The following is a 144179-nucleotide window of genomic DNA, read 5'->3' on the forward strand; positions in this document are numbered from 1 at the left end:
CGAGGCTGAAAAGAAGCAAGAAGGAGGTCAGTATAGCTATTGGTATCATAACGGGACACATAGGACTACGAGCTCAAATCGGTGCGGAAAGTGATAGCATGTGTAGGGCATGCGGGGAAGATGATGAAACGTTGTAGCATTTCCTTCGTCATTGCGAAATTAGTATACCCCCATCCTATGGTGGAAGGTATAAAAACAGTAAACGTGTTTGCTTGACACCTAAGATATACGCATGGACAATACGCTAGTTTAGAAGCGTCACAAAAGCTGTGAATTTCTAGGTTGTCATTGGGAGAATATTGTATACATCGTGGTATTTCATCGTGGGATTATAAATTATTCCAAGTATGAAGAGAATCAGAGGATATTTGGTCATCCCAGCCCGAATTCTCTAGCCAAAACTGCTGCATAAGCATTTTTGCTCTAACAATTATTGAGGTGATCCAACCAGCTGGATAGAACAACTTCAAAATGCAAGACAGCTCTTGGCCTTTCGTTATTTGCTCATTAATTTGAACAGGGGAATAGGCAAATTTATCAGTTAAGACATTCCATTTGATGCCTAAAGTTTTCGTGAACGAGATTCGCAGAGCTTAAGGCCTTCGAGTACTTTGGGATCGTTCGCTATGATTTTCTTTAGTGGAAATCCAGTGGATTTTAGAACTGAAATCAATTTTTCTCTTGAGTCAACAACTTCTTCGAAAAACCACCGAAAAGAATGTCGTCAACATAGGTCTCATTGCTTAAAATGTTAGCTACTTGAGGGAACTCCTTTTCGGAGTCTGTGGCGAGTTGCAACTAGGTGCGAATTGCCAAAAACAGGGCACAATTTTTTGTATATCTCCACTATAAAGGAATCTGTATCTTCTCCAAATGAGCACGGTTCAGAGTAAATCTCTTCAGAAGAAGTTTCTTCCATATGATTCATAGGGACATACTCGTTAAGAACATTATTATACTGTTCTTGTAACTCAGGATTTTTAGACAGACTCCGATCCATTCTAGTGCATTGCCCAAGAGCAATGAATCTTGAGAAGCCAAGGCTTATGTCTTGCGGAAATTTTTCCTTAAAGGGGAGCCTTACAACATATCGCCCATCTGAATCGCGAGTCGTTGTTTCTGAGTAAAATTCCTCACAATATCTGGCTGATGGTGGTACACGGAAACCAGAAGGGACTTCCTCCATTTCCCAAAACATTTTAAGGATCTTACTAAGATCATCTTGTTCGCAAAGGACCACTTAGGACCCATCCGAAAATAGTGCTATACGCAGAAGCTATCCCACAAATATTTTTCTTGATTTCATCTAAATTGATGAAACGCTCACAGTCATTACTAAGAATGAGATCAATATTTGAGGATTTATTAAAGTTCGGATCCGCCAATTCAAGTTTTTGAAGTTCTGGGGTGAGAGGGAACTCAAATGACACAGATGGTGGTTTCTTTTTGGCTTTGGGCAAAATAATAGCGGTTACAATATATTGTACCTTATATTGTTACTTCTCGAGTAAATAACTATTTCAAACTCCTTATCAGCTTTCTGAGTCGTGGCACAAATACCGCCAATTTCGAAGAGAGATCTACGATATGGAATTCTTAACAGGTTTCTTCTCTTTTCGAAAAGGAAAGTTCTTTGTGAACCTGGTTATAAAGCCGCATTTATAAGGCCCAATTATATTTTTGAATTTTTATCTTAAACTTCCACACAGTTGGCTCGAGAGTATCTTGGATACGATAGGACTTAATCTTCTGTAGTTGACACATACTGTCTTGTCTCCGTTATTTTGTAATAGATATAGTATGTTGTGATTGTAATCATCGGGTAAGCTTCCTTCTAGCCATACTTCCTTTTTGTCTCTACAGGAGAATGTTTCTGTTCCAAAGCCATCAGTTTGATGTTAAGTTCTTGGGTAGAATAATTGTATATCATTATAACCTCTGTATACCTCGATTCGCCTGGCTATTGACTGCGGGGTTGCCCTGTATTCTGGGTTTCAGTGGCATTTAGGCTCTCCTGGTCATATATGGTTCCTTGGGAAATCTTTTGGTCATTGCCATATCATCGGAATAATGAGTTGTCGTTGTTGTTGTTGTAGCTACATTTATATAAGGGATAAGTAGTGCTTTCATTGAGCATTAAGATCAGTTGAGTGGAGTTTGTTGTTACGTTTGCAGATTTTCGACGTGCACACTCGTAGAGTGTTCGATCGTATTTTTATACCCTCCACCATAGGATGGGGTATACTAATTTCGTCATTCTGTTTCTAACACTTTGAAATATGCGTCTGAGACCCCATAAAGTATATATAAGTCGATCTAGCCATGTCCGTCCGTTTGTTTGTCGAAAGCTCGCTAAATTTCGAAGGAGTAAAGGTTGGACGCTTGAAATTTTGCACAAATACTTTTTATTAGTGTAGATCGGTTGGGATTGTAAATGGGCCAAATCGGTCCATGTTTTGATATAGCTACCACATAAACCGATCTTGGGTCTTGACTTCTTGAGCCTCTAAAGGGCGCAATTGGTGTCCGATTGGACTGAAATTTTGCACGTGGTGTTTTGGTATGACTTTCAACAACTGTGCTAAGTATGCCGTAAATCGGTACATAACCTGATATAGCTGCCATGTAAACCGATATGGGATCTTGACATCTTTAGCTTTCTGGTATTACTTCCAACAACAGTGCTAAGTTTGATTCAAATCGGTTCATAATCTGGTATAGCTGCCATATAAACCGATCTTGAACCGAATCAGAATTTATGGTCCGAATCGGACTATAACCTGATATAGCTCCAATAGCATAACAGTTCACATTTAATATTCTTTGTTTGCCTAAAAAGACATATCGCGCAAAGAACTCGACAAATGCGATCCATGGTGGAGGGTATATAAGATTCGCCCCGGCCGAACTTAGCACGCTTTTAATTGTTCTCGCTACGCTTAGGTGGGCGCCGACGGAATCAGTATCGCTCCTCGGATCGTTCGTATGTCCAACACTCTGGACAAATACCTTCCATCTATGCCCACGGGATCAATTTTGTTTTTCAGTTAGTGATCTTGGGAAAATCAAGCTGAGTGGTAAATATCACGAGGTTGAAATCAAGTGCAGCAAACTACCGATTTTAGTCTATAGACTCAAACCATTTTTGGACGATGTTTCGCGGAGTCTCAATTTTAAAACCGTGAACCAAAGATATACTCCCTTCCTATATTGGCCTTTAAGTTTCCTAGCACGATATGTGCGGGCCAACATCCAAATCTCAGTTAAAAAATAATTTAATTTTTAATTAAATATTTATTAAAGCTATCAATTGTGTAAGACAGAGCAACTATATTTAGAAATTAGACAATAAAATAAAAAATAAATGGAAAATGCAACTCTACAAATTTACGTGCAAATACACATTCAGCGTCATAATGCAAGTCAATCACAAAACAAGTAAAGTAAGGAGAATGTCGGACAAAGTAGACCTTACAATACCATACACCACTGAAAGTACCAACTACAACTGTAACAAGACAGACAAGACAAAAATGGGCGAAGTCTGTTATGCAATAACCTACACCGCCCATTCTTCCAGCTACTGTTAAGAAAATACTTTAACATATAAAATAGACTTTAGGTATTAGAGCTACATATACATCTAACATAATTTTGAATTTAGACACTTTCTAAGATATCGAACGGAACATTTCGTAAGACGTTTGTAATATCACGGTAGTGATTCTGGTCATAGCTCCTTCTTTTTGGTATTGAAAAACCCGAACAAAGTTGTAATACCTTGGACCACAGTGCTGGTGTAGGGTTAATAAATGGATAATTTAAACGAATCCTATTGGCTTGACTTTGAAACGCTCAGATAATATTTCACAAGTTTTTAATTGATTTGGCAAGTACTCTATGCCGCCAGCTTCATCAACTGCCTTCATATTGATTGTTTCTTTATCACCGGCGACAAGCACGGGCTTTGCAGGGTCAGTCTGTTAAGATAAGAAGTATGAATGGTCACGAAAATGATTAAACGGACAAACATTACTGATTACTTACCGGTGTGCAACCACGTAGGCGGGCATTGAAATCGCACATTCTCTCTTCAAAATCTGGAGCAAAACAGTTGGGGTCAACCGCAATGAATACCTGTCCTAGGTCAGCAGCTGTGTTAGCTCCAGCATGAGTCCATTTTCGAACTTTCGTTGAATAATTCGCCCCAGACATTACTCCAGATAAGATATCGACTAAGCCGCCAAGACCTAAAAGAAATATGTGTGTTGATATACATGAAATTTTACGAGGTTCAATGCAGAGCATACCATAGCCTTTATAACCAGAATTTATTTCCAGACCACCTAGTGGCATTAAGCATCCCGTTTTGAATGCCAATTCTGCGTCATTGGTCACTTTACCATCTGGGTCTTGGGCCCAACCATCGGGTAGTGGAGCACCCTTACGACGTTGTATCTCAATTTTGCCTACAGCAACAGCAGTGGTTGCCATATCCAACAAAAATTTGTCATTCTTAGCGGGCACTCCTAAGCACAAGGGATTTGTGCCCAATGCTGCTTCTTTTGAGCGGGTGGGAGCCATCAAAGGCGATGTATTTGTCATTGACATGCCAACTAAACCCTCTTTCATGGCTCTCATTGGATACCAGGCAGCAATGCCATAATGGTTTGAGCCTCTGGCACAAACCCAACCCACACCTACCTGCTTGGCCTTCTTTATGGCTAAGTCCATGCAAAAGTTTCCCACAACGGCTCCTAGTCCGTTGCAACCATCTACCCATGCTGTTGAGGGAGTTTCCTTTAAAATTTTGGGAACTGCAGCGCCATCGGTGGAATTAATCGTCAAATCATTTAAATACATTTCTAATCGGTTCATGCCATGACTAAAATGACCACGATAATCCGCCGCAACTAATAAGTCAGCCATTTGCTTAGCATGATCTTGAGGAACATTCACAGCCGTAAAACAGTCGACCATAAATCGTCTGGATTCCTGGACAGCAACCAGTAGTTTTTTATTGATACTAGATGACATTTTACGCGATACAATACTCAAGTTTTCTGAAAACAAAAAAAAAAATAGAAAGAAAGACACAAGGTTACAATAGCATGACACATATGTATTGTTAAGCAAATTGCGCACTACTACCGTACAAGTACCACCACTTTCAAAACGCCCAGCAGACTGATGGCAGCCTGCTTACGCTAGCGTTGCCTATGCCTATTCACTCGTATTCACCGCCCAATTAAGAGTTGCGATTATAAATTCTTGTTTGATTAGAGAATAAGCACAAATATTAAAGACTTTAAAACGACGAGAGTACACCATTCTCTCAATAACTCCAAACGGTCGTTGGCTCTGGTAATAAAAACAATGAATATCAAATCTGAGTGAGTTTTTTAGCGATAGCGTTTTTACATTCGAATTATAAAAAGGCACACCCGATTTCGAGCAAATGTTTTGCCCCAAGTATAAACAACTATACCGCCGGCGCACAGTGGGAGAAAATCGAAGCTAGTAAAAAAGGTGCCATTTGAGAACGTATAGAGATAATTCTTTGAAATTTGAAATGGTGAGGTGAGGTGTTAATGAGATCATGTGCAAAATTTCAAGGCCCTAGGTGGTCCGGGCGACTCTTGGCAGGCCCCTAAAGTTGGTCACCTCGGTGTTTCGAAAAATTGTATGGCTACCAAATCTTCATTTGTGGTCCGAATTTCAAAATGCTGCAAAAAAGTCTGCTTGTGGTATGTCCACTGGTTTCGGGAATATACGAGTTTTAATTTTTATTTGTGGAAATTTTGGCCGAGATTGGCTTCGTATTTTGCAATTTACGAAGGCATTTGTGGTTCGATTTTCATTTTGATGCATGATTTGGATTCGTGACAAAATTTACAATGACTTTGCCACAAAAGCATCTTGCCATCCTCATATGTTATGCAGTTTGATTGTAAAAGAATAAGAAAAAGTGTATTTTTTCATTGATTAGTCTTTATTGAAAAAACTTGCTAAAATATCTTTTTTAGCAAGTTTTTAATTTTTTTTTTGTAAAGAAGACCTATTGCAGATGTTTTTTAAGCGGAATATGAATAAGATATGTCTCCAACTCCAATACTCCACATGTCCCATAAACTGTGCAAAATTTTTTTGCAACTAACAATATTTGGAGCTTTCACAGCAAATTTACTTCAAAATGCTGTTTTTAAACCATCTTTGCTCGAAAGGGGTATTTTCGGGATTTTTGTTAACAAATTTACGAAATGCCGAGGTGATCAAATTTAGGCGCCCGGACCACCTTGGGCCTAGACAAATTTTGCATATGATTTCGATAAGACCTCAGCTTTAAACTGTTCATATTTCAAAGAGTTAAATCTACCCAAATGGCATATTTTTTAATAGTTTTTCCCACTGTGCGCCGCTTCGATTTTTATACCCACCACCGAAGGATGGGGGTATATTCATTTTGTCATTCCGTTTGCAACACATCGAAATATCCATTTCCGACCCTATAAAGTATATATATTCTTGATCAGCGTGAAAATCTAAGACGATCTAGACATGTCCGTCCGTCTGTCCGTCTGTCTGTTGAAATCACGCTACAGACTTTAAAAATAGAGATATTGAGCTGAAATTTTGCACAGATTCTTTTTTTGTTCATAAGCAGGTTAAGTTCGAAGATGGGCTATATCGGACTATATCTTGATATAGCCCCCATATAGACCGATCCGCCGATTTAGGGTCTTAGGCCCATAAAAGCTACATTTATTATTCGATTTTGTTGAAATTTGCGACAGTGAGTTGTGTTAGGCCCTTCGACATCCTCTGTCAATTTGGCTCAGATCAGTCCAGATTTGGATATAGCTGCCATATAGACCGATCCTCCGATTTAGGGTCTAAGGCCCATAAAAGCCACATTTATGGTCCGATTTCGCTGAAATTTGGGACAGTGAGTTGTGTTAGGCCCTTTGACATATTTCTTCAATTTGGTTCAGATCGGTTCAGATTTGGATATAGCTGCCATATAGACCGATCCTCCGATTTAGGGTCTTAGGCCCACAAAAGTCACATTTATTATCCGATTTTGATGAAATTCGGGACATTGAATTGTGTAAGGCCCATCGACATCCTTCGTTAAATTGGCCCAGATCGGTTCAGATTTGGATATAGCTGCCATATAGATCGATCCTCCGATTTATGGTGTAAGGCCCATAATAGCCACATTCATTATCCGATTTTGCTGAAATTTGGGACAGTAAGTTGTGTTAGGCCCTTCGACATCTTCCTTCAATTTGGTCTAGATCGGTTCAAATTTGGATATAGCTGCCATATAAACCGATTTCTTGATTTATGGTTTTGGGCCCATAAAATGCTCATTTATTGTCCGATGTCGCCGAAATTTGGAACAGTGGGTTAAGTTAAGCCCCTTGACATACTTCTGCAATATCGCACAGATCGGTCCAGATTTGGATATAGCTGCCATAGAGACCGATATCTAGATTTCAGGTTTTGGGGCCATAAAAGACGCATTTATTGTCCGATGTCGTTGAAATTTGAGACAGTGTGTTTGGTTAGGCTCTTCGACGTCCTTCTTCAATTTTGCCCAGATCGGTCCAGATTTGAATATAGCTGCCATATAGACCGATCTCTGGATTTAAGGTTTAGGGCCCATAAAAGAGGCATTTATTGTCCGATTTCGCCGAAATTTGGGACAGTGCTTAGTGTTAGGCTCTTCGACGTTTATGCAACTTGGCCCAAATCGGTCCAGATTTGGATATAGCTGCCATGTAGGCCGATATCTCGATTTAAAGTCTTGGCCCCATAAAAGGCGCATTTATAATCCGATTTCACTGAAATTTGACACAGTGGCTTATGTTTGGCTTTTCGACATGCGTGTCGTATATAGTTCAAATCGGTATGAGGTATATGAGTATAAGGTATGAAATTTTTACCGAATTTTGGTGAAAGGTGGTTTACATATATACCCGAGGTGGTGGGTATCCAAAGTTCGGCCCGGCCGAACTTAACGCCTTTTTACTTGTTTTTAATTGCTTTGTTAAACAAGTATAGAAGAAGAGATAATTAAATATTTATGAGACAACAACTTTCATTATTGAATATTTCATTCAATTTACGAAATGTCTGAGATAAAATTTAATTGAAAGAGAAGTTTAATATTGGGTTGCCCAAAAAGTAATTGCCGATTTTTCATATAGACGGCGTTGACAAATTTTTTCACAGCTTGTGACTCTGTAATTGCATTCTTTCGTCTGTTAGTAATCAGCTGTTACTTTTAGCTTGCTTTAGAAAAAAAGTGTAGAAAAAGTATATTTGATTAAAGTTCATTCTAAGTTTTATTAAAAATGCATTTACTTTCTTTAAAAAAATCCGCAATTACTTTTTGGGCAACCCAATAGTTTAAATCGATTTTTTTTGTAAAAGCAAAGATAAGTGGTATTTTAAGATAGGTGGTGTGTTTAATGGGTAGTGTCAAAAATATGGGAAACGAAACGAGTATTCATGAAATTTTGAACCAACCCAGAATTTCAGAATCTCTTTTTATACACACCAACATGGGAGAATGGTATACTCCCACACTCTTCTCGTCTTTCCGTTCATAGGAGCTTGTAATATCGATATGTGACATATATTAAGAACATGTTTATTTTATGTTTATAAACGTGTGTTTATTATCTCCGTTTGTTGTTGTTCAAACCGAACTGCTTGGCCAAGTTATTTATATATACTTATACTTATCATTGGTAATTACCAACTAAATACTTAACAGTTTTTATTAAAAAACCAACTACTTACCTACTTGTATACCATCCATTTGAGTCAGATAGTATCCATTAAAGCCTGAATAAGCTCCCAAAAACTTAACCCCTGCTATTCAGCCGAAATGAATCTCTCTTTTTTGGGTTCATATGTGGACAACAAACTCGTACTCTACTCGAAAATACCTACAATTTGGCTACATATTACCATGATCGGTTAAGGTGGTTTTTATTTGAGGGTGAACGGCACAGGGACACTCCGCCTCAGCTTTGAGCACCTTACATATCCGCTTTGGCGAGATTTTGGCTGTGTAACGGCAAGTTGAGCCCATAATTTGGATGTCATAATTGTACTTTACTCTTAAACAGCTTTCAGTTGGGGCCCCTACTCAATTTTAGAGTCTGGCGTGAACTGTGGTTCAAAATCGTCTTTTACTAGCTTAAATTATGTAACTTTTGAAGAAGAAAGTAGCTGTTTACCAGTTCAAATTAAATTCAATCGGTTCAGTAAATGAGCCGATTAATAAGCTCCCAGGAAACAATTTTTGCCGAGCGCTCTGATATTAGAATTTTTTCCGATATTTTATAAGTAAATTTGTCGATTTCTTAAAAATTCCCTTAGAAATTAATCCGAGTTTCGGTTAGATTTCATTCGAAAATTTCTATACATATTAATTGTGGTTGTGACCGAATATTTTAAATATTCTGCCCAACTCGTAAAGGAATTTATTGATTGTCTTATTTTTTCGTATTCCCGAGCACCAGCTCTAGGCAAATAAAAGAAAGTAGAAATTCCCACTCTCCTGTCACAATTATATACACTGTTAAATTGACATTTCAGTTTTTATTTGCATTGCCACATGCACCAGCCAAAAAATAAAGAAATTTGTGATTACAAACGAATAAATTATAAATTAAAACATTAGGTTAGGTTTAAGTGGCAGTCTGCCATTAGACTCACTTAGACGTTTTCGTCCATTGTGATACCACAGGAACATAAATAGGAAGATGCCTCCTAGTTCCTACCATTGAACCATCCACATCGCTTTAAAAGGCCCAATAACTTGCGAATGTTAACATCCTCTAAATCAGAAAGGTTCTGGCTGCTAGTGCGAGACACACACACGCAATCTCCTTCTATAGTCTCCTCTTCTTCAATGTCCCCACAGCTTCTGCAAAAGTCGTTGCTGGCAACCTTCAGTCTGTCAGCATGTTTTGCGATTAGACAGTGACCTGTCATGACGGACACAATGACTGAGACGTCTGTTCTAGCCAATGACAGCAAAGCAGTAAACCTCTTCAAATCTAGATTAGGCCACATAGTTTTGGGATGCTCACAGCCCCCTCTTTTGCGACCATCTATCTTTCGTTGTCCTTTGGGCCTGGTCCTGAAAACTTAGCTTACATGTTGCTAGAGGCATACCCACAGATTCCAGTACCCCTGGAATGTATAGGGTCGTTCCTAGTCTCGCATGAGCATCCGCTTTACAATTCCCTGGGATACTCTGTGGCCCGGCACCCATAACAGGTGAATTTTGAACTCGTTGAGAAATCTGCGACAGTCGAGGGCGGTTTTTGTGTTCAGAAATACGTTCTCCAGGGATTTAATCGATTCTATCAGGAAAAGTGGTACAGTATTTTTTATCAAAAAGCGGCTCAGGTAGGGTGTAATCTACACTGCCTGGAACATCGGATATTGTATCAAGGATAACACAGTGTCCGTAGCCGCCACACGACCAATGAGAAAGCTCGCTTAACCTCGCGGCAATGGTCGCTGCAATTTGGGTAGCCACAATGTCCAGAGGCATAAAATGTAGCATTAAATTCAGTGCATCAGATGGTGTCGTCCTCAGTGAATCTGTGATGCATAAACAAGCCATCCTTTGGATCCGGTTAAGTATTGAACACTAGGTAAACTTTTGAAATGCGGTCTACCATACCACATCACCATATAGCATTATAGGTCTGACAACTGCAGTATATACCCAATGCATGACACGCGGTCTAAACCCCCAACTTTTGCCAATGGCTCTCTTGCACGTGTATAAGGCAGGAGTGGCCTTTCTAGCCCTTTTCAAAATGGTGGATTTGATTAAAACATCAAAAATGTGAAAAAATAAACGATAATAAACAACATTTGACATTGGATACAATTTATACACATTTGTATTTGGATACAATTCTGAGATTGGAAATTTTTATCAGCTGGGATCATGACGTTACTTTCTTAAATCTACGTAGCATCAGCTGAAAGTTGTTCTGCACATATTCGCACGTGGTCATATTATGTTAACCGATTTTGTTTGTTTGTTTTTTAGAAACCCTACAACGCCAGTGTTGCCAAGTCCAAAAATCTTGGAAAAATTTCTATATCTTTGGAACGGATTGAGATATGTACACGAAACTTTACATAGTCAATGCTGAGGTATTTCAATTCAATAAGTATGCAAAATTTGAGGACTCTAGTCGAGAAGTATCTCGACCGAGCTGTGCCATTCTATTTTTCTTTTTTTCTTTATTATAAGCACAGATTGATTATTTGAATTAATGAACATTTTAAGTTTAAACTTTTATCCTACTCACCCATCCTTTGACAATTTCAGAAGTGGGATCGAAACGATATCTCGGTTTCATTAATTGTGTGTTTGTGACGTTGATACACTTGAAAGTGTGTAAATGTGAACGTGTGCGAAAGTACGTTACATTAGCTGTGTTCGGAAACTCAAAAATTTGTGCAAATTTGCACAAATTTTTACTGGAAGTCGTTCGCGCACTTTATTTGCTAGCAGAAGAGAGCGCGAGAGAGAGCAAATTTTGACAGCTCCAAAATAGAGAACCTGTCAATTTTTACTAGAACTTTTTTTGCCAGCAGAAATTTGCAACTGTGAACAGGTGTTTTATAAACGTCAGCTGTTTTATGAAAAGCAGCCGTTACATGAAAATACAAAAGCTAACGGCAAAATGGATCAAAAAGGCAGATGTAATTAAAAAATACAAATATTGTTTATTGGTATTTATTAAATTTGTTTAATTTTTATTTACTTTTAATGAAGATTCATGGCAGCAACTAGTGTTCAGGTTCAGAAAACTCTCCAAATGAAGTTGTAATTTTAAAAACCATAAATAAAAGATAAAACCAACACCGCTCCTTTGAATTTGTTAAGGAGGGAAGTTGATGCCATGAAATTTAGTGGGTCTCTCTGGGCAGTTAAAAGTTACGCACAGTGGGATCGGAAAAAATTAGTGCAAATTAGCCTGCTAATTGTGAACGGATAGAGATATCTTCAATGATAACATAGTGTCCGTAGTCGCCACATAACCAAATACAAAGCTCCCTTAGCCTCAGATCAGTGGTCGCAGCAATTTGTCTAGCCACAATATCCAGAAGCATTAGGTGGATAATCCAAGGTTGCTTTGTCAACACACTAAGTGCTGCCGAAAGGGACTTGAGAACGTTGTTTCTACTTTTGTGTACGGTGATGGCATGAAAAGCAGTTGTAATCCTATGCAGCCTTCGAAATGCATGCTGATGTTCGGCGAATAGAAATTGTCCAACGGGAGGATGAGAAGGAGTAGTTGCTCCTGCGTTTTGGCTACTGATGAAAAAAGACAGATCGGTCTGAACGACTTCGTCTTGCTCGTGTTATTTCATTTCATTTTTATTAACCACTAGCCACTACTCCCGAATACCTCTCTTTTAAGCCCCATATTGAAATTAACGTCCAATATGTCTGTTTGGGGGAGTTTTGAGGTTGGGGCAGGCCGATGGGTACTTAGACTCAAAGATTAAAACCATAATCGTATACTACTCTACAACACCTTTCATTTGATACCTATACTGTCCCGTTCGGTTCACTTTTGATTTTGGGTTGTGTTTTTCCCTTCCCCCTTCCGATACCGAAAAATTATATAGCCTATGTTTCCTTCCAGACCAACCTACACAATATGCGAAAACTTCGAGAAAATCAGTTCTGCCGTTTTTCAGTCTATACGGAACAAACAAACCGAGTCCCACTTATCCGTGATTGGCTAATGTGCCCATTTTGGGCGTTTTTGTGGTGACCCCCTATACTTCGTCATGAATTTGTATGCCAGATTCTTTATTTACTCACGCATACTTTTCATTTGATACCCATATTGTCTTTATCGGTCCACTTTTGATTTTGGGTGGTGTTTTTGGGGTTACGGTGGAGGGTCAGGCTGAGGACAGCCCCCTTCCGTTATCAATTAATTATGGAGCCTATTCCTACGTCCTGACCTGTGGCAAGGGGGAGGGTCCGCCCCGCTATGTTTCCTTCCAGACCAACCTACACAATCTGTGAAAATTTCAAGGTAATCGGTTTAGCCGTTTTTGGGTCTATACGGAACAAACAAACAAACACAAATTGAATTTTATACATAAGATTCTTTGTAATAAGAAGGCCTATAAAATACTACATTGATAACACAACCTGTGTAATTCTAAAGTTCTAGTTAAATCTAATCTACAGTAAAAAAATAAAAATCCTTTGGCTTTCCAGCCACAAAATTTCAAGAAAAAGATGGCAAGTTAATACGCCGGGTTTCAGTAGCGGGATAACACTGCCGATCTTCCAAACATCGGGTACTATTATTGTGTTCAGACAGGTTGAGGACAGTTGTAAGATACACAACTCCAGGCAGATCCAGATTCGTCAGCGTCAGTGTAGAGATTCCGTTTGGGAGCAGCAACAGACTTGACGACACGGACGACATTGGTAACTTCGTGCACGGTTAATTGTGTGGGCTGTGCAGTGGCACGGAGATCACGGATACGAGGAATTGCTCCCCTTCTAGCCTTGTCACTCTCGGGTTAATAAACTTAGGTTTATCTAAGGAAAATACCTCACATGTATCGCCAGCATTTTTTGTTTTAAAACAATTGTTTTCCTAAGCAAGCAAATCAAAAATCAACCAAAACAAAAATCAGCTGTTAGCCTGCAAATTTTCACTGGAAGTAGTTCGCGTACTTTTGCTTGCAAATTTTTTAAAGAGAATAAAATGGCTCTTACTCTCCTGCAGATTTTTACTGGAAAAGTACGCGAATAGACCTATTATTGTGAAATTCATACGTTTGTCGTATGGAGCAGTGGGCAATAGTGCGGCTGGAGGAGGAGCTTCAAAAAAAGGGTTCAAAACGTCGGATGATAAGGTAGAGCTTATTAAACGTTTAAGAGATGCAGATCCTAAAATGCACAAAGACGTCGATATGTCTCAAAGCAGCGAATTAGAGCAACTGAAAGAATTTCGGCAAAACGACAAGGTGTCAACGACAACGTAGAGTGTGGTGGAGAAATTGAGGGGTGACGTTATGCGCCTTCAGCGGGCAATAAAGTCGCTCACTCAGCAGCTTTAAACATGTTTATCGGCGACTTCGATGATGGGCACAAATGTGGTGCTGCCAATGGATTCTATTGCCTTGAAAATTTAACTACCGTTTCGGATGGAGGAGACATAGAAAGTTCCAAGTTCTAAAGGCCGAAACAAAATGAACGCGTTGAGTTTTATTTTTGAGCGTCGCGTTGCAAAAATACAACTCTGCACACAAATCCCACAAAAGCAACGCGGAAAAGTAAAAAAATCTTTTTTTGGCGTTTTAAAGCGAGCGTTGTTCTGTGCTGTCACATGAGAAGTAGTGTTTTTAGTCATCAAAGTTAAAAATTGTTTAGCTTTTGCGAGTTGATTTTGTAACCTTTGTTTGCAGGGTTGATTTTTCAACGCGACGCTCCTCAATGCGCTGATTGTGTTTGAGCCTGAAGCGTGCGGACAGAACGACGGAGCAGCAAAGCAGACACGAAAAACAACCACGTTTGCTAGTAGACTATAGCAATGAAGAGAATGTAGACGGTGAGCGTGTCTCTGCCTGAGCGTGAGCGTGTCTCTGCCTCTGTCTAGACGCCGAATCGCTTGTGTATTCTCTTGTTACGAAGGCGAATACAATTTTTGTGCCGACAAGGATATATACATCGACAAAAATCCCTTATTGTAGACGACAGGCTCTGTCGCCAATGCACAGCAGCAAGCAATCACCAGTGTGCGTGTACAAAGCCAATAGAACATAGTGGATGATGCTAACTTTATATTCGATCAACAACGAAGATTTACTACGTCTTGCATGTGTCGATGGCATCACATTCGAATATGCAAAGAGGAATGGAAGCAAATTGGCCCTTAAACACAACTACAACGATGAATATGTATATGGCTAACGCTATATATGGCTATATGCCACCGATGGAATGTTTTGATTCAACACCAGTATTATTTGGAGACAATGATTTCGCTAATCATTGTGAAACAAAGACTGTGTGTCGAATGGTAGCAAAGTTGTAGGGATAGTAAAAATGTGACGTTAAGTGTGGTAAATAATTTTTAAGTAGCCCAAAAAATTATGCTAGTAAGATTTTTGACAGAACAGCAAATTTTGACGGTTCATTGAGCAAAGTCCCTTGTCAGTAATTATAAATTCATTTGCGTTTTGGTAACCAACTTGCGTGCCGTATAACATAGACGCCTACATTGTGAGCAGACATTACTAAATTTAAACGACTTATTCGGCTTAAAATAAGTAGAATTATTGTTTATTATCATTGGCTACGGGATTCTAAAAGGTTGTTATTTAACAATAATGGACAAAAGTACAGTTTTGTGTTTGTAGTTTATTGAAATGATGACGCCGCCGTTTAGTGATTTTCTATAAAAATCATTTTCATGTAAACATATCCATATCTCCATATTGCAACGTTCGCATTTGCAATATAACTGCTAGCAGTAATGGAAAATATTTTTGAAAAATATTCATTACGCAAATATTTATCATTTCTGGATTTTTCCAGTATTATTATGTGGCGCGCTGATCTTATTTACATTTGATTTTTGATAAACGTAAAAATTTGTCAGTGTTAGAAAAAATGGTCGATTGGCACAGCAAAATGAAATTTTTTTCTCACCAGTGTAAAAAACAATCCCCTACGCCATTTTTACATCTCACCATAGGAGATTGCTATCATTCGACACACGCTCAAAGAAGGATAGTGATCATAGCCAACCGTCGCACTATGGCGCGGACAAAGGAAACAGGGGGCAAAAATCAAAATTTGCATGTGCGTCTACGAGAACCTTTCTTGTGTGAAACATTCCAACGATTTCAAATATGCTACCCACAAAAATGTCAGATTTTAAGTTTACGAGATATCGCAGTTCAAAGTTTACCTTTTTTCGATTTTCAAAATCATCGCTATGTAAAAAATACCAATTTTTCAATTTTGATGGAAAATAAAAAAACATACACACAAAATAACCTTCGCCATTTTTCACTTTTCCCAATTCAAATGTTAGTTCATCAAAAGGGACCTTTCTTTCCTAGGCAAGTCCAGACGACATGCCGCTGGGCAACACTTTTTTGTTTAAAAATATTACATCGTCATCCCCACACTTGGCGTGTGGAGATGACCATCACAAAATTTATTCTAATGTCTTCGCAAGATTTCGAACCCAGGCGCTCAGAGGTACAGGTGGTCATGTACACACCTGCGCAAATGTGGCTACCAAATATACAGACTGGCAAATTAGTTCTTAAGACCAGAAAATCGTTTAACGTTGCTATTTGATTTGATTTAAAAACAAGTAAAAACGTGCTAAGTTCGGCCGGGCCAAATTTTATATACCCTCCACCATGGATCGCATTTGTCGAGTTCTTTTCCCGGCATCTCTTCTTAGGCAAAAAAGGATATAAGAAAAGAGTTGCTCTGCTATTAAAACGATATCAAGATATGGTCCGGTTCGGACCACAATTAAATTATATGTTGGAGACCTGTGTAAAATTTCAGCCAATTCGTATAAGAATTGCGCCCATTGGGGCTCACGAAAGAAAATAGAGAGAAAGATTTATATGGGATCTGTATCGGGCTATAGACCGATTCAGACCATAATAAACACGTTTGTTGATGGTCATGAGAGGATCCGTCGTACACAATTTCAAGCATATCGGATAATAATTGCGACTTCTAGGGGTCAAGATCCCAGATCGGTTTATATGGCAGCTATATCAGGTTATGAACCGATTTGAACCTTATTTAACACAGTTGTTGGATATAGTAACAAAACACGTCGTGCAAAATTTCATTTCAATCGGATAAGAATTGCGCACTCTAGAGGCTCAAGAAGTCAAGACCCGAGATCGGTTTATATGGCAGCTATATCAGGTTATGGACCGATTTCAAAAATACTTTGCACAGTTGTTGGATATCATAACGAAATACTTCGTGCAAAAATTAATTCAAATCGGATAAGAATTGCGCCCTCTAGAGGCTCAAGAAGTCAAGACCCAAGATCGGTTTATATGGCAGCTATATCAGGTTATAACCCGATTTAAACCATACTTGGCACAGTTGTTGGGTATCATAACAAAACACGTCGTGCGAAATTCCATTCCATTCGGATAAGAATTGCGCCCTCTAGAGGCTCATGAAGTCAAGACCCAAGATCGGTTTATATGGCAGCTATATCAGGTTATGGACCGATTTGAACCATACTTGGCACAGTTGTTGGATATCATAACAAAACACGTTGTGCAAAATTTCATCCCAATCGGATAAGAATTGCGCACTCTAGAGGCTCAAGAAGTCAAGACCCAAGATCGGTTTATATGGCAGCTATATCAAAACATGGACCGATATGGCCCATTTCCAATACCAACCGACCTACGCTAATAGGAAGTATTTGTGCAAAATTTCAAGCGGCTAGCTTTACCCCTTCGGAAGTTAGCGTGCTTTCGACAGACAGACGGACGGACAGACGGACGGACATGGCTAGATTGACATAAAATGTCACGACGATCAAGAATATATATACTTTATGGGGTCTCAGACGAATATTTCGAGTAGTTACAAACAGAATGACGAAATTAATATACCCCCCATCTTATGGTGGAGGGTATAAAAAAGACTAAATGATGAATATTTAAAAGGTAGTCACATAGTCATTTAACGACAACTACCACGTCATTATCAATATTATAGGCGTTAAGCCAATCCAAGCGAGTAACAATAACATTTACTTTAGCGCCCTCTAGTGGTCAAGGCTAAGTGGTCAAAGTTAATGACAACCTATGATTTTCTGTGTAAAGAAAAATAAAATATAGGAATTTTGTACACATCTGCGCAAATGCGGCTTCCAAATATACAGACTGGCAAATTAGTTCTTAAGACCAGAAAATCGTTTAACATTGCTATTTGATTTGAAAAACAAGTAAAAGCGTTCGGCCGGGCCGAATCTTATATACCCTCCACCATGGATCGCATATGTCGAGTTCTTTTCCCGGCATCTCTTCTTAGGCAAAAAAAGGATATAAGAAAAGATTTGCTCTGCTATTAGAGCGATATCAAGATATGGTCCGGTTTGGACCACAATTAAATTATATGTTGAAGACCTGTGTAAAATGTCAGCCAATTCGAATAAGAATTGCGCCCTTTGTGGGCTCAAGAAGTAAAATAGAGAGATCGATTTATATGGGAGCTATATCAGGCTATAAACCGATTCAGACCATAATAAACACGTATGTAAATGGTCATGAGAGAATCCGTCGTACAAAATTTCATTCCAATCGGATAATAATTGCGACCTCTAGAGGCTCAAGAAGTCAAGATCCCAGATCGGTTTATATGGCAGCTATATCAGGTTATGAACCGATTTGAACCATATTCGGCACAGTTGTTGGATATCATAACAAAATACTACGTGCCAAAATTCATTCAAATTGGATAAGAATTGCGCTCTCTAGAGGCTCAAGAAGTCAAGACCCAAGATCGGTTTATATGACAGCTATATAAGGTTATTTACCGATTTGAACCATACTTGGCAAAGTTGTTGGATGTCATAACAAAACACGTCGTGCAAAATTTCATCCCAATCGGATAAGAATTGCGCACTCTAGAGGCTCAAGAAGTCAAGACCCCAGATCGGTGTATATGGCAGCTATATCAGGTTATGGACCGATTTGAACCATACATGGCACAGTTGTTGGATATAATAACAAAACACGTTGTGCAAGATTTCATTCCAATCGGATAAGAATTGCGCACTCTAGAGGCTCAAGAAGTCAAGACCCAAGATCGGTTTATATCGCAGCTATATCAGGTTATGGACCGATTTGAACCATACTTGGCGCAGTTGTTGGATGTCATAACAAAACACGTCGTGCAAAATTTCATCCCAATCGGATAAGAATTGCGCACTCTAGAGGCTCAAGAAGTCAAGACCCAAGATCGGTTTATATGGCAGCTATATCAAAACATGAACCGATATGGCCCATTTACAATACCAACCGACCTACACTAATAAGAAGTATTTGTGCAAAATTTCAAGCGTCTAGCTTTACTCCTTCGGAAGTTAGCGTGCTTTCGACAGACAGACGGACGGACGGACGGACGGACGGACGGACAGACGGACGGACATGGCTAGATCGACATAAAATTTCACGACGATCAAGAATATATATACTTTATGGGGTCTCAGACGAATATTTCGAGTAGTTACAAACAGAATGACGAAATTAGTATACCCCCCATCTTATGGTGGAGGGTATAAAAAAAGACTAAATGATGAATATTTAAAAGGTAGTCACATAGTCATTTAACGACAACTACCACATCATTATCAATATTATAGGCGTTAAGCCACTCCAAGCGAGTAACAATAACATTTACTTCAGCGCCCTCTAGTGGTCAAGGCTAAGTCGTCAAAGTTAATGACAACCTATGATTTTCTAAATAAAGAAAAATAATTATAGGAATTTAGCTGATGTTTTTGCGGTATTATATTTTGACGTTCCTGCCGTAAGACGAGCCTTTACAATAATTGTTTAAAATAATTAAAGAGCCTGTCTTTGTCATAGATAAAACAAGTAAAAAGGGGTTAAGTTCGGCCGGGCCGAACTTTGGATACCCACCACCTCGGGAATATATGTAAACCACCTTTCATCAAAATTCGGTGGAAATTTCATACCTTATGTCCCATATCAGTTATATCAAAATATGTTCCAATTTGGACTAAATACTAAAAGTACACTAGCTATATCTAAAAATAAACCGATCTGAACCATATACGATACGGATGTCGAAAAGCCTAACATAAGTCACCGTGTTAAACTTCGGTGAAATCGGATTATAAATGCGCCTATTATGGGGCCAAGACCTTAAATCGCGATATCGTCCTATATGGCAGCTATATTCAAATCTCTACCGATCTGGAATTGAAGAAGGACTTCGAAGAGCCTAACCAAACTTACTGTCTCAAATTTCAGCGACATCGGACAATAAATGCGTCTTTTATGGCCCCAAAACCTAAAACGTAGATATCGGTCAATATGGCAGCTATATCCAAATCTGAACCGATCTGTGCGATATTGCAGAAGTATGTCAAGGGGTTTAACTTAACTCACTGTCCCAAATTTTGGCGACATCGGATAATATATAAGCATTTTATGGGCCCAAAACCATAAATCAAGAAATCGGTCTATATGGCAGCTATATCCAAATCTGAACCGATCTGGGCCAAATTGAAGAAAGATGTCGAAAGGCATAACACAACTCACTGTCCCAAATTTCAGCAAGATCGGATAATAAATGTGGCTTTTATGGAACTTAGACCCTAAATTGGATGATCGGTCTATATGGCAGCTATATCTAAATCTGGACCGATCTGAGCCAAATTCACGGAGGATGTCGAAGGGCCTACCACAACTCACTGTCCCATATTTCAGCAAAATCGGATAATAAATGTGGCTTTTATGGGCCTAAGACCCTAAATTGGCATATCGGTCTATATGGCAGCTATATCCAAATCTGGACCGATCTGAGCCAAATTCACGGAGGATGTCGAAGGGCCTAACACAACTCACTGTTTCCAATTTCAGCGAAATCGGACAATAAATGTGGCTTTTATGGGACTTAGACCCTAAATCGGATGATCGGTCTATATGGCAGCTATATACAAATCTGGACCGATCTGAGCCAAATTCACGGAGGATGTCGAAGGGCCTAACACAACTCACTGTCCCAAATTTCAGCGAAATCGGATAATATATGTGGCTTTTATGGGACTTAGACCCTAAATCGGATGATCGGTCTATATGGCAGCTATATCCAAATCTAGACCGATCTGAGCCAAATTCACGGAGGATGTCGAAGGGCCTAACACAACTCACTGTTCCAAATTTCAGCAAAATCGGATAATAAATGTGGCTTTTATGGGCCTAAGACCCTAAATCGGCCGATCGGTCTATATGGGGGCTATATCAAGATATAGTCCAATATAGCCCATCTTCGAACTTAACCTGCTTATGGACAAAAAAAGAATCTGTGCAAAGTTTCAGCTCAATATCTCTGTTTTTAAAGGCTGTAGCGTGATTTCAACAGACAGACGGACAGACGGACGGACATGTCTAGATCGTCTTAGATTTTTACGCTGATCAAGAATATATATACTTTATAGGGTCGGAAATGGATATTTCGATGTGTTGCAAACGGAATGACAAAATGAATATACCCCCATCCTTCGGTGGTGGGTATAAAAATATATTAAAAAAATTCCAGATTAAAGAATTTAGAAGAAACAAGTAAAAACGCGTTAAGTTCAGCCGTGCCTAAATTTGGATACCCACCACCATGCATAAATTAACCATCCACTTTTATAACAACTCCACTACCAAATCCATAATAATATGTAAATGAGGGCTGCCATGGATCATATTTTATTCAGGTCCCCAGTACTCTTATACAACTCAGAGTTTCAACAACTCCGCTTTTTATGGGGTTTTATGATATATGGGAAGACCTATATATCTATATCTAAATATAGTCTGATCTGGACCATATTCTGGTCGAATGACGGTAGGCTTAATTCGCTGTGTCAAATTCCAGCGAAATCGGGTAATAAATGCAGCATTTACGGGCTTAAGACCCTTAATCGGCAGATCGGTCTATATGACAGCTATATCTTAATAAAGACCGCTCTGAACTATATTTGAATCGGATATGGGGAGGTTTTAATCATCTCACCTTTTCAAATTTCAGCGAAATCGCGAAATTGCGGCTTTTATGGGCTTAAGATTCTTTATCGGCAGATCGGTCTATATGGCAGCTATATCTAAATATAGTCCGATCTGGACCATATTTGAGGCGAATATCGGGAGACTTAAAACAGCTCACCAATTTAAATTTTAGCGAAATCGGATAATCATAATTTCGGCTTTTATGGGCTTAAAAACCTCAATCGGCATATGGTCCCATCTGAACCATATTTTAGTCGGATATCGGGAGGCCTAAAACAACTCACTGTTTCCAATTTCATCGAAATCGGATAACAAATGCGTCGTTACGGGCTTAAAAACCTAAACTGGCATATCGGTCTATATGGTAGATATATGTAAATATGGTCCGATATGGACCATATTCGGTTTGAACAGTACAACTTCCTGTTTCAAATTTCAGCGAAATCGGACAAAAAATGCGGCTTTTACGGGCTTAAGCTCCTAAATCGCCAGATCGGTCTATATGCCAGCTATATCTATACATATTCCGGTTTGGTCCATTCAAGAACTTAGCTTGCGTATAAAAGAAATACGAGTCTGTGCAAAATTTCAACTCAATATCTCAAGACTGTAGAGTGATTACAACTGATGGCCACACGGACATCGTTCAATCATCTTAGAATTTTAGGGCGATCAGAAATATATATGCTTTGTAGGACCAAAAATGGACATTTTGATGTGTTGCAAAATCTATAGAATTAAAATGTAACTTTTTTTATAGACTTAGGACGAGAAACATACCTTTTGCTTGTTGTAAATAGGCGCAGCGAAACAGGCCGGGCTCAGCTAGTCTATTCTATTACATATATATACAAAAATGAATTTGTGTTTGTTTGTTTGTGGGTTTGTAAATTTGTTTGTTCCGTACAAAAAATAAAAGTAGACCGACCGGGGCATTATGGGACTTAAATGAAAAGTATTTCAGAGTAGTGTACGAATTTCATATTAAAAATTGGGTCCAAGTAGTTGGGGGCCGCCCCATCCCCGATAAGCCCTCAAAAGGGGAGTATTACTCGATCATAGCTTGATGAAACTCAAATGAAAGGCATTTGAGAGCCAATTACGAATATGACATTAAGCTTTGTGTCTTAGAATCTAGGTGGTGCTTTACCTCCTAAAATCGCATCCAATAGGTGATAGAGTAGCGTGCGTCATTCAAGTTTGTGCTCAAATAGCAGATGGGGTGTGGCGCACAACCCTCACATAGACGCCCTCCACCAAACGGCTGTATACACCAATCATGACAATATGATTTTAAATTAAAGGTATAAGGTTGTGTGCTGCGAATATGATATCTTTATTCTCCTTATATATCAAACGGACCACCTCACCCCAAAACATTCGATCAACCATAATGACCTTACAGGACAAAAAAAAACAGATGGCGCTAATTTAGAGAAGCCAACATGAAAAGAAAGAGGGCAGAGTGGCCAAAATTAATCATACAGCATTTATCTTTGTTATGACAACCTAGAGGTCCTTTGAATAAAAAATGCGGTATTATTATACCCACCACCGAAGGATGGGGGTATATTCATTTTGTCATTCCGTTTGCAACACATCAAAATATCCATTTCCGACCCTTTAAAGTATATATATTCTTGATCAGCGTAAAAATCTAAGACGATCTAGACATGTCCGTCCGTCTGTCCGTCTGTCTGTTGAAATCACGCTACAGTCTTTAAAAATAGAGATAATGAGCTGAAATTTGGCACAGATTCTTTTCTTGTTCATAAGCAGGTTAAGTTCGAAGATGGGCTATATCGGACTATATCTTGATATAGCCACCATATAGACCGATCCGCCGATATAGGGTCTAAGGCCCATAAAAGCCACATTTATTATCCGATTTTGTTGAAATTTAAGACAGTGAGTTGTGTTAGGCCCTTCGACATCCTTCGTCAATTTGGCTCAGATCGGTCCAGATTTGGATATAGCTGCCATATAGACCGATCCTCCGATTTAGGGTCTAAGGCCCATAAAAGCCACATTTATTATCCGATATCGCTGAAATTCGGAACAGTGAATTGTGTAAGGCCCATCGACATCCTTCGTTAAATTGGCCCAGATCGGTTCAGATTTGGATATAGCTGCCATGTAGACCGATATCTCGATTTAAAGTCTTGGCCCCATAAATAGCGCATTTATAATCCGATTTCACTGAAATTTGACACAGTGACTTATGTTCGGCTTTTCGACATCCATGTCGTATATAGTTCAGATCGGTATGAGGTATATGAGTATAAGGTATGAAATTATAATTTCGAATTTTGATGAAAGTTGGTTTACATATATACCCGAGGTGGTGGGTATCCAAAGTTCGGCCCGGCCGAACTTAATGCCTTTTTACTTGTTTTTTAACTTTATGTGTCTATCTTTGCCATAAAAAAATAGATATATTGTAGATACAAAATTTCTATAGAAAAAAAAATGTTGGAGAAAAATCTTATTAGTTAAAATATTGTGAAAATTTATAGTTACTCTTATAGTTACCTAAAACCAAAAATTTAGCATCCAAATTTCGGATCGGGTACCTAGGGTACCGCCCCACCCGTAAAACCCACCAAATATATATATATATGGCCCAATCACGACAATATGGGACTAAAATGAAAGGTATTTAAGATTAGAAAACGTACCTATTTGATATCCAATTGTGGGACCAAGTGTTTGGGGGACCACCCCAACCCCCAAAACACCCCTAAATTGGACATATTTACCGGTAATGGCATATGGTGCTTAAATGGAAGGTATTTGGGAGTAGAGCACGAAATTGATACCCACTTTCGAGACAAGTTTCTGTGGTCCACTCCTTTCCCAAAACACCCTCCAAACTGGACTTATTTACTGACCATGGCAATATGGGGCTCAAATAGAAGGTATTTGAGTACAAAATAAGTATCTGATATCCAAATGTAGAATTAAGTAATAGGACATATTTACGACCCTAGCAATATGGGGCTCAAATGAAAGGTTTAGAGTTTTGAGAATATAGCCCAAATCTGATATCAATATTCGGGAAAGAGTGCCTATGGGGCCATCCAAACCCCATAACACCTCCCAATTGGAATGTATTTGCTGCCCATTGCAATATGGGCTTAAACAAAAGGTATTTTAAAGTAGAACACGAATCTGATATATACTTTCATGGCCAAGTTCCCAAACTGGACATATTTGTCGGCTAAGAAAATATGGGGCTCAAATGAAAGATATTAGGGAGTAGACCACGAATCTCATATCAACATTCGAGACCAACAATCTAGGAGACATTCCAACCCCACAAAAAAAACTTCAACCCCCAAATACGTCCTATTTGGGGGTTGAAGTTTTTGTTTTCTAAAAATGGGAAAACAGACGTTACTACTGTTTCAGCAAATAAAGGGCTACTGTATAGGCAAACATTTCGGCTGAAAAAAAAATTTTATGCTACTTTTTATGGTTGCCTGTTACTTGTTTTGATTACTTTAGGCATTTTTAAGAATTTTTTAGAATTATTGTTGAAAGAGATGATTTTAATTTGTGGAATATTACTGTTAAGAAGTTACCTGATCCATCCATTTGTATACATTTCGAAATGTGGCTAAGTTCGCTCGCATTTTTATACCCTCCACCATAAGATGGGGGGTATACTAATATCGTCATTCTGTTTGTAACTACTCGGAATATTCGTCTGAGACCCCATAAAGTATATATATTCTTGATCGTCGCGACATTTTATGTCGATCTAGCCATGTCCGTCCGTCTGTCCGTCCGTCCGTCTGTCCGTCCGTCCGTCCGTCCGTCTGTCCGTCCGTCCGTCCGTCCGTCTGTCCGTCCGTCCGTCCGTCTGTCTGTCGAAAGCACGCTAACTTCCGAAGGAGTCAAGCTAGCCGCTTGCAATTTTGCATTATTAGTGTAGGTCGGATTGTATTGTAAATGGGCCATATCGGTCCATGTTTTGATATAGCTGCCATATAAACCGATCTTGGGTCTTGACTTCTTGAGCCTCTAGAGTGCGCAATTCTTATCCGATTGGAATGAAATTTTGCACGACGTGTTTTGTTATGATATCCAAAAACTTTGCCAAGTATGGTCTAAATCGGTCCATAACCTGGTATAGCTGTCATATAAACCGATCTTGGGTCTTGACTTCTTGAGCCTCTAGAGTGCGCAATTCTTATCCGATTGGAAGGAAATTTTGCAGAACGTGTTTTGTTATGATATCCAACAACTGTGCCAAGTATGGTTCAAATCGGTCCATAACCTGATATAGCTTCCATATCAGCCGATCTTGGGTCTTGACTTCTTGAGCCTCTAGAGTTCACAATTCTTATCCGATTGGGATGAAATTTTGCACGACGTGTTTTGTTATGATATCCAACATCTGTGCCAAGTATGGTTCAAATCGGTTCATAACCTGATATAGCTGCCATATAAACCGATCTGGGATCTTGACTTCTTGAGCCTCTAGAGGTCGCAATTATTATCCGATTTGCCTGAAATTATGTACTACGGATCCTCTCTCATACGTGTTTATTATGATCTGAATCGGTCTATAGCCCGACACAGCTCCCATATAAATCGATCTCTCTATTTTACTTCTTGAGCCCCCAAAGGGCGCAATTCTTATTCGTATTGGCTGACATTTTACACAGGTCTCCAACACGTAATAATATAATAATATCAGCGAAAATCTTTTCTTATATCCTTTTTTGCCTAGGAAGAGATGCCGGGAGAAGAACTCGGCAAATGCGACCCATGGTGGATGGTATGTAAGATTCGACCCGGCCGAACTTAGCACGCTTTTACTTGTTTGTTATTGCTCTACTAATGTGTGCATGACTGGCATGGCCTTTTGTTTCAAATTTTAAAGAAACAAGTAAAAAGGCGTTAAGTTCGGCCGGGCCGAACTTTGGATACCCACCACCTCGGGTATATATGTAAACCAACTTTCATCAAAATTAGGTGAAAATATCATACCTTATACTCATATACCTCATACCAATCTGAACTATATACGACATGGATGTCGAAAAGCCGAACATAAGTCACTGTGTCAAATTTCAGTGAAATTGGATTATAAATGCGCCTTTTATGGGGCCAAGACTTTAAATCGAGATATCGGTCTACATGGCAGCTATATCCAAATCTGAACCGATCTGGGCCAATTTAACGAAGGATGTCGATGGGCCTTACACAATTCACTGTTTCGAATTTCAGCGATATCGGATAATAAATGTGGCTTTTATGGGCTTTAGACCCTAAATCGGAGGATCGGTCTATATGGCAGCTATATCCAAATCTGGACCGATCTGAGCCAAATTGACGAAGGATGTCGAAGGGCCTAACACAACTCACTGTCTTAAATTTCAACAAAATCGGATAATAAATGTGGCTTTTATGGGCCTAAGACCCTAAATCGGCGGATCGGTCTATATGGGGACTATATCAAGATATAGTCCGATATAGCCCATCTTCGAACTTAACCTGCTTATGGACAAAAAAAGAATCTGTGCAAAATTGCAGCTCATTATCTCTATTTTTAAAGACTGTAGCGTGATTTCAACAGACAGACGGACAGACGGACGGACATGTCTAGATCGTCTTAGATTTTTACGCTGATCAAGAATATATATACTTTATAGGGTCGAAAATGGATATTTCGATGTGTTGCAAACGGAATGACAAAATGAATATACCCCCATCCCTCGGTGGTGGGTATAAAAAGACTGAAAAATGTACATTCAGTGATGATTATAAACATCCACTGTGACACACATTTACATATATGTTCTAATTTTTCTTCTAACATCCACATCATAATTAAGCAGCAGTCATTTTCAGCTAACATCAGACTTTTCAGCAGTTAGCCTGCTACTCTTAAATTGCAGTACTACTGCTGTAATAGCAGAACTACAGCTATAATAGTAGCAAAATTAACTAATAGTATTCAGCAGACAGTGTTTGCTATTTTCAGAAAAAAAATTTTTTATGAGTGCAATAAAAATCATATGGTATTCAGAAAAAGGCATTTATATTGTTATACTGTTAGTCAAGCGATATAAAAACGAGGGTTGCCTTTTATATTTCGAGATTGGACAACCCTTGTGTTGCAATCTGCCAACTGACTGCTCTATCGTAAAGCTTGACATTTTTGAGGTTGTACGTACACAGAACGTTTTGACATACGAGCGCAATTTGTTTTGTTTACAGTAACTTAAAAGATTAATCTCGCCCAAAAAATAGAATTAAATCGTGAACATTTTAGCGCGATTATTTTTCAACTTTCGACGTGGATTAACTCAACAACAATGCATCAATGAACTTAATTCAATTATTGGCGATGAAGCTCCATCAAGGGCCAGTATTTATCGATGATATGGTGAATTCAACCGAGGTCGTAGTTCACTCCAAGACAAATTTCGTGACGGTCATCCAAAATCAGTCAGTTCTTGTTCCAAAAACCATTGATGCTGTGTGCTAACTGATATTGCAATATCGTCATGTGACTTATCGTGAGATTAAGACAACATTAGGCATTAGTGGGAACAGCATACATTCAATATTACATGAACATTTGACCGTCAAAAAAATTTGTTAGCGTTGGATCCCATACAATTTGTCAATCGCTCAAATTAAGGCTCAAGTTGATTGGTCGAAACAAATGCTCTAAATATACGAAACAAATGCATTTTAGAGCAATCAAAACATCAATTTGATGGGTCATCTGCCGTATAATCCTGACTTGGCACCGAATGACTTCTTTTTATTCCCGAACGTACAAAATAAAATGAGAGGTCAACGTTTTTCGACACTTGAAGAAGCGGTTGATGCATTCAGAATGCATGTTTCGGAGATACCCCAATTAGAGTGGCAAAAGTGATTCGATAATTGATTCAAACGCATACAAAAGTGCATAGATCTTAATGGGGAATATTTTGAAAAACAATAAAGCGATTTTCGATGATTAATATTTCTTGTTAATATGTGTTCTCTAATCCCGACATCTAAAACGCAACCCTCGTATACAAATTTGTTATTCAAAACAGCAAGAATTGTTGATAAAACAGCAGTTTTTGTCTGCTGAAAATGGGAATGCAGACATTACCGATTTGATCCGTATTTGCACAGTTTTTGGAAGTCATAATAGAACACTATATGCAAATTGTTAGCTATATAAGCAAAAGTCATAACAGAACAGTACGTGCAAAATTTCAGCCAAATCGGACAAAAATTGCGGCTTGTAAGGGCTCAAGAAGTCAAATCAGGAGATGGGTTTATATAGGAGCTTTAAAAGGTTACAGACCGATTTGGACCGTACTTGGCACAGTTGTTGAAAATTATAACAGAACACTACATGCAAAATTTCAGCCAAATCGGTCTGAAAATTGCGGCTTTCAGTGGCTCAAGAAGTCAAATCGGGAGATCGGGAAAAGACATTTTAACAATATTTTTCTAAAGACTGAATTTCATTGTAATTTTCTGCAGACAAAATTTTAATAAATTTTTTGAAAATTTTAAATACAATTTTTTCTAGACACAAAATTTCAATAAAATATTGACTAAAGACAAAATGCCTGGTTCCACTTAAATTTTTTTTTTCTAAAAGACAACATTTTCCTAAAATTTTTTCAAAAGACAAATTTCAATAAATATTTTTAATACAAAATTTTAATATAATTTTCCTTGAATGTACTTTTTTAGAAGAAAAATTTTTGAGATTGTTATACAAAAAATTAAGATTTTTCTAATTCAAATTCTTCATAAAATTTTTCATAATTCTATATAAACTTTCTCTTAAATCTTGTTTTATTAGACTGAAAAACTTTCAAAACCACAAAATAGTCATCCTGTAACTAACATTTTTAAATAATTAATTTAAAAGTTTCGTTTTTTCTTGGAATTTCATATTAGTTATGTAATATTTGTAAGTAGATTTAAGCACATCGATAAATTCTTTCAAAAGTTACTTTCTGAATTTTTGATTTTCTTCAAGGAATATCTTTTAAAATTGGAATGATTTTGCGAACAATGATGAAATAAAGTGTCCTTAGGTTAGGTTGAAAAGAGGGTGCGGATATTAATCCGGCCCAAGCCATTATACACGTATGTAAGCTGGTAATAGGCTTATTGTGCGCTCTAAATACTAAAAAAAGAAAATCTAAATTAGGAATTCGGTGCTACTTACAAAATTCCTAATTGTTTTCCATGTCCCGCCCCTAAGTTGGTTCATGTGTGGTTTTGTGTCCCCACCTAAGTACCGGTGTCTTTTAGCCGCGAAAGCCGGGCAATGAGATAGGAAATGCCCTACACATGCTATCACTTGCCGCACCGGTTTTGCATATGTGAGCTGGTGGTTCTATGTGTTCCGTTATGATACCAAAAACTATACTGACCTACTTCTTACTTCCTTTCAGTAATAGCCTCGTCTTCTCACGATCTGGATCCCCCCATAGCCGTCCTATCGACCGTTTCGCTCTACCACAATGTTGCATGCACATTCGTCGCCCACTCCCTTAACTCGAACTGCGTCGACCTGAAAGGCTGCGGGTTAACCAAGTTTATTGACGGCAGTCCTCTGGCCTTCACCGCCAAATCGTCTGCCGTTTCATTCCCCCTTACTCTGTTATGGCCCGGCACCCAAACGATGCGGATTTTGCCATCCACAGAAAAGGCATCAATCTCCTTCTTACACTGCAAGACTGTTCGTGACCTTACCGTGCTGGTTGTTATTGCCCTTATGGCAATTTTACTGTTAGCACCAAACCACTTTACGCATTCCGTGATCGCCCGGATCTCCGCCTGCAGGACCGTATTATGGTCAGGCAGTTTAAAACAGATCTCAGTCCCTGGGTTCTCAGTGTAGACCCCCAGGCCCGCTCTGTCCTCTAGCTTTGATCCAACCGTATAACATGATCTTCCAGATGGCAATACTAGGGTTCCGTCAATCCAAGACTGTGCCGATGGCAGCAGTGCCTCGCACTCGACTTCAAGGATTCAAGATGGGTATCCGATCGGAAACCTCTCCCCTTCCTTTCAGGTTTCCAATCAACGTCTCGATTATACCGAAATGGTATAAGTTGCTCCCATCCTCAATCCATTTTCTCATCGCCTTTAGTCTCATAGTCGCAGTGGCTGCCTCACACTAAATCTGTATGTCAATGGGTCGGATATCTAGAATAGTCTCCAGTGCCCTAGTGGGCGTGGTCCTCATTGCTCCGCCTATGCCAAGACAACATGTTTTCTGAACCTGTTGTATGGTCCTTTTGTTGCACTTTTTCTACATAGTCCACTAAACTACTGAGGCGTAAGTAAATATTGGTATAATCACGCTCCTGTAGAGCCAGCTGACTATCCTCTGATTTAGGCCCCATTTTGAGCCTAGGGCCCGTCTACATAGTGCCCAACATCTTGATGCTTCTCAGTACGCTCCTGAATGTGACACTTCCAGTTCAGTTTCCTGCCAAGATCACACCTAAGTATTTGACCTTGTCAGATATCGAAATTGCCCTTTTGGGGAAACGTGGTGCGTTTAATTGCCCACCTTTGTCTTCCTTGTGAACAGGCATATTTCAGTCTTCTCTGGGTTAACATTGAGATCTCTGGGTCTAGCCCACTCATATGCCATATGCAAGACCCTTTCACCATAGCTGGTTCGGATCCTTACCCCTTAGAAGTAGTATAACATCGTCTGCGTAGCAGACATTCAAATCCCTCCTCAGTCAGCATCCGTAATAGGTCAATTATGGTGGTCACCCATAGGAGTAGCGATAAAATGCCCCCCTGTGGCGTGCCTTGTGCCACTTTCTCTCTTATATTTATACCATGGGACACAATTTATCCACCTCTTCCTTAGCATATGATTTATAGTCTCTAAGGACCGGGTCCACCCGGTACTGTTCTAAGGATTGGATAAATGAGTCGGTCCGCCCCCTCGATGTCGATGCATACCGCCAGGGTGTACGTTTTGGCATCGAAGGATTCTTCTATTTTATGCACGACCTCGTACAGGGCAGTTCCACCGACCTTCCCTTGACATAGGCATGCTGTTTGTATTTGAGCAGTTCGCTGGATGTCCTACTCTTTATCATGGTGTTCATGTTCCATGGTTTTGAGTAGAAAGGACATAAGATTTATGTGTCTGTAGGCCTTTGGTGTCGCATTTTAAGAGAAACTTTTTTATCTTGGCGGTGTCATTAACGCTATCGACCTGTTCGCAGAAAAGCTTCTAGGAGGCACGTATTGTGGCTCTGGTAATCTTATTGTATTCCTTGAGCCGTGTGTAATACACATCCCAATAAACTTCCGCTTTTTTGCGACGTGCTCTATTGAAAAGTCAGCGGACCGCTTTCCCAATATTGCGAATCTTCCCGGGCATCCAGGGTTTTTCTTGGGCTGATTTCCTTTCCCGAAGAGGACAACTATCTTCGAAGGACCCCACCAGTGCAATCGTAATCCTGTTGACATTTTCGTCAATGTCTTCTATGCGTGGACAATATAAATTATCTTGCCCAAGTCTTCTTCTGAGTAGCCTTCCGAGTTTTTTCCATTTGGGTTTCAACTTATTCCGGAAGCTTATGGGATTCGGCGCTGGCCGTGCTATTCTAAACTTAATGTAGCGATGGTCAGAGAAAGAGTGTTTCCTTAATGCCCTCCAATCCTGAACCTCATCGATGAGATTTTCCGAACATATCGTCACATTCAATACCTCCTCCCTAATCCTATTAACAAAGGTAGCAGTGTTACCAATATTAAGTGTTATTAGGTCTTTAATATTCATGAACTCTGCCAGGGCTTGACCCCGCTTATTAGTGTTGGTACCCCCCATTTCCTGTCTGTTTTGGTTTCCTCACCAGCCGTTGCAGCTCCGACGTGGGTGGCGGTGTCGGAGAGTCGAAAAGCAGATAAAGTGATTCCAGGTATGCTCCACCGTCTCCCTGTTTCACCACTGTTGCATCCGACGTTGACAATTGTGGGAAAATATATAATTCTAATTTTTATCACAAATAACGCAGGTCTCCGGCCGAGTACAAGTGTTAGCATGGAATAATTGGTAGTTGATATGGTTCAGCCCAGAAACTTTGTTCCGGGTCGTCCATGGCTCCTGAATTAAGGCAATATGAATCTTGCCCTTGTTGATTTTCTCCATCAGAGCGTGTGTAGCAGTCTCGCTCCGGTGGAGGTTTATCTGGATTACCTCAATCATTGGTCCTCCAGTAAATGGGCATCTTAGGAGTAGGTGATGTTTTCCGATCAGAAAGTGACCTGTCATGACGGACAAAGGTGCCATCTCGTTGAGAGATCTGCGACAGTCGAGGGGGGTTTTTGAATTATGAAATACATTATCCAGGGATTTTATGGCTGTATGAGAAGCTTTCTATGATAATCGTCGTTATGACATTATATCTTAGCTATTCCACCACCACTTTAATAACAAGAGTCTCCGCTTGATACACACTGCAGTAGTTGGGTAACCTTTAGGACCAGTTCTAGTTCTTCAGAGTACACCCAGAGTATCGACCAGCGGAGCATAGATTTAGCAGAGCAGAATGAAGGCTCCACGTTTTTCACGGTGAATGAGGATGCCCCACTAGGATTACGAGGAGGTGTAGCAGCTCGCCAGACATCTCCATTGCATCCCCTGATCTCCTGAGAGACGTAACCTGGAAAGCCCTCATTTCTTTGGGATCAGACTACTTCCCCATAATTCTCTCCTTCGACCGACCATCCGACTTCCGGGACATCATTAACGCAGCAGCTGCTCACTTTATACCAGACTGTCGAATACCCCAAGTGCGACCCAATTTCCCGGCGTAGGCAGTGGTACGCGAGCTGAATCTGGAAATAAACAGGGTTGTCAACGAACATAAGAAGAATTTGTGGCTGGAGCACTTGGAGCAATGTAACTTAGGTACCGGTTTAGGCAAGCTGTGGACTACTATTAAGTCACTTTCGAATCCCGGTAGACGGGACGACAGGACCTCAGTCACTTTTGTCGACGTTACCGTGACTGATTCGAAGAGGTGTGCCAGGTTGTTCAACCGCCAATTTATTGTGCATCCCAAGAGTGACAGGGCTAGGAGCAGAGCCATTCGTCACATCCGTGGTCTCCAAGCCGAAGAACAGCCATCACAATTAGTACCCGATATTTGGAAGATGGGCAGAGTGATCTCGCTACTGAAGCTTGGAAAGGACCCGAGTAAGGGGAAGTCGTACATACCGATCTCCCTTTTCTCACCAGTAGCCAAAACGCTTGAAGGGCTACTCCTCCCGAGCCTCGTTGGAGAATTTCCATTTGCCTAGCATCAGCATGAACTTCGAAGGCTGCAAGCTGCCGTGGCTTCAAACAGCCCAAGATGTGATAGGATGGTCCTCGTGGCACTGGACCTATCGAAGGCATTCGAAACGTCTACCTCAGTGATCTTGCCTCTTATTTCGCTGCAAGAAATCTGAAGATATCTGCCACCAAATCTTCAGCCACATTGTTCACTACATACACGCAGGAGGTGCGTAGGAAGCAGAAAGTGATGGTCGACGGAGAGACAATTCCGACCATCAAAATACTTGGTGTCACATTTGACAGCTCTTACAAATTCTCTTCACATGCCAAGGTTCTTAACTCACTTGCCGGCAGCACTTGGGGTGCAAGCAAAGAAACTTTGTTGATCACGGCCGGTCTGTGGTAAGTTATGCAGCGCCAGTGTGGTCTCGCCGTCAGAATGCCGCTCTTCGAACTGCGACGGGCTGTCTCCTCAGTTCTCATGTGGACCACCTCCATCAGGAGACAGAGACCCCGTGCGAAGACATAACTACATGCTGTCTAAACAATACCTTCTGGGCAGTTATCGCTGAAACCATCTAAATCATCTTTTTGGGGAAAGGTGTTCACCGCCCAGAAGCCTTAAGGTAGATCTACATGATCTAGAGCGTGAGGTCCAGCGCTACAAGAGAGAACCTCTAGATCAAGCGGGCCTAGGCAATATTCATGCAGACACGGTAGCAGATGCGGTGAATAGCTACCGGTTAAATGTTGTCCTTGGAGAACGACCGCCTCCTATTTAACCTAAAGAAATTGGCCTCCCCCGGCAAACCAGAGTAATTCTGGCTCTATTACGATCCGGCGGATGCAGTCCTCAATTCCTACAGAGCTAGGCCATGCCAACGTGCAGGATGTTTGACCCGGGACCACACGACACACATCACCTGTTCAACTGCCCAGCCAGACCCAGTCGTCTCCCCATCTTAGACGCAGAGTTCCTGTATCTGGATACTCAACAGAATCAAGTAGACGAAAGATAGAACACAACACACTGCTACATCAACAATAAAAACATTTTTCAACTTTTTTGTCCGTTAGGGCGAGATCATTAAATTGTACAATTTTCGTTTGTTTCTCGTTCGAGACGAGTTGAATGATCGATGATGCAAATGGAAAAGGAAAGCCAAAGATAGCAACACATACCAACAACTATGGGACTCGTTTCGTCTTTGGTTAGAATACTTTTCAACCATATTAGATGTGATGGCTTCAAGGGCTGTGCGTTGGTATGTTGTATATAAATCGTATTAATTGCGAAAACGCATCTATGATACAATTACCACATTAACCAAGCTCGACAACCCTGCTTATTAGCTGTACTTTTTTCAAATGCATTTATTTTTGTGTAATGGCAGACATTCTGTCTGTGGTAAATTACACTTTCTTCCGTACCACACATGATTCTGTGCATTTGTTGGAAGTTGTATTGATGGCTTCGAACGCTAAAACAACGGCATTTTTTAACCATTTTTTAAAAAAGAAACCTAGAAGACCCCTTAAGTAAGTCGGTTAAGGGTTAACATGTTATTCAAAAATATTGCTCACAGTCTTGTCAGTAATATTGCCTTATACGCTATACACCTGAAATGAAAGCCGAAAACTTTGAAAAATGTCCAGAAGGTCGAACTTCCTCCCTCTTGTTTGGTTACTTTTTGATGTAAACTTACAAAACGCCGATACATGTGACTTTTCTTTTTGCATCCGCCTTCAAAATCGGTGCTACTTTTCCTGTTATTTTGAAAATGTTGAAATTTGTTCCACAGCTGCAAATACGTTTTAAATCTGGGGCCCTAAGTTCGAGTCCTAGACGAGACAACATTTGAATAATTGTGTTTTCTAGTGTTTGTCCACCAGAAGGTATTTATTATTATTATTTTTTTTTTTTTTTGATTTTTAATTTAAATAACTTTTATCTAGTTAATAAAAATAACTCAGCACATAAGCAAAGAGGTTGATAGATAAATGATATTAGATGCAAGTGCATTTTAACTCTGGTGGTTCAGGTTCAAATCCCAGGCGAGTCAAAATCTTTTTTTTTCTAATTTTGATATTGTTTTCTCGTATTTGTCTTCTGGTTTTTTTTTTTAATTAAATATTGCCTTCAAATTGAAAAAAATACTTTTTGACTATAAAATGCATACAGCAAAGTCAAATGTGATTGTATATTTTTTCTCCTTCCTCTAAAATCGTGAGTTTTTATCCGTCCACAATTCCACAAAATATATGCTTCAAATACAGATGTCGTTGGTACATTTAGTACAAACATACCATTCAGTTTATTTTTCGTTATCGTTTATTGACCAGAGATGTCGCTGGTCAAAATAAAACTATAGGTTTTTGAAATTTGGCTAACTAGGTATTAAAAATAAATTTTGGCTTGGTTAACTTACAAATAGAATATCCGTTTAAATTTGTGGTTACTTCTGTCATATTAGTCGAAATCAGACGACTGAAGCTAAATCAAAATGTGTTTTCCTCCAATTTCAACCAGCTTCATCTGTAGCTTACAACAAGTAAAAGCGTGCTAAGTTCGGCCGGACCGAATTTGGGATTTGAACCTGGACTGGGATTTGAACCTGGACCACCAGAGTTAAAATGCACTTGCATCTAATATCATTTATCAATCAACCTCTTTGCTTATGTGCTGAGTTTTACTTTCGTCTTAAACCCTTGAGACAACTTGGTGTCAAGTTTTCTAAAACAACATGTTTATAAGTTGAAATATGGAACAAAACCGATTATTTCAACGCTTATTTTTATTAACTAGTTAAAATTTATTTAAATTAAAAATCGAAAAAAATAATAAAAATAAATACCTTCTGGTGGAGAAACACTAGAAAACACAATTATTCAAATGTTGTCTCGTCTGGTTCTCGAACGTATTTGCATCTGTAGAACAAATTTTAACATTTTCAAAATAACAGGAAAAGTAGCACCGATTTTGAAGGCGGTTCCGAAAAGAGAAGACACGTGCATCGGCGTTTTGTAAGTTTACATCAAAAAGTAACCAAACAAGAGGGAGGAAGTTCGACCTTCTGGACATTTTTCAAAAGTTTTTGGCTTTCATTTCCGATGTAAGCAATATTTTTGAATAACATGTTAACCCTTAACCGACTTACTTAAGGGGTCTTCTAAGTTCTATCTTTCGTCTACTTGATTCTTTTGAGTTTCCAGATACAGGAACTCTGCGTCTAAGATGGGGTGCGTCCAAAGGGTTCTGGGTCTGAGACGAGTGGGTCTGGCTGGGCAGTTGAACAGAAGACGTGTGTCGTGTGGTCCCGGGTCAAACATCCTGCACGTTGGCATCAATCCTAGCTCTGTAGGAATTGAATTCTGACGGCGAGACCACAACAACAAAGTTTCTTTGTCTGCACCCCAAGTGCTACCGGCAAGTGACTTAAGAACATTGGTATATGAGGATTATTTGTAAGAGCTGTCAAATGTGACACCAAGTATTTTGATGGTCGGAATTGTCACTCTGTCGACCATCACTTTCTGCTTCCTACGCACCTCCTGCGTGTATGTAGTGAACAATGTGGCTGAAGATTTGGTGGCAGATATCTTCAGATTTCTTGCAGCGAAATAAGAGGCAAGATCACTGAGGTAGACGTTTCGAATGCCTTCGATAGGTTCAGTGCCACGAGGACCATCCTATCACATCCTGGACTGATTGAAGCCACGGCAATGTGTGAAAGTGATGGCATGCAGAGCTGTTGCTGTGCTATGCAGCCTTCGGAGTTCATGCTGATACTCGGCAAATGGAAATTTTAGACGGACTTGAACCGTACTTGGCACAGTTGTTGGCAGTCGTAACGGAACACTAAGGCTGTGAAGACCTCGGTTGTTGTTGTAACCACATTGCGTGTGGAGATAGCGATCCTCGTCAAACTCCTGAAGATGAGTAAGATCGTTTCGGTCCATAAGACCGATCGCTGCTGGTTGGTTATTTAAGTGTGCCAAAAAAAACTTGCCTTGCCATATCGAGCATCATAGCCACTCAGTATTAAAGAATGAGCCTGCGCCGCCCAGACTCACTGAGATTCTCCACTCGATACCGCTGACTGTCCGCGACTGCAGTTGCAGCTACTCCGTGAACGAAGCATCCAACTATCCGCAGCCTGTGTTGTTGTTGTGGCCACATGTCTATATGTAGAGGTGGCGATCCTCCAAAATCCTGTAGGTAAAGAAGCTCGTTCCGGTCCAAAGGACCGATCGCCGCGGGCCATTGGTTATTTAAAGTCGCCAATAACTCACCTTGTCATATCGAGCATCATAGGCGCTCAGTATTTATGCAAGAGCCGGTGCCACTGAGACTTTCCGCTCTATACCGGTGATTGTCCACGACTGCAATTCCAGCTACTCCGTATGGAGCATTCCACTATCTGCGTCCGGTAGCTTGCAGCTAAGCTTCTCGTGATAACACTGAACACCACACAGATCGGAGCTCAAAGGTTCAGCCTATGTTGTGTTCATGTTATCCCTTCTTCATAGTATTCACGGGTTACCAGTATTTTTCCATTTCCTTGTCCCCAAATTTCGAATCCTTTTCCCCAAAAATTTCCAATTACAAGTGAATATCCCCAATAAAAATCCCCAAACAATTTTGAGTATTTTCATAAAAAAATTAATTTTATTTCTTTGACGAAAATATTTTCTTCCGACGGCAAAACCGACTAAGGATGTGTATGTTCTGGATAAAATTTTATAAGGCACATCGTTCGTGTTAATTAGAGCTTTTGTCAAAAACGGTACATCTCTTTCTTTAACTTTATTTTAGACAGAACGTGTTTTTAAATACATGTCAAGTATCGATTGAAAAAATCTAATGATCAAATGTGCTCATTTCAGTACCATACGGTAAAGCAACACCGTATGGTACAAAAACAATACCGGATGGTAAAGATGGAACATAAAATGATTAGTACCGTTTGGTACTAGCCTTATTACCGAACTGGTATTGGTTTTAATACCAATTTGTTATTAGTTTTAGCACCAGACCGTTATTGGTTTTAGTTCCAAACAGTTATTGATTATTCCACCCCCTAATGAACCAAAAAAACCATTGAAAATATTTTTATTTTAATTTTATTTCGATCATGTTTATTAATAATTACAAAATAATGTTACACCGTGACCAACTTCAATTATTTGTATTCAGCAATTGATTCCATATCCATCGAATCCCAGAAGTGGTTTTCATATGAATACAATAACACAGCATCGTTTTCCACACAATGGACTATCATGTTTTTATGTAGAATATTCTCTTGATTTTCACCACTTTCGATTTTAGTATTTGACCAGGTTAAAAAAATTTCAGCGGTTTTTTCCCTCCTAATGCTGAAAACATTTGTGAGGTACTTTGCCATGTAAATCTTCTCTCTAAAGAGGTGACGCACTGCGGCACTCCTTTCGGACTCGGCTATAAAAAGCAGGCACCTAATCTTTGAGCTTAAACTTGAATCGGACTGCACTCATTGATATGTGAGAAGTTTGCCCCTGTTCCTTAGTGGAATATTCATGGGCAAAATTTGCAAATTGGCAAAGTACCGTAATTTTTCTATCATTGTGACCAGACTGGCCACCGAGTGAACTCACCTTTCATGATGGGCTACCCATTCAACCTAAACCATTAACAATCATTGAATAGGACTAGCTGTTTAAATAATACACATTTTTGATTTTGAAATTTCAAACTTCAAATTTTAACAGCTGGCACAAAAACGGAAAATGAAATTTTGTTTTTAGTGAAATCTACTTTCCGGCTACTGTCTACAGACGTTCGGTAATCGTTTGCATGTGTATTCATAAGGCAAAACAAAATAGCTGACACGTTCATCTACATTTACGGTATGTTTACAAGAGCATAACCGGGCCTTTAATCTGCAATGTTAATGTAGAAAGATAGGAGTTACAAAGATTCACCAAAGACCAACCCCATTAGGAGACAAAGATCCTCCTCTTGCGAAGACATAACTACATGCTGTCCATTCAATACCTTCTAGATTGTAATTGCAGGGAGCATCTAATTCGTTATCTTGTGAATAGGTATCCACCGCCCAGAAATCTTAAGGGGGATCTATATGATCAAGCAGGTCAAGACAACATTCATGCAGACAAGGTAGAAGCTATCAAATGAATGAGGTCCTTGGAGAACCACCACCTCCCATTATACCTGAAGAAATTGACCCCCCCCCCCTGCAAAGTACAGTAGTTCTGCTTCAATTAGGATCCGGCAGAATTCCTATAGAGCAAGGATTGATGCCAACATGCAGGATGTATGTCCCGATGTAAGCGGGAACACACGTCATCTGTTTAACTGCCCAGCCAGAACCACACGACTCAGTCCCAGATCCCTCTGGACGCACCCCATCCTAGTCGCAGAGATCCTGGATCTGGATACTCAACAAAATCAAGCAGACCAAAGATACAACACAACACACTGCTACACAATAACAACACTTTATATACGGATTGAGCTAGAGCTCTGAAACCTGTGGCAGTATATATCGGGCAACTTGAAGATTTTTTTTGAATATCGTACATTTTAGTACTAAAACATGCAAAATTGTACTTCCTTGATGAAATGAGCTAAAGCACCCAAACTTAGGATACAGTTATAATTTGTCGAAATATATTGGGTGATTAGAAGAATATTTGAAATACGTAGAATTCATAAAAAAAGTACTAAATTGTACCGAAGTGGTAAATAATGTATTGTTTCTTTACGGAAGAACAAGCCTTCAAAGCTTTCTATGCTGAGTTACTACTCGGGATTTCGGAAGTCTTACACTAAAACGTTGGTACTACTGAAACAGGGTAGCGAAGACAAGTTCTAAAAGAATTAAGAATTTAAAGTGCTACTACTTCTGACTGCCAGTGCGGGACACACACACGACAGATGATCTATAGTCTCTTCTTCCTCGATGTGCTCACAGCTTCCGCAGTAGCCGGAAATCTCGTGTTTTGCAAGAATGTTTCCCATACATTTTCAATGTGAGCAAATCACTTATTTGAGGAGATTTACAGCAAATCTCCTTCCAAATTGAAATGCAACACTGCGCTTGCATTGAATACCGGTTGTTATAGGGATTTTTGGGCTGCACTTTTTCTTTACATCTGACAATTTCTTATCTTATACAATATATAAAAATCAATTTGTGTTTGTTTGTAGGTTTGTTTGTTTGTTTGTTTGTATGTTTGTGTGTTCTTATAGACTCAGAAACAGCTGAACCGATTTTCTTGAAATTTTCACAGATGGTGCATAATGATCCCGTGTTGAAAATAGGGTAATACATTTATGATATCTGAAGGGGGGCGGACCCTCCCCCTTACCCTAATTTTCAGAAACGCCAGATCTCGGAGATGGGTGGTGCGATTTAAGCGAAATTTTGTGTGCTCTCATATAGTACCCTAAAAATAAAATTTGGTATCCAAATTTCGGATGGGGTACCTAGGGGGGCTGCCCAACCCTAAAACCTACCAAACATATATTTTGACCAATCACGACAATATGGGACTCAAGTAAAAGGTATTTAGAATAAGAAAACGTATCTGATATCCAATTGTCGGACAAAGTGCTAGGGGGACCATCCCAAGCCCCAAAACACCCCTAAATCGGATATATTTACCGACCATGGCAATATGGGACTTAAATGAAAGGTATTTGCGAGTAGAATACGAATCTGATATCCAAATGTAGGACCAAGTTTCTGGGGGTCCACCCCTTCCCCAAAACACCCCCCAAACAGGACTTATTTACTGACCATGGGAATATGGGGCTACAATAAAAGGTATTTGAGTGTAGAATTAGAATTTGATATACAAATATGGGACCAAGTGTTTGGGGGGGCCGCCTCTCCCCGAATTTACGACCATAGCCATATGGGGCTCAAATGAAAGGTCTTTGGGATTAAAGCACGAATTTGATATCAATATTCGGGAAAAGTGACCCCACCCCCACAACTCCACCCAACCCTCAAAACACCCCTAAATCGGACGTATTTACCGAACATGGCAATATGGGACTCAAATGAAAGGTATTTGCAAGTAGAATACGAATCTAATATACAAATGTGGGACCTAGTTTCTGGGGGTCCACCCCTTCCCAAAACACCCCCCAAACAGGACTTATTTACTGACCATGGGAATATGGGGCTTAAATAAAAGGTATTTGAGTGAAGAATTAGAATCTGATATCCAAATATGGGACCAAGTGTTTGGGGCCGCCTCTCCCCAAAAACATCCCCCAAAGGGGCCAAATTTTCGACCATAGCCATATGGGGCTCAAATGAAATGTCTTTGGGAGTAAAGCACGAATCTGATACCAATATTCGGGAAAAATGTGTATGGGGTCACGCCACCACCACTACAACACCCAAATAATAAGTATTTGCTGACTATTGCAATATGAGGCTCAAATAAGAGGGTTTTTTGAGTGGAACACGAATCCCATATATATTTTCAAGGCCAACTCACCGAGTGGCCGCCCATCCCCCAAAACACCCCCCAAGCCGGTCATGTTTGCCGACTATGGAAATATGAGGCTCAAATCAAAGGAATATGGGAGAAGACCATGTATCTGATATCAACATTAGGGGCCAACTGTCTAGCGGACGTCCCACCACCATAACAACCCCCAAATAGGATGTATTTGCTCACCACGACAATTTGGGTCTTAACGAGAGTGGAACTAAATATTTATAGTTTTTAGAACCAATACCCCAAACCGGACATATTTGCCGACTTTTGCAATTTGAGTTTAAATAAGATTAGAAAATGAATTTGATATCCAATTTTGAGGCCAATGGCAATATGGGGCTCAAATAAATGATATATAGATATATGAGAATAGAGCACGTTGCTGATATATTTTCCAGGCTTAGTGTTTGGGGGACCACCCTAATCCCCAAAACTCCCCTTAATCGGGCATATTTACTGTCCATGTCAATGTGGAGCTTAAATGAAATGTATTGGGCGGTACAGCAAGAATTGATACCCACTTTCGGGACCAATTTTATTTGAGTACCTCTTTCTCAAAATACCCCACAAACAGCAATTTTTTAGTGACCGTCGCAATATGGGGCTGAAATAAAAGTATTTAGGAGTAGAATACGAATTTGATATCCAAATGTAGGACCACGTATTTAGGGCATCATTTAGGGTACGGGGTGCTTTATTTGACGTCTTCGTGTGTGTGATCTGATCTTAACAAGATGTAGTACGAGGTGTTTTATTTGACGTCCTAATACATGTGCAAAATTTCATAAAATTCCGTTTAGATTTAGATATAGGTCCCTGATATATCTTTCACCAGAAATCTACTTTAGTCTGTAGAAACCACAATTTTCGTGCGATTTTGCATGAGACCTTTTATTTGGCGTTCCAATACGTACGCAAAATTTCATTAAAATCGGTCCTGATTTAGATATAGCTCCAATGTATATATTTTATTCGATATGGACTTTTAAGGCAGTAGATGCCACAATTTTGGTCACATCTCTACAAAATAGGGCGTGAGATGTTCCATTTGACGTCCCAGGATGTGTCATCAAAATTGGCACAGGTTTTGATATAACTCCCATATAATATTTTATCCGATATGACCTTTTAAAGATGTGAAAACCAAATTTGTTGTCCTATCGAAGGAAAATCTAACAAGGTTGTATTTGATATTTCAATGGGTATCCAAATTAAAGTCTGACTAGATTTCGAGATAAGTTCTACATGTAAAAAGTACTACGGTCATCAGGTGGTGTAGGGTATTATATAGTCGGCTCCGCCCAACTTTTGCCTGTCCTTACTGATTTTTTATACATTTTTATCAGAATCCATGGTGCTGGGTTCCCAAGATTCGGCCCGGCCGAACTTAGCACGATTTTACTTATTTGTTTATTCGTTTGTTATACCCACCACCATAGGATGGCGTATACTAATCTATTTACTCCGTTTTAACACCTCGAACTATTCGTCTAATACCCCATAAAGAATGAGTCCGTCCGTCTGTAGAAATCACAATGGCGGTCGAACGCGTAAAGCTTGCCGCTTAAAATTTTTCGCAGATACTAAATATTGGTATAGGTCGTTGGGGATTGCAAATTGACCATATCGGTTCAGATTTAGGTATAGCTCCTATATAAACCGATCTACCGACTTGACTTCAAAAGCCACTGGAAGCCGCAATTTTTATCCGATTTGGCTGAAATTTTGCATATAGTATTCTGTTATGACTTCCAACAAATGTGATAAGTACGGTTCAAGCCGGTCTATAACCTGATATAGCTCCCATATAAACCGATCTCCCGATTTGACTTCTTGAGCTCCTGGAAGCCGCACTTTTTGTCCGATTTGGCTAAAATATTGAATGTAGTGTTCCGTTATAACTTATGACAACTGTGCCAAGTACGGTCTGAGTGGGTCTATAACCTGATATAGCTCCAATATAAAACTATCTCCCGATTTGACTTCTTGAGTCCTTACAAACGCAATTTTTGGCTGAAATTTTGCATGCGGTGTTCTGTTATGGCTTTCAACAACTGTGTCAAGTACGGTCCAAACCATTTTGGGAAATATTGCAATATAGTGCTCATTTGTTAACCGATTCTCGTGAAATTTGGCAGGAAGGATTTCCTTATGACTCTTAATACTACTAATTAATATCGTTGAAATTGGCCCATATTTACATATAACTGTCATATATGTATATGGCCTGATTTTTACTTCTATGGCCACTGTAAGCGCAATCATTGATCAATCTCCCAAAATTATGTTCGACGCTTTCCTCGAAATCTTTCACAATACCTATAAAGTTTGGTCGAAATCGGTTATTTTGAGAAATATTGCTGATTCTGATTCTCTCGAAATTCAGCAGAAAGGATTTTCTTATGACTCTTAACATCATTGGTGAATTTCATAGAAATCGGTCCAGATTTGGATATAGCTTCCATATATGTATGTGTCCCGATTTTCACTGCTACAGCAACTGCAAGCGCATTTATTGACCAATTTTCCCAAAATTGTGCACAATGCTTTCCTCGATGCCTACCACAATATCTTAGAAGTTTGGTCAAAATCGGTTCAGATTTATATGTAGCTCACATATACGTGTTCGTTAGATTTTGGGTAATTTGCAATAATGTTGTCATTTGTCAATCGTATTTATTACAGTTTGAACATATTTGCTCGAAATGAGATACGGATTGTTTAATAACCCATCTGAAATCATCCACCGAGGTCCATCAAAATAGGCCCGAATTTTTCTTTGCTTACTGGTTTTTTTGAAATTAAAGCCAATTCCAGCTAAAATGTAAAAAACAACAATTGGTAGGCCTTTATTTTGCACACTGTAAGAGATGTCATACATGGTGGCTTTCTTTTATAAGACTTTGTAAGCACCTTCAAACCAGGTGTCAAATTTTAAAATCTGACCACAAATACGCCCAAACAAATGAAATTTCGGTTTACAGAAAAACTTAATAATATACTGAGGTGGTGCTAAGGCTTTGGCCAATAGTGTATGTACATTGTGGAGTCCGAAATTGTTGCAAAACAATGCGCAACACATTGACTTTTATACAATAGATGCAAGTTCGTTTGAGATCGGGGGGTCCAGGTTCGAATCTCAGACGGATCAAAACTTTTATTTTTGTTTTCGAATTTATTTTATAGTTAGGTTTTTTAATTGTGTTACTTTAAATGGGGTTTTAAAATTAAATGGGTTTATTTTAAAATATCTCACAGCGTAATGCGATCAAAAATGTAATCCGTGCATTGCTTTTTTCTTCTTCTTCTCCCCAAGTCTGGCATTCACTAAAAATGTTAGCTTTTATCCGTATAAGGTGCGCAAACACATGTAATTCAAATACAGATGTCGTTAAAACATGTGCTTCAAACTTTACATTAAGTTTCATTTTACTTACTTTTGTTTGACAAGAGATGTCACTAGTCAAAATAAACTTGATACTTATTTTTAGAGATTTGACTAACATTGGGTATTCAAAGTAAAATTTCGCCTCAGTCAAATCGATCAATTCAAATATTGAAACAATCTGTGTATAGATTGTGCAAGTTTACAAAGACCTTAAACTTATATATAAAATTCAATTTGTGTTTGTTTGTTTGTCGTTTTGTTTGTTTGTTCCGTATAGAATCGAAAACGGCTAAACCGATTATCTTGAAATTTTCACAGATTGTGAATGTTGGTCTGGAAGGAAACATAGGCTATATATGTTTTTGATATTGGGAGGGGGCGGACCCTCACTCTTACCCCTAAGGTACTACCCAAAAATAAAAGTGGACCGATCGCAACTATATGGGATTTAAATGAAAGGTATTCAAGAGTATAGTACGAATTTCATAATAAAAGTTGGGTTCAAGTACCTGGGGGCCGCCCCAGCCCCAAAACCCATTTATACAGGTTTATTTGACGATCATGACAATATGGGACTCAAATGAAAGGTATTCGGGAGTAGATTACGAATATGGTCAGGAAGTAGGAATAGGCTTTATAATTTATTGATAACGGAAGGGGCGGACCCTCCACCGTTACCCCAAAAATACCATCCAAAATCAAAAGTGGACCGATAAGGACCTGGGTATATGGGTATCAAAGAATGGTATGCGGAAGTACATTTCGAGTCTGGCATACAAATTCATGTCGAAGTATAGGGGGTCACACCACCCCCACAAAAACGCCCAAAATGGGCACATTGGCGAATCACGGATAAATGGGACTCGGTTTGTTTGTTTCGTATAGACGAAAAAAAAGGCAGAATCGATTTTCTCGAATTTTCGCATATTGTGTAGGTTGATCTGGAAGGAAACATAGGCTATATAATTTTTCGATATCGGACGGGGGCCGGATCCTCCCACTTATGACAAAAACACAACCCAAAATCAAAAGTGGACCGATTGGGACAATATAGGTATCAAATGAAAGGTATTGGAGATTAGAATACGAATATTGTATTAAAATTTTAGTTTATGTACCCTTCGGGCCGCCCCAAGCCCAAAACTCCCCCAAACAGACATATTGAACGATCATTTCAATATGGGGCTCAAATGAAAGGTATTCGGGAGTAGATTTCGAATCTGGCATACAAAATCAGATCGAAGTATAGGGGGTCACGAAGTATAGGGGGCCACCCCTCAAAAATGTCATTAGACCCAATATGACAATATGATACTTGGCTGAACTGATTTTCTTATTCATATATTGTGTACGTTTGTCTGGAAGGAAACATAGGCTATATAATTTTTAGATATCGGGTGGAGGCTGATCCTCTCCCTTGCCCCAAAAACGCCACCCATATCCGAAAGTAATTCGATGGCTACAAAAAGGGTATCAAATGAAAGATATTGGAGGCCAGAAAATAAATATGGTATTCAAATTTGGGTCCAGGTATCCAGCGGGCCCCTTCCCAACCCCAAAAACTCCTCTAAATAGATATTTTCGAAGTTCATGTCAATATGGGACTCAAATCAAAAGTATTAGGCAATAGATTACAAATATTGCATAAAACATTAGGTCCAAGTAATGGGAAGTCGCCCGCCCCCAAATGGACATATTAGCCGACCATGACTATATTGGACTCAAATGAAAGGTATTAGGGAGTAGATTACGAATATGACATTAAAATTTGTGTTCAAGTGTAGGTGGAGCTTTTCCTCCTAAAGATACCTCAAATAGGTTATTTGACCCATTATGACAATATGGGACTCAAATGAAAGGTATTTGAGAGTAGAAAACGAATTTGATATCCAATATTGGAGCCAAGTGTTTTGGGTACGCCCTACGCTCGACCCCAAAACCCCCTAAAATAGGTTTATTGGATGATAATGGCAATATGGGACTCGAATGAAAGATATTCGGGAGTAGATTACGAAAATGGTCAGGAAGGAGGAAAAGGCTTTTAAGTTTGATGATATTAGATGGGGGCGAATCCTGCCCCCATTACCCCAAAAACGCCCGTGATCCCGTGGTGAAAATAGGGTACTACATTTTTTGATATCTGAAAGGGGGGCGGACACTCCCCCTTACCCTAATTTTCAGAAACGCCAGATTTCGGAGATGGGTTGTGCGATTTAAGCGAAATTTTGTGTGCTCTCTTATAGCACCCTAAAAATAAAAATTTCGTATCGAAATTTCGGATGGGGTACCTAGGGGGGCTGCCCACCCTAAAACCTACCAAACATATATTTAGACCAATCACGACAATATGGGACTCAAGTAAAAGGTATTTAGAATAAGAAAACGTATCTGATATCCAATTGTCGGACAAAGTGCTAGGGGGACCATCCCAAGCCCCAAAACACCCCTAAATCGGATATATTTACCGACCATGGCAATATGGGACTTAAATGAAAGGTATTTGCGAGTAGAATACGAATCTGATATCCAAATGTAGGACCAAGTTTCTGGGGGTCCACCCCTTCCCCAAAACACCCCCCAAACAGGACTTATTTACTGACCATGAGAATATGGGGCTTGAATAAAAGGTATTTGAATGTAGAATTAGAATCTGATATCCAAGTATGGGACCAAGTGTTTGGGGGCCGCCTCTCACCAAAAACATCCCCCAAAAGGGACAAATTTACGACCAATATGGGGCTCAAATGAAAGGTCTTCGGGAGTAAAGCACGAATTTGATATCAATATTCGGGAAAAGTGTCTATGTCTATGCCACCCCACCCCACAACACCACCCAAATAGTAAATATTTCCTGACTATTGCAATATGAGGCTCAAATAAGAGGGTTTTTAAAGTGGAACACGAATCCGATATATATTTTCAAGGCCAACTCACTGAGAGGCCGCCCATCCCACAAAACACCCCCCCAAGCCGGTCATGTTTGCCGACTATGAAAATATGGGGATCTCATCCTGTAAACTCCTCTTAAGCCAATGGCAATATGGGGTTTAAATAAATGGTATTTGAGAGGAGTACGATGCTGATATTTTTTCAGTGCCAAGTATCTGGGGGACCACCACTCCCCCGAAAACACGCCTGAATCAAACATCATGAGAATATCGGGCTGAAATGAACTATTTTAAGAATGGAGTACACCTTACATCCAAACTTAAATTCGTAGATCAATAAAGATCATGTGGGATTCTGATAAAGGCACTTATATTGTTAAACTGTTAGTCAAGTTTGCATGGTATTTCACTAAAAGATCTTTAATTTTCGAAAATAAATATTCCACAGAAACTTTTGTTCCATATAAAGTAAAAGAAGGCGCAGCGGAGCGGGCCCTGGTCAGCTAGTTGAAATAATAAAATTTGGTAGAAATTTAATAAAATCGTTTCACAAACTTAATTGCTGACCACAATGTATATGCAGCCGGTTGTATGGCAGCCGGTTGTATGCAACGTACGTGTTCGTCTTTTTTCGTCATGTGAGAGGCACATCCCAGAGAGCCTTCTCCACACGCTTTTGGTCCGTGCCGAGATTGAAAAGAACCCCGGACAATGGTTCTGTTCGGTTTGCCAGAACCGCCTCAATCATCGGTGTAACCGGTGCATGGAGTGGGTACATTTCCGATCTTGCTCTGGCCTCACTTCACTATGGGAGTATAGTCATACTGGTTATGTCGCAAGGTGCTGTGCGAACATAGCCAGCAGTGGGTCCCAAGCGTCATCGTCGTCCCCTTCTGCGACTTCGTCGTCGGACGATGTGACGACCCCCCTCCCCCCTCCCCCGACCTCTCCTTTACGGCAATATACGCAACAGCAGCATCCCAGCCCAATTATTGCCAGGCCAGTGCCGGGAAGTGTATCGTTTTTGCAGCTAAACTGCAACGGACTCCGTGGCAAGATCGATGAGAATGTGGATTTCATGAGTTGGAAAGATATATTGGTCGCAGCGATCCAGGAGACAAAGCTGGCAACCACTTTCAGCTTGCACAGTTGTCACAGAAACAACGTAAGGATCGCTCAAGGAATGGAGATGGGGGACTGGCCTTTGTGATACACCAATCTGTGCAATATAGACCCGTCTTCCCTGCGCCTGGCGCTAGTGACTCCTACATGGAGTGCATGGGGATAGCAGTCAGGTTCCGTACTGCCGAGATAGAGCTACACAAAGTGTACATACCGTGGGTTGGTAGCTGTTTCCCGATTAATGGCCAAGCTTACAACCCCGACATAAGTGGGTTACTATCTGGCCATAATCGTCTGGTTCTAGGGGACTTTAATGCGCATCACACTTCGTGGCATTCTAGGTAACGACCAGCGTGGCATATCTTTGGCAGAGCATATTGAAAGCTCCACGTTTTGCACGGTGAATGAGAACCCCCAACAGAATTGCGAGGAGGTGCAGCAGCTCGCCAGACATCTCTATTGCATCCCCTGAGTGACGTATCCTGGCAAGCCGTCATCTCTTTGGGGTCAGACCACCTTCCCATAATTTTCACCATCAACCGACCACCCGACTTCATAACCTCTGAGCGCCGGACGTTTATCAATCATAAGAAGACCGATTGGGCTGGCATCAGAGAGTATACCATATCGCCGCTTCAGTGAACTGTCACCCCCCCTCGGATGTGCTAGTGGCCGAGAAGAAATTCCGAGACATCATCAACGCAGCAGCCGCTCGCTTTATACCAGCCGGCCGAATACCGCAAGTGCGATCCAATTTCCCGGCGCAAGCAGTGGTACTCGCAGACGAGCGTAATGGGATTCGTGCTATGGACCCCGCTAACCCCAGAATCAGCAAGCTGATCTGGAAATAAACAGGGTAGTCAACGAACATAAGCGGAATTTGTGGCTGGAACACTTGGAGCAATGTTAACTTAATGTAACTTAGGCACCGGTGCAGGCAAACTGTGGGTCACTGTTAAGTCTCTCTCGAACCCCGGTAGACGGGACTACAGGACCTCAGTCACTTTTGGCGAGATAACCGTGACTGATCCGAAGAGATGCGCCAGGTTGTTCAACCGTCAATTTATTGTGCATCCCGAGAGAGACAGGGCAAGGAGGAGAACCATTCGCCGTATTCGTGGTCTCCGAGCCGATGAACAGCCATCACAATTTACCGTGGGCGAAGTTACGAATGTCATCCGTGGCGCCAAATCTTCCAAGGCGTTGGGCCCCGACGGAATCTCTACATTGATGCTGAAGAATCTGGATTTGCCTGGAATTGAGTACCTTACCACTGCCCTTAACCTGTCATATAGGTATCAAATGAAAGGTATTGGAGATTAGAATACGAATATTGTATTAAAATTTTAGTTTATGTACCCTTCGGGCCGCCCCAAGCCCAAAACTCCCCCAAACAGACATATTGAACGATCATTTCAATATGGGGCTCAAATGAAAGGTATTCGGGAGTAGATTTCGAATCTGGCATACAAAATCAGATCGAAGTATAGGGGGTCACGAAGTATAGGGGGCCACCCCTCAAAAATGTCATTAGACCCAATATGACAATATGATACTTGGCTGAACTGATTTTCTTATTCATATATTGTGTACGTTTGTCTGGAAGGAAACATAGGCTATATAATTTTTAGATATCGGGTGGAGGCTGACCCTCTCCCTTGCCCCAAAAACGCCACCCATATCCGAAAGTAATTCGATGGCTACAAAAAGGGTATCAAATGAAAGATATTGGAGGCCAGAAAATAAATATGGTATTCAAATTTGGGTCCAGGTATCCAGCGGGCCCCTTCCCAACCCCAAAAACTCCTCTAAATAGATATTTTCGAAGTTCATGTCAATATGGGACTCAAATCAAAAGTATTAGGCAATAGATTACAAATATTGCATAAAACATTAGGTCCAAGTAATGGGAAGTCGCCCGCCCCCAAATGGACATATTAGCCGACCATGACTATATTGGACTCAAATGAAAGGTATTAGGGAGTAGATTACGAATATGACATTAAAATTTGTGTTCAAGTGTAGGTGGAGCTTTTCCTCCTAAAGATACCTCAAATAGGTTATTTGACCCATTATGACAATATGGGACTCAAATGAAAGGTATTTGAGAGTAGAAAACGAATTTGATATCCAATATTGGAGCCAAGTGTTTTGGGTACGCCCTACGCTCGACCCCAAAACCCCCTAAAATAGGTTTATTGGATGATAATGGCAATATGGGACTCGAATGAAAGATATTCGGGAGTAGATTACGAAAATGGTCAGGAAGGAGGAAAAGGCTTTTAAGTTTGATGATATTAGATGGGGGCGAATCCTGCCCCCATTACCCCAAAAACGCCCGTGATCCCGTGGTGAAAATAGGGTACTACATTTTTTGATATCTGAAAGGGGGGCGGACACTCCCCCTTACCCTAATTTTCAGAAACGCCAGATTTCGGAGATGGGTTGTGCGATTTAAGCGAAATTTTGTGTGCTCTCTTATAGCACCCTAAAAATAAAAATTTCGTATCGAAATTTCGGATGGGGTACCTAGGGGGGCTGCCCACCCTAAAACCTACCAAACATATATTTAGACCAATCACGACAATATGGGACTCAAGTAAAAGGTATTTAGAATAAGAAAACGTATCTGATATCCAATTGTCGGACAAAGTGCTAGGGGGACCATCCCAAGCCCCAAAACACCCCTAAATCGGATATATTTACCGACCATGGCAATATGGGACTTAAATGAAAGGTATTTGCGAGTAGAATACGAATCTGATATCCAAATGTAGGACCAAGTTTCTGGGGGTCCACCCCTTCCCCAAAACACCCCCCAAACAGGACTTATTTACTGACCATGAGAATATGGGGCTTGAATAAAAGGTATTTGAATGTAGAATTAGAATCTGATATCCAAGTATGGGACCAAGTGTTTGGGGGCCGCCTCTCACCAAAAACATCCCCCAAAAGGGACAAATTTACGACCAATATGGGGCTCAAATGAAAGGTCTTCGGGAGTAAAGCACGAATTTGATATCAATATTCGGGAAAAGTGTCTATGTCTATGCCACCCCACCCCACAACACCACCCAAATAGTAAATATTTCCTGACTATTGCAATATGAGGCTCAAATAAGAGGGTTTTTAAAGTGGAACACGAATCCGATATATATTTTCAAGGCCAACTCACTGAGAGGCCGCCCATCCCACAAAACACCCCCCCAAGCCGGTCATGTTTGCCGACTATGAAAATATGGGGATCTCATCCTGTAAACTCCTCTTAAGCCAATGGCAATATGGGGTTTAAATAAATGGTATTTGAGAGGAGTACGATGCTGATATTTTTTCAGTGCCAAGTATCTGGGGGACCACCACTCCCCCGAAAACACGCCTGAATCAAACATCATGAGAATATCGGGCTGAAATGAACTATTTTAAGAATGGAGTACACCTTACATCCAAACTTAAATTCGTAGATCAATAAAGATCATGTGGGATTCTGATAAAGGCACTTATATTGTTAAACTGTTAGTCAAGTTTGCATGGTATTTCACTAAAAGATCTTTAATTTTCGAAAATAAATATTCCACAGAAACTTTTGTTCCATATAAAGTAAAAGAAGGCGCAGCGGAGCGGGCCCTGGTCAGCTAGTTGAAATAATAAAATTTGGTAGAAATTTAATAAAATCGTTTCACAAACTTAATTGCTGACCACAATGTATATGCAGCCGGTTGTATGGCAGCCGGTTGTATGCAACGTACGTGTTCGTCTTTTTTCGTCATGTGAGAGGCACATCCCAGAGAGCCTTCTCCACACGCTTTTGGTCCGTGCCGAGATTGAAAAGAACCCCGGACAATGGTTCTGTTCGGTTTGCCAGAACCGCCTCAATCATCGGTGTAACCGGTGCATGGAGTGGGTACATTTCCGATCTTGCTCTGGCCTCACTTCACTATGGGAGTATAGTCATACTGGTTATGTCGCAAGGTGCTGTGCGAACATAGCCAGCAGTGGGTCCCAAGCGTCATCGTCGTCCCCTTCTGCGACTTCGTCGTCGGACGATGTGACGACCCCCCTCCCCCCTCCCCCGACCTCTCCTTTACGGCAATATACGCAACAGCAGCATCCCAGCCCAATTATTGCCAGGCCAGTGCCGGGAAGTGTATCGTTTTTGCAGCTAAACTGCAACGGACTCCGTGGCAAGATCGATGAGAATGTGGATTTCATGAGTTGGAAAGATATATTGGTCGCAGCGATCCAGGAGACAAAGCTGGCAACCACTTTCAGCTTGCACAGTTGTCACAGAAACAACGTAAGGATCGCTCAAGGAATGGAGATGGGGGACTGGCCTTTGTGATACACCAATCTGTGCAATATAGACCCGTCTTCCCTGCGCCTGGCGCTAGTGACTCCTACATGGAGTGCATGGGGATAGCAGTCAGGTTCCGTACTGCCGAGATAGAGCTACACAAAGTGTACATACCGTGGGTTGGTAGCTGTTTCCCGATTAATGGCCAAGCTTACAACCCCGACATAAGTGGGTTACTATCTGGCCATAATCGTCTGGTTCTAGGGGACTTTAATGCGCATCACACTTCGTGGCATTCTAGGTAACGACCAGCGTGGCATATCTTTGGCAGAGCATATTGAAAGCTCCACGTTTTGCACGGTGAATGAGAACCCCCAACAGAATTGCGAGGAGGTGCAGCAGCTCGCCAGACATCTCTATTGCATCCCCTGAGTGACGTATCCTGGCAAGCCGTCATCTCTTTGGGGTCAGACCACCTTCCCATAATTTTCACCATCAACCGACCACCCGACTTCATAACCTCTGAGCGCCGGACGTTTATCAATCATAAGAAGACCGATTGGGCTGGCATCAGAGAGTATACCATATCGCCGCTTCAGTGAACTGTCACCCCCCCTCGGATGTGCTAGTGGCCGAGAAGAAATTCCGAGACATCATCAACGCAGCAGCCGCTCGCTTTATACCAGCCGGCCGAATACCGCAAGTGCGATCCAATTTCCCGGCGCAAGCAGTGGTACTCGCAGACGAGCGTAATGGGATTCGTGCTATGGACCCCGCTAACCCCAGAATCAGCAAGCTGATCTGGAAATAAACAGGGTAGTCAACGAACATAAGCGGAATTTGTGGCTGGAACACTTGGAGCAATGTTAACTTAATGTAACTTAGGTACCGGTGCAGGCAAACTGTGGGTCACTGTTAAGTCTCTCTCGAACCCCGGTAGACGGGACTACAGGACCTCAGTCACTTTTGGCGAGATAACCGTGACTGATCCGAAGAGATGCGCCAGGTTGTTCAACCGTCAATTTATTGTGCATCCCGAGAGAGACAGGGCAAGGAGGAGAACCATTCGCCGTATTCGTGGTCTCCGAGCCGATGAACAGCCATCACAATTTACCGTGGGCGAAGTTACGAATGTCATCCGTGGCGCCAAATCTTCCAAGGCGTTGGGCCCCGACGGAATCTCTACATTGATGCTGAAGAATCTGGATTTGCCTGGAATTGAGTACCTTACCACTGCCCTTAACCTGTCATTGAACACTCTTATAGTTCCCGATGTCTGGAAAATGGGCAGAGTGATCCCGCTACTGAAGCCTGGTAAAGACCCGAGTTTGTACAGACCGATCTCCCTTCTCTCACCAGTGGCTAAGACGCTTGAGGCATTACTCCTCCCGAGCCTCGTAGGAGAATTTCCATTCGCCGAGCATCAACACGGATTTCGGAGACTGCACAGCACAACAACAGCTTTGCATGCCATCACCACACATATTTGCCGTGGCTTCAATCAACCCAGGCCATGTGATAGGACGGTCCTCGTGGCACTGGACCTATCGAAGGCATTCGACACGGTCAGCCATGCCAAATTATTTGAGGACATCGCCAACACGTCCCCCAGCCAGGCCTAAAACGTTGGGTCGCGAATTATCTGTGTGGCCGCCAGTCAATTGTGGAATTTAGGGATAAGAAGTCAAAACACCGTAGAGTGAAACAGGGAGTTCCCCAAGGTGGGGTGATATCTCCGGCTCTGTTTAACCTCTACCTATCCTCCATCCCACCTCCTTCAGACGGCATAGAGATCGTATCATATGCGGACGATTGTACGATCATGGCATCAGGCCCCCCACCCATTGATGACATCTGCGATAGGTTGAACGTCTACCTCAACGAGCTTGCCTCATATTTTGCTGCAAGAAATCTGAAGATATCCGCCACCAAATCTTCAGCCACACTGTTCACTACAAATACGCGTGAAGTGAATACTGAGCTGACTGTGATGGTCGATGGAGAAATGATTCCGACCATCAAGTGTCCCAAAATACTTGGCATCACATTTGACAGCTCCTACACTTTCTCCCCACATGCCACAGCAATCTGCAATTAAGTCAAAAGTAGAAACAAGGTCCTCAAGTCACTCGCTGGCAGCACTTGGGGTGCAGACAAAGAAACCTTGTTGACCACGTCCAAAGCAATTGGCCGGTCTGTGGTAAGTTATGCAGCGCCAGTGTGGTTACGTCAATTTTGTGACACGCAGTGGAATAATATTCAGATCTGTCAGAATGCCGCCCTCCGAACTGCGACGGGCTGTCTTCTCAGTTCTCATGTAGACCACCTCCAGCAGGAGACAACGATCCTACCAGTGCGAAGACATAACTACATGCTGTCTCAGCAATACCATTTGAGCTGTTATCGCAGAGATCATCCAAATCATCATCTTGTGGATAGATATCCACCGCACAGAAGCGTTAAGGTAGATCTACATGATATAGAGCGTGAGGTTCAGCGCTACAAGAGAGAACCTCTAGATCAAGCGGCTTATCAAGCAGGTCTAGACAACATTCATGCAGACACGGTAGCAGATACGGTAAATGGCTACCGGCTGAATGCAGTCCTTGGAACCGCCTCCAATTGCTTCGGAAGAAATTGACTGACCCACCCCATCTTAGTCGCAAAGTTCCTGGGTCTTGACACTCAACAGAATCAAGCAGACGAAAGATAGAACACAATAAACTGCTACAACAACAACAACAATAAAAATGCTAATCATTATAAAAACGCTGTCAAAAACCTCATTGTTGACAAATAAAAACCGCTTAAATCGCAGTGGAAACAGGGTTTGGATATTATCTCAAATCAAGTGGATTTGGGCTTTAGTGGAAACATGGTTTTGCAACCTTTAGTCTGTCAGTATCCCATAAAAGAACCCTGTCAAATAAACCTATTTAAAATCTACATTAAGTTCTGTGATTACCAGTGTTAAAATTTAAACACATGAACATATAATCGAAAAGATGGTTATACCTAGGATTTTTCTGGTATTAACATTAAAACTAAACCTATAAAAATATAATAAAGAAACTTAAGCATAAAAAAAATGATAAAAAGCATATTGTCAGGGAGACTTGAAATGAAAAATTTTAAAGTATAACTTAATAAAAAATCTATATATTACGATAACATCAAAAAATGCCAATAAAATATAGCAACAGTGACTCCAGCTGCTTAAAAAACTGAAATATGGAATTAAATTTCTTTTGAAAGCTGAAGGGTTTACAGCAAATTTTTTTAAATTTTATGGTAAGGAATTCCACAGAGCAAAATCCGATTATAGTAAGATCTTTCAACGATAGTACTATGGTGGAAGTTTCTACTACTAGTTAGAAAGGTGAATGTTGATAAAATATTTAATCTCAGTAAAAGTTTGGAGATGCAGTGACATCTCGTATAAGACAAAAGTTAGAACAGAATAGAAGCTCCCTCTATCTCTGAATTTTATTAAAATTGAATAAGAACAAAACAAAAACTTACCCAATTTCGTAGTTTTCTTGTCCAACTCGTTCTCCGTATTGCTATGAGTTGAAAATAGTAATCCGCGCGAACGCTTTTGACTGACCGAATATTTCAAGATCTCTTTGGGTTTTACACAGCGGGCAGCCGTTTTTACACATGTCAAGTTGCTGAACAACTTTGCGGATGCCATCTCTATGGGAATCAACTAATCAGCTGTTATATATTTACTTATAAGAAATCACCTTCAATCTGTAAGGTTGTTCGTGTGTGCGTTTGTTTGCGCGCGGTGGTGAGGTTTAGCAAAATGTTTAATTAGATCGAAATTTCTATACACGAACAAATATAATTCAAAATCTAAATAAAGCACAAATGCTAAGTTTGTCCAAAGTATTAAAAAATTTAAGCGGAGGCACACCGCAGTTCTTTGCTCACAAAAGTAAGGGGTTTGTAGTTTTTAGCAATCTATTTACGTAAGCAGTTCGCGATTTACACCGCCGATAGAAACTCTAGATAATCTTCGATTGGAATGAATTACGAGATGAAACCAAATAGTGTTAACGGTATAATACTTGCTATTTATTCCGTTTATTGTGCGTGTGGTTTGTTTGGCTCTTCCAAATGAACTGCCTTGACTCAGCCGGTCAGCTGTAATTGAATGCTACCAAACAGATACCAACTAAACCAATAAAAAATCCCCTAGCATTCCCTGGCGCCGGTCAAACATCAACAAAAAATTCGCATATATTCGTAATAAGAGATATTTTGGTTGGTGTGTAGTTGCCTGCCTGCTCTTTTATGACCACAGTCTTATCAGCTGCAAACATTTGCTAAAGACCTGCGCACTGTTTTTCTAACTACTAATGATTGTTTTCCTCTATAGGGACACAGGTACTAGAAGAGATTTAATGATAACACGGTACCTGAATTACCAATTGTTCTTATAACTTGGAAATAATACTAAAAAGTTTGGTAAACAATCAATTTTAGAAAACCGCAAAAATCTAATATGGCCCCAGGAACACGAATATTATTTGTATTTTAGGGGCTTATATTATATTAACAGATTTCGGGTTGCCATGTATCGCCAATCGTTACAATGCATTATGGCTGGTACTATGTTCGTTTTTTGCAACATTTTTTGTGTTTACTTTTTTTAGATAATAAATTTTGAAGCAAAAAAACTTGCTGATTTCATTCAGTAGGACATTCCCTCATTACTTATGAAAACATTTTCTTAAAAGTATTATGTTTTCATTGAGATTTTTGTAGTGTTTCAAAAAAGTTACCGTGAAAAATATGTGTTTTCAACTGTGAAAAACGATTATAGTACCAGGTTTTAACGGTATTTGATAAAAAAAAATAAGCTGTACATTAAGTTCTACCGGACCGAATCATTTACGCCATCCACCATTAATACGAATAATATTTGTGTTTAAGGGGCTCGTTCTATAGAGCTTTTTCGGGAGCAAAACGAGAAACAAATTGAACGACTAATAAATTTCGGGTTGCTTAAATAAAGCCATATATCGCCAATCGTAGCATAAAGTCGGAACTGGCCGAATATTTTACACCCTCAACCATAGATCACTTTATTAAGTTACTTAATAAATAAAGAAAATAACTTTTAAAAGTTATTGACTCAATAAGAAACTGAGGTAGAAAATCGTGTGGTTGAAAAATCATTAAGTTCTGCCAGGACGAAATCCAATATGGCAGCCCTGTATAATTCAAATTTTAAACGTAGTAAACATATCGATCCATTAGAATGGTGAATTTGTTGTTGTTGTAGCAGTTTGTTGTGTTCTTTCCTTCGTCTGCTTGATTCTGTTGAGTGTCAAGATTCAGGAGCTCTACGACTAAGATGGAGTGCGTCCAGAGGGATTTAGGTTAGAATTTCCATAACCAAAATGGTATTCCCATCAAAAATGTCTCAGGTGGGTACTTCAATTAATATCACCCCATATGCCTCCCTTTGCTTTCTCGAGATTCAAGTTTTATTGGGTTTGTAACTACAGTTAAACCGGACAAACGTCATACAAAATAAAGTTCCTATATATTATATGATTATGATTAAAAATGCATTAAGTTCGATCGAACCCGATTCTTTGCGCACTTCACCATGACGTAAATTATTTTCACATTTAAGCTTAGTACTGATTTCATTCGCAGCGAAAATGCTTATTAAATTATTGCGAAATCCGGCGCCTTTAAATAACCGATGACCAAAACGTTCCCGCGGCAATCGATCCTGTGGACCGGAACGAGCTTGCTAACCTATGGGACTTGACGAGGATCGCAACCTCCATATATTGAAATTTGGCTACATCAACAACAAAAAAAAGTGAAACAACAGTACACAACAAAGATAACAGCATTGAAGCAGAGTTGATTGTTGCCCATTCCGGGAGCAATTAATTACCTTTGCAATTATTTAAAGCGAAATTTGTCTTGGCACAGCGACATGTTGCTGATATTTTGCTCATAGAACTTAGTACCATTTCTACGGAATGTGTTCGCATTTTCTTCGTCACCATTTCTTTATAATGCGTTTTGACAATTGTTCGGGTGAAAATTCGAAGCCAGTACTAGCCATTAAGCAGAATATTCTGTTTAGCTTTTGGAATTGTTGCGACTACGCTGCGAATGAAGTCAGTACTAGGCTTTAAGCAAAACTTTCTTTTTACATTGTGTTCAGGGCGACATTAAAAGCATTGGCTACTTTGTTTATACCAACCACCATCGGATGGGGGTATACTAATTTCGTCATTCTGATTGTAACACCTCGAAAAATGCGTCTGAGACCCCATAAAGTAGATATATTTTTGATCGTCATGTCATTTTAAGTCGATCTAGCCATGTCCGTCCGTCAGTCTGTTGAAAGCGCGCTAACTTTCGAAGTCGAAAAGCTAGCCGCTTGAAATTTTGCACAATTACTTCTTATTAGTGTAGGTCGGTTGGTATTGTAAATGGGCCATATCGGTCCATGTTTTGATATAGCTGCCATATAAACCGATCTTGGGTCGTGACTTTTTGAGCCTCTAGAAGGCACAATTCTATTTTGCACGTAGTGTTTTGATAACACTTCCAACAACTGTCTTACGTATGATTCAAATCGTTTCATAATCTGTTATAGCTGTCATATAAACCGATCTTTGATCTTGACTTTTTAAGCCAATAAAGCGCGCAATACTCATCCGATTTGGCTGAAATTTTGCATGAGGTGTTTTGTTAGGACTTCCAGTAACTGTGTTTAGTATGGCGCAAATCGGTACATAACCTGATATAGCTGCCGTATAAACCGATCTGGGATCTTGTCTTCTTGAGCCTCTAGAGGCGCAAATATCATCCGATTTGGCAGAAATTATGTACAACGGCTACAATATAGTCTGAATCGATCAGTCGCTTGATACAGCTCCCATATAAACCTATGTATCTCCCGATTTTGCTTCTTGAGCCCCTACAAGGCGCAATTCTTATACGAATAAACTGAAATATTACACAATGACTTCTACAATGTTCAGCATTCATTTATGGTCCGAATCGGACTATAACTTGATACAGCTCCAATAGCAAAGCAGCTCTTATTCAATATTCTTTGTTTGCTTAAAAAGAGATACCGCGCATAGAACTCGACAAATGCGATCCATGGTGGAGGATATATAAGATTCGTCCCGGCCGAACTTAGAACGCTCTTAATTGTTGTGATTTTATTGCAAGAAAATTATTAATTTGATCATTTTTGGCAATACGCTATGAATTTATTTATACAAAATAATGTTTAATTTTGATAAGTGCGTACTTTATGAGCAAAAAAGTATGGCAGATTGGCCAAATGAATGCATTGTTATTTGTCACCGTGTGTGTGTTGCCGAAAATTTCACTTGATGTGCGTACTGCCTTAATTAAAAACAAAGTAAAAACGTGCTAAATTCAGCCGGGACGAATCTTGAAACCCCACCACAATGGATTTTGCTAAAAATGTATACAAACTATATTAATTAATATTTTTATTCGAAAAATTACATTTATAAATTATTCATCAAAAAATTTATACAAACTTAATTTAGTAGAAGGGCATAATTTTATCCATTATAGCAAACTTCTGTCAAACCAGCAAAAATAAAAGCTTCTAGGAACCGAACAAGGATAATCGCGAGATCTGTTTATATGGGAGCTATATCATGTTTTAGACCTATTTGGACCGTACTTCGCATAGTTATTGAATGTTATAACAGAACAATATTTCAGCAAAATCGGACAAAAATCGGGGTCAATATTAAGCATCTGTGCAAAATTTCAAGCGGCTACGGCTTTACGCGTTACTCGTGAATCAATTAAGAAATTAATTGAATTTATTGCCATTTTAATTTAAAATTAGATTTAATTAAAACTTCTATCATACGATACGTATTGTCTTATGTATTTTCAAACAAAGCAACTCTGAAAGTTGTACACATCATGTGGTACGTACGAAAATTTGATTTAATCGAATATACAAGAAGGCACATGTCTGTAAAAAAAAAGTACAGTACATGTGAGATTACACGCCGATTACAGTGCGCTCTATTCGTATTTGACGTACATAAGGAAATTGTTCTGGATATAGAAAGTGACAGCACATATGTAACACACATATCGTGGTATAGCAACTAAAGCAACTACATTTGTGTTATGTTGGGCCAGGACCAGGACTGATAAATCCCCTTTGCACTGGTCGAAAGTGTTTCATATTTGCTTGTACATGTCATGTTAAAATAAATAAAAAAGTAAAAGCGTGCTAAGTTCTGCCGGGCTGAAACCTGGGTACCAACCACCATGGATTCCGCTAAAAATTTAACACTTATTAACTGTGTTTTTATTTGAATTATTTTGGTCTCAAGAAGTCATATCGGGTTATCGGTACTTGGGGGGGGTCTATATCGCTATATTGGCCGATTCGGATAAAACTTGGCACTGATGTTGTAAGTAATAAAATAGGGGTTTGGGCCAAATTTCAGCCAATTACAAAGCACTTATTTGTTGTTGTTGTAGCAGTGTGTTGTACACTGAGGCGGCAGTCCTTGCCGATGAAGAGCTCCATCAAGAAGAGTTGTCTTGAGGACACAACTCCTCACGAGGGGTAATCTTCTACAATTATTAGACGAGCTCGTCCGCGATCAATATCTTCATCTAGAAGATTGCAGGGAGACACAACAACGATTAGTGTGATCAGTTCATCTTTGAAAATTACATCGAGTCGCTTTCATATGACTCAGTGTGCACCAAGTTGTTTCTCATGTATTACTGTAGCGGATACGAATTCAAGAAAAAAATACTACCAAGCACCGAATGGGGGGTTGTTTTTCAAAATTATATACTCAACAGCAGCATGTGCGTTTTATTCTGTCTTCAGTGTCTCGCTCTTCAGTGACTTAAAATACAACAAAATGTGGTTCCAGCGTTCACGAGTTCAGCAAAAACAGTTACCAATGAATGGTTTTGTGCAGGCCTTTGGTGGGAGCTGTATGGGTAAAGACCGATTCGGACTATACTTAGGATAACTATTGGAGCCCATATTAGAATCATAGTGCAAAATTTCAGCGGAGTCGGGTAAGAATTACACCCTCTACAGGCTCATGAATATATTCAGGAGATGGGTTTATATGGGAACTATATCTAAACATAGACCCTTTAAGCCCATTAACAACGCCAACCGATCTACATTAATAAGAAGTTTTTATGCATAATTTCAAACGTCTGGGTTAACTCCTATGAAATTTAGCGTGGTTTCGACAGATGGACATGGAGAGAAGTTGTACAAATGGCAAATACCACACAAATGACACCATCATTGCTAATGAGTCAAAACCACCGCTGAAATTTTGATTTAATTAAGTCTAAATTTGGAATGATTTATATATTTATTTAATGATGAAGCTTATAAAAGCTTAATTAAAAAAACATAATAAATCAGAAAAATAGCATGATTTAAATCTTGAAGTGCTAACATTTAAGTAAATTTTTTGGTGCCCGCGTTGAGATAAATCAGACATATTATATCCGCTTCGGGTACCCGATCCATTTAGTAAACGATGACTATATTGATTAGCTTTTCTCTTCTTTTTTGTTAGAATTCAATCTACGAAAAATGAGCAATTCAAATTATAAGCTAACCGAGGTGGATGGTGATTTATTTAATGCCCCGTCTACACATTCACTAGCCCACTGCGTAGCAGCCGATCTTGGAATGAATGCTGGCATTGCTGTAAAATTCAAACAACTCTATGGGCAAGTTGATCAACTAAAATCTCAAGGCGTAAAGACTGGTGGCGTTGCAGTACTTAATGATAATAAGAGGTTCATATATTATTTGGTAACAAAAGATAAAAATTTGGATAAACCCACCTATGAAAGCTTGAAGAATTCGCTATACGCTATGCGTGACCATATGGTATTTAGTACTTTTAAACAACATATTTAATAATTTAAAAATTATTTTTTTAGATAACCAACCATGTCCAAAACTTGGCAATGCCCCATATAGGATGTGGCATCGATGGTCTCGAGTGGGCAAAAGTATCAGCCGAACTAGAAAGGGTTTTTGCCAATGTGAATGTCCATATTGTAGTCTACAATTTTGTACCAAAATAAACTTTTTTAATAAATGTATTGTTCTCATAAGCATTTATGCATTATTAGAATTAGGAGCATAATTGTAAATCACTATATTAACTACATTCGATGAGAAAACGTCTTGTATTAAATCCCTTACTTTGTGCCAAACTAAACCGTCTAGGCCACAGCCAATTCTAGGCATAGCTAAGTTGGTCACACGATTCTTCACCTAAAAAGCAATTACATAGTTATTACAAGAAATATCAGAATAGAGGTATTCCTTCTACATACCATATGATCTCTCATTGCCACTAACGAACTGTGTAGTGATTGATAAGTAGGTTTGCCCCAACTACTTTCTTTAGTAACCAAGTTGTATATAAAACGTGAGTTTTGGGCCACTACAGCGACACCTCCAGGCTTCACATTTTGACTTTGTAATTGAGCCATGTTGCCAAATTTATTTCTTAAAGTAAATAAAATAATGTGCGATTTCATATTTACTATTTGCTTTAAAGTTCGTAATTATAACTCCAATATCAAAACAAAAAACTTATTTGTGGTGGCGAGAGTTTCGCGGTACTGTTCATTCATAGAATCGCAAATGTTTTAAGCTTACCGAAACTTAACAGCAATTCCCTTTCCCATTTTCAAATCGGCTGCAACGCAGTGCGCCAAAGAAAATTTTTCATCGCATGAAAAAAGATCACCATTTACTTCTGTAAACGAAGCCATATTTAATATAAAACTTGAACTCCACGAAAATATTTTCAAATTGCGATAAAAAAAAAACTAATCGAAACCTTCGAAATTAATCAGAGAAGTCGTAACGTAAAGCCCAAAGCGTATATAATAGGGAGGCCGCATCGACAAGTTCCTACAACAGAGCCATGGTGAAACAATTAAAGGTGGTCTCATTTGTACAACAACCACAAATCATATGGTGCAATCTGCCATCTTTTTGCCAACACACACAAAGAAATTTGTGTGTGTGTGTGTGTGTGCGTAAATGACCAGAGAATATGCGAAAAAGAAGATAACAACAAAGAGAATGTATACAAATACCTGGCATCTTAGTACCGTGAAACCTGGCCGATTGTTATCAGCTGTTCACGTGAGACGATATTTAAATGCCAGATTTTTATTTGCATTCTCTTTGTTGTTATCTTCTTTCTCGCATAATCTCTGCTCATGTACACACACAAATTTGTTTATGTGTTGCCAAACCGTCAATCAGCTTGATGGCAGATTGCACCATTTGATTTGTGGTTGTTGTGCAAATGAGACCACCTTTAATTATTTCGCCATGAGAAGCAACAGGCAAAAGTTAAACAATTTTTAACTTTGATTTTAAAAACAACCTACTTCACATATGGAAACATACAATGGCGCTCGAAATCGTCATCAAAGTTGAAAAGTCTTAAACTTTTGCGTGTTGCATTTGTGTGATTTATTTGCAGAGTTGCATTTTTAAATTGTGTTTTTTGCTTGCGGTATGATGTTTGCAGCAAAAAACTTGGTGATTTCATTCAGTAGGATAATCCCTCAAAAAAATCTTCATAAAAGTAATATGTTTCATTAAGATTTTTGTAGTCTTTCAAAAAAGTAACCGAGAAAAATTTGTGATTTCAACTGTGAAAAACGAGTATAGAACCTGCCTTCAATAAAAAAAATATTCGTTTAATCCTCCTACAAACGCAGCCAAAAGATAAAGAAAATTATTATTTGTATATTTCACAAACTTTTTCAACACAACAAATGAAACCACCTTTAGTTTCGAAACAAATTGTAAAAAAAATAAAATCCTAATCCAAGATGCACTTATAAGGTGAGGTCATGCGAACAGCTGAGCACAATATTTTTATTTTTATTTTGATTTTGCAGTAAATCTGAATGTCAAACGCTTAATATCACAATTGTGATACTTTCTAAAATCTTAAGATGTTTTATTTTGTCCGATATTCCACACATAAGCAAAAAAACATTGTTATAGTGATGAAAATCTTAAGATGTTTTATTTCGTCTGATATTCCACACATAAGCAAAAAACATTGTTATCATGATGAAAATACAAATATAATACACATTTGTAGAAGACAAGTTGTAAAACAAAGTTTATTTCTAAAACCACTTTGACATTTCAATCTACGGCATTTCCCACTTAGGTTGCGTATCAAATGGTAGCAAAGTTGAAGGGATAGTAAAAATATGAAGTTAAGTTTGGTGAATAATTTTTAGTAGGCTAGTAAGATTTTGGACAGCACAGCAAATTTTGACGTTTCATTGAGCAATGTCCCATGTCAGTAATTGTAAATTCATTTGCGCTTTGGTAACCAACTTGCGTGCGGCATAACTTAGTCACATACATTGTGGGCAGATTATTGTTTATTATCATTGTCAACGGGATTCTAAAAGGTTGTTATTTAGCAATAATGGACAAAACAAGATATATTAATTTACAGGTGGTGGCGGTTGCCCAACAACAAAATATTGTGATTAGCACAACTCTGATTTTGAGTATGTTACTAGGTCGCGCCATTTTTTGTTGTTTATGGTTCTTAACTATAATACACACACACAACCAAAACTCATTGTACTTCGCGAGAAAAAAAAGGTACTCAGCTGTTTACGGTACACTACCTGGTAATTATGTCATGGACAAAAGTACAGTTTTGTGTTTGTAAAATGATTGCGCCGCCGTTTAGTGATTTTTTATAACGGCGTTAATAGTTTGTTTACCTAGCATGAGTTTTGTTCATCATTTTCATGTAAATTGATCGTTCGCATTTGCAATATAACTGCTAGCAGTAATACAAAATATTTTTGAAAAATATTCATTACGCAAATAATTATTAATTTTTGGCTTTTTCCTGTATTGCTATGTGGTCAAAATTTGTCAGTGTAAGAAAAGAAAATGGTCGATTGGCAGAGCAAAATGATTTTTTTCTCACCAGTGTAAAAAACAACCCCCTACGTCATTTTTACATCTCACCATAAGAGATTGCTATCTATCGACAATCTCTCAAAAATCATAATAAATGCTGAAATAAAAACTAAATATTTTCAATCATATGGTTTTGTTCACTTTTGTGTTGACGCTCACTGTACATATCGGTTGCTGCACAACTAATTGTACCTTGTTTAGTGCACCCGGCTCTTAAGTATTTTTTGACAGGCGTTGACACTCTAGTCCTCTTTAAGCACCCACTAAATAGTTATTTTGCTATTTTATATTTTAGTTAATCATATGTTTTTATTTTTTAATTTGCAAATTTAAATGAGTTTTATAATTGACTTCATTAGATCATTTGTAAACAAAATGTTGGAGTTATTGTCATTCGGGAAAAAGACAATCACTAATACTCTGAATATTTACGTTAAAACAAATACCGGAAAGACATTGTCCGTTAATTTAGAACCCCAATGGGATATTAAAAATGTAAAGGAGCTGGTAGCCCCGCAATTGGGTTTGCAACCCGATGAAGTGAAAATAATATTTGCTGGCAAGGAACTAAGTGATGCCACAACAATTGAGGTTGGTTTTATATATTGTGTTTTTTTAAATCACATTTTAATTGCTTGAAAGGAGTGTGATTTGGGACAACAAAGCATACTTCATGCCATACGCACACGGCCTCAAAAGCTGAGGAAACACTTGCATACAACTGTTACCGAAGAAGAAAGCGAGGAGCAGCCTTCTAAGCCCCTGTGTGAAACATTAGTTGATTTGCAACTGATAAGTGAGGAACGAAGCAACATAAGTGAAGAAGGTTAAATAAATTTATCTGAAGGTATCTATGTTTAACAAACCTAACCATTTATTTATAGATCGCGAACGGACAAGAGCTCATTTCTTTGTACATTGCGCTCAATGTGGAAAATTATGTCGTGGCAAATTACGTGTACGTTGCTCGCTTTGTAAAGGCGGTGCATTTACAGTCCATCGAGACCCAGAATGTTGGGACGACGTTCTTAAAACAAGGCGTATTCGAGGACATTGTGAATCGATAGAAATTGCTTGCGTCGATAACCAGGACGGAGATCCTCCATTCGCTGAGTTCTTTTTCAAATGTGGCGAGCATATATCAGGGGGAGAGAAAGATTTTGCAGCACCTTTAAATTTGGTGAAGAGCAACATCAACAATATTCCGTGTTTGGCATGTACGGATATAAGGTAATGCATTATGGGTTTTTTACGATACAATACAAAACAGTTTTATTTATGTTCGACATTTCGATACCTTTACGATTCATTTTTTGCCTTTACCATTCACATAGCAATATGAGGTTCGGGAGTACAGCACGAAACTGAATTTAAAAATAAGGTCCAAATATCGGTCCAAATATAGTTTCTCACACTCTAGAACCCCCAAAAAACTTAATGGCCCATTACGTAACGAAGTCATCAAATGAAACTAATATTTTTGGTTGTTGTTGTTGTAGCAGTGTGTTGTACGCTGCGGCGGCAGCCCTTGCCGATGAAGGACTAAAAGCTATTTGGGATGGATGTTTATTGATTTTCGGGAAATTTATATTCATTTTCAAGACAAAGACCCTGGGGTCCACCCCACCTTCAATCACAACTTATTTACCGATCATGCCATTATGGGACTCATACGAAATGTTTCTGAAAGTAGGGCACGAATCTTATATTTACTTTGATGGCCAAGTGACCACCCCCGAAATACCCCAAAACCCGATGTATTTACCAAAACAGTAAAATTTACCAAAACAGTAAAATATTTGCTCTTCTATTAGAGCGATATAAAGATATGGTCCGGTTTGGACCACAATTAAATTATATGTTGGAGACCTGTGTAAAATGTCAGCCAATTCGAATAAGAATTGCGCCCTTAGAGGGCTCAAGAATAGAGAGATCGATTTATATGGGAGCTGTATCGGGCTATAGACCGATTCAGACCATCAACACGTATGTTGATGGTCATGAGAGAATACGTCGTACAAAATTTTAGGCAAATCGGATAATAATTGCGAACTCTAGAGGCTCAAGAAATCAAGATCCCAGATCGATTTATATGACATCTATATCAGGTTATAAACCGATTTGAACCATACTTGGCACAGTTGTTGAATATCATAGCAAAACACATCGTGCCAAAATTCATTCAAATCGGATAAGAATTGCGCCCTCTAGAAGCTCAAGAAGTCAAGACCCAAGATCGGTTTATATGACAGCTATATCAGGTTATGGACCGATTTGAACCATACTTGGCACAGTTGTTGGATATCATGACAAAACACGTCGTGCGAAATTTCATTCCAATCGAATAAGAATTGCGCACTCTAGAGGCTCAAGAAGTCAAGACCCAAGATCGGTTTATATCGCAGCTATATCAGGTTATGGACCCATTTGAACCATACTTGGCACAGCTGTTGGATATCATAACCAAACATGTCGTGCAAAATTTCATTCCAATCGAATAAGAATTGCGCACTCTAGAGGCTCAAGAAGTCAAGACCCAAGATCGGTTTATATCGCAGCTATATCAGGTTATGGACCCATTTGAACCATACTTGGCACAGCTGTTGGATATCATAACAAAACATGTCGTGCAAAATTTCATTCCAATCGAATAAGAATTGCGCACTCCTGAGGCTCAAGAAGTCAAGACCCAAGATCGGTTATGGACCCATTTGAACCATACTTGGCACACTTGTTGGATATCATAACAAAACACGTCGTGCAAAATTTCATTCCAATCGGATGAGAATTGCGCATTCTAGAGGCTCAAGAAGTCAAGACCCAAGATCGGTTTATATGGCAGCTATATCAAAATATGGACCGATATGGCCCATTTACAATACCAACCGACCTACACTAATAAGAAGTATTTGTGCAAAATTTCAATCGGCTAGCTTTACTCCTTCGGAAGTTAGCGTGCTTTCGACAGACAGACGGACGGACGGACAGACGGACGGACATGGCTAGATCGACATAAAATTTCACGACGATCAAGAATATATATACTTTATGGGGTCTCAGACGAATATTTCGAGTAGTTACAAACAGAATGACGAAATTAGTATACCCCCCATCCTATGGTGGAGGGTATAAAAAGGCGCAAATTTTACATGGAAGGTATGGTATGGTGGTATTTATGCCACATGTATAGATTATGCTGAACAAATTGACAATGTCGGCTAAGAGGATACCGCGAGGATCCCAGAACCAATCCCTGATGATGGTATAGAATGTTTACCCCCTAGTCAAAATGAGGTCCAAGTAGATGTGACCCGACTGAAGAACAATAAAGTAGCAGGACTGAAGAACAACAAAGTAGCAGGAGCCGATGGCTTTCCCGCTGAACTATTTAAAACCGGAGGCGAAACGCGGATAAGGCGTATGCATCAGCTTGTCTATGCGATCTGGCAAGAAGAACTCATACCCGATAATTGAAACCTCAGCATACTATGTCCCGTACACAAGAAAGGAGACAACACATGCTACTCGTCTGCCGACGACATCGATATCATGGGTCGGTCACTCGGAAGTAGTAAATGGGACAAATGTTCTGTCACAGCCAATTAAAGAACAAGTAAAAGCGTGCTAAGTTCGGCCGGGCCGAATCTTATATACCCTCCACCATGGATCGCATATGTCGAGTTCTTTTCCCGGCATCTCTTCTTAGGCAAAAAAAGGATATAAGAAAAGATTTGCTCTGCTATTAGAGCGATATCAAGATATGGTCCGGTTTGGACCACAATTAAATTATATGTTGAAGACCTGTGTAAAATGTCAGCCAATTCGAATAAGAATTGCGCCCTTTGTGGGCTCAAGAAGTAAAATAGAGAGATCGATTTATATGGGAGCTATATCAGGCTATAAACCGATTCAGACCATAATAAACACGTATGTAAATGGTCATGAGAGAATCCGTCGTACAAAATTTCATTCCAATCGGATAATAATTGCGCCCTCTAGAGGCTCAAGAAGTCAAGATCCCAGATCGGTTTATATGGCAGCTATATCAGGTTATGAACCGATTTGAACCATATTCGGCACAGTTGTTGGATATCATAACAAAATACTACGTGCCAAAATTGGATAAGAATTGATTTGAACCATACTTGGCACAGTTGTTGGATGTCATAACAAAACACGTCGTGCAAAATTTCATCCCAATCGGATAAGAATTGCGCACTCTAGAGGCTCAAGAAGTCAAGACCCCAGATCGGTGTATATGGCAGCTATATCAGGTTATGGACCGATTTGAACCATACATGGCACAGTTGTTGGATATAATAACAAAACACGTTGTGCAAGATTTCATTCCAATCGGATAAGAATTGCGCACTCTAGAGGCTCAAGAAGTCAAGACCCAAGATCGGTTTATATGGCAGCTATATCAGGTTATGGACCGATTTGAACCATACTTGGCGCAGTTGTTGAATGTCATAACAAAACACGTCGTGCAAAATTTCATCCCAATCGGATAAGAATTGCGCACTCTAGAGGCTCAAGAAATCAAGACCCAAGATCGGTTTATATGGCAGCTATATCAAAACATGAACCGATATGGCCCATTTACAATACCAACCGACCTACACTAATAAGAAGTATTTGTGCAAAATTTCAAGCGTCTAGCTTTACTCCTTCGGAAGTTAGCGTGCTTTCGACAGACAGACGGACGGACGGACGGACATGGCTAGATCGACATAAAATTTCACGACGATCAAGAATATATATACTTTATGGGGTCTCAGACGAATATTTCGAGTAGTTACAAACAGAATGACGAAATTAGTATACCCCCCATCTTATGGTGGAGGGTATAAAAAGTGAAGATCAAATTGAATAATATAAATCCGGAAAGGACCATGGCTATAAAATTCTTAGTTGTATGAGCGCCAGCATAATATTTAAAGAATTATTAATTATTAAAATTCAATTTTAAGAATTGACCAAGTACACCGGTCCCGCTAGTTTTTATACCCTTCACGCTAGAATGGGGATATATCCTTTCTTCATTCCGTTTGTTACACATCGAAACATTGATCTGAGACCCAACAAAGTATATACATATATTCTTGATCGTCTTGGCATTTTAAGTCAATTAAGCCATGTCTGCCTGTTTGTCCTTCTGTCGTAAGCACGCTAACTTTCGAAGGAATAAGTTAGGCGATTGAAATTTTGCACATATGCTTCCTGTTAGTAAATAAGTTCATAAACTGATATAGCTCCCATATAAATTGATCTCCCGTTAATACTTCTTGAGCCTCTAGCAGTCGCATATATTATCCGATTTGGCAGAAAGTTTGTACAACTACTCCTTCAACATACGTGTCAAATATGATCTGAAGCGGTCATTAACCCGATATAGCTCCCATACAAACCAATGGTCCGATTCGGTCCATTAGAATTCGGCGCCAATAGCATAGCAATCCTTATCCATTATTCTTTGTTTGGCTATGAACAGATATGAGGCAACGAACTTGAAACAAGTAAAAGCGTGCTAAGTTCGGCCGGGCCGAATCTTATATACCCTCCACCATGGATCGCATTTGTCGAGTTCTTTTCCCGGCATCTCTTCTTAGGCAAAAAAGGATATAAGAAAAGAGTTGCTCTGCTATTAAAACGATATCAAGATATGGTCCGGTTCGGACCACAATTAAATTATATGTTGGAGACCTGTGTAAAATTTCAGCCAATTCGTATAAGAATTGCGCACATTGCGGCTCACGAAGTAAAATAGACAGAACGATTTATATGGGATCTGTATCGGGCTATAGACCGATTCAGACCATAATAAACACGTTTGTTGATGGTCATGAGAGGATCCGTCGTACAAAATTTCAGGCATATCGGATAATAATTGCGACTTCTAGGGGTCAAGAAGTCAAGATTCCAGATCGGTTTATATGGCAGCTATATCAGGTTATGAACCGATTTGAACCTTATTTGACATAGTTGTTGAAAGTAAAAATAAAATACGTCATGCAAAATTTTAGCCAAATCGGATAGGAATTGCGCCCTCTAGAAGCTCAAGAAGTCAAATCCCCAGATCTGTTTATATGACAGCTATATCAGGTTATGGACCGATTTCAACCATACTTGGCACAGTTGTTGGATATCATAACGAAATACTTGGTGCCAAAAATTGATTCCAATCGGATTAGAATTGCGCACTCTAGAGGCTCAAGAAGTCAAGACCCAAGATCGGTTTATATGGCAGCTATATCAGGTTATAGACCGATTTAAACCATACTTGGCACAGTTGTTGGGTATCATAACAAAACACGTCGTGCGAAATTCCATTTCAATCGGATAAGAATTGCGCCCTCTAGAGGCTCAAGAAGTCAAGACCCAAGATCGGTTTATATGGCAGCTATATCAGGTTATGAACCGATTTGAACCATACTTGTCACAGTTGTTGGACATAATAACAAAACATGTCGTGCAAAATTTCATTTCAATCGGATAAGAATTGCGCACGCTACAGGCTCAAGAATTCAAGACCCAAGATCGGTTTATATGGCAGCTATATCAGGTTATGGACCGATTTGAACCATACTTGGCACACTTGTTGGATATAATAACAAAACACGTCGTGCGAAATTCCATTTCAATCGGATAAGAATTGCGCCCTCTAGAGGCTCAAGAAGTCAAGACCCAAGATCGGTTTATATGGCAGCTATATCAGGTTATAGACCGATTTGAACTGTACTTGGCACAGTTATTGGATATCATAGCAAAACACGTCGTGCAAAATTTCATTCCAATCTGATAAGAATTGCGCACTCTAGAGGCTCAAGAAGTCAAGACCCAAGATCGGTATATATGGCAGCTATATCAAAACATGGACCGATATGGCCCATTTACAATACCAACCGACCTACACTAATAAGAAGTATTTGTGCAAAATTTCAAGCGGCTAGCTTTACTCCTTCGGAAGTTAGCGTGCTTTCGACAGACAGACGGACGGACGGACGGACGGACGGACGGATGGACGGACGGACGGACGGACGGACAGACGGACGGACATGGCTAGATCGACATAAAATGTCGCGACGATCAAGAATATATATACTTTATGGGGTCTCAGACGAATATTTCGAGTAGTTACAAACAGAATGACGAAATTAGTATACCCCCCATCTTATGGTGGAGGGTATAAAAAATGCGATCCATGGTGAAGGGTATATTAGATCCGGCCCGATCGAACTTAGCGTGCTTTTAATTGTTTCTTACCATAAAGTCGATCTTCAAATGATCATAACCATTATATTTTTTTAAATTTATATTTCAGTGAGACGGTTTTGGTGTTTCCTTGTGTTTCAAAACACGTTACTTGCATAGACTGCTTCCTTCAGTATAGTCGTTCTAGATTAATGGAAAGACAATTTATGCCTCATCCTGAAATTGGATATACTTTACCTTGCCCAGCAGGATGTGAGAATTCCTTTATCGAAGAAATACACCATTTTAAACTATTGACACGAGAAGAGTATGAACGTTATCAAAGGTTTGCAACCGAGGAATATGTTCTCCAAGCTGGAGGTGTACTTTGCCCGCAACCTGGTTGTGGCATGGGTCTTTTGGTGGAACCAGACTGTAAAAAGGTCACTTGTCAAAATGGATGCGGAGTAAGTCCAAGAGCAGTTAATTTAATAATACGTTAAACACCTTTTACATTTTTAAAAGTATGTTTTTTGTCGCAACTGCCTGCAAGGATATCATTTAGGCGATTGTTTACCAGAAAATGGAAGCAGCAGTACTGGAGAAACCTGTGAATATACTGTAGATCCCAATGTAAGTTCTTTTTTTTATTATCATATTAGAGCTCTCAAACACCAAAAGGGGCCCGATTCGGAAAGTATCAAAACCACCTCCTACAAATCCAAAATATTATTTCGTGTGAAATGTATTTTTGCACATTTGTCTACCCATTATAGTGGTCTTGTTTTTATACCCTCGAACATAGGATGGGGTATACTAATTTCGTCATCCTGTTTGTAACTCCTCGAAATATTCGCCTAAGACACCATAAAGTATATATATTCTTGATCGTCATGACATCTTAACTCAATCTAGCCTGTCCATCCGTCCGTCCATCTGTCTATCGAAAGCACGCTAACTTTCGAAGGAGTAAAGCTAGCCGGTTGAAATTTTGAACAAATACTTCTTATTATGGACTATATCGGTCCATGTTTTGATATAGCTGCCATATAAACCGATCTCCCGAATAGACTTCTTGAGCCACTAAAGGGCACAATTCTATGGTCTATAAGCTGATATAGCTGTCATATAAACCTATCTGGAGTCTTGACTTTTGAGCGTCTAGAGGGCGCAATTCCTATCCGATTTGGCTGAAATTTTGAACAACGTGTTATCTTATGAATTCCAACAACTTTGCTATGTATGGTTAAAATCGGCCTATAACCTGATATAGCTGTTATATAAAACGATCTGGGATCTTGACTTCTTCAATATACGTGTTAAATATGGCCCGAATCGGTCTAGCCTGATGCAACTCCCATATAAACTGATTTCTCTATTTTACTTCTTTAGCTCCTAAAAGGCGCAATTCTTACACGAATTGGCGGAAATTTTACACAATGACTTCTATTATGGTTTCCAACATTCAATTATATTATAGTCCGAATCGGACCATAACTTAATATAGCTCCAATATTTTAGCAATTCTTTTGTTTGATCTTTTGTTTGCCTAAAAAGAGATATCGGGAAAAGAACTCGACAAATGCGATCTATGGTGGAGGGTATATAAGATTCGGCCCGGCCGAAATTAGTACGTTATTTTTTATGATTACTTTTTTTAGACAATAGATTTTGAAACAAAAAACTTGCTGATATGATTCAGTAGGACATTCCCTTATTAAAAAAATATAAAAGCATTATGTTATCATTGAGATTTTTGTCGGGTTTCAAAAAAGTAACCGTGAAAAACATGTGTTTCACCTGTGAAAAAGAAAATAGCACCAGCCTTAATCCAAGTGTAATATGAATGTAAGATTGAGAAAGTAACAAAAATAATTATGAAATTTGGTTTTCACACTTATGGTAAGCCAAAAACCCGAAATTAGTATAAAACTTTGAGGTCAAATATCCGTGGAGGACGCCCTACCCCAAAACCTACCTAAATGGACATGTTTACCAATTGGGACAATATGGGTACCAAATGAAAGGTATTTAAAAGTAGAGTACAAAATTGATATAACAAATAACAGCCAATTGCCGATTGAGGCAATATGTCTAACAAATGAAAGGTAATAGGAAGTAGAATACGAAACTTATATTATCATTTGGGGTTCAAGTCCCAAGGGGCACCCCATACCAAAAACCACCCCTAAATGGACATGTTGGGCGTTCGGCACATTGTGGAATTCACACGAAAGATATTTGATAAAATTTTGGGTCAATTCGTAGGCGGTTCAACCCATCCTAAAATTAGGCCTCAAACGGATATATACACCGAAGGGGACAATGTGGGACTCAAACAAAAGTTATTTGACAGTAGAATATAAAACTTATAAAAACATGTGTCAATTCCCGAGTGGTCGTTCCACTACTAAATTATGCTCCAAATAGCCATGTCTACCAAACGGGACAATATGAGAGTATAACGAAAGGTATTTGAGAGTCAAATGCGATTATAACTTAAGGTCGTATCGAATCACACCCGGACAGCTAGTTGTGTTAGGTTTAAGTGGCAGTCTGCCATCAGACTCACTTAGACGTTTTCGTCCATTGGTATACGACAGGAAAAGAAGAAGGAAGATGACTTCTAGTTCCTACCGGATGCCTTCTAGTTCCAACCAGATCGCTTAAAAAGCCCAACAACTTCGAATGTTCACATCCGCTAAATCAGACAGGTTCTCAAAGAAATGAGAACCCAAAGTGGAACTCCTTCTGACTGTCAGTGCGGGACACACGCACAGAAGGTGTTCTAGTTTCTTCTTCTTCGATCTCCTCACAGCTTCTGCAAAAGTCGTCACTGGCAACCTTCAGTCTATCAGCATGTTTTCCGATTACGCAGGGACCTGTCATGACGCACACAATGACTGAGACGTCTGTTCTAGCCAGTAATAGAAAAGCGGTAGACCTTTTTAAGTCCAGAATAGGCCACATAGTTTTGGAATGCTCACATCCCCCTCTTTGTGACCATCTATCACTCGTTGTCCTTCGGGCCTGGTCCTGAAAACCTAGCTTACAGCAGCCGCTCCCTTTATACCAGCCGGTCGAGCCTCAGTTACTTTTGGCGACAGAACCGTGCTGATCCGAAGAGATGCGCCAGGTCAAATTATTGTGCATCCCGAGAGTGGCAGGGCAAGAAGGAGAGCCATTCGCCGTATCCATCTCCGAGCCGATGGACAGCCATAATAATTTACTGTGGGCGAAGTTACGAATGTCATCCGTGTCGCCAAATCATCCAAGGCGTTGGGCCCCGACGGAATCTCTACACTAATGCTGAAGAATCTGGATTTATTTGGAGTTGAGAACCTTACTACTGTCCTCAACCTGTCTTTGAACTCTCTTATAGTTCCCGATGTCTGGAAAATGGGCAGAGTGATCCCGCTACTGAAGCCTGCAAAGGACTCGAGTTATGGGGAGTCGTACAGACCGATCTCCCTTCGCTCACCACTCGCCGAGCATCAACATGGATTTCGAAGACTGCGTAGCACAACAACTGCTTTGCATCCCATCACCACTCACATTTGCCGTGGCTTCATTCAGCACAGGCCATGTGATAGGACGGTCCTCGTGGCACTGTACCTATCGAAGTCATTCGATACGGTCATCCATGCCAAACTATTTGAGGACATCGCCAACACATCCCTCCAGCCAGGCCTGAAACGCTGGGTCGCGAATTATCTATGTGGTCGCCAGTCATTTGTGGAATCAAGGGATAAGAAGTAGAAGCACCGTAGAGTGAAACAGGGAGTTCCCTAAGACATGGTGATATGTCCGGCACTGTTTAACCACCACCTATCCTCCATCCACCCTCTCCAGATGGCATAGAGATCGTATCTTATGCGGACGATTGTACGATCATTGCATCAGGCACCCACCCATGACATCTGCGATAGGTTGAATGTCTACCTCAACGAACTTGTCTCATATTTCGTATTGCAAGAAATCTGAAAATATCTGCCACCAAATCTTCAGCCACATTGTTCTCTACAAATACGCGTGATGTGAATGCCGAACTGACTGCGATGGCGTCATATTTGACTTGGCGAGCTGACTGTGATGGCGTCATAGTTGACTTGGCATCATATTTGACAGCTCTTACACATTCTCCCCACATCCCACAGCTATCTGCGATAAGGCCAAAAAAACAAGATCCTCAAGTCACTTGCCGATAGCACTTGGGGTGCAGACAAAGACGTACAAAGCAATTGGCCGGTCTGTGGTAAGTTACGCAGCGCCAGTGTGGTCTCGTTTGCTGTATGACACGCAGTGGAATAATATTCAGATCTGTCAGAATGCCGCCCTCCGAACTGCGACATGCTGTGATATCTCTGTAGCCCGGCACCCAGAACTGGTGATTTTTGAACTCTGGGGCGGTTTTTGTGTTCAGAAATACGTTCTCCAGGGATTTAATGATTGCCTGGCTGTCTGAGAAGATATTTATGCCAATCGTCGTAATGACATTATATCTTAGCCATTCCGCTTCCTACTTGCAAGGATCTCTGCTTAATACACACTACAGTGGTCGGGTAACCTTTTTGATATGACCAGTTCTAGATCTTTAGAGTACACACCAAAGCCCACCTGGTCGTTTAGTTTGGAACCATCCGAATAGAAGTCTATGTAACTTCTGTTACCAGGGATATCGTAGTTCCAATCGGTTCTATCAAGAATAGCGGTACAGTAGAGTTAATCAAAAAGCGGCTCAGGAACATCGGATATTGTATCAAGTATAACACAGTGTCCGTGGACGCCACATGACCAATGAGAAAGCTCCCTTAACCTCACGGCTGTGGATGCTGCCATTTGGGTAGCCACGATGTCCAAAGGCATAAGATGTAGCATTAAATTCAGTGCATCAGATGGTGTCGTCCTCAGTGTGGCTGTGATGCACAACCAAGCCATCCTTTGGATCCGGTTGAGTATTGAGCAGTAGGTGAACTTTTGAAGCGCAGCCCACCAGATCACAGCACCATATATCGTTGAAGGTCTGACAACTGTTGTATATACCCAATGCCTGTCGCGCGGTCTAAACCCCACCGTTTGCCAATGGATCTCTTACAGGTGTATAATGCAAGAGTTCCCTTACTTGCCCTTTTCAAAATGAGGGATTTGAAGTTAAATTTCCTGTCCAGCAAAACACCCAGGTATTGTGCACTGTCTGTAAATGGAACATTCTCTCCTCCCAAGAAGACAGGTGCCACTGTAGGCAGCTTGTATATCCTGCTGAAAAGAACTACTTCTGTCTTACACGGATTTACACCTAGAACACTTTCGGTAGCCCACTTCGTTGTTGCACTTAGAGTTTCCTGAAGTATGTCTCTTAGAGTGCTGGGAAACCTTTCCCTAACCACAATTGCCACGTCATCAGCATACACCACCACTTTTACACATTTTTCTTCCACAGACAATAATATATTGTTAAAGTAGAAGAGAGAGTACACCTCCTTGAGGTGTTTGTCTGCTGACCCATATTTTTAGATCCTCAGATCCCAAGCCTGCCACAATGCATATTTTAGTAAGTAAGTTATTAATTAACGTTCTTATAGTAGAGTTGATGCCTAGAAACACCAACTCCGACGTCGATTTTACCTAATTGAAAGCACCTTCACAATTTCCCTAATAACCTGCGACGAATGCATACCAGTGACAACCTCTTCTGGCCCCACGTTGTCCGTTGGAGAATTTTTCGGAAAATGTGTGTCAACGAGTAGTTCTAGTGTTTCCTCACTATAAATGGTCCATACATTCTCTGACTTCTGAATATACCCAACCGTAAAGGACTCGAGGACAGAATCTTACTTAGCCTAGAGGTCTCAGATGTATCCTGCGCGGAGCTGTAGAATTCTCCCAGAATTTTTTCTGAGCCTTTCTTAGCTTCCCTTATATTTTCTTAGCTCAGCCTTAAAGATTTTCCAATCGAGTGGTGCTCTTGTGGCTTTCGCTCTGTTGAAGAGTTTTCTGCAGTCCTTCCTTAGACCAACCAAAATGGCAGTCGCTGTTTGCCCCTTGGATTGGCACTAAGACATGCTGACACAAGCGAATCATTCGGGACCTTCGTGATCCGTCTATATCCTCCGCAGTTGCCATTTCCTTTTCTGGTCTAGAAGCACTCTATGGTTTCTCTATCTCTATCAGAATTTGTGCCGAAATTTATCCCAATGCGCCTTTCTTCTGTTTAGCCGCGGGATCACTTCTGCAGTATTTTCTCCAAGGCTAAAACTAATATAACGATGATCAGAGAAACTGTGGTCATCCAACACTTCCCAGTCGCATATTCTTCCACTTATATCTTCCGATACAAAGATAATATCTAGTACCTCCTGCCTGTTCCTGGTAATATAGATCGGTTTATCCCCTTCATTACAAATCGCCAGATTGCAACTTATAATATATTCGATAAACAGCTCACCTCTTTCGTTGACATCCGAACTTCCCCATATTTGGTGACGCGCATTAGCATCACTTCCTACAATGAGGCTCTTTCTCCCTACAGAAGCGACTTCAACCAGCAACTTAAGGTTTAAAGACGGCATCTCTGAATTGTATGCCATGTATAGGGAAGCCAGCCAGACTTATTTATTGCAAGGCTGGCTAATACTGAATCTTCAGTGCTTAACGACGGAAAAAGAAAACACTTTTAGACTACTCTTTGCAAACATAGAGCCTCTGTGTCTCCCGTTTCCCGTACCCTTGAGAAGTTGAAATCCCGGAATTCTAAGTCCACGAACCATTCCTCCACACACCCATGGTTCCCGGATAAAAACCATGTAAAATTCCCCTGCCATCACGAGGACCTTTAGTGACGCCGAGTTTAATACGAATGCTGCATGTCTCCGGTCACCATCAGCCTCATCCAATCTACCAATCTTCCAGTCGGTGGTTAAAAGATTGGGATTACATTCCCTTAGCCTTCCAAGTGTAGATTCAAGTTCTGAGGGAATCCTTGGTATCCAAGCATGCGCCATTGGTCGAGAAGGAATATCTTCCTTCTTGACTAAATCTAATGCTGCACCTGGCCAAATCTCACCAATTTTTTTTTTTTTGCGCACAACGATATATTTCAATTGTGCGTTGATACCCGAAGGCAATTAGTCTATATCGGCCTCGATATCAGCCTGCATCGTTACAAACTGGAGGAGACCCAGGAAATTCCGAAAGGACATCGGAGTATACTGATGACAGTCCATTGACCATCCATCTCCAATTATTTCTATGTATGCAGCCTTGTTCTTCTTCCTTGTAGACAACTGCCATCACCAAACTGTCCCTAGGGTTCGCCCTTGTTCTTTTAGGCATGGGATGCCCTCCAGCTGACCGCAGCCTTTTGGCTGACTGCGGTGCAGTTTGCGAATAAAGACGTGTAGTCTTTGGGGTAGCCTGTGCAGCGAATACCCGAGCTCCCTATTAATGAGAGTCTTAGGATCATTCGCACCAAGCTCCTCAATAAACCTGAAAGCGATGCGTCTTCTATTATTTCAACCTCTTAAAGTGCGTGTTGGTTTGCTGGGGAAGGTCGATGGCCAAGGCAAATTATTCGGCCTTGTCCTTAAAGCTCAAACCAGGTGTCTTTGTCAAAAGTCCCTGCTGACCAGTCGTCTGTCGGCTAGTGGAGCTTGGAGCAACCGCTCCACCAGTCGAGGTTTCAGTAGCAGACAACATGCTACGGCCTGATACCACCTACGAAGCTGTTGGGTCTTTGGAGTCCATTCTTAGCCGACTCTCGGGGGTCAAGATGCGCCGCTCCACTGAAAACTGACTCAGATCATCAAGCGCCTAATGGATACCACTATCGTATCTATCCTTGGGTGACTTAAATTTTTCTTCCAAAAATAATGACCTATTTTGAGTTACAGAAAAATTGTTGCGGAGCAAAACAAAACGTCCGCTCCACTCAACGATTCAAACAAAAATAGCTAGTTGTGTTATAATTCCCAAAAAATGATTTATAATATTTCATTTTAACTACATGAAATATCCCTTAAAAATGAAATAGTACCCATTTTTATACCCTCCACCGTAAGATGGGGGGTATACTAATTTCGTCATTCTGTTTGTAACTACTCGAAATATTCGTCTGAGACCCCATAAAGTATATATATTCTTGATCGTCGTGAAATTTTATGTCGATCTAGCCATGTCCGTCCGTCCGTCCGTCTGTCTGTCGAAAGCACGCTAACTTCCGAAGGAGTAAAGCTAGCCGCTTGAAATTTTGCACAAATACTTCTTATTAGTATAGGTCGGTTGGTATTGTAAATGGGCCATATCGGTCCATGTTTTGATATAGCTGCCATATAAACCGATCTTGGGTTTGACTTCTTGAGCCGCCAGAGTGCGCAATTCTAATCCGATTGGGATGAAATTTTGCACGACGTGTTTTGTTATGATATCCAACAACTGTGCCAAGTATGGTTTAAATCGGTCCATAACCTGATATAGCTGCCATATAAACCGAACTTGGGTCTTGACTTCTTAAGCCTCTACAGGGCGCAATTCTTATCCGATTGGAATGAAATTTTGCACGACGTGTTTTGTTATGATATCCAACAAATGTGCCAAGTATGGTTTAGATCGGTCCATAACCTGATATAGCTGCCATATAAACCGATCTGGGGTCTTGACTTCTTGAGCCTCTAGAGTGCGCAATTCTTATCCAATTTGAATGAATTTTGGCACGTTGAAATTTCGCAAGACGTTTTTTATTGTTACTTTCAACAACTATGTCAAATAAAGTACAAGTCGGTTCATAACCTGATATAGCTGCCATATAAACCGATCTGGGATCTTGATTCTTGAGCCTGTAGAGGTCGCAATTATTATCCGATTTGCCTGAAATTTTGTACGACGGATTCTCTCATGACCATTAACATACGTGTTTATTATGGTCTGAATCGGTTCATAACCTGATATAGCTCCCATATAAATCGATCTCGCTATTTTACTTCTTGAGCCCACAAAGGGCGCAATTCTTATTCGAATTGGCTGACATTTTACACAGGTCTCCAACATATAATTTAATTGTGGTCCAAACCGGACCATATCTTGATATCGCTCTAATAGCAGAGCAAATCTTTTCTTATATCCTTTTTTTGCCAAGAAGAGATGCCGGGAAAAGAACTCGACAAATGCGATCCATGGTGGAGGGTATATAAGATTCGGCCCGGCCGAACTTAGCACGCTTTTACTTGTTTATTAAGAGATTGTTTCATTGCTTTATTGGGAAGATATTTTACAATTAAATTATGTCCAAACAATTTTGACGAAATAAACCCCAAATGAACGAAATTTTCCCGAATTACTTTTTAATTTTTTGGCATTATTTCATTGGAGGTTATTTTGTTGCACCTTAATTTGTAATAAAAGTAGCTGTATAGAGACAAGCTGCAGCAACGCGCTTCGCTACAAATGACCTTTTAAAAATAGCACTTTTTAAGCTATTTTTAAGTTAGAGCCTAGAGAATCAAGACTTTCAGGGCCATAAGATCTTCTCACATTTTTCTATATGGTTAGTGTATACCATGTTTTTCCGGCAAACGTTTATATGAGATTCGTATTCTTCTTTTATACACCTTTCATTACAAATCCGTATTTTCCCTATCGGTAACCATGTCCGTTTTGGGTTGTCCCAGACAAACATTATATGGCTAGGTTGAATCAGAAAGTGATTCTGAATCAACCACCATGCTTATTAACGGATCTATCGCTCCACCATAGAGTGAAACAGGGAGTTCCATCCAAATCCTTCCAGACCGTATCGAGATCGTAGCATTTTTATTTGTGTGCTAGAATTGGGGAAAATGTCCTCAAGTCATTTGCCAACCGCTCTTGGGTCGCTGTGTTGTATTTCTATGACTACATAGAAATACAATTTGCGGATCAGTGTTAAACTATTATCGCCACAACCATACCAATCAACATCTTGTGAACAGGAATCCGCCGCTCCGATTCATCCGGTCAGATATTATATATGATCAGGCGGACCCATAGCATCTGGACGTTACTTGCCTCGGCAAACCAGAGTAGGCCTGACTTAACTACGTTCCGGCAGATTTAGCCGTCCTGAAAATTTTGGAATTCACTTGTACTCACATTGTATATCCATGTAATCTCTTGAGGTGGAAAAATTTTTATTCTCTTTTTTCAGTTAAGCTACATATTCTACATAAAATTTTCGTTTTAATAAAATGTTCTTTGTTTTATTACAGCGTGCAGCAGAAGCTCGATGGGACGAAGCTAGTAATGTAACAATCAAGGTTTCGACAAAACCGTGTCCTAAGTGTCGTACACCAACTGAAAGAGACGGAGGCTGCATGCATATGGTTTGCACTCGTTCAGGCTGTGGATTTGAATGGTGTTGGGTATGCCAAACAGAATGGACAAGGGATTGCATGGGGGCCCACTGGTTTGGTTGATGGCTCATCGTCATCAGTAGAGTCCGCATTTTTATGCAAAATCGAAATATTTCCATCTATTATTTTGCGAATGATGATAACATTTAGCTTTTTGTAAGTTTCTTAGTCATAACATGTTTACAAAATGAAATTTTATTGCTAAATATCAACGTATTTCCAAACAGATAGATAGTAAAATATCGATTTTGAATAAAAATCTTAGTCATCAGTAATCATATCACAACTTGATAATAAAAAGGTTACATTACTAGTTCTAGAGTGGTTGTTTCTCCCAAAATAGTTGTTAACACGCAGTCTAAGTAGACCATTAACCCGTACATCATTGCACTACTTATCACAGATGTTTAATTTTAATAGATATGTGGAGAGACTCTTTAAAAACTCGCCTGGTCCCATGATTAGAAAAAAAACAAACAAAATTAAAAGAAGAGAGAATTTTAAGAGTACTGTGAAGAAAAATCAATAGCTAGTTTTTAATAGAATGTGGAAATTTGTTTGATTTTAAACTTTTAATAATATATTTACAAAAAAATTTTTAACTTTGTTGTTAGCTTCTTTTTGTTGATTTACATGCGTTTTTTCAAAGGTTTTATGGTCGCTCTTTCCCTTTTTCTCTTATCTTAAATTTAATCTAAAGAAGAGAAACAAAATATAACGTTAGATTTTTAATCTCTATACTCTTTTGGTTGGTTTGGTTTAAGGTCATGAAACAATATATAAAAACCGATGTTTTGAAAATAGTTTTATTTTGAAAAATCCAATATTTCGAACACCGCCGGTGTTCCGCTTCTGGGAAAATAAGTTTTTAACAATTACAAATGACTTTCTTATGACGATGTGAAATGTATACTTTTTTATAGAGAAGCAAAGTTCATCTAGCACATTTAGAGTCTGTGCTACTAATAATGATGATGTGGCAGTCATAGCTGCGGGCAAGGACCTATAACTACTATCAAAATTTCTAGAAACAGTAACTAACTACTGAAAATGCAGACGTGGACCATTAGCGGTATCTAGATAGGCTCAATGCAACCCAACGAACAGGGAGCCGATGATGGTACCATCAGCTACTCCCAAGAAGCCCATTTACTTAAGATTTGGAAGGCTAAGATAGGCAAAGATCCTAGTATTGAAACACCACGCAGTACAGGGAATGGAAACCCAATAAAGCTGTACGAACAGGGACCCGACGATGGAACCATTACCGACTTTATAAAAAGTCGGAAGACTAGATTAGGCAATAAACCTAAAACGATGACAGGAGGCAGTGCAGTGACAGGAAAGTCAATGAAGGCTAAAGAACAGGGAGCAGACGATGAGATTATCACCACTCCCAAGATGTCCATTTACGGGAGGACCAATGATTGAGGTAATTCAGATAAATCTCCACCGGAGCGAGACTGCTACACACGCTCTGATGGTGAAAATCAGCAAGCGCAAGATTCATATTGCCTTAATTCAGCAGCCATGGACGACCCGGAACAAAGTCTCTGGACTAAACCATATCAACTACCAGTTATTCCATGCTATCACTGGTACTCGGCCGAGGACCTGCGTTATTTGTCATAGACATTTGAATTATATATTTTCCTCAGAGTTGTCAACGTCGGATGCAACAGTGGTGAGACATGGAGACGGTGGAGCATACCTGGCATCACTTTATCCGCCTTTCGACTCTCCGACACCACCACCTACGTCGGAGCTGCAACTGCTGGTGAGGAAAGCAAAACAGACAGGAAATGAGGTCTTATAGGCCAATCTTATATATAAAAATCAATTTGTGTTTGTTTGTAGGTTTGTTTGTTTGTTTGTATGTTTGTGTGTTCCTTATAGACTCAGAAACGGCTGAACCGATTTTCTTGAAATTTTCACAGATGGTGCATAGTGATCCCGTGGTGAAAATAGGGTAATACATTTTTTGATATCTGAAGGAGGGGCGGACCCTCCCCCTTACCCTAATTTTCAAAAACGCCAGATCTCGGAGATGGGTGGTGCGATTTAGGCGAAAATTTGTGTGCTCTCATATAGTATCCTAAAAATAAAAATTTGGTATCCAAATTTCGGATGGGGTACCTAGGAGGGACGCGCCACCCTAAAACCTACCAGACATATATTTAGACCAATCACGACAATATGGGACTCAAATAAAAGGTATTTAGGATAAGAAAACGTATCTGATATCCAATTGTCGAACAAAGTGCTAGGGGGACCATCCCAAGCCCCAAAACACCCCTAAATCGGACATATTTACCGACCATGGCAATATGGGACTCAAATGAAAGGTATTTAGGAGTTGAACACGAATCTGATATCCAAATGTGGGACCAAGTTTCTGGGGGTCCACCCCTTCCCCAAAACACCCCCCAAACAGGACTTAATTACTGACCATGGGAATATGGGGCTACAATAAAAGGTATTTGAGTGTAGAATTAGAATCTGATATCCAAATATGAGACCAAGTGTTTGGGGGGGCCGCCTCTCCCCAAAAACCTCCCCCAAAGGGGACACATTTACGACCATAGCCACATGGGGCTCAAATGAAAGGTCTTTGGGAGTAAAGCACAAATCTGATATCAATATTCGGGAAAAGTGTCTATGGGGCCACCCCACCCGCACAACACCACCAAACCCCCAAAACACCCCTAAATCGGACATATTTACCGATCATGGCAATATGGGATTCAAATGAAAGATATTTGCGAGTAGAATACGAATCTGATATCCAAATGTGGGACCAAGTTTCTGGGGGTCCACCCCTTCCCCAAAACACCCCCCAAACAGTACTTATTTACTGACCATGGGAATATGGGGCTACAATAAAAGGTATTTGAGTGTAGAATTAGAATCTGATATCCAAATATGGGACCAAGTGTTTGGGAGGCCACCTCTCCCCAAAAACATCCCCCAAAGGGGACATATTTACGACCATAGCCATATGGGGCTCAAATGAAGGGTCTTTGAGAGTAAAGCACGAATCTGATATCAATATTTGGGAAAAGTGTCTATGGGGCCACCCCACTCCAACAACACCACCCAAATAGTAAGTATTTGCTGACTTTTGCAATATGAGGCTCAAATAAAAGGGGTTTTTAGAGTGGAACACGAATCTGATAAATATTTAAAAAGGCCAACTCACTGGGTGGCCGCCCATCCCGCAAAGCACCCCCCAAGCCGGTCATGTTCGCCGGCTATGGAAATATGGGGTCAAATTAAAGGTATTTGGGAGTATACCACGTATCTGATATCAACATTAGGGACCAACTGTCTGGGGAATGTCCCACTACCATAACAACCCCCAAATAGGCCGTATTTGCTCACCAAGACAATTTGGGTCGTAAAGAGAGTGGAAATTTCGGATGGGGTACCTAGGAGGGACGCGCCACCCTAAAACCTACCAGACATATATTTAGACCAATCACGACAATATGGGACTCAAATAAAAGGTATTTAGGATAAGAAAACGTATCTGATATCCAATTGTCGAACAAAGTGCTAGGGGGACCATCCCAAGCCCCAAAACACCCCTAAATCGGACATATTTACCGACCATGGCAATATGGGACTCAAATGAAAGGTATTTAGGAGTTGAACTCGAATCTGATATCCAAATGTGGGACCAAGTTTCTGGGGGTCCACCCCTTCCCCAAAACACCCCCCAAACAGGACTTAATTACTGACCATGGGAATATGGGGCTACAATAAAAGGTATTTGAGTGTAGAATTAGAATCTGATATCCAAATATGAGACCAAGTGTTTGGGGGGGCCGCCTCTCCCCAAAAACCTCCCCCAAAGGGGACACATTTACGACCATAGCCACATGGGGCTCAAATGAAAGGTCTTTGGGAGTAAAGCACAAATCTGATATCAATATTCGGGAAAAGTGTCTATGGGGCCACCCCACCCGCACAACACCACCAAACCCCCAAAACACCCCTAAATCGGACATATTTACCGATCATGGCAATATGGGATTCAAATGAAAGATATTTGCGAGTAGAATACGAATCTGATATCCAAATGTGGGACCAAGTTTCTGGGGGTCCACCCCTTCCCCAAAACACCCCCCAAACAGTTCTTATTTACTGACCATGGGAATATGGGGCTACAATAAAAGGTATTTGAGTGTAGAATTAGAATCTGATATCCAAATATGGGACCAAGTGTTTGGGAGGCCACCTCTCCCCAAAAACATCCCCCAAAGGGGACATATTTACGACCATAGCCATAGGGGGCTCAAATGAAGGGTCTTTGAGAGTAAAGCACGAATCTGATATCAATATTTGGGAAAAGTGTCTATGGGGCCACCCCACTCCAACAACACCACCCAAATAGTAAGTATTTGCTGACTTTTGCAATATGAGGCTCAAATAAAAGGGGTTTTTAGAGTGGAACACGAATCTGATAAATATTTAAAAAGGCCAACTCACTGGGTGGCCGCCCATCCCGCAAAGCACCCCCCAAGCCGGTCATGTTCGCCGGCTATGGAAATATGGGGTCAAATTAAAGGTATTTGGGAGTATACCACGTATCTGATATCAACATTAGGGACCAACTGTCTGGGGAATGTCCCACTACCATAACAACCCCCAAATAGGCCGTATTTGCTCACCAAGACAATTTGGGTCGTAAAGAGAGTGGAACTAAATATTTATAGTTTTTAGGGCCAATACCCCAAACCGGACATATTTGCAGATTTTCTGGTCCCGAAAGTGGGTATCAAAATATGGGGTTCAAATAAATGATATATAGATATAAAGGGTGATTTTTTTGAGGTTAGGATTTTCATGCATTAGTATTTGACAGATCACGTGGGATTTCAGACATGGTGTCAAAGAGAAAGATGCTCAGTATGCTTTGACATTTCATCATGAATAGACTTACTAACGAGCAACGCTTGCAATTCATTTTCAGTGAATCATTTTCAGTGAAATCATTTTCAGTGAATCGACAAATTTTGTTCAGCGATGAGGCTCATTTCTGGTTGAATGGCTACGTAAATAAGCAAAATTGCCGCATTTGGAGTGAAGAGCAACCAGAAGCCGTTCAAGAACTGCCCATGCATCCCGAAAAATGCACTGTTTTGTGTGGTTTGTACGCTGGTGGAATCATTGGACCGTATTTTTTCAAAGATGCTTTTGGACGCAACGTTACGGTGAATGAACACATTTCGAACCGAACACTGATTTTGGTAATAAAATTCAATGATTTGCAAGCGTTGCTCGTTAGTAAGTCTATTCATGATGAAATGTCAAAGCATACTGAGCATCTTTCTCTTTGACACCATGTCTGAAATCCCACGTGATCTGTCAAATACTAATGCATGAAAATCCTAACCTCAAAAAAATCACCCTTTATTTATTTTTTGAAAATAAATATTCCAAGGAAACTTTTGTTCCATATAAAGTAAAAGACGGTGTAGTGGAGCGGGCCCGGGTCAGCTAGTAGATAAAACAGACAGGAAACGAGGTGCTAATAGGGTGCGAACTCTCACCACATTTCGTGGGGTAGCACCAACACTAATAAGCGAGGCCAAGCCCTGGCAGAGTTCTCAAATACTAACGACCTAATAACACTTAATATTTGGAACACCGCTACCTTAGTTAATAGGATTACGGAGGAGGTATCAGATGTGACGATATGTTCCGAAAATTTGATCGATGAGGTTCAGGATTGTAGGGCCTCCATGGAACACTCTCTCTCTGGCCATCGCCACATTAGGTTTAGAATAGCACGGCCAGCGCCGAATCCGATAAGCTACCGGAAAAAGTTGAAAACCAACTAGACAAAATTCGAAAGGCTACTCAGAAGAAGACTTGGGCAAAATAATTTAGATTGTCCAAGCATAGAAGAGATTAACGTGAATGTCAACAGGATTATGACTGCACTGGTGGGATCCTTCGAAGATAGTTGTCCTCTTCGGGAAAGGGAATTAGCCCAAGAAAAACCCTGGATGACCAGAGACTTTTTAACAGAGCACGTCGTAAAAAAGCGGAAGTTTATTGGGATGTGTATTACACACAGCTCAAGGAATACAATAAGATTACCACAGCGGCAAAACGTGCCTCCTGGAAGCTTTTCTGCGAACAGGTCGATAGCGTTAATTACGCCGCCAAGATAAAAAAGTTTCTCTCCAAAAGAGCAGAGACAACGGAGGACATGTTCAGGCTTTTGATGAAAACCCATTTTCCACAGGATACGACGGGACTCAGGGAGACACCGGAATCTTGGAATAATGACGTTGATCGAAGGTTTATAATAACGGCATTGAAGGAATACTTGAGGAGCTTCAAACCATTTAAGTCACCCAGACCTGATGGAATATTTCCGGCGTTACTACAGAAAGAGGCAGACTATCTGGCGCCTCGTCTGTCCAACATTTTCACAGCATGCCTAGGACTTTCATATACTCCGAAAGCCTGGCAGGAGGCAAGGGTGGTGTTTATACCTAAGCTCGGCAAGGCAAGTTATGCGACACCAAAGGCCTACAGACCCAAAAGCCTTACGTCCCTTCTACTCAAAACCAAACGTATTGTGGACACCATGATAAAGAGTATGACATCCAGCGAGCTGCTCAAATACAAACAGCATGCCCATGTCAAGGGAAGGTCGGTGGAGACTGCCCTGCACGAGGTTGTGCATAAAATAGAAGAATCCTTCGATGCCAAAACGTACTAGCGGTATGCATTGACATCGAGGGGGTTTTTAACAATTTGCGGAGCGACACTCTGATCCAATCCTTAGACCAGTACCGGGTGGACCCGGTCCTTACAGACTGGATAAACCATATGCTAAGGAACAGGTGGATAAATTTTATGTCCAATGGCATAAATATGAGAGAGAAAGTGGCAGGAATTTGAAAAAAGAGAGGGGGGCATTTTATAGCCACTCCTATGGGTGACCACCATAAATGACCTATTATGGGTGCTGACTGAGGAGGAATTTGAACACGTCTGTACGCAGACGATGTTATAATACTTCTAAGAGGTAAGGACCCGAACGAGCTATGCAGAAGGGCCGAAAGGGTCTTGCATATGGCATATAACTGGGCTAGACCCAGAGGTCTCAATGTTAACCCAGAGAAGACTGATATATGTCTGTTCACGAGGAAGACGAAGGTTGGCCAATTTAACACACCACGTTTCCTCAATAAAACGATTTCGATATCTGACAAGGTCAAATACTTACAGCGGTCAAAAAAAGTATTCATCATTCAATGTTTTTTTTTTAATAAGTCTACAAAAGACAATTGGAATAAAAACATATTAAACTAATGATGCAGTAGTGCTTGTGTGATATATATGTACACAATTTCATTGTTTTTAAAGAAAAAAATAGTATTTATTGGAACAAAAAGGGCCATTTTACAGCTGAACACAAAAAATTAAACAAAAAAAGTATTCATCATTGCAAAAAAACAAAAAAATAAATAACATAATTTAAAAAAATTAATACTTTGTTATTCGACCACCGCGTCTTATAACTTCTTTTAAACGGTTTGACATCGATTGGACTAATTTAGCGGTTATATTTTGGTCTATATTAGTCCATTCCTCCATTATCACCTGTTGCATTTGACTCTTGCTCGAAAAATTGCGCGTTCTCAATTTGCGTTCGAGATGTTCCCAAAGATGTTCAATTGGGTTCAAGTCGGGACTTTGAGGAGGAGTTTTAATGACTTTGGGGCAGTTATACAGCATCCACATCTTGGTATTTAAAGCAGAATGCTTGGGGTCATTATCTTGATAATATTGAAAGTTATTACCAAGCCCAAGTTTTACAGCACTATCTTTTAAATTCCTCTTTAAAATGTCAATGTAATACTTATGATCCATTACTCCATTAATAATTTCAAGATTTCCCGCTCCTGAAGCCGCCATACACCCCCAAACCATTAAACCACCTCCACCATGTTTTACAGTAGCAACTGTGTTTCGTTCTTCAAGCTCTGTATTTGGTTTTCTGTACACTATGACCTTTCCATCGCACCCAAAAAGATTAAACTTGCTCTCGTCTGCAAAAATGACTGTTTTCCAAAATGATTCGGGCTGTTTTACATACATTTTTGCGAAGTTTAGCCTTTTCACTCGGTTTATTTTATTTATAAAGGGCTTCTTACGTGCAGTTCTTCCTCTGTAACTATGCCTTTTGAGTGTATTTCGAATTGTTTGTGTAGTAACTTCCTTCCCTAAATATTCCATAGTGTTTTTACGAAGAATGGTCGCATTTGTCTTCGGAGTTTTCTGAACTTGCCGCACTAGCCAACGCACATCTCCAACTGAAAGTGCTTTTGGTCGACCAGATCTTGGTTTATTGTCAACAGTTTTCGTTTCTGTCCACTTTCTGATGATGGATTGTATAGTAGATCGTGGTCTATTTAATATTTCACTGATAGTTTTTTGAGTTAAACCATTCCTGTGGTGTTTTATTATCAAAACTTTTACCTCATCAGAAACCTAGTTTTGCTTACGACCCATTTTGACAAAAACTATATTTTCAATGAAATTAAATATTTGCTGTCAAGGGCAAAGCCTCCTTTACTAAATAAAACAGAAAAGGGGGATTCCCAAATAATATTTGAATTTGACTTTGATGATAGCACATCAATGATGAATACTTTTTTTGTTCTGTTTTTGGTGTTATTATATAAAATTGCATTTTTGCGCTAATTAAATTAATTTTTTGAATTTATTTTAAAACATATTACGAAAAATAAACTATTGCATAAAACTGCATTATTTGTTTACTTTAAATTTTCTTCAATTACCCAAAATAAGTGAATTTATTATCAATTTTGCTAATGATGAATACTTTTTTTGACCGCTGTAGGTGTGATCTTGAATTGGAAGTGTCAAATTCAGGAGCGTACTGATAAGGCTCACAGATGTTGGGCACTATGAAGACGGGCCGTAGGCTCGAAATAGGGCCTGAATTCTAGGATAGTCCACTGGCTCTACTGGAGCGTGATTAAACCAATACTTGCTTACGCCTCAGTAGTTTGGTGGACTGCTATGGAGAAAAAGTGCAACATAAGGACTATACAACAGGTTCAGAGAACTTGTTGTCTTGGCATAGGCGGAGAGATGAGGACCACACCCACTAGGGCACTGGAGGCTATTCCAGATATCCTATCCAATGACATACAGATTAAGTGTGAGGCAGCCACTACGGCTATGAGACTTAAGGCGATGGGAGAATGGATTGAGGATGGGAGCAGCTCATACCATCGCGGTATAATCGAGGCGACGATAGGAAGGAAGGGGAGAGGTTTCCGATCGGATACCTGAGATGAACCTTGAAGTCGAGTGCGACGCACTGCTGCCATCGGCACAGTCTTGAATTGACGGAACCCTAGTATTGCTATCTGGAAGATCATGTTACACAATGGATCAAAGCTAGAAGGCAGAGTGTTTTAGACTGCCTGACCATAATACGGTCCAGCAGGCAGAGATCCGGGCGATCAAGGAATGCGTGAAGTGGTATGGTGCTAACGCGAGGACGTCGAGTGTGAACATCTTTACCGAATGAAACAACTTAGGGGAGTGGCATTGAAAACAATTAAGGATTTTGTAAGTAGCACGGTATTCCTTACTTAAAATTTTCTTTTTAGAGGTTACTTTATAGTTTTTAGAGCGCACAACAAGCCGATTACTGGCTTAGGTATATGTCCATGTTGTTGTTGTTGTAGCAGTTTATTGTGTACTATCTTTCGTCTGCTTGATTCTGTTGAGTGTCAAGACCCAGGAACTCCGCGACTAAGATGGGGTGCGTCCACAGGGATCTGGGTCTGAGTCGAGTGGGTCTGGCCGGGCAGTTAAACAGGTGACGTGTATCGTGCGGTCCCTGGTTACAGTCGGGACATACATCTTGCACGTCGGCATCAATCCTAGCTCTGTGGGAATTGAGGCGGCTGCATCTGCCGGAACGTAATTGAGCCAGAATCACTCTGGTTTGCCGGGGGAGGTCGATTTCTTCGGGTGCAATGGGTGGCGGTCGTACTCCAAGGACTACATTCACCCGGTAGCCAGTTAACGCGTCTGCTACCGTGTCTGCATGAATGTTGTTCAGACCCGCTTGATATGCCGCTTGATCTAGAGGTTCTCTCTTGTAGCGCTGGACCTCACGCTCTAGATCATGTAGATCTACCTTAAGGCTTCTGGGCGGTGGGTATCTATCCACAAGATGATGATTTGGATGATTTCTGCGATAACAGCCCAAAAGGCATTGCTTAGACAGCATGTAGTTATGTCTTCGCACTGGTAGGATCTTTGTCTCCTGGTGGAGGTGGTCCACATGAGAACTAAGGAGGCAGCCCGTCGCAGTTCGGAGGGCGGCATTCTGACAGATCTGAATATTATTCCACTGCGTGTCACAAAGCTGACGTGACCACACTGGCGCTGCATAACTTACCACAGACCGGCCAATTGCTTTGTACGTGGTCAACAAGGTTTCTTTTTCTGCACCCCAAGTGCTGCCAGCGAGTGACTTGAGGACCTTGTTTCTACTTTTGACTTTATTGCAGATTGCTGTGGCATGTGGGGAGAAAGTGTAGGAGCTGTCAAATGTGACGCCAAGTATTTTGGGACACTTGATGGTCGGAATCAATTCTCCATCGACCATCACAGTCAGCTCAGAATTCACCTCACGCGTATTTGTAGTGAACAGTGTGGCTGAAGATTTGGTGGCGGATATCTTCAGATTTCTTGCAGCGAAATATGAGGCAAGCTCGTTGAGGTAGACGTTCAACCTATCGCAGATGTCATCAATGGGTGGGGGGCCTGATGCCAAGATCGTACAGTCGTCCGCATATGATACGATCTCTATGCCGTCTGGAGGAGGTGGGATGGAGGAAAGGTAGAGGTTAAACAGAGCCGGAGATATCACCCCGCCTTGGGGAACTCCCTGTTTCACTCTACGGTGTTTTGACTTCTTATCCCTAAATTCCACAAATGACTGGCGGCCACACAGATAATTCGCGACCCAACGTTTAAGGCCTGGCTGGAGGGACGTGTTGGCGATGTCCTCAAATAATTTGGCATGGCTGACCGTGTCGAATGCCTTCGATAGGTCCAATGCCACGAGGACCGTCCTATCACATGGCCTGGGTTGATTGAAGCCACGGCAAATGTGTGTGGTGATGGCATGCAAAGCTGTTGTTGTGCTGTGCAGTCTCCGAAATCCGTGTTGATGCTCGGCGAATGGAAATTCTCCTACGAGGCTCGGGAGGAGTAATGCCTCAAGCGTCTTAGCCACTGGTGAGAGAAGGGAGATCGGTCTGTACGACTCCCCCAAACTCGGGTCTTTACCAGGCTTCAGTAGCGGGATCACTCTGCCCATTTTCCAGACATCGGGAACTATAAGAGTGTTCAATGACAGGTTAAGGACAGTGGTAAGGTACTCAACTCCAGGTAAATCCAGATTCTTCAGCATCAATGTAGAGATTCCGTCGGGGCCCAACGCCTTGGAAGATTTGGCGCCACGGATGACATTCGTAACTTCGCCCACGGTAAATTGTGATGGCTGTTCATCGGCTCGGAGACCACGAATACGGCGAATGGCTCTCCTCCTTGCCCTGTCTCTCTCGGGATGCACGATAAATTGACGGTTGAACAACCTGGCGCATCTCTTCGGATCAGTCACGGTTAACTCGCCAAAAGTGACTGAGGTCCTGTCGTCCCGTCTACCGGGGTTCGAGAGAGACTTAACAGTGGCCCACAATTTGCCTGCACCGGTGCCTAAGTTACATTGCTCCAAGTGTTCCAGCCACAAATTCCGCTTATGTTCGTTGACTACCCTGTTTATTTCCAGATTCAGCTCGCTGATTCTGGGGTTAGCGGGGTCCATAGCACGAATCCCATCACGCTCGTCTGCGAGTACCACTGCTTGCGCCGGGAAATTGGGTCGCACTTGCGGTATTCGACCGGCTGGTATAAAGCGAGCGGCTGCTGCGTTGATGATGTCTCGGAATTTCCTCTCGGCCACAAGCACATCAGAGGGGGGTGGCAGTTCATTGAAGCGGCGATTGGTATACTCTCTGAAGCCAGTCCAATTGGCCTTCTTATAGTTGATGAACGTTCGGCGCTCAGAGGTTATGAAGTCGGGTGGTCGGTCGATGGTGAGGATTATGGGGAGGTGGTCTGACCCCAAAGAGATGACGGCTTGCCAGGATACGTCACTCAGGAGATCAGGGGATGCGATTGAGATGTCTGGCGAGCTGCTGCACCTCCTCGTAATCCTAGTGGGGGCATCCTCATTCACCGTGCAAAACGTGGAGCTATCTATCTGCTCTGCCAAAGCTATGCCACGCTGGTCGTTGCCTAGGGGAGAATGCCATGACGAGTGATGTGCATTGAAATCCCCCAGAACCAGACGACTATGGCCAGATAGCAACCCACTTATGTCGGGGCTGTAGGCCTGGCCATTAATCGGGACACAGCTGCCAACCGGCGGTATATACACGTTGTATATCTCTATCTCGGCAGTACCAGACTTGACTGCTACCCCCATACATTCCATGTATGGGTCACTAGCGTCAAGCGCAGGCGAGATAGGTCTATACTGCACGGAATGGTGTATAACGAAGGCCAATCCCCCACCTCCATTCCTTGAGCGATCCTTACGTAGCACATTGTAGCCGTGACAACTGTGCAAGCTGCAGGTGTTACTCAGCTTTGTCTCCTGGATCGCTGCGACCGATATGCTCTTCCGACTCATAAAATCCACAATCTCATCAATCTTGCCTCGCAGTCCATTGCAGTTTAACTGCAGGAACGATACATTTCCCGACACTGGCCTGGCAATAGTAGGGCTAGGGTGCTGTCTTTGCATAAATTGCCGTACGGGAGAGGTCGGGGGGGTCACATAGTCCGACGACGAGGACGCCGAAGGCGACGACGGCGACGCTTGTGACCCACTGCTGGCTGAGTTCGCACAGCACCTAGCGACATAGCCAGTATGACTATACTCCCGTAGCGAAGTTAGGCCAGAGCAAGAACGGAAATGTACCCACTCCAAGCACCTGTTACACCTCACCGACACTGACCGATGATGAAGGCGGTTCTGGCAAACGGAACAGAACCAGGGTCCGGGGTTCTTTTCAATCCCGGCACGGACCAAAAGCATACGGAGAAGGCACTCCGGGATGTGCCTCTCCCATGACGAAAAAAGACGAACACGTACACTGAGGCGGTATATGTCCATAGTGGCATGGGGCGGATTAATATCTGCACCCTCTTTTCAACCTAACCTAAGCTAACCTGGCACAGCGTGTTGCGTTATTGCTAACTTCAGTTGTTCAAAAGCATGGTTATGTTCTTCGGTCCATACGAAGGCGATGCCCTTCTTTACCAATCGTCTTAATGGTTCCGACTCTAAACTGTTATTCTCTACGAATTTCCTAGAACATCCAGTCAGTCCTAGAAATTGTCTTATGCCGGTCTCATTCGTTGGCCTTGGGAATAAATGTATTGCTTCAGTTTTTTCAGTACCAGGCTGAATCCCCTTCCGAATTAACAGATGTCTCAAAAACTTTACCTTGTCAGCTATGAATTTGCACTTCGATGCTTGTAGCGTTAAACCTGCTTTTCTTATGGCCTGCAAAATTTCCTTAAACTAATCCAGGCTATCTTCAACTGTTGATGTCGTGTGCTATCTGGTAATTACCTGCAGTCATTTCCAATATTGTGAAAAATACACCTTCGGGCAATTTTGCCATCTGCTCCTCAACGACGGGCATTGGAAATTGGGTTTTAACGGTAACAGTATCAAGAGCTCGCACATGCTGTTCTATTCTTGCTAACCAAGGATTTCCTGTCTTGCAAATAGCACTTGGTATCGTTTACCAACTATCGGCTCATTCGTTGTAACTTCAATCTTCATGGTTGATGTCTTACATCTTCCTAATGATAATACGTCCTCAACGAAACAATCCGGATAACGTTTCTACTCTTTCTCGATTATTTCCACTCAGAGTGGAGAAGATATCGAAGTTCTTACCGGATTTGATGAGTTCTGCATTACGCCATTATAGATCACCACGCGAATGTCGTTCCGACACAATATATCCCTACACAAATTCAGATTTGTCTGCCACACAGTTTATCCGTCGGCTAATAACCATGTTAAAGGGTCGTGGTGGTCCCTAACGTGGAGGACAAACTAATGAAAGCAATTCATTGATTCTAGCAAATCGCCGATAACGTGTTACGTTCACATCGTTTAGCCCATTTATAATGTACGAGAAAATTAACATTTCATCCATATTTCAACGCCTGCGTTGTTGTTGTTGTAGCAGTTTATTGTGTACTATCTTTCGTCTGCTTGATTCTGTTAAGTGTCAAGACCCAGGAACTCCGCGACTAAGATGGGGTGCGTCCACAGGGATCTGGGTCTGAGTCGAGTGGGTCTGGCCGGCAGTTAAACAGGTGACGTGTATCGTGCGGTCCCTGGTTACAATCGGGACATACATCTTGCACGTCGGCATCAATCCTAGCTCTGTGGGAATTGAGGCGGCTGCATCTGCCGGAACGTAATTGAGCCAGAACCACTCTGGTTTGCCGGGGGAGGTCGATTTCTTCGGGTGCAATGGGTGGCGGTCGTTCTCCAAGGACTACATTCACTCGGTAGCCAATTAACGCGTCTGCTACCGTGTCTGCATGAATGTTGTTCAGACCCGCTTGATATGCCGCTTGATCGTGTAGATCTACCTTAAGGCTTCTGGGCGGTGGGTATCTATCCACAAGATGATGATTTGGATGATTTCTGCGATAACAGCCCAAAAGGTATTGCTTAGACAGCATGTAGTTATGTCTTCGCACTGGTAGGATCTTTGTCTCCTGATGGAGGTGGTCCACATGAGAACTAAGGAGGCAGCCCGTCGCAGTTCGGAGGGCGGCATTCTGACAGATCTGAATATTATTCCACTGCGTGTCACAAAGCTGACGTGACCACACTGGCGCTGCATAACTTACCACAGACCGGCCAATTGCTTTGTACGTGGTCAACAAGGTTTCTTTTTCTGCACCCCAAGTGCTGCCAGCGAGTGACTTGAGGACCTTGTTTCTACTTTTGACTTTATTGCAGATTGCTGTGGCATGTGGGGAGAAAGTGTAGGAGCTGTCAAATGTGACGCCAAGTATTTTGGGACACTTGATGGTCGGAATCAATTCTCCATCGACCATCACAGTCAGCTCAGAATTCACCTCACGCGTATTTGTAGTGAACAGTGTGGCTGAAGATTTGGTGGCGGATATCTTCAGATTTCTTGCAGCGAAATATGAGGCAAGCTCGTTGAGGTAGACGTTCAACCTATCGCAGATGTCATCAATGGGTGGGGGGCCTGATGCCAAGATCGTACAGTCGTCCGCATATGATACGATCTCTATGCCGTCTGGAGGAGGTGGGATGGAGGAAAGGTAGAGGTTAAACAGAGCCGGAGATATCACCCCGCCTTGGGGAACTCCCTGTTTCACTCTACGGTGTTTTGACTTCTTATCCCTAAATTCCACAAATGACTGGCGGCCACACAGATAATTCGCGACCCAACGTTTAAGGCCTGGCTGGAGGGACGTGTTGGCGATGTCCTCAAATAATTTGGCATGGCTGACCGTGTCGAATGCCTTCGATAGGTCCAATGCCACGAGGACCGTCCTATCACATGGCCTGGGTTGATTGAAGCCACGGCAAATGTGTGTGGTGATGGCATGCAAAGCTGTTGTTGTGCTGTGCAGTCTCCGAAATCCGTGTTGATGCTCGGCGAATGGAAATTCTCCTACGAGGCTCGGGAGGAGTAATGCCTCAAGCGTCTTAGCCACTGGTGAGAGAAGGGAGATCGGTCTGTACGACTCCCCCAAACTCGGGTCTTTACCAGGCTTCAGTAGCGGGATCACTCTGCCCATTTTCCAGACATCGGGAACTATAAGAGTGTTCAATGACAGGTTAAGGACAGTGGTAAGGTACTCAACTCCAGGTAAATCCAGATTCTTCAGCATCAATGTAGAGATTCCGTCGGGGCCCAACGCCTTGGAAGATTTGGCGCCACGGATGACATTCGTAACTTCGCCCACGGTAAATTGTGATGGCTGTTCATCGGCTCGGAGACCACGAATACGGCGAATGGCTCTCCTCCTTGCCCTGTCTCTCTCGGGATGCACGATAAATTGACGGTTGAACAACCTGGCGCATCTCTTCGGATCAGTCACGGTTAACTCGCCAAAAGTGACTGAGGTCCTGTCGTCCCGTCTACCGGGGTTCGAGAGAGACTTAACAGTGGCCCACAATTTGCCTGCACCGGTGCCTAAGTTACATTGCTCCAAGTGTTCCAGCCACAAATTCCGCTTATGTTCGTTGACTACCCTGTTTATTTCCAGATTCAGCTCGCTGATTCTGGGGTTAGCGGGGTCCATAGCACGAATCCCATCACGCTCGTCTGCGAGTACCACTGCTTGCGCCGGGAAATTGGGTCGCACTTGCGGTATTCGACCGGCTGGTATAAAGCGAGCGGCTGCTGCGTTGATGATGTCTCGGAATTTCCTCTCGGCCACAAGCACATCAGAGGGGGGTGGCAGTTCATTGAAGCGGCGATTGGTATACTCTCTGAAGCCAGTCCAATTGGCCTTCTTGTAATTGATGAACGTCCGGCGCTCAGAGGTTATGAAGTCGGGTGGTCGGTCGATGGTGAGGATTATGGGGAGGTGGTCTGACCCCAAAGAGATGACGGTTTACCAGGATACGTCACTCAGGAGATCAGGGGATGCAATTGAGATGTCTGGCGAGCTGCTGCACCTCCTCGTAATCCTAGTGGGGGCATCCTCATTCACCGTGCTCTGCCAAAGCTATGCCACGCTGGTCGTTACCTAGGGGAGAATGCCATGACGAGTGATGTGCATTAAAATCCCCCAGAACCAGACGACTATGGCCAGATAGCAACCCACTTATGTCGGGGTTGTAGGCCTGGCCATTAATCGGGACACAGCTACCAACCGGCGGTATATACACGTTGTATATCTCTATCTCGGCAGTACCAGACCTGACTGCTACCCCCATACATTCCATGTATTGGTCACTAGCGTCAAGCGCAGGCGAGATAGGTCTATACTGCACGGAATGGTGTATAACGAAGGCCAATCCCCCACCTCCATTCCTTGAGCGATCCTTACGTAGCACATTGTAGCCGTGACAACTGTGCAAGCTGCAGGTGTTAGTCAGCTTTGTCTCCTGGATCGCTGCGACCGATATGCTCTTCCGACTCATAAAATCTATAATCTCATCAATCTTGCCACGCAGTCCGTTGCAGTTTAACGATACACTTCCCGGCACTGGCCTGGCAATAGTAGGGCTAGGGTGCTGTCGTTGCATAAATTGCCGTACGGGAGAGGTCGGGGGGGTCACATAGTCCGACGACGAGGACGCCGAAGGCGACGACGGCGACGCTTGTGACCCACTGCTGGCTATGTTCGCACAGCACCTAGCGACATAGCCAGTATGACTATACTCCCGTAGCGAAGTTAGGCCAGAGCAAGAACGGAAATGTACCCACTCCAAGCACCGGTTACACCTCACCGACACTGACCGATGATGAAGGCGGTTCTGGCAAACGGAACAGAACCAGGGTCCGGGGTTCTTTTCAATCCCGGCACGGACCAGAAGCGTACGGAGAAGGCACTCCGGGATGTGCCTCTTCCATGACGAAAAAAGACGAACACGTACACTGAGGCGGCAGCCCTTGCCGATGAAGATTCCATCGGGTCAATCCGGTGCGTACAACCGGCTGCCATGGGATTGAACCTGCGTATTGTCAACATTGCGTAATAATACTAGACCATTGATTCGCTGGGTTTCCGATAACGTCTGGACATCTCCTTATGAATGTTCGCAGAATTTACTGCACATCGAAAATCTTCACAAAGCATACGTACCAAATCAGCCCAAGAGTGGAATACGGGCTGAGTATCCAACCATTTGGGTAAAACTGTATTTTATTTGCGAACTACCCCGTTCGCAAAAAAATCTAATTTTTTGCTAACCCCCTAATTTTGACCCCAGGAACGTCAATATGAAATCCGTTTTTTGGTCTCGGGTCCTTGGACCCTCCTAGCTGCCAAAAAACACACCTTAGGGGGAAGTAGTCCAACGTAAGAATATGCAAACAAATGTCCAAAATTTTGGAAAATTGATGAAAATGTTATTGTTCTCTTATATATAAAACTAGTTGACACGGGTCCGCTCCGCTGCGCCTTCTTTTACTTTTAATGGAACAAAAGTTTCCTTGGAATATTTATTTTCGACAATTAAAGAGCTTTTAGTGAAATACCATGCTACGAAAATATAATATCGCTTGACTTACAGTCTGAATCCCATATCTTTATAGGTCTATGAATTAAGTCTGAATCCCATATCTTTATTGGTCTATGAATTTAAGTTTGGATGTAAGGTGTACTCCATTCTTAAAATACTTTATTTCAGCCCGATATTATCATGATATCTGATTTAGGGGTGTTTTCGGGGGTGAGGTGGTCCCCCAGACACTTGGCCCTGAAAAAAGCAGCATCGTGCTCTTCTTTCAAATACCATTTATTTAAACCCCATAGTGCCATTGGTTTAGGGGAATTTACACGATAAGACGTCACCCACAATCATGGCCCCAAAATAGGTTATCAAATTCGTTTTCTAATCTCAAATACCTTTAATTTGAGCCACATTTTGGCATGGTCGAAAATTTTTACCCTTTGTGGCGTGTTTTGGGGAAGGGGTGATGCCCTGAATACATGGTCCTACATTTGGAAATCAACTTCGTATTCTACTCCCAATTACCTTTATTTGAGCCCCATGAGAAAATTGGTCCCGAAAGTGGGTATCAATTCTTGCTCTACCCCCAAAAACCTTTCATTTAAGCTCCATATTGACATGGTCGGTAAATATGCCCGATTTAGGGGTGTTTTGGGGATTGGGGTGGTCGCCCAAACACTAAGCCTAGAAAATATATCAGCAACATGCTCTATTCTCATATATCTATATATCATTTATTTGAACCCCATATTGCCATTGGCTTCAAAATTGGATATCAAATTCGTTTTATAATCTCTTTTAAACTCCGTATTGCAAAAGGCAGCAAATATGTCCGGTTTGGGGTATTGGCCCTATAAACTATAAATATTTAGTTCCACTCTCTTTACGGCCCAAATTGTCTTGGTGAGCAAATACGTCCTATTTGGGGGTTGTTATAGTGGTGGGACGTCCCCAATGTTGGTCCCTAATGTTGATATCAGATACGTGGTCTACTCCCAAATACCTTTAATTTAAGCCCCATATTTCCATAGTCGGCAAACGTGACCGGCTTGGGGGGTGTTTTGGATTTGTGTTCCACTCTAAAAACCCTCTTATTTGAGCCTCATATTCCAAAAGTCAGCAAATACTTACTATTTGGGTGGTGTTGTGGGGGTGAGTTGGCCCATAGACACTTTTCCCGAATATTGATATCAGATTTGTGCTTTACTCTCAAAGACCTTTCATTTGATCCCCATGTGGTTATGGTCGTAAATGTGTCCCCTTTGGGGGAGGTTTTTGGGGAGAGGCGGCCTTCCAAACACTTGGTCTCATATTTGGTATCAAATTCTAATTCTACTCTCAAATACCTTTTATTTAAGCCCCATATTCCCATGGTCAGTAAATAAGTCCTGTTTGGGGGGTGTTTTGGGGAAGGGGTGGACCCGCAGAAACGTGATCCCACATTTGGATATCAGATTCGTATTCTACTCGCAAATACCTTTCACTTGAGTCCCATATTGCCTTGGTCGGGGTGTTTTGTGGGTTGGGGTGGTCACCCTAGCACTTGGTCCGACAATTGGATATCAGATACGTTTTCTAATCCTAAATACCTTTTATTTGAGTCCCATATTGTCGTGATTGGTCTAAATATATGTTTGGTAGGTTTTAGGGTGGGCGGCCCCCTAGGTACCCCATCCGAAATTTGGATACCAAATTTTTATTTCAAACACAACACAAAATTTCGCTTAAATCGCACCACCCATCTCCGAGATCTGACGTTTCTGGAAATTAGGGTAGGGGGGAGGGTCCGTCCCCCCTTCAGATATCAAAAAAATGTATAAGATTGCACACTTATGAGGAAGTTGAAAAAAACACTCCACGCCAAACTTTGTAAAGATCGGACCAAAATTGTCGCTTCAACAGCCTTATATTGGGTTGCCCAAAAAGTAATTGCGGATTTTTTAAAAGAAAGTAAATGCATTTTTAATAAAACTTAGAATGAACTTTAATCAAATATATAATTGCCATTTTGTTCGATAACCTTTTGCCATCTTCCTGGCAAATTTAGTATTCCACGCTCAAAGAACTTCTGGCCTTTATCTGCGAAAAACTGAACCAAGTGCGATTTTATAGCCTCATCATTGCCGAAAATTTTACCATTTAAGGAGTTCTGCAAAGATCGAAATAAGTGGTAGTCTGATGGTGCAAGGTCAGGGCTATATGGTGGATGCATCATCAGTTCCCAGCCAAGCTCACTCAGTTTTTGGCGAGTGACCAAAGATGTGTGCGGTCTAGCGTTGTCCTGGTGGAATATGACACCTTTACGATTGACGAATTCTGGTCGCTTCTCCTTGATGGCTGTATTCAATTTGTCCAATTGTTGACAGTAAACATCCGAATTAATCGTTTGGTTCCTTGGAAGCAGCTCAAAATATACAACACCCTTCCAATCCCACCAAACAGACAGCATAACCTTCTTTTGGTGGATATCAGTCTTTGAAGTGGTTTGAGCTGGTTCACCATGCTTGGACCGTGATCGTTTTCGACTAACGTTGTTGTAAACAATCCATTTTCATCTCCAGTTATGATTCGTTTTAAAAACGGATCGCATTCATTGCGTTTAAGGTGCATATCACAAGCGTTGATTCGGTTTGTTAAATGAATTTCTTTCAATACATGTGGTACCCATATTAAAATTGACGCCAAACAAACAAATGTAAACAAAATTTCGCGCACTTTTTTTCTAAAGCAAGCTAAAAGTAACAGCTAATAACTGACAGAAGAAAGAATGGAATTACAGAGTCACAAGCCGTTAAAAAAATTTTTGTCAACGCCGCTATATTACCGACAATTACTTTTTGGGCAACCCAATACATGGGAGCTTTATCTAAATCTGAACCGATTTTTATGAACTTTTGCACACTATGAAGACGTAAAATGAAGCACCTAATGCCAAATTTTGTAAAAATCGGACAAAAATTTTGGCTTCTACAATCTTAAAAGGCCATATCGGATGAGATATATATATGGGATCTATATCTGAAAATAAATAAATCTGAACCGATTTCGTTCAAAATCAATAGCGTTCGTCCCTAGGGCAAAAAAGAGGTATCAAGGACATAGGTGGTCCAAGCGTTTCTTGGCTGGCCACTAAATTTGGTCACCTCGGCATATCGAAAAATTGTTCGGGTTGCTAAATCTTCATTTGTAGTACTAATTTCAAAAATCCCTACAAAAAATCCGCTTGAGGTATACAATATCTCTACTGGTTTCGGGGACATAGGAGTTTTAATTTTTATTGTTTGAAATTTTGCCCGAGATTGGCTTTGTATTTTGCAAATTGCGAAAGCATATACCCCTATCCTACTACCGAAGGATAGGGGTATATTCATTTTGTCATTCCGTTTGCAACACATCGGAATATCCATTTCCGACCCTATAAAGTATATATATTCATGATAAGCGTAAAAATCTAAGATAATCTAGACATGTCCGTGCGTCTGTCTGTTGAAATCACGCTACAGTCTTCAAAAATAGAGATATTGAGCTGAAACTTTGCGCAGATTCTTTTTTTGTCCATAAGCAGGTTAAGTTCGAAGATGGGCCATATCGGACTATATCTTGATATAGCCCCCATATAGACCGATCCGCCGATTTAGGGTCTTAAGCCCATAAAAGCCACATTTATTATTCGATTTTGCTGAAATTTGGGACAGTGAGTTGTCTCCGGCCCTTCGACATCCTTCGTCAATTTGGCTCAGATCGGTCCATATTTGGATATAGCTGCCATATAGACCGATCCTCCGATTAAGGGTCTTAGGCCCACAAAAGCCACATTTATTATTAGATTTTGTTGAAATGTGGAACAGTGAGTTGTCTTAGGCCCTTCGACATCCTTCGTCAATTTGGTTCAGATCGGTCCAGATTTCCTCCAATTAGGGTCTAAGGCCCATAAAAGCCACATTTATTACCCGATTTTGCTGAAATTTGGGACAGTGAGTTGTGTTAGGCCCTTCAACAACCTTCGTCAACTTGGCCTAGATCGGTTCAGATTTGGATATAGCTGCCATATAGACTGTTCTTCACCTTTAGGGTATTAGGCCCATAAAAGCCACATTTATTATCCGATTTTCCTGAAATTTGGGTCAGTGAGTTGTGTTGGGCCCTTCGACATCCTTCGTCAATTTGGCTTAGATCGGTCCATATTTGGATATAGCTGCCATATGGACCGATCCTCCGATTTTGTGTCTTAGGCCCATAAAAGGCGCATATTGTCCGATGTGAGTTAAGTTAAGCCCCTCGACATACTTCTGCATTATGGCACAGATCGGTCCAGATTTGGATATAGCTGTCATATAGACCGATCTCTCGGTTTAATGTTTTGGGGCTTTAAAAAGCGCATTTATTGTCCGATGTTGCCGAAATTTGGGACAGAGAGTTAAGTTAAGCACCTCCAAATATTCCCACAATTTCGTCTAGATCGATGAAGATTTGCATATAGCTGCCATATAGACCAATATGTCGATTAAATGTCTTGGCCCCAAAAAAAAGCCATTTATAATCCGATTTAACTGAAATTTGACACATTGACTTATGCTTAGCTTTTCGACATCCATGTTGTATATGGTTCAGATCGGTTTATTTTTAGATACAGCTACTTCAAAGACCAATATTTTGTTATACACAATTGACTAATGACTTGTTCTTATTAGTATTTGGTCCAAATCGGATCATATTTCGATATAACTGCTATGGGACATAAGGTATGCAATTTTCACCGGATTTTTATGAAAGGTGGTTTACATATATTCCCGAGGTGGTGGGTATTCAAAGTTAGGCCGGGCCTTTTTACTTGTTAGGCATGACTTAGATTCGTGAAAAAATTTACAAAGAAAAAACGAATATAGATATATTAGAAATCCTTTTTGAAATTTGCAGATAAAAGTGTCATCACAAAACCAAAAAAGTGTCATTACAAAGAGATATCTCTACCCGTTCTTCCGTTCTCTGATATTTTTTGCTATTTTTTTCAATTTCTTCCATGTGCGAACCTACAATTAGTTCCTGTTTCTATTGTATGAATTTAATTTTTGCCCAATTCGTTATTAGAGGTGCTATTATTCTGACAGTTAATTTTTAAGTTTTTTTTCAAACAGCCAATAATTATGATTATTCATTTATATGTAAACCCACATCAAAATTCACTGATTTGCAAGCCTTTAAATTAAACGAAATCGTTGAAACAAAAATTTAAAGGGTTTGGAATTTAAATGGAATAAAACCGCAAGCTGTTTTGAAAAATTGATATTGGAGCTTGTATCTAAATCTGTACCAATCTCCTCCAGTCCCTTCACCACAGTGGTGATGTAGGGTATACAAATTTAAATTCCAATATCCCCAAAACCAGGAAAGATATTTTGACCTCAGGCGGACTTTTTTTGTAGGGATTTCAGAGCAGGAAATATAAAGTTCGGACCACAAATGAAGATTTTTCAGTCTGAATAATTTTTCGGAATGCGAAGTTGACCAAGCTTGGGGCCCTACCCAGAAGAGCCCGGACCACTTAGGGCCTTGAAATTTGCGATTCGTCTCGAAAACAACTCAGTTTTAGTCATTCAAAGTTTCAACGAGATTTCTTTGTCCATTTTCAAACGGTAGATTTTTTACTAGTTTTTTTCGATTCTATCCCGCTGTGCAACGATCTTAGCAAGAAAGAAATTTGTGGTGCTCTATGGAATAGTAGTAATATGACATGTAGTTAGGTATTTGGGTAAAATTAAGGAAATAACCCATTTGCATCGCAACGCCGGGTTCCACAATAATTTCTCGCCGTATATAAATGAGATCACTAACTTATTTGTCGTCAATTTGTTTTCCATTTCTTTAACTTTATACGTAAACGTGACTTTGTTATTAAAGTGTTTTTAATATTTTACTATCGTCGACAAAACGTTAAAAAAGGCTTCACAAAAAATAGAAACATTTAAGTTTACAAATACAATGCATCAGTTGGACTATTTTATGCTAGCAGTTATTATAATCACTCGATTAGCAGATGTATGGTGTGGGGACGATGTCGATTATTGCGATTCAAAAATGTGTCCCTATCAGGGAAAACATGTTGCTTGCGGAAAAACAAAAGTAGTTAAAGTCAGGGAAAATTGTGTTTTAACGACTGTACTAAAATGTTCGACTATGTTGTAGAAATTTAGTGACAAGTGCCAAGGTGAGCCCAAATTGGAAGACATGGAACCATACATACAATTGATTGAGGATGAGACAAATTACTACAGAAATAGATTAGCATCTGGGAAGGTGAAATGTTTTTATCCTGCTGCTCGCATGCCCAGTGTGGTAAGTTCCTAAAACATGTTTTAATACTTATATTTAAATCCACCACAATGTAAAAGCAATGGGATCCCGCTTTAGCCGAGACTGCTGAGTATAATGTAAAGAGCTGTGTCTTTGCTCATGATGAATGCCGTAGTACAAAAAAATTTAGAATGGCTGGACAAAATATTTACACTGCAAAAACTAAAAATCTAGATATCCCCGTTAAAGGTTTTATAAAAGAAGCAATATTACTCTGGTTCGACGAACAGGTTGATGCAAATTTAACAGTGTTAAAATCTTATCATAAAACGAGGTAAAACATTGCTCATTGAAATATTTTGTTTCAGTGCTAAAATTCACCTAGCATTGGCCCCTTCAATTTCGTAAATTTTCACTAAATTTTACTAAATTAAAATTATTTTTATGGCAGGAATTAACTCTGTTCTAATATATTCGATTCAAGAGTCAAACCATGTTTCATATTTCAGCCCTCAGACAGGACATTTCACACTTCTCGTTTCGGACCGTCAAACATACATTGGATGTGCGTTTTTAAATAATTTATTGCCTGGTCCCCCTGTGAAAAGGATGGTGATTTTCACTTGTAACTATTCGTCATCAAATTTTCGTAATATTCCCAGTTACAAACCAGGACCACCAGCATCCCAGTGCAAAAAACGACATAGAATATTTGAATCCTTATGTGCTGAGAGGATTGATCCCGACGATTTATCATGGTATAAATATTAGTAAAACGGACAAATATTCAAATTTTGTAAGAATTAAATAGAATTTATACAAAGAATAAACTAAGCAGCACACAAAATTTTGTTTTTAATTTAGTAAAATTCTTCTTTTTCACGACTTTTGTCTTGTGTGATGCGCCGACTATTTCTCAATCATCTATACTTATGGTTCTTTATAGCCTGTTTGTCGACGTCGAACGAAGATGTTCGTTCGGCCTGCAACCGAAAAAAAATTACTTCGGTTTGTGTATCTAATTTTATACAAAGAATTTATCGAACGATAAGCCGAACAACAACGTAAGCATTCCCATACAAATTTTCGTATGCATTGAGATCGAGGGGGCTTTTAACAATGTGCTGACCGACACACTGATCCAATCCTTATACCAGTTCCGGGTGGACCCGGTCCTTAGAGACTGGATAAACCATATGCTAAGGAACAGGTGGATAAATTGTGTGTCCCATGGCATAAATATAAGGGAGAAAGTGACATAGGGCATGCCACAAGGGGCATTTTATTGCCACTCCTATGGGTGACCACCATGAATGACCTATTACGGATGCTGACTGAGGAGGAATTTGAACACGTCTGTACGCAGACGATGTTATAATACTTCTAAGGGGTAAGGATCCGAACGAGCTATGCAGAAGCACCGAAAGGGGTCTTGCATATGGCATATGACTGGGTAGACTCAGAGGTCTCAATGTTAACCCAAAGAAGACTGAAATATGCCTGTTCACGAGGAAGACGAAGGTGGGCCAATTTAACGCACCACGCTTCCTCAATAAGACGATTTCGTTCGTCGATAAGGTCAAATACTTAGGTGTGATCTTGGACAGGAAACTGAATTGTAATCGTCACATTCAGGAGCGTACTGAGAAGGCTCACAGATGTTGGGCACTATGTCAACGGGTCGTAGGCTCGAAATGAGGCATGAATCCTAGTATAGTCCACTGGCTCTACAGGAGTGTGATTAGACCAATACCTACTTAGAGAAAAAGTGCAACATAAGGACCAGGACAACAGGTTCAGAGAACATGGTGACTTGGCATAGGCGGAGCGATGAGGACCACACCCACTAGGGCACTGGAGACTATTCTTGATATTCCACCCATTGACATACAGATTAAGTGTGAGGCAGCCACTGCGGGTATGATACTTAAGGCGATGGAAGAATGGATTGATGATGGGAGCAGCTCTTACCATCGCGGTATAATCGAGGCGACGATAGGAAACATGGAAGGAAGGGAAGAGGTTTTCGATCGGATACCTGAGATGAACCTTGAAGTCGAGTGCGATGCACTGCTGCCATCGGCATAGCCTTGCATTGTCCGAACCCTAGTATTGCCATCTTGAAGATCATGTTACACGGATGGAACAAAGCTAGAGGACAGAGTGGACCTGGGGGTTTGCATTGAGAACTCAGGGTCCTGCAGGCAGAGAATCGGGCGATCACATAATGCGTGAAGTGATGTGGTGCTAACGCGAGGACGTCGAGTGTGGACTTCTTTACCGACAGTATAATTGCCATAAGGGCAATAACAACCAGGACGGTAAGGTCACGAACAGTCTTGCAGTGTAAGAAGGAGATTAACCCCTTATCTGAGGATGACAAAATCCGCATCGTTTGGGTGCCGGGCCATAACGGAGTAAGGGGAAATGAAAGGGCAGATGATTTGGCGGTGAAGGCCAGACGACTGTCGTCAATAAACTTGGTCAACCCGAAGCCTTTCGGGTCGACGCAGTCTGAGTTAAGGGAGTGGGCGACGAATGCGCATGCAACATTGTGGAACAGCGAACGGAACGGAAATCCTATGGCAGGATCCAGATCGTAAGAAGACGAGGCCATTACTGAAAGGAAGCAAGAAGGAGGTCAGTATAGCTATTAGTATCATAACGGGACACAATACTACGAACTCACTTATGTAAAATCGGTGCGGCAAGTGATAGCACGTGTAGGGCATGCGGGGAAAATGATGAGACGTTGGAGCATTTCCTTTGTCATTGCCCGGCACTTAGGTGGAGACACAATACCAGACTTGAACCAACTTAAGGGTAGTAGAATAAAACAAGTAAAAGCGTGCTAAGTTCGGCCGGGCCGAATCTTATATACCCTCCACCATGGATCGCATTTGTCGAGTTCTTTTCCCGGCATCTCTTCTCCGGCAAAAAAATAAGGATATTAGAAAAGATTTGCTCTGCTATTAGAGCGATATTAAGTTATGGTCCGGTTTGGACCACAATTAAATTATATTTATGTTGGAGACCTGTGTAAAATGTCAGCCAATTCGAATAAGAATTGCGCTCTTTGTGGGCTCAAGAAGTAAAATAGAGAGATCGATTTATGTGGGAGCTGTATCGGGCTATAGACCGATTCAGATTATAATAAACACGTATGTTAATGGTCATGAGAGAATCCGTCGTACAAAATTTCAGGCAAATCGGATAATAATTGCGACCTCTAGAGGCTCAAGAAGTCAAGATCCCAGATTGGTTTATATGGCAGCTAAATCAGGTTATGAACCGACTTGTACTTTATTTGACATAGTTGTTGAAAGTAACAATAAAAAACGTCTTGCGAAATTTCAGCCAAATCGGATAGGAATTGCGCCCTTTAGAAGCTCAAGAAGTCAAGTCACCAGATCTGTTTATATGACAGCTATATCAGGTTATGAACCGATTTGAACCATATTCGGCACAGTTATTGGATATCATAACAAAACACGTCGTGCAAAATTTCATTCCAATTGGATAAGAATAGCGCACTCTAGAGGCTCAAGAAGTCAAGACCCAAGATCGATTTATATGGCAGCTATATCAGGTTATGGACCGATTTGAACCATACTTCGCACAGTTGTTGGATATCATAACAAAACACTTCGTGCAAAATTTCATTCCAATCGGATAAGAATAGCGCACTCTAGAGGCTCAAGAAGTCAAGACCACAGATCGGTTTATATGGCAGCTATATCAGGTTATGGACCGATTTGAACCATACTTGGCACAATTGTTGGATATAATAACGAAACACGTCGTGCAAAATTTCATTCCAATCGGATAAGAAGAATTGCGCACTCTAGAGGCTCAAGAAGTCAAGACCCAAGATCGGTTTATATGGCAGCTATATCAAAACATGGACCGATATGGCCCATTTACAATACCAACCGACCTACACTAATAAGAAGTATTTGTGCAAAATTTCAAGCGGCTACCTTTACTCCTTCGAAAGTTAGCGTGCTTTCGACAGGCAGACGGACGGACGAACGGACGGACGGACGGACGGACGGACAGACGGACGGACGGACGGACAGACGGACGGACGGACGGACATGGCTAGATCGACATAACATTTCACGACGATCAAGAATATATATACTTTATGGGGTCTCAGACGAATATTTCGAGTAGTTACAATCAGAATGACGAAATTAGTATACCCCCCATCTTATGGTGGAGGGTATAAAAACAATTAAGTATTTTGTAAGTAGCACGGGATTCCCAACTTAAAATTTTCTTTTTAGAGGTTACTTTATAGTTTTTAGAGCTCACAACAAGCCGATTACTGGCTTAGGTGTATCTCCATAGTGGCATGGGGCGGATTAATATCTCCACCCACTTTTCAACCTAACCTAATCTATGTTAGGCTTTTCGACATCCGTGTCCTACAATATATGGTTTAGATCGGTTAATATTTGGATATAGCTGCTAAAAATTAAATATTTTAAATATACAAATATTTTGTTCTACAAAATTGAACAGTGACATATGTATATTCATTAGACCACTCAATGTCCGTTCCGCATTTGGGTGCATAATTTATCCAATTTTTACTGGATTATAACGAAAGGGGTTTTACGTATATAACCGAGGTGGTGAGTATCCAAAGTTCGGTCCGACCGAACTTAATGCCTTTTTGTACCCACCACCGAAGGATAGGGGGTATATACATTTAATCATTCCGTTTGCAACACATCGAAATATCAATTTCCGACCGTACAAAGTATATATATTTCTGATCGTCGCAAAATTCTATGACGATTTAGAAATCCGTGTGTCTGTCCGTCCGTCTGTTGTAATCACTCTACAGCGTTCAAAAATTGAGATACTGAGCTGAAATTTGTCACAGATACGTCTTTTGATGAAACAGTGAGTAGTTTAAGGCTTCCCGACAACTGATCCAAATATGGTTCAGATTGTAATATATTTAGATATAGCTACCAAATAGACCGATATACCGATAAAGGGTCTGAAGACTATAAAAGCTTAATTTGTTACCCGATTTCGCTGAAATTTGCAACAGTGGGTTATTTTAATCTCCCGACATCTGACCTTAATATGAATTAGATCGGTCCATATTTAGATATAGATGCCATATAGACCGATCTACAGATAAAGGGTCTAAAGCCCATAAAAGCTTTATTTATTGCCCCATTTCGCTGAATTTTAAAACAGTGGGCTATATTAAGCCTCCCGACATCTGAACTCAATATGGATTAGATATGTAGGTCCATATTTAAATATAAGAATCTGGAGCCCATAAAAGATTTATTTTTTATCCGATTTCGCTGAAATTTGAAATATGGAATAGCTTAAAGTCTCCCAACAACTATATTTGATATAGCTGCCATGTTTTCAATTTAGGGTCTTAATCCCATAAAAAGCAGATTTTTTGTCTGAAAATATTACTTGTATATGAGTTCTCGGTACCTGAATAAAATATGATCGAGGCCAAGCCCTCTTGAGATATAACTACGGAAATAGTAGTAGAGATATAATCAAATTGGATGATTATTATATCCTTGTTTAATTTGGTCCATATCGGTTCAGATTCGGTTATAGGTAACATATAGAACGGTCTCTCGATTTTAAGTCTTGGCCCTATAAAAAGCGCATAGTACGATTTCATTGAAATATGACGCAGTGGCTTATGTTAGGCTTTTCAACATCCGTGTCCTATATGGTTCAGATCGGTTTATATTTGGATATAGCTGCTAAAGAGACAAATAATTTGTTCTACATAATTGAACAGTGACTTATTATTATTTGGGTGCATAAGTTATCCAATTTTCACCGGATTGTGACGAAAGGCGGTTTACATTTATACCCGAAGTGGTGGGTATCCAAAGTTCGGCCCGGCCGAACTTAATGCCTTTTTACTTGTTAATAGAATATCCTAGCTGACCCGGGCATGCTCCGCTACGCCTTCTTTTACTTTATATGGAACAAAATTTCCTTGGAATATTTATTTTCGATCTTTAAAGATCTTTTAGTGAAATACCATGCTAACTTGACTAAGAATTTAACAATATAATTGCCTTTATCTGAATTCCATATGATCTTTATTGGTCTACGAATTTAAGTTTGGATGTAAGGTGTACTCCATTCTTAAAATACTTCATTTCAGCCCGATATTCTCATGATGTCTGATTTAGTGGTGTTTTCGGGGGAAAGGTCGTCCCCCAGACACTTGGCCCTGAAAAAATATCAGCATCGTGCTCTTCTCTCAAATACTATTTATTTAAACCCCATATTGCCATTGGCTTAAGAGGAGTTTACAGGATGAGGCGTCCCCCAAACACATGGCCCCAAAATAGGTTATCAAATTCGTTTTCTAATCTCAAATACCTTTCATTTGAGCCACATATTGGCGTGGTCGAAAATTTTTTCTCTTTGGGGGTGTTTTGGGAAAGGTGTGATGCCCTAAATACATGGACCTACATTTGGATATCAAATTCGTATTCTTCTCCCAAATACATTTATTGGAGCCCCATATTACGATGGTCACTAAAAAATTGCTGTTTGTGGGGTATTTTGGGAATGGGTTAGACCTCCAGAAAATTGGTCCCGAAAATGGGTATCAATTCTTGCTCTATCCCCCAAAACCTTTCATTTAAGCTCCACATTGACATGGTCGGTACATATGCCCGATTTAGGGGTGTTTTGGGGATTGGAGTGGTCCCCCAAACACTAAGCCCGGAAAATATATCAGCAACGTGCTCTATTCTCATATATCTACAAAGATGTGTGCGGTCTAGCGTTGTCCTGGTGGAATATGACACCTTTACGATTGACCAATTCTGGTCGCTTCTCCTTAATGGCTGTATTCAATTTGTCCAATTGTTGACAGTAAACATCCGAATTAATCGTTTGGTTCCTTGGAAGCAGCTCAAAATATACCACACCCTTCCAATCCCACCAAACAGACAGCATAACCTTCTTTTGGTGGATATCAGCCTTTGAAGTGGTTTGAGCTGGTTCACCATGCTTGGACCATGATCGTTTTTGACTAAACATGATCGTTTGTTGTAAACAATCCATTTTTCATCTCCAGTTATGATTCGGTTTAAAAACGGATCGAATTCATTGCGTTTAAGGTGCGTATCACAAGCGTTGATTCGGTTTGTTAAATGAATTTCTTTCAATACATGTGGAACCCAAATATCAAGCTTTTTCACCAGCCCAAGACTTTTTATGTGATAATGAACGGTTGATTTTGGTATATTTAACGTCTCTCCTATCTCACGCTCAGTTACATGACGATCCAATTCGATTAATGCTTTGATTTGGTCATCATCAACTTCACTTGGCTGACCTGAAAAATCCGCAATTACTTTTTGGGCAACCCAATATATATCATTTATTTGAACCTCATATTGCCATTGACCTCAAAATTGGATATCAAATTCGTTTTCTAATCTATCAGATATCAGATTCGTATTCTACATTTAAATACCTTTTATTTTAGCCCCATATTCCTGTGGTCAGTAAATAAGTCATGTTTGGGGGGTGTTTTGGGAAAGGGGTGGACCCCCAGAAATTTTTTTTCCCCTATTTGGATATCCGATTCGTATTCTACTCGCAAATACCTTTCATTTGAGTCCCATATTGCCATGGTCGGTAAATATGTCCGATTTAAGGTTGTTTTGGGGCTTGGGGTGGTGCTCCTAGCACTTGGCCCGACAATTGGATATCAGATACGTTTTCTTATCCTAAATACCTTTCATTTGAGTCCCATATTGTCGTGATTGGTCTAAATATATGTTGGTAGGTTTTAGGGTGGGGCAGCCCCCTTAGGTACCCAATCCAAAATTTGGACACCAAATTTTTATTTTTAGGATACTATATGAGAGCACACAAAATTTCGCTTAAATCGCACCACCCATCTCCGAGATCTGGCGTTTCTGAAAACTAGGGTAAGGGGAGGGTCCACCCCTTCAAATATTAAAAAATTTAGTACCCTATTTTCACCACGGCTTCATTATGCACCATCTGTGAAAGTTTCAAGAAAATTGGTTCAGCCGTTTCTGAGTCTATAAGGAACACACAAACATACAAACAAACAAACAAACACAAATTCATTTTTATATATAAATATAGTCACCCATCATACATTTCTTAGTTGAACCTACATGCCAAATTTCAGACCTCTAGCATCATCTGAACAGATAGTACAAAATGGTACCAATTTTGGTACCCAAATGTACGAACTTTGAATAGATCTTTTAGTCATCCATCATTTATTTCTTAGTTGTACCTACATGTCAAATTTCAAACCTCTAACACCATCTGTAAAGAAAGTACAAAATGGTACCAATTTTGGTACCAAAATGTACGAATTTTGAATAGATTATTTTTTTATCCATCACATTTTTCCTAGTTGTACCTACATGCCAAATTTCAGATCTCAAGCTCCATCTGAACAGGAAGTACCAAATGGTACTAATTTTGGTACCAAAATGTAGGAATTGTTAAAAGGTCATAGTCACCCAACATATTATTCCTAGTTGTACCTGCACGCTAAATTTCAGATCTCTAGCTCCATTTGTAAGAAAGTACCAAATGTTACGAATTGTGGTACTTAACTTACGTTTTCTCCCATTACCAGTACAATTTTTCCATTATTTCTTTTCACCCTCTTCCTTTTGCACCAGATGTCTTTTAGGTCAAATTTCAAAATGACCTCTATCCATCCGCCCTGTACAAAGTTTACCCATTTTGTACCTTTTTGTACTTTTTTTAGTGCCTAAAGGTACAATTTTCCAAAAACCCTCATGATCACCCAATTAAGGTTGCCATAGTGTACCTGAGTTCCGAGCTCTAGTTCAATTTACAAAGAAACTACCAAATAGTATCCTTTCTGTACTAAAAGAAAGGATACATTTTCCAAAATTGTTTTTTCCAAACCAAGAAAATAATTCTAGCCCTTTCCATTCGCTGGGCAAATATGTACCATTTTATACTTGTTGGTACTATTTAGTACTTAATCGTACGAATATCACCAAAACCAGCCTAATCCCGTGCCTTTGACCCAAGACTAACATACATACAAAATTTCATGATTCTAGCTTTAGCCGTTTGTGCTGGGCGATGATCAATCGGTCAGTCAGCAAATCAGTCAGTCCCGCTACTCTTTATTCCCTACACCACTACTGTTTTTCAGGGTATTGTAACTTAGTGCATTTGTTTGTAACACCCAAAAGAAAGAGACCTAGACCCATTGATAAGTATACCGATCGACTCAAAATCACTCTCTGATTCGATTTAGCTATTTCCGTCTGTTTGTCTGTCTGTCTGTCCATGTTAATTTGTGTACAAACTATAAGTCGCAATTTTCATCCGATCGTCTTCAAATTTGGTACGAGCATTTTTTTAGCATTTTTTTTTTTTTCAACAGCACGAAACCTATTGAAATGGGAAAAAATCGGTTCAGTTTTGGATGTAACTCATATATTTTATTGACCACTCTTCCCAACATTTTGAACAGCGCTTTCCTCGACGTTTTCACACAATATCCATAAAGTTTAGTCGAAATGGCGTCAGATTTAGATATACAATAGCTCCCATATATATGTTCGTCCGATTTTGAGAAATATTGCAATGAAGTGTTAATTCTTTAACCGATTCCCTCGAAATTTGGCAGGAAGGATTTCCTTATGACTCTTATTATTACTGGTGAATTTCATAGAAATTGGTAAAGATTTAGATATAGCTGCCATATATGTATATCGCCCGGTTTTCAAAGTCAAAGCCACTGCAAGCGCACTTATTGACCAATTTGCCAAAATTGTGCACAACGCTTTCTCGATGCCTATAACAATATCTACGAAGTTTGGTAATAATCGATTTAGATTTATACGTAGCTCCCATATATATGTTCGTTAGATTTTGGGTAATTTGCAATAATATTGTCATTGTCAACCGTACTTATTACAGTTTGCACATATTTGCTGGAAATGTGATACGGATTGTTTAATAACCCATCTGAAAACATCCGCCGAGGTTCAGATTTAGATATAGTTCTCACTTTGTACTTATAGGGTAGGTGTAGAGTATTATAAAGTCGGCACAGCCCGACTATTGCTTTGCTTACTGTTTTTTTTTTGAAATTAAAGCCAATTCCAGCTAAAATGTAAAAACAACCATTGGAAGCCAATTTTTTGCACACTGTAAGAGGTTTCCTATACACGGTGACTTTCTTTTATAAGACTTTGGAAGCACATTTAAACTAGGTATAAATTTAATAAAACAGGTATAAATTAGTAAAAACTTTTCGCGGAAAAATGAAATTTCGGTTTACAGAAAAACTTAATAGTAAAACAAGTAAAAGCGTGCTAAGTTCGGCCGGGCCGAATCTTATATACCCTCCACCATGGATCGCATTTGTCGAGTTCTTTTCCCGGCATCTCTTCTTAGGCAAAAAAGGATATAAGAAAAAAAGGATATAAGAAAAGAGTTGCTCTGCTATTAAAACGATATCAAGATATGGTCCGGTTCGGACCACAATTAAATTATATGTTGGAGACCAGTGTAAAATTTCAGCCAATTCGCATAAGAATTGCGCCCATTGGGGCTCTCGACATAAAATAGAGAGAACGATTTATATGGGATCTGTATCGGGCTATAGACCGATTCAGACCATAATAAACACGTTTGTTAATGGTCATGAGAGGATCCGTCGCACAAAATTTCAGGCATATCGGATAATAATTGCGATCTCTAGGGGTCAAGAAGTCAAGATCCCAGATCGGTTTATATGGCAGCTATATCAGGTTATGAACCGATTTGAGCCTTATTTGACACAGTTGTTGAAAGTAAAAATAAAATACGTCATGCAAAATTTCAGCCAAATCGGATAGGAATTGCGCCCTCTAGAAGCTCAAGAAGTCAAATCCCCAGATCTGTTTATATGACAGCTATATCAGGTTATGAACCGATTTCAACCATACTTGGCACAGTTGTTGGATATCATAATGAAATATTTCGTGCAAAAATTCATTCAAATCGGATAAGAATTGTGCCCTCTAGAGGTTCAAGAAGTCAAGACCCAAGATCGGTTTATATGGTAGCTATATCAGGTTTTGGACCGATTTCAACCATACTTGGCACAGTTGTTGGGTATCATAACAAACCACGTCGTGCGAAATTCCATTCCATTCGGATAAGAATTGCGCCCTCAAGAGGCTCAAGAAGTCAAGACCCAAGATCGGTTTATATGGCAGCTATATCAGGTTATGGACCGATTTGAATCATACTTAGCACAGTTGTTGGATATAATAACAAAACACGTCGTGCAAAATTTCATTTCAATCGGATAAGAATTGCGCACTCTAGAGGCTCAAGAAGTCAAGACCCAAGATCGGTTTATATGGCAGCTATATCAAGTTATTGACCGATTTCAACCATACTTGGCACAGTTGTTGGATATCATAACAAAACACGTCGTGCAAAATTTCATTCTGATCGGATAAGAATTGCGCACGCTAGAGGCTCAAGAAGTCAAGACCCAAGATCGGTTTATATGGCAGCTATATCAGGTTATGAACCGATTTAAGGTATACTTGGCACAGTTGTTGGATATCATAACAAAACACGTCGTGCAAAATTTCATTCCAATCGGATAAGAATTGCGCACTCTAGAGGCTCAAGAAGTCAAGACCCCAGATCGGTTTATATAGCAGCTGTATCAGGTTATGGACCGATTTGAACCATACTTTGCACAGTTGTTGGATGTCATAACAAAACACGTCGTGCAAAATTTCATTCTAATCGGATAAGAATTGCGCACTCTAGAGGCTCAAGAAGTCAAGACCCAAGATCGGTTTATATGGCAGCTATATCAAAACATGGACCGATATGGCCCATTTACAATACCAACCGACCTACACTAATAAGAAGTATTTGTGCAAAATTTCAAGCGGCTAGCTTTACTCCTTCGGAAGTTAGCGTGCTTTCGACAGACAGACGGACGGACGGACGGACGGACGGACGGACAGACGGACGGACATGGCTAGATCGACATAAAATTTCACGACGATCAAGAATATATATACTTTATGGGGTCTCAGACGAATATTTCGAGTAGTTACAAACAGAATGACGAAATTAGTATACCCCCCATCTTATGGTGGAGGGTATAATAAGGGGGTACTAAGGCTCTGGCCGATAGTATATGTACTTTATGGAGTCGGAAATTGTTGCAAAACAATGTGCAACACATTAACTTTTATGCAATAGATGCAAGTGCGTTTGAAATCGGGGGTCCAGGTTCGAATCTCAGGAGGGTCAAAACTTTTATTTTTGTTTTTGAAGTTAAGTATAGGTTTTTAATTGTGTGTTACAGGTATATTTTATAAGCATTCAACATTAAACTAAAATGGTTTCGATTTTAAAATACCTTAAAGCGAAATGCGATCAAAAATAAAATCCGTGCACTGCTTTTTTCTTCTTCTTCTCTCCCAGTCTGGCATTCACTAAAAACGTCAGGTTTTATCCGTATAATGTGCACAAACACATGTAATTCAAATAAAGATGTCGTTAGAACATGTGCTTCAAACTTTACATTAAGTTTCATTTTAGTTACTTTTGTTTGACAAAAGATATCGCTAGTCAAAATAAACATGACTTTAATTTAGAGATTTGACTAACATTGGGTATTCAAAGAAAAATTTCGCCTCGGTCAACTCATAAAAAGATCTATTGAATCAATCTGTGTATAGATTGTCCATGTTTACATATACTTTATTACACCTCGAAATACCCATTAACTACGTCCGTCCGTCATTCTAAAGAAATCAGGATAGCGGATATCCGTCATCCGCTTGAAAATTTGCTTCTTATAAAGTTTGTTGAGGAATGCAAATGGGCCATATCGGTTCAGATTTGCATATAGCTCCCATATAAAGTTGTCCTTTGATTATGCAGAAATTTTGCACGCAGTGTTCTGTTGTAACCTTCAACACACCGAGTATACCATATCGGTGTATAACCTGATATAGCAATCATAAAAATTGGTCTCCCGATATAACATATTGATTATGATCCAAAATTGGAAAATTCCCAAAAATCCTTCTGAAATGAATATAACACTCCCAAAATTTTGTGGAAAATGGTAGTTGCTACTGGGTTCAGGAATGTTTATAGTTAGCTATTCAATTATTTTGTTTAACATTTCGGCGAAGTCGCTTCAGTATTTTGATGACGATTTTTATACCCTCCACCATAAGATGGGGGGTATACTAATTTCGTCATTCTGTTTGTAACTACTCGAAATATTCGTCTGAGACCCCATAAAGTATATATATTCTTGAACGTCGTGACATTTTATGTCGATCTAGCCATGTCCGTCCGTCTGTCCGTCCGTCCGTCCGTCTGTCTGTCGAAAGCACGCTAACTTCCGAAGGAGTAAAGCTAGCCGCTTGAAATTTTGCACAAATACTTCTTATTAGTGTAGGTCGGTTGGTATTGTAAATGGGCCATATCGGTCCATGTTTTGATATAGCTGCCATATAAACCGATCTTGGGTCTTGACTTCTTTAGCCTCTAGAGTGCACAATTCTTATCCGATTGGGATGAAATTTTGCATGACGTGTTTTGATATGATATCCAACAACTGTGTCAAGTATGGTTCAAATCGGTCCATAACCTGATATAGCTGCCATGTAAACCGATCTTGGGTCTTGACTTCTTGAGCCTCTAGAGTGCGCAATTCTTATCCAATAGAAATGAAATTTTGCACGACGTGTTTTGTTATTATATCCAACCACAGTGCCAAGTATGGTTCAAATCGGTCCATAACCTGATATAGCTGCCATATACACCGATCTGGGGTTTTGACTTCTTGAGCCTCTAGAGTGCGCAATTCTTATCCGATTGGAATGAAATTTTGCACAACGTGTTTTGTTATTTTATCCAACAACTGTGCCAAGTATAGTTCAAATCGGTCCATAACCTGATATAGCTGCCATATACACCGATCTGGGGTTTTGACTTCTTGAGCCTCTAGAGTGCTCAATTCTTATCCGATTGGAATGAAATTTTGCACGACGTGTTTTGTTATGATACCCAACAACTGAGCCAAGTATGGTTTAAATCGGTCCATAACCTGATATAGCTGCCATATACACCGATCTTGGGTCTTGACTTCTTGAGCCTCTAGAGGGCACAATTCTTATCCGATTTGAATGAATTTTTGCACGAAGTATTTCGTTATGATATCCAACAACTGTGCCAAGTATGGTAGAAATCAGTCCATAACCTGACATAGCTGTCATATAAACAGATCTGGGGATTTTACTTCTTGAGCTTCTAGAGGGCGCAATTCCTATCCGATTTGGCTGAAATTTTGCATGGCGTATTTTATTTTTACTTTCAACAACTGTGTCAAATAAGGTTCAAATCGGTCCATAACCTGATATAGCTGCCATATAAACCGATCTGGGATCTTGACTTCTTGACCCCTAGAGGTCGCAATTATTATCCGATATGCCTGAAATTTTGTACGATGGATCCTCTCATGACCATCAACAAACGTGTTTATTATGGTCTGAATCGGTCTATAGCCCGATACAGATCCCATATAAATCGTTCTCTCTATTTTACTTCGTGAGCCTCAATAGGCGCAATTCTTATACGAATTGGCTGACATTTTACACAGGTCTCCAACATATAATTTAATTGTGGTCCGAACCGGACCATATCTTGATATCGTTGTAATAGCAGAGCAACTCTTTTCTTATATCCTTTTTTGCCTTAGAAGAGATGCCGGGAAAAGAACTCGACAAATGCGATCCATGGTGGAGGGTATATAAGATTCGGCCCGGCCGAACTTAGCACGCTTCTACTTGTTAACTGTTGGTAAATCTCTAAAAGTAAGTCTTATTTTGACTAGCGACGTCCCTTGTCAAACAATAATAACTAAAATAATGTAACTTAATGTAAAGTTTAAGGCACATGTTTTAACGACACCTGAATTTGAACTACATGTGTTTGCGCACATTATACGATTAAAAGCTAACGTTTTTAGTGAATGTCAGGCTGGGGAAGAAGAAGAATAATACAATGTACGGATAACATTTTTGATCGCTTTTCGCTGTGAGGTATTTTAAAATGAAAACTCATTTTAATTTAATGTCTAATGTTAATTTAATATACATGCAACACACAATTAAAAAACATATATATAAAATAACTTTAAAAAAGATTTAACCCGCCTGAGAATCGAACCTGGCCCCCCGTTTTCAAACGCACTTGCATCTATTGTATAAAAGTAAATGTGTTGCGCATTGTTTTGCAACAATTTCCGACCCCAGAAAGTACATACAATATCGGCTAAAGCCTTAGCACCGCCTCAATATATTATTAAGTTTTTCCGTAAGCCAAAATTTCAGTGCCTTAGGATGTCCGGAAGCCTTCAAATTGCCACCTAAACACAGCGAAAAGCGTATCTGAGGTCCGATTTTTATATCCACCACCATAGCATGGGGGTATACTAGCATTCTGAGTCGATCCAGCTACGTCCGTCTATTGAAATCACGATAGCGGTCGAACGCGTAAAGCTAGCCGCTTGAAAGTTTGAACAGATACTTAATTTTGATGTTGGTCGTTGGCGATTGTAAATGGGCCATAATCTCAAAAAATATATAGACATACACCTAAGCCAGTAATCGGCTTGTTGTACGCTCTAAAAACTAAAAAGTAACCTCGAAAAAGAAAATCTAAGTTAGGAATTCCGTGCTACTTACAAAATCCTTAATTGCTTTCCATGCCATGCCCCTAAGTTGGTTCAGGTCTGGTATTGTGTCCCAACCTAAGTGCCGGTATCTGTTAGACGCGAAAGCCGGGGAATGACAAAGGAAATGCTTAAATGTCTCATCATCTTCTCCGCATGCAACACATGCTACCACCACTACCCGTTATGATACCAATAGCTATACTGACCTTCATCTTACTTCCTTTTGGTAATAGCCTCGTCTTCTCACGATCTGAGACTGTTAGTGACATATATCGAAATCGTTTCGTTGAGGTGCGTTAAATTGGCACACCTTCGTTTTCCTTGTGAACAGGCATATTTCAGTCTCTTCTGGGTTAACATTGAGACCTCTGGGTCTAGCCCAGTCATATGCAATCTGCAAAACACTTTCGGCCCTTCTGCATAGCTGGTTCGGATCCTTACCTCTTAGAAGAATTATAACCTCGTCTGCTACGCAGACGGGTTCAAATTCTTACTTAGTCGGCATCTGTAATAGGCCATTTATGGTGTCGCCCATAGGAGTGGCGTTAAAATGGTCTCTGTGGCGTGAATTGTGCCACGTTCTCCCTTATATTTATGTCATGGGACACACAATTTATCCATCTGTTCCTTAGCATATGGTTCTAAGGACCGGGTCCACCCTGTACTGGTCAAAGGAATGGATCAGTGTGTCCGTCCACACATTGTTATAAGCCCCCTCGATGTCAATGCATACCGCCAGTGTGTACGTTTTGGCATCGAAGAATTTTGTTGATACACATTGTTAAAATGCGAAAATGCATATGAATTTAAAATTTACTACATATATAGTTATTTTATACAATTTATAAACTTTTTTTCATTCTCCCTTTATTAATTTGATCTCTGAATTTTCATTGCTGCCTTCAATTTGTTAAAATTAAAATATATTATTTAATTTTTACTTTAAGACTTAGTCTTTTGTATGGGTATTATAACAATAAAAATAAATACAAATACAATACAAATTTTTCTATTTTAGACACAACCTCGTTCAGGGCAGTCTCCGCCGACTTTCCCTTGACATAGTCATGCTGTTTGTATTTGAGCAGTTCACTGAATGTTCTACTCCTTACCATGGTGTCCACAATACATTGCATGGTTTTGAGTAGAAAGGACTTACGGCTTACAGGTCCGTAGGCCTTTGGTGTCGCATAACTTGTTACGCCTGGCATTCGTCTCGAGGTGTCTCCCACAACTTGATCTTTCCATCGGACTTTTGGTCTTCCCAGTTTGCGTGTACCACCGTGTTAGCCTTCAAAAGACTTCTTTGCTGGAGCTTCTTCATCCATTCTGACAACATGACCTAGCCAACGCAGCCGTTGTATGTTGATGCGTGTAACTATGCTATCGTCGCCATACAGCTCGTGGTTCATACGTCGCCTATATTCTCCGTTAACGCAAACTAGTCCATATATTTTACGAAGAATCTTTCTCTCAAATACTCCAAGCACTGCCTCATCTGCTTTTACAAGTATCCAAGCTTCAGAACCATATAACAGCACGGGTAGTATCAGTGTCTTGTATAGTGTAATTTTCGTCTGTCGAGAGGTGGCCCTGTTTCTAAATTGCTTACTTAGTCGAAAGTAGCATCTGTTTGCCAGTATTATTCTTCGCTTAATCTCAAAACTGGAGTCATTCGTTTCGGTTACGGCGGTGCCGAGGTAGATAAAGTTACTGACTGTCTCAAAGTTGTGGTTCCCAACTTTCTATATTATCTTTATCTGCTCGGTTGTGCAACGCTTTTTGGGAGCTGAAACCATCCATTTCGTCTTATCTCCATTTACTGCCAGACCCATTTTCACTAACTCTCTTTCAATTCTTTCAAAGGCTGCAGTTACTACTTCTGTTGACCGACCTATGACATCGATGTCGACGGCATAGGCGAGTAGCATGTGTTCTCTTGTGTTTAGTGTGCCATATCTATTCACATCTGCATCTCGTATAATCTTCTCCAGCAGGCTATTAAAGAGATCACACGATAGGCTGTCCCCTTGTCTAAAACCTTGATATGGTTCATTCCAGAAACTTTGTTCCGGGTGGTCAATGGCTCCTGATGTCTCAAAATGAGCATTTCTGCCTAGCTTTGCTCCCATAGTGCGCCATGCCTTTATCACTTGATCAATGCCAACCACAAGGATAGTTCCTTCCCTCTTCTCTGCGACAAAACCTTGATTTTGCTTGTCCAAGAATCCCAAATTACGTTTAGTAACGAATTTGCTGTCCCATCTCTTGATGAAGACTGTTGCCTTTATGAGCTGTGGGATGTCCACCTTTCTCACTGGGTCGAGTTTACGCCCTCCCAGGGAGCGTGAATACCACTGACGAGCTGTTTGACGATATCAATACATTCCGCCGACGCAAAACACAGCGTAAAGATGTCCCCTCTATACCCGAAGCTTATGATTTGTATGGGTGGACCCTCTTCAGAGTTCCACACATGTCCGTAAAATCCGATCGTTAACCATATGCTCCACTTGGGACATATGATCTGGTGAAATCCTACCGGATGCACAGCCGATATTGATGACTGCATAAGTCAGCTCATCTCTGTTGTGCTTCCTTGCCACTTTGGCGTAAGAGGGCGGCTCCTTACCATTCTCAACGACCATCTTCCCCTTCCATAATGGCTGTGGCCTCAGTTTGGAAGTAACATTCCTCCATGAAGACTCAGGGGCAGTGCGCGCTTCCTTCCTTCCTGTTCCGACTTTGTCTACCTCCGCAAAATACTGTCTGGATTCTCCAATTCGGGATGGCCTGGTTTGGTTTTCCCAGAGTACTTGAAAGCGGGGAGCTCTTTTTCTTCTTCAGCATTTTAGCAGTGTTATGCTCTTCGGGATATCTGATTCTTTTTCCAGCTTCAGAAAAAGAGCTTGGAATATCAGTTCCATTCCTTCCAGCATCCTGAACTTTCGCCCGATTGCGCTGCCGATACTACTCCTCTGTCTCCTTCTTCGTGCACCGGATCGATTTCTAGGTCTGCTTTTGGGCTTAGCAAAGCCATCGTTTACATCTGCCGTCATCCCGATGCCTTCATCTCTCGATTCGGCTGCGATGAATGTTTCATTGTCACCGTCGCTGTCTGAATCCGAGTCAGAAACACCACCTTTACTTAAAGGCTGGGGACGAACTGTGCATCCCTCTGGTTTATCCGTCTCTTCCTCATTAATTAGTCTGACGACTAGTTGTGCGCCAAGGCACCTATAGTCGAAGCATTACTCTCGACTATAGGTGCCAAGGCACGCACATCTATAGAAAGGGAGGACAACACGGTCTGACGCCACCGCCGCAGAAGTTGAGTCTTTGGGGTCCATTTCTAGCCTAGTCCAAAAAGCTTTAAAATTTTTTCGTAATAGGTAGTACCTATTCCGAGATACGGATTTATTTTTTTTCTTTGAGGAGCGAAATAATAACATCCTCTCCACTCAATGGCTACAATAATAGCAGCCCAGTATCGTCTCCTCCCTGTTCTTTTGATTGCATTGACTTTCCTGTCACTGCACTGCCTGATGTCATCGCATTTGGTTCTTTGCCTATCCTAGTCTTCCGAATCTTTATAAAGTCGGCAATGGTTCCATCGTCGGGTTCCTGTTCGTTCGGCTGCATTGAGTTTCCATTACCTGTACTACCTGATATTTCAATACTAGGGTCCTTGCCTATCTTAGTATTCCAGATCTTAGTTAAATGGACTTCTTGGGTGTAGGTGATGGTACCATCATCGTCTCCCTGTTCGTTAGGCTGCAATGAGACTCCTATCGCTGCTCTGCCTTATGTTACAATATTAGGATATTTACTTATCCTAGTCTTTCGAATCTTGATGAGTCCGTGGTCGGGTCCCTGTTTGTTAGGCTGTATTGGGTCTCTCGCTACTGCACTGTCTGATATTTTAGTGTTAGGATCTTTGCCTATCCTAGTCTTTCCAATATTGAGAGAGGCGGCGATTGTCTCGTCGTCAGCTCCCTGTTCGTTGGACGGTATTAAGTCACCTACCACTTTTTCTGTGTCTATCCTAGTCTTCCCAATCTTGAAAAAGACAGCCTTGCTCCCGTAGTGCGCCAAACCTTAAGACTTAGCTAAACTCGTCTGATCAATGCAAACTACAAGGAGGGATCCCTGTGGAAGACCTCCCATTTCTCTGCGACCAAAGCTTGGTTTTGCTTGCCCAAGAATCCCAACATGCGTTCCGTCGCAAATCGGGACAATATCCTGTTGAAATCATATAACTAATTTGAGTCAAAGTAAAATTAGAACAAAATAAAAAATTTCTTGCAATATTTACCAAAAGTTAAAAATCGTCATCAAAGAATTGAAGCGACTTCGCCGAAATTTTTAACAAAATAATTGAGCAGCTAACAATAAACATTCATGGAAACTGTAGCAACAACAATTTTCCAAAAAAAATGGGAGTTTCTGTATTCATTTCAAAGTTACAGGATTTTTGGGAATTTTTCGATTTTGGATAACAGTCAATATGTTAAATCGTTACACCAATTTTTATTATAGCTATATCAGGTTATACACCGATATGGTATACTTACTTTTACTTTATATGGAACAAAATTATCCTATGAATATTTATTTGCGACAATTAAAGAGCTTTTTGTGAAATACCATGCTACGAAAATAATATATGTATATCGCAAAAGCATAACAATATAAATGATTTTATCTGAATCCCATATGATCTTTACTGGTCTATGAATTCGTTCGCAGGGTTTAGAGTCATTGACGTTTGGATGTTAGATATACTCCATTATTAAAAGTCTTTATTTCAGCTCGACATTGTATTGATGTCCAATTTAGGGGTGTTTTCGGGGGTGTCCTTCTCTTAAATACCATTTATTTTAACCCCATACTACCATTGGCTTAAGGGGAGTTTATGGGATGCGACCTCAAACATTTGGCCCCAAAATTTTTACTTTTTGGGAAAGGGGTGGTGCCCAAATAAATGGTCTCACATTTGGATATCAGATTCGAATTCTACTCCTAAATACCTTTATTTGAACCCCATATTACGATGGTCAGTAAATAATTGTTGTTTGCGGGGTGTTTGATGGAAGTGGTAGACCTCAAAATTGGATATCAAATTCGTTTTCTAATCTCAAATACCTTTCATTTAAACCCTTATTGCAAAAGTTAGCAAATATTTCCGGTATAGGGTATGGGCCCTAAAAACTATCAATATCGAAATCCACACTCTTTAAGACCTAAAATTGTCATGGTGAGTAAATATGTCCTATTTGAGGGTTGTTATGGGGGTGGGGCGTCCCCTAGGCAGTTCAGGCAAATCGCACCACAAATCACCGAAATCCGGCGTTTCTGAAAATCTGGGTAAGGGGGAGGGTCCGCCCCCCTTCAGATATCAACAAATTTAGTACCCTATTTTCTGCGTAATTGTAGTTGAAAATGTATTTAAATTTTCCTATGGATTTTTTTTACACTCAAGTACCTCTTATTTAAACCCCACATTGCAATGGTAAGTAAAAGTCCTTCTTGGGGTGTGGGGGACCCCCAGAGTCTTGGTCCCAAAAACGAAAGTCAATTTCGTGCTCTATTCCCAAAGGCCTTTCATTTAAGGTCCATATTGTCAAGGTCGGTAAATATGTCCGATTTGAGGGGTTTTATGGAGGTGGAGTGACCCACAAAACACTTAATTTGTCGGATTTCCGGTTTCCTCCTTGGCACCCCACCCCTGATTTTGATACCATTTTTATTTATTTTTAGGTCGCTGTTAGTGTGCAAACAAAATTTAGCTTTAAACGCCCTACCCATCTCCGAGATCTGGCGTTTTTGAAAATTAGGTTACTTTAAAAAGTAAATTACCCAATTTTCACCACGGGTCCATAATGCACGATCTGAGATAATTTCAAGAAAATCGGTTCAGCTGTTTTTTAGCCTATATGGAACACACAAACAAAAAAATCGACAAACAAAAATGCATGTATATATATATATAGATAGCTAAGCCCGGCCCGCGTCGCTATGCTTTCGTTTTCACCACGCGAAAAAAAATTTTCTTATTTTAACTAAAAAATTTTGACATTTTAACTAATAAGATTTTTCCGCAAAATTTTTTTTTTTATAGAAGTTTTTTTGTATTTATATCTATTTTTTATGGCAAAGATTGGCTAGTAAACTACCTTAAACATAGTTTTGGGTGGAAAAGTTAAAAAATAATACCGCAAACAACCGCAATGAAATGTATATATTTTATTTTTCTTTATTTAAAGAATCGATAGGTTGTAATAACAAAGATACATCCAGCATGTATGATTAGTTTTTACCACTCTGTCCTCTCTCTGTTCATGTTGGCTTCTCCAAATTAGAACCATTTACTGGCTGTTTTCAATTGGTTCAACTATAGCCAATTGGATCAAGTAAGTCGAATTGAAGGCAGCCAGATGGCGCTAATTTAAATGTTAGTGCTACTCTCTTAGAGTGGATGATCATGTGGTGGTTGTCTATGAATAGTCATTTATAAACAACCACCATACCATATGACTACCTATTAAATAGTCATCATTTAGTCTCTTTTTTTAATCAAATTGCCATATTAAACGATTTTCTGTGGTAAAGAACTAATTTGCAAGTCTATATATTTGGTGCAGTGGCGATAATTATTACTATTAAACCATGTAAAACTTTTGAATAAAGAAGTGTTGCCCAGCAACACGTCGTTTGGTCTTGTCTATCGATGAGCTAAAAATGGTTGCAACCTTTACGTTAAGGTTTGCAACTCCTGTTATCTCGCTGAACGTCACAATTTCGGAGCTATGGAAGGATGCATTTATTTGTGTTCCCACACATTAATTAAATCACACAGTGTCCCGTTAGGTTACTATAATTGATGGACTGTTTTGGGGTGAGGTTTCCGCTAAATATATGAGAAGAATAATGAGATCAGATTCGCAGTTCACAACCTTATACCTTTGATTTAACCCCATATTGTCATGATTGGTGTATACAGCCATTTGAGCACAATTTTGAATGACGCAAGTTAATAGGTCAAATAACCTATTGGAGGCGATTTTAGGAGGCAAAGCATCACCTTGATTCATGGACACAAAGTTTAATGTTATATTCGTAATCTGGTGCGACCCGCAAATACTTAGACATCATTTTTTATGTCATACTGGCCCGGGCCCGCTCCGCTGCGCCTTCTTTTACTTTATATGGAACAAAAGTTTCCTTGGAATATTTATTTTCGACAATTAAAGAGCTTTTAGTGAAATACCATGCTACGAAAATATTGGGTTGCCCAAAAAGTAATTGCGGATTTTTCATATAGTCGGCGTTGACAAATTTTTCAACAGCTTGTGACTCTGTAATTGCATTCTTTCTTCCGTCAGTTATCAGCTGTTACTTTTAGCTTGCTTTAGAAAAAAAGTGTAAAAAAGTATATTTGATTAAAGTTCATTCTAAGTTTTATTAAAAAGGCATTTACTTTCTTTTAAAAAATCCGCAATTACTTTTTGGGCAACCCAAAAGTATATCGCTTGACTAACAGTTTAACAATATAAGTGCCTTTATCTGAATCCCATATGATTTTCATTGGTCCACGAATTTAAGTTTGGATGTAAGGTGTACTCCATTCTTAAAATACTTTATTTCAGCCCGATATTCTCTTGATATCTGATTTAGGGGTGATTTCAGGAGTGAGGTGGTCCCCAGACCCCTGGCCCTGAAAAATATTAGCATCGTGCTCTTCTTTCAAATATCATTTATTTATACCCCATATTGTCATTGGTTTAGGGGAGTTTAAACGATGTGGCGTCCCCCAAACACATGGCCCCAAAATAGACACATATTGGCATGGTGAAAAATTTTTACCCTTTGGAGGGTGTTTTGGGGAAGGGGTGATGCCCTAAATACGTGGTCCTACATTTGGATATCAAATTCGTATTCTACTCCTAAATACTTTTATTTCAGCCCCATATTGCGACGGTCACTAAAAAATTGCTGTTTGTGGGGTATTTTGAGAAAGAGGTACTCAAATAAAATTGGTCCCGAAAGTGGGTATCAATTCTTGCTGTACCGCCCAATACATTTCATTTAAGCTCCACACTGACATGGACAGTAAATATGCCCGATTAAGGGGAGTTTTGGGGATTAGGGTGGTCCCCCAAACACTAAGCCTGGAAAATATATCAGCAACGTGCTCTATTCTCATATATCTATATATCATTTATTTGAGCCCCATATTGCCATTGGCCTCAAAATTGGATATCAAATTCATTTTCTAATCTTATTTAAACTCAAATTGCAAAAGTCGGCAAATATGTCCGGTTTGGGGTATTGGTTCTAAAAACTACAAATATTTAGTTCCACTCTCGTTAAGACCCAAATAGTCGTGGTGAGCAAATACATCCTATTTGGGGGTTGTTATGGTGGTGGGACGTCCGCTAGACAGTTGGCCCCTAATGTTGATATCAGATACATGGTCTTCTCCCATATTCCTTTGATTTGAGCCTCATATTTCCATAGTCGGCAAACATGACCGGCTTGGGGGGTGTTTTGGGGGATGGGCGGCCACTCAGTGAGTTGGCCTTGAAAATATATATGGGATTCGTGTTCCACTCAAAAAACCCTCTTATTTGAGCCTCATATTGCAATAGTCAGCAAATACTTATTATTTGGGTGTTGTAGTGGTGGTGGCGTGACCCCATACACATTTTTCCCGAATATTGGTATCAGATTCGTGCTTTACTCCCAAAGACATTTCATTTGAGCCCCATATGGCTATGGTCGAAAATTTGGCCCCTTTGGGGGATGTTTTTGGGGAGAGGCGGCCCCAAACACTTGGTCCCATATTTGGATATCAGATTCTAATTCTTCACTCAAATACCTTTTATTTAAGCCCCATATTCCCATGGTCAGTAAATAAGTCCTGTTTGGGGGGTGTTTTGGGAAGGGGTGGACCCCCAGAAACTAGGTCCCACATTTGTATATTAGATTCGTATTCTACTTGCAAATACCTTTCATTTGAGTCCCATATTGCCATGTTCGGTAAATACGTCCGATTTAGGGGTGTTTTGAGGGTTGGGTGGAGTTGTGGGGGTGGGGTCACTTTTCCCGAATATTGATATCAAATTCGTGCTTTAATCCCAAAGACCTTTCATTTGAGCCCCATATGGCTATGGTCGTAAATTCGGGGAGAGGCGGCCCCCCCCAAACACTTGGTCCCATATTTGTATATCAAATTCTAATTCTACACTCAAATACCTTTTATTGTAGCCCCATATTCCCATGGTCAGTAAATAAGTCCTGTTTGGGGGGTGTTTTGGGGAAGGGGTGGACCCCCAGAAACTTGGTCCTACATTTGGATATCAGATTCGTATTCTACTCGCAAATACCTTTCATTTAAGTCCCATATTGCCATGGTCGGTAAATATATCCGATTTAGGGGTGTTTTGGGGCTTGGGATGGTCCCCCTAGCACTTTGTCCGACAATTGGATATCAGATACGTTTTCTTATTCTAAATACCTTTTACTTGAGTCCCATATTGTCGTGATTGGTCTAAATATATGTTTGGTAGGTTTTAGGGTGGGCAGCCTCCCTAGGTACCCCATCCGAAATTTCGATACGAAATTTTTATTTTTAGGGCGCTATAAGAGAGCACACAAAATTTCGCTTAAATCGCACAACCCATCTCCGAAATCTGGCGTTTCTGAAAATTAGGGTAAGGGGGAGTGTCCGCCCCCCTTTCAGATATCAAAAAATGTAGTACCCTATTTTCACCACGGGATCACGGGCGTTTTTGGGGTAATGGGGGCAGGATTCGCCCCCATCTAATATCATCAAACTTAAAAGCCTTTTCCTCCTTCCTGACCATTTTCGTAATCTACTCCCGAATATCTTTCATTCGAGTCCCATATTGCCATTATCATCCAATAAACCTATTTTAGGGGGTTTTGGGGTCGAGCGTAGGGCGTACCCAAAACACTTGGCTCCAATATTGGATATCAAATTCGTTTTCTACTCTCAAATACCTTTCATTTGAGTCCCATATTGTCATAATGGGTCAAATAACCTATTTGAGGTATCTTTAGGAGGAAAAGCTCCACCTACACTTGAACACAAATTTTAATGTCATATTCGTAATCTACTCCCTAATACCTTTCATTTGAGTCCAATATAGTCATGGTCGGCTAATATGTCCATTTGGGGGCGGGCGACTTCCCATTACTTGGACCTAATGTTTTATGCAATATTTGTAATCTATTGCCTAATACTTTTGATTTGAGTCCCATATTGACATGAACTTCGAAAATATCTATTTAGAGGAGTTTTTGGGGTTGGGAAGGGGCCCGCTGGATACCTGGACCCAAATTTGAATACCATATTTATTTTCTGGCCTCCAATATCTTTCATTTGATACCCTTTTTGTAGCCATCGAATTACTTTCGGATATGGGTGGCGTTTTTGGGGCAAAGGAGAGGGTCAGCCTCCACCCGATATCTAAAAATTATATAGCCTATGTTTCCTTCCAGACAAACGTACACAATATATGAATAAGAAAATCAGTTCAGCCAAGTATCATATTGTCATATTGGGTCTAATGACATTTTTGAGGGGTGGCCCCCTATACTTCGTGACCCCCTATACTTCGATCTGATTTTGTATGCCAGATTCGAAATCTACTCCCGAATACCTTTCATTTGAGCCCCATATTGAAATGATCGTTCAATATGTCTGTTTGGGGGAGTTTTGGGCTTGGGGCGGCCCGAAGGGTACATAAACTAAAATTTTAATACAATATTCGTATTCTAATCTCCAATACCTTTCATTTGATACCTATATTGTCCCAATCGGTCCACTTTTGATTTTGGGTTGTGTTTTTGTCATAAGTGGGAGGATCCGGCCCCCGTCCGATATCGAAAAATTATATAGCCTATGTTTCCTTCCAGATCAACCTACACAATATGCGAAAATTCGAGAAAATCGATTCTGCCTTTTTTTTCGTCTATACGAAACAAACAAACCGAGTCCCATTTATCCGTGATTCGCCAATGTGCCCATTTTGGGCGTTTTTGTGGGGGTGGTGTGACCCCCTATACTTCGACATGAATTTGTATGCCAGACTCGAAATGTACTTCCGCATACCTTTCTTTGATACCCATATACCCAGGTCCTTATCGGTCCACTTTTGATTTTGGATGGTATTTTTGGGGTAACGGTGGAGGGTCCGCCCCTTCCGTTATCAATAAATTATAAAGCCTATTCCTACTTCCTGACCATATTCGTAATCTACTCCCGAATACCTTTCATTTGAGTCCCATATTGTCATGATCGTCAAATAAACCTGTATAAATGGGTTTTGGGGCTGGGGCGGCCCCCAGGTACTTGAACCCAACTTTTATTATGAAATTCGTACTATACTCTTGAATACCTTTCATTTAAATCCCATATAGTTGCGATCGGTCCACTTTTATTTTTGGGTAGTACCTTAGGGGTAAGAGTGAGGGTCCGCCCCCTCCCAATATCAAAAACATATATAGCCTATGTTTCCTTCCAGACCAACATTCACAATCTGTGAAAATTTCAAGATAATCGGTTTAGCCGTTTTCGATTCTATACGGAACAAACAAACAAAACGACAAACAAACAAACACAAATTGAATTTTATATATAAGTTTAAGGTCTTTGTAAACTTGCACAATCTATACACAGATTGTTTCAATATTTGAATTGATCGATTTGACTGAGGCGAAATTTTACTTTGAATACCCAATGTTAGTCAAATCTCTAAAAATAAGTATCAAGTTTATTTTGACTAGTGACATCTCTTGTCAAACAAAAGTAAGTAAAATGAAACTTAATGTAAAGTTTGAAGCACATGTTTTAACGACATCTGTATTTGAATTACATGTGTTTGCGCACCTTATACGGATAAAAGCTAACATTTTTAGTGAATGCCAGACTTGGGGAGAAGAAGAAGAAAAAAGCAATGCACGGATTACATTTTTGATCGCATTACGCTGTGAGATATTTTAAAATAAACCCATTTAATTTTAAAACCCCATTTAAAGTAACACAATTAAAAAACCTAACTATAAAATAAATTCGAAAACAAAAATAAAAGTTTTGATCCGTCTGAGATTCGAACCTGGACCCCCCGATCTCAAACGAACTTGCATCTATTGTATAAAAGTCAATGTGTTGCGCATTGTTTTGCAACAATTTCGGACTCCACAATGTACATAAACTATTGGCCAAAGCCTTAGCACCCCCTCAGTATATTATTAAGTTTTTCTGTAAACCGAAATTTCATTTGTTTGGGCGTATTTGTGGTCAGATTTTAAAATTTGACACCTGGTTTGAAGGTGCTTACAAAGTCTTATAAAAGAAAGCCACCATGTATGACATCTCTTACAGTGTGCAAAATAAAGGCCTACCAATTGTTGTTTTTTACATTTTAGCTGGAATTGGCTTTAATTTCAAAAAAACCAGTAAGCAAAGAAAAATTCGGGCCTATTTTGATGGACCTCGGTGGATGATTTCAGATGGGTTATTAAACAATCCGTATCTCATTTCGAGCAAATGTGTTCAAACTGTAATAAATACGATTGACAAATGACAACATTATTGCAAATTACCCAAAATCTAACGAACACGTATATGTGAGCTACATATAAATCTGAACCGATTTTGACCAAACTTCTAAGATATTGTGGTAGGCATCGAGGAAAGCATTGTGCACAATTTTGGGAAAATTGGTCAATAAATGCGCTTGCAGTTGCTGTAGCAGTGAAAATCGGGACACATACATATATGGTAGCTATATCCAAATCTGGACCGATTTCTATGAAATTCACCAATGATGTTAAGAGTCATAAGAAAATCCTTTCTGCTGAATTTCGAGAGAATCAGAATCAGCAATATTTCTCAAAATAACCGATTTCGACCAAACTTTATAGGTATTGTGAAAGATTTCGAGGAAAGCGTCGAACATAATTTTGGGAGATTGATCAATGATTGCGCTTACAGTGGCCATAGAAGTAAAAATTAGGCCATATACATATATGACAGTTATATGTAAATATGGGCCAATTTCAACGATATTAATTAGTAGTATTAAGAGTCATAAGGAAATCCTTCCTGCCAAATTTCACGAGAATCGGTTAACAAATGAGCACTATATTGCAATATTTCCCAAAATGGTTTGGACCGTACTTGACACAGTTGTTGAAAGCCATAACAGAACATGCAAAATTTCAGCCAAAAATTGCGTTTGTAAGGACTCAGGAAGTCAAATCGGGAGATAGTTTTATATTGGAGCTATATCAGGTTATAGACCCACTCAGACCGTACTTGGCACAGTTGTCATAAGTTATAACGGAACACTACATTCAATATTTTAGCCAAATCGGACAAAAAGTGCGGCTTCCAGGAGCTCAAGAAGTCAAATCGGGAGATCGGTTTATATGGGAGCTATATCAGGTTATAGACCGGCTTGAACCGTACTTATCACATTTGTTGGAAGTCATAACAGAATACTATATGCAAAATTTCAGCCAAATCGGATAAAAATTGCGGCTTCCAGTGGCTTTTGAAGTCAAGTCGGTAGATCGGTTTATATAGGAGCTATACCTAAATCTGAACCGATATGGTCAATTTGCAATCCCCAACGACCTATACCAATATTTAGTATCTGCGAAAAATTTTAAGCGGCAAGCTTTACGCGTTCGACCGCCATTGTGATTTCTACAGACGGACGGACTCATTCTTTATGGGGTATTAGACGAATAGTTCGAGGTGTTAAAACGGAGTAAATAGATTAGTATACGCCATCCTATGGTGGTGGGTATAACAAACGAATAAACAAATAAGTAAAATCGTGCTAAGTTCGGCCGGGCCGAATCTTGGGAACCCAGCACCATGGATTCTGATAAAAATGTATAAAAAATCAGTAAGGACAGGCAAAAGTTGGGCGGAGCCGACTATATAATACCCTACACCACCTGATGACCGTAGTACTTTTTACATGTAGAACTTATCTCGAAATCTAGTCAGACTTTAATTTGGATACCCATTGAAATATCAAATACAACCTTGTTAGATTTTCCTTCGATAGGACAACAAATTTGGTTTTCACATCTTTAAAAGGTCATATCGGATAAAATATTATATGGGAGTTATATCAAAACCTGTGCCAATTTTGATGACACATCCTGGGACGTCAAATGGAACATCTCACGCCCTATTTTGTAGAGATGTGACCAAAATTGTGGCATCTACTGCCTTAAAAGTCCATATCGAATAAAATATATACATTGGAGCTATATCTAAATCAGGACCGATTTTAATGAAATTTTGCGTACGTATTGGAACGCCAAATAAAAGGTCTCATGCAAAATCGCACGAAAATTGTGGTTTCTACAGACTAAAGTAGATTTCTGGTGAAAGATATATCAGGGACCTATATCTAAATCTAAACGGAATTTTATGAAATTTTGCACATGTATTAAGACGTCAAATAAAACACCTCGTACTACATCTTGTTAAGATCAGATCACACACACGAAGACGTCAAATAAAGCACCCCGTACCCTAAATGATGCCCTAAATACGTGGTCCTACATTTGGATATCAAATTCGTATTCTACTCCTAAATACTTTTATTTCAGCCCCATATTGCGACGGTCACTAAAAAATTGCTGTTTGTGGGGTATTTTGAGAAAGAGGTACTCAAATAAAATTGGTCCCGAAAGTGGGTATCAATTCTTGCTGTACCGCCCAATACATTTCATTTAAGCTCCACATTGACATGGACAGTAAATATGCCCGATTAAGGGGAGTTTTGGGGATTAGGGTGGTCCCCCAAACACTAAGCCTGGAAAATATATCAGCAACGTGCTCTATTCTCATATATCTATATATCATTTATTTGAGCCCCATATTGCCATTGGCCTCAAAATTGGATATCAAATTCATTTTCTAATCTTATTTAAACTCAAATTGCAAAAGTCGGCAAATATGTCCGGTTTGGGGTATTGGTTCTAAAAACTATAAATATTTAGTTCCACTCTCGTTAAGACCCAAATTGTCGTGGTGAGCAAATACATCCTATTTGGGGGTTGTTATGGTGGTGGGACGTCCGCTAGACAGTTGGCCCCTAATGTTGATATCAGATACATGGTCTTCTCCCATATTCCTTTGATTTGAGCCTCATATTTCCATAGTCGGCAAACATGACCGGCTTGGGGGGTGTTTTGGGGGATGGGCGGCCACTCAGTGAGTTGGCCTTGAAAATATATATGGGATTCGTGTTCCACTCAAAAAACCCTCTTATTTGAGCCTCATATTGCAATAGTCAGCAAATACTTATTATTTGGGTGTTGTAGTGGTGGTGGCGTGACCCCATACACATTTTTCCCGAATATTGGTATCAGATTCGTGCTTTACTCCCAAAGACATTTCATTTGAGCCCCATATGGCTATGGTCGAAAATTTGGCCCCTTTGGGGGATGTTTTTGGGGAGAGGCGGCCCCAAACACTTGGTCCCATATTTGGATATCAGATTCTAATTCTTCACTGTTTTGGGAAGGGGTGGACCCCCAGAAACTAGGTCCCACATTTGTATATTAGATTCGTATTCTACTTGCAAATACCTTTCATTTGAGTCCCATATTGCCATGTTCGGTAAATACGTCCGATTTAGGGGTGTTTTGAGGGTTGGGTGGAGTTGTGGGGGTGGGGTCACTTTTCCCGAATATTGATATCAAATCCGTGCTTTAATCCCAAAGACCTTTCATTTGAGCCCCATATGGCTATGGTCGTAAATTCGGGGAGAGGCGGCCCCCCCAAACACTTGGTCCCATATTTGTATATCAAATTCTAATTCTACACTCAAATACCTTTTATTGTAGCCCCATATTCCCATGGTCAGTAAATAAGTCCTGTTTGGGGGGTGTTTTGGGGAAGGGGTGGACCCCCAGAAACTTGGTCCTACATTTGGATATCAGATTCGTATTCTACTCGCAAATACCTTTCATTTAAGTCCCATATTGCCATGGTCGGTAAATATATCCGATTTAGGGGTGTTTTGGGGCTTGGGATGGTCCCCCTAGCACTTTGTCCGACAATTGGATATCAGATACGTTTTCTTATTCTAAATACCTTTTACTTGAGTCCCATATTGTCGTGATTGGTCTAAATATATGTTTGGTAGGTTTTAGGGTGGGCAGCCCCCCTAGGTACCCCATCCGAAATTTCGATACGAAATTTTTATTTTTAGGGTGCTATAAGAGAGCACACAAAATTTCGCTTAAATCGCACAACCCATCTCCGAAATCTGGCGTTTCTGAAAATTAGGGTAAGGGGGAGTGTCCGCCCCCCTTTCAGATATCAAAAAATGTAGTACCCTATTTTCACCACGGGATCACGGGCGTTTTTGGGGTAATGGGGGCAGGATTCGCCCCCATCTAATATCATCAAACTTAAAAGCCTTTTCCTCCTTCCTGACCATTTTCGTAATCTACTCCCGAATATCTTTCATTCGAGTCCCATATTGCCATTATCATCCAATAAACCTATTTTAGGGGGTTTTGGGGTCGAGCGTAGGGCGTACCCAAAACACTTGGCTCCAATATTGGATATCAAATTCGTTTTCTACTCTCAAATACCTTTCATTTGAGTCCCATATTGTCATAATGGGTCAAATAACCTATTTGAGGTATCTTTAGGAGGAAAAGCTCCACCTACACTTGAACACAAATTTTAATGTCATATTCGTAATCTACTCCCTAATACCTTTCATTTGAGTCCAATATAGTCATGGTCGGCTAATATGTCCATTTGGGGGCGGGCGACTTCCCATTACTTGGACCTAATGTTTTATGCAATATTTGTAATCTATTGCCTAATACTTTTGATTTGAGTCCCATATTGACATGAACTTCGAAAATATCTATTTAGAGGAGTATTTGGGGTTGGGAAGGGGCCCGCTGGATACCTGGACCCAAATTTGAATACCATATTTATTTTCTGGCCTCCAATATCTTTCATTTGATACCCTTTTTGTAGCCATCGAATTACTTTCGGATATGGGTGGCGTTTTTGGGGCAAGGGAGAGGGTCAGCCTCCACCCGATATCTAAAAATTATATAGCCTATGTTTCCTTCCAGACAAACGTACACAATATATGAATAAGAAAATCAGTTCAGCCAAGTATCATATTGTCATATTGGGTCTAATGACATTTTTGAGGGGTGGCCCCCTATACTTCGTGACCCCCTATACTTCGATCTGATTTTGTATGCCAGATTCGAAATCTACTCCCGAATACCTTTCATTTGAGCCCCATATTGAAATGATCGTTCAATATGTCTGTTTGGGGGAGTTTTGGGCTTGGGGCGGCCCGAAGGGTACATAAACTAAAATTTTAATACAATATTCGTATTCTAATCTCCAATACCTTTCATTTGATACCTATATTGTCCCAATCGGTCCACTTTTGATTTTGGGTTGTGTTTTTGTCATAAGTGGGAGGATCCGGCCCCCGTCCGATATCGAAAAATTATATAGCCTATGTTTCCTTCCAGATCAACCTACACAATATGCGAAAATTCGAGAAAATCGATTCTGCCTTTTTTTTCGTCTATACGAAACAAACAAACCGAGTCCCATTTATCCGTGATTCGCCAATGTGCCCATTTTGGGCGTTTTTGTGGGGGTGGTGTGACCCCCTATACTTCGACATGAATTTGTATGCCAGACTCGAAATGTACTTCCGCATACCTTTCTTTGATACCCATATACCCAGGTCCTTATCGGTCCACTTTTGATTTTGGATGGTATTTTTGGGGTAACGGTGGAGGGTCCGCCCCTTCCGTTATCAATAAATTATAAAGCCTATTCCTACTTCCTGACCATATTCGTAATCTACTCCCGAATACCTTTCATTTGAGTCCCATATTGTCATGATCGTCAAATAAACCTGTATAAATGGGTTTTGGGGCTGGGGCGGCCCCCAGGTACTTGAACCCAACTTTTATTATGAAATTCGTACTATACTCTTGAATACCTTTCATTTAAATCCCATATAGTTGCGATCGGTCCACTTTTATTTTTGGGTAGTACTTTAGGGGTAAGAGTGAGGGTCCGCCCCCTCCCAATATCAAAAACATATATAGCCTATGTTTCCTTCCAGACCAACATTCACAATCTGTGAAAATTTCAAGATAATCGGTTTAGCCGTTTTCGATTCTATACGGAACAAACAAACAAAACGACAAACAAACAAACACAAATTGAATTTTATATATAAGTTTAAGGTCTTTGTAAACTTGCACAATCTATACACAGATTGTTTCAATATTTGAATTGATCGATTTGACTGAGGCGAAATTTTACTTTGAATACCCAATGTTAGTCAAATCTCTAAAAATAAGTATCAAGTTTATTTTGACTAGTGACATCTCTTGTCAAACAAAAGTAAGTAAAATGAAACTTAATGTAAAGTTTGAAGCACATGTTTTAACGACATCTGTATTTGAATTACATGTGTTTGCGCACCTTATACGGATAAAAGCTAACATTTTTAGTGAATGCCAGACTTGGGGAGAAGAAAAAGAAAAAAGCAATGCACGGATTACATTTTTGATCGCATTACGCTGTAAGATATTTTAAAATAAACCCATTTAATTTTAAAACCCCATTTAAAGTAACACAATTAAAAAACCTAACTATAAAATAAATTCGAAAACAAAAATAAAAGTTTTGATCCGTCTGAGATTCGAACCTGGACCCCCCGATCTC

At 40.3% G+C, this 144179-nt stretch overlaps 5 protein-coding genes and 1 long non-coding RNA gene across 11 annotated transcripts; 3 read left to right on the forward strand and 3 right to left on the reverse strand.

The window, feature by feature from the left end:
- Positions 1–3274: 3274 nt before the first annotated feature.
- On the reverse strand, positions 3275–58053 carry LOC106092848 (uncharacterized oxidoreductase YjmC). 3 transcript variants are annotated; one of them, XM_013259776.2, is made up of 4 exons: positions 57873–58053; positions 4311–5063; positions 4048–4250; positions 3275–3980 (listed from the first exon to the last, which is right to left on the reverse strand). In XM_013259776.2, the coding sequence occupies exons 1-4, from the start codon at positions 58042–58044 to the stop codon at positions 3822–3824; spliced, it is 1287 nt and encodes a 428-aa protein (XP_013115230.1). In that variant the 5' UTR covers positions 58045–58053; the 3' UTR covers positions 3275–3821. The 3 variants fall into 3 exon arrangements, with proteins under 3 accessions (XP_013115230.1, XP_013115232.1, XP_013115231.1); XM_013259778.2 differs by lacking the exon at positions 57873–58053 and adding an exon at positions 5157–5335; XM_013259777.2 differs by lacking the exon at positions 57873–58053 and adding an exon at positions 5152–5335.
- A 118-nt stretch (positions 58054–58171) lies between these two features.
- Positions 58172–64514, forward strand: LOC106092850 (ADP-ribose glycohydrolase OARD1). Of its 4 annotated transcripts, XM_059364960.1 has the most exons (4): positions 58172–58237; positions 58277–58290; positions 63965–64284; positions 64338–64514. In XM_059364960.1, exons 1-4 carry the CDS (start codon positions 58224–58226, stop codon positions 64482–64484), a joined length of 495 nt encoding a protein of 164 aa, XP_059220943.1. In that variant the 5' UTR covers positions 58172–58223; the 3' UTR covers positions 64485–64514. The 4 variants fall into 4 exon arrangements, with proteins under 4 accessions (XP_059220943.1, XP_013115235.2, XP_013115234.2 ...); XM_013259781.2 differs by having other exon boundaries at positions 58207–58290; XM_013259780.2 differs by lacking the exons at positions 58172–58237; positions 58277–58290 and adding an exon at positions 58328–58414.
- Positions 59822–60559, reverse strand: LOC106092852 (uncharacterized). The gene is made up of 2 exons (XR_001222244.2): positions 60274–60559; positions 59822–60174 (listed from the first exon to the last, which is right to left on the reverse strand). It is a non-coding gene; the product is annotated as an uncharacterized LOC106092852 (long non-coding RNA).
- Positions 64484–65270, reverse strand: LOC106092851 (ADP-ribose glycohydrolase OARD1). Its single transcript, XM_013259783.2, has 3 exons — positions 65068–65270; positions 64740–64914; positions 64484–64677 (listed from the first exon to the last, which is right to left on the reverse strand). The coding sequence occupies exons 1-3, from the start codon at positions 65181–65183 to the stop codon at positions 64519–64521; spliced, it is 450 nt and encodes a 149-aa protein (XP_013115237.2). The 5' UTR covers positions 65184–65270; the 3' UTR covers positions 64484–64518.
- Positions 65271–67643: 2373 nt separating this feature from the next.
- On the forward strand, positions 67644–85570 carry LOC106092853 (E3 ubiquitin-protein ligase parkin). The gene is made up of 6 exons (XM_013259784.2): positions 67644–67983; positions 68035–68218; positions 68277–68622; positions 74717–75053; positions 75112–75219; positions 84825–85570. Exons 1-6 carry the CDS (start codon positions 67726–67728, stop codon positions 85029–85031), a joined length of 1440 nt encoding a protein of 479 aa, XP_013115238.2. The 5' UTR covers positions 67644–67725; the 3' UTR covers positions 85032–85570.
- A 23596-nt stretch (positions 85571–109166) lies between these two features.
- Positions 109167–110452, forward strand: LOC106092847 (antigen 5 like allergen Cul n 1-like). Its single transcript, XM_013259775.2, has 4 exons — positions 109167–109434; positions 109498–109647; positions 109704–109939; positions 110115–110452. Exons 1-4 carry the CDS (start codon positions 109294–109296, stop codon positions 110374–110376), a joined length of 789 nt encoding a protein of 262 aa, XP_013115229.1. The 5' UTR covers positions 109167–109293; the 3' UTR covers positions 110377–110452.
- The last annotated feature ends 33727 nt before the right edge of the window (positions 110453–144179 follow it).

This window comes from Stomoxys calcitrans, chromosome 3 (genome assembly GCF_963082655.1).
Source record: "Stomoxys calcitrans chromosome 3, idStoCalc2.1, whole genome shotgun sequence".
Taxonomy (NCBI): domain Eukaryota; kingdom Metazoa; phylum Arthropoda; class Insecta; order Diptera; family Muscidae; genus Stomoxys; species Stomoxys calcitrans.

What these genes read in the sequence shown, in the direction of transcription:
- LOC106092848 (XM_013259776.2), bottom strand. Translation starts at nt 58,044, where the DNA reads ATGGCATCCGCAAAGTTGTTCAGCAACTTGACATGTGTAAAAACGGCT. An exon ending in CAAGAAAACTACGAAATTGG is followed by an intron (nt 5,064 to 57,872) that starts GTAAGTTTTTGT and finishes TTTTGTTTTCAG; the next exon opens with AAAACTTGAGTATTGTATCG. An exon ending in GCCTACGTGGTTGCACACCG is followed by an intron (nt 3,981 to 4,047) that starts GTAAGTAATCAG and finishes TTATCTTAACAG; the next exon opens with ACTGACCCTGCAAAGCCCGT.
- LOC106092850 (XM_013259781.2), top strand. Translation starts at nt 58,224, where the DNA reads ATGCTAAGTTTGTCCAAAGTATTAAAAAATTTAAGCGGAGGCACACCG. An exon ending in GCAGTTCTTTGCTCACAAAA is followed by an intron (nt 58,291 to 63,964) that starts GTAAGGGGTTTG and finishes CTTTTTTGTTAG; the next exon opens with AATTCAATCTACGAAAAATG. An exon ending in ACGCTATGCGTGACCATATG is followed by an intron (nt 64,285 to 64,337) that starts GTATTTAGTACT and finishes TTATTTTTTTAG; the next exon opens with ATAACCAACCATGTCCAAAA.
- LOC106092851 (XM_013259783.2), bottom strand. Translation starts at nt 65,183, where the DNA reads ATGGCTTCGTTTACAGAAGTAAATGGTGATCTTTTTTCATGCGATGAA. An exon ending in GGAATTGCTGTTAAGTTTCG is followed by an intron (nt 64,915 to 65,067) that starts GTAAGCTTAAAA and finishes ATTTACTTTAAG; the next exon opens with AAATAAATTTGGCAACATGG. An exon ending in TGGCAATGAGAGATCATATG is followed by an intron (nt 64,678 to 64,739) that starts GTATGTAGAAGG and finishes ATTGCTTTTTAG; the next exon opens with GTGAAGAATCGTGTGACCAA.
- LOC106092853 (XM_013259784.2), top strand. Translation starts at nt 67,726, where the DNA reads ATGAGTTTTATAATTGACTTCATTAGATCATTTGTAAACAAAATGTTG. An exon ending in TTGGCATGTACGGATATAAG is followed by an intron (nt 68,623 to 74,716) that starts GTAATGCATTAT and finishes TTTATATTTCAG; the next exon opens with TGAGACGGTTTTGGTGTTTC. An exon ending in CTTGTCAAAATGGATGCGGA is followed by an intron (nt 75,054 to 75,111) that starts GTAAGTCCAAGA and finishes CATTTTTAAAAG; the next exon opens with TATGTTTTTTGTCGCAACTG.
- LOC106092847 (XM_013259775.2), top strand. Translation starts at nt 109,294, where the DNA reads ATGCATCAGTTGGACTATTTTATGCTAGCAGTTATTATAATCACTCGA. An exon ending in TTGCTTGCGGAAAAACAAAA is followed by an intron (nt 109,435 to 109,497) that starts GTAGTTAAAGTC and finishes ACTATGTTGTAG; the next exon opens with AAATTTAGTGACAAGTGCCA. An exon ending in CTGCTCGCATGCCCAGTGTG is followed by an intron (nt 109,648 to 109,703) that starts GTAAGTTCCTAA and finishes ACAATGTAAAAG; the next exon opens with CAATGGGATCCCGCTTTAGC.